The sequence below is a fragment of the Sylvia atricapilla genome, chromosome 3, assembly GCF_009819655.1.
Source record: "Sylvia atricapilla isolate bSylAtr1 chromosome 3, bSylAtr1.pri, whole genome shotgun sequence".
In the NCBI taxonomy this organism is placed as follows: Eukaryota; Metazoa; Chordata; class Aves; order Passeriformes; family Sylviidae; genus Sylvia; species Sylvia atricapilla.
This window is the reverse complement of record NC_089142.1, coordinates 13,739,265-13,883,443: the sequence shown is the minus strand read 5'-3', so window position 1 is coordinate 13,883,443 and position 144,179 is coordinate 13,739,265. Positions and strand designations below refer to the sequence as shown.

Genomic DNA, 144,179 nt, shown 5'->3' with positions numbered 1-144,179 from the left:
TCAAACTGTGTTCAATAGATGCCTGTCTCAGATGTGATGAGTACTTCTTGCGACAAGTAGTTCCGTCCATTTAGTTGAAGTATGCTGAGATTGTATGTGATCTGAGTCAAATGGGCTCCTGTGTTGTCTAAGGCTGCACTCCTAGTCCATGAAGTATGGTATGATCATCCAGAGTCCAATTCAGAACATGTGAGATAGGCTTATAGTCTATGTTTTCTGATGGCAATGCTTATGTCTCAGTTTATCACGTTAAAACTGTACAGAAACAAGCTTTTTAACTTAGAAGCCTGAGCTAGGAATCTCAAGTGAATGGCCTTGATGGCCATCCAACTGAGGATTTTCATCACCAAAAGCTGAGATATAATCTGGCCATAAAGCTGTGTGGGATAGGAAGTAATTTCATAACATACTGACAAAATAGAGATTGTTGTCTGCTGCCTTCCCTGACACTGGACTAGTGGGGAATGTAAGACATGGGTTGGAAGAGAAATCGTGGTTGAGACAGGCCTAGATATTAACAGGTCCTGGCTGCAGCAGTGATTTTTGTGATGCTATTGCAGCTCAGCATAGGTAAATTAGACCATAGGCTGGTCCAATATTCTGTGGTGGGAACAAATACCCTCCGTACTGGCGACAGTGTCAGGATGAGGACAAACCCCACACAAACCCTTGTGTACTCTTCCTTACTTTGACAATATAACTGTGACTTACAGGCTTACCTAAATTACATTTGAATTTGTTTTCCCTTACTATCATTCATGAAACAGGTTCTACTTCAGAAAAGAGAAGTCCTATGAAAAGAGAAAGATCGTGTTCCCATGACTCTGCATCTTCATCTCTCTCTTCAAAAGCTTCCAGTAAGACCATGATATCATCTCTGCTAATTTAAGTTTAGGACATAAAAGAGACCTTAGCTTTTTAGATAAATAATAAAAGGCATAAATCACTAAGGTTTTGATAAGGCCTATTTTAATGGGATAGCTTAAAATGACTAAAAAATATAGGGATTAGACTTTGGAAATATAGGAAATAGGATCTTGCTTGAAAAATTGTCATGTCATGGGGTGCCCAAACTAGGTGCTTCCATGTGGCCTGCCCATGGCGCTGTGCCCTCAGTTAATCTGTGGTTGAAGAAATCTTTTTTCTTTCTCTTTTTTTCTGTGCCCTGGATACTGGTATTTTGAGGGTATTTTGAGTTACACCAGAAGTGGTGTAACTTGCAACCATTCACATTTCTGGTGACACTTTTGTATTTGTGGCTAATGGCTTTTACTGATTACTTTAGATTCACAGACAGAGGATAGCTTACTATTTCTTGAAATCAGGAGAAACTACTGACTTTTGTTTGTTCAAAATACGGGGTTTTATTGAGAACCAGGATGGCTGTTTTCACCATGAGAGGAAATCTGGTTTAATCTATGTTCAGCCTTAGGCAGATATTTCTAATACCTTGTGTAGACTGATTCCACAAGCAGTTCTCTGTCTGCTTTGGAGACTGTGAAATATGTGTGCCCTCTTTCACTAAGCATTAAAGGTGCTCAGAACCATATAACATGTGTTACACTTCCAAGAAATCTTAACGGTTAAAATATATAGGGTAAAAATAGACAGCTTTCAGAAAATCTGCAATTACCTGTGGGGTGTATCTACATCCATATTCCCAGCCAACATTAATGAGTTCAGTATGTTCTCTGAGCTGACCCAAAGCTGTATGAATGCACCAATGCATTGTGTAGCACCAGGGCCTTGAGGCTGCCAGGTTTTATTAGGTCAGCCTAAGTGCTGCAGTGACAGAGTCATGGGTGTCAGAGCAGAACTGACTCAGAGGACTGTTTTTAGATGTCAGTCTGAGTAGACATTTCTGTAGTGTGGTAATATCCTGGAAATACTAATTTTCTTCAATTCATTTAACAATGGTTTCAATGATTTTGTATTTGTTGTTAGTGATTAAAGTATCCAGTGAACACCTTAAGCAAGGAATGTATGAGGGAAATAGAAGGCACTATATAAGATGTAAGAATCACTTACGTCTTTCCTATGCAATTCAGGACTTTAAAAGCCACTTTCTCCATTGAAATTAATACTCCAAACTAGTCCCATTATGGCTTCCTGTACGAGGAAGATCAAAGTTAACAGAGGAGCAAGATTGCAATGTTTGCTGGACAATGTATCAAGAGGATTATTTGTTGTGTTTTGTTTAACTGTGGCATTGACTAGCAGAGATAGCTGCAAGGTGTTGAAATACAAATTTTCTTTTAGTTACAGCATTCTGCACTGAGTCATCGCCTCCCCAAGCCCTAAGTAACAGCACTGAAGAAACTACAAATAATTGTGAAAGGCAGAAGCAGAAAGTAGACAAGGGGGCACAAACAACAATCAGCAAACACTTGCCACCAGTAACTGAACAGATGGATATGAAACAAAACATTAAAAGTGCCCAGGTCTCCATCACCTCATCATCCTCCTCACCTTTCTCCTCCTCTTCTTCCTCCTCTGCACCTACTCATAACTCCTTCATCCTGCAGACATCTCAGTGCTCCATGACCAAAGCATCAAAACAGCCTCCCATAGTTTTCCTGCCCAAACTTGTTTATGACCTTATCACTTCTACAGACAGCAGTGGACTTCCCAAGTCCTCTTCCCTCTTGCCTTACCATTCTGTAATGTGGGCAAGTTCTTTTCGTCCTCTCATGAGTAAGATGATGACGTGCACGGAGCAGTCTCTGTACTACCGCCAATGGACAGTTCCCAAGCCAATCCATATGGACTACAACAACAGAAATGAGGGCAGAATGGACACTTTTCACCCAAGGAGACTGCTGCTCAGTGGGCCACCACAGGTGTGTAAAAAGAACAAGGTATTATCATTGATTTATTTTGTGTAATTTCATCATAATCTCTGAAAAAATATTTAATCATTATTATTCATACTTGAAGGGGTGGTATTTTTTGTGGAGAGTAAATGACTTATATTTTATTTCCTAATCCCTTCTAATAAAAAATATCTTCCTGTCTTTACTGTTAGCCTGAGTTCCAACACAGAGAAGCTGCAGCTACACTCTGTCAGTCTCTCTCCATTAAAATGTTTTAAAGACAGTTTGCTCAAGAGATAGATTTCATGTGAAATTTTAGTCTGTTAAAGTTGAATAAGCATTTACATTTTAAATAAAGATCAAAGGTCTTAACAAAGCCACTTTCTTATGTGATCAATATGAAAGCAGCTGGGAGTTTTAATTAAATTATTTTGTTTCCTTTTCACAGCAGACAGAAATAGAACCTGTTGTAAACAATACATGCAAGAAGACCAGTTCAAAGTAGCAGAGCCATATTTAAAAAATGAGTAGCTGACGCAGGAGTTTTTACATTACTTTGAAAATATATATGGAAATAGGTCTAGTTCTAAGAAGTTCATTCTCTTGTAAATTCTCTGGGAATGTTTAGCACTTATCTCTGAGCAAGGTATCTCCTAGTCAAGTCCACACATTACAGGCTAAAGGTAGCATTGTGCCTCATGTTTTACTGAAGTATGAAACAACAAGATAGGAAGAGTCACTGCACCTGTTGAGAGCAGATATATTTCCTGTGAACCTCAGAAGTCAAATAGGATAAATGCAAACCAAGGCAAAGATGTTTCCAGTTACTGTAACATCAACCCAAAGAATTAATCCAAAGATAGTTACTGAATTAGCTTCCCACATGATCCACTTTTCTATGCCCATCTATGGCAAAAAGCTACTGCATATTGCTATTTGTTAAATTATTGTTTTCCATTGTATACCCAAATATACGGTGCAGAAGAGTAGAAAGAGCATAAATGAACTTTTCATACCGGGAATTCCCGCAGATGTTGCTTCAATTCATAAAGGATTCCAGAAAATATTGTGATGATCGGTTTTTCACTGTCCATTCTTTTGATCTAAATAGTTTGTGTTTGCCAAATATTGAGGTGTTACGTGATCAAGACACGGAATTTCATACTCAGCTGCCGCATAAAAATCTGGAGAGAGATGGTAACTTTCATCCACAAAAAAACCCCAAAATGATCGTCTGTAACAAAATGACAGGCTCTAACTTCTGTTAGAATTTTATATTGCATTCACATCAAATCCCATAAATATACTATTCTGAAAGCCATCCCAAACATTCAGACTAGCCAATAAGAAATTATTTCTTTGGTATTCATTTGCTTTTGGCTCCCAAATGTAAATTGTCATTCTCAGAAGAGCCATTCAGAGACTTCTGAGAGCATAATACACATGGCAAGAAGGTTTTGATGCTTCACATACCTGATATTTGCAATTTAACTAACTATGATCAAACAGACAGCTTGTTTATTTGTCAGCCCACTTTTCACTATCAAATCTCTGGTTTTTTTCCAAGTATGGAATAGGACTCCTGTTGGTCCTCTGTACAGAAGTGAATTTCAACCATGGTAACAATTCTTTTATTTGAAACTCTATCTCTTCTTCAGCTGTCTTCACAATGCAGGTTATTTCCTAGTGTTGCATCGGGTCGTACAGTTGGATTAGTTCCTTAAGGATGCTTTGAATATGTTTATTCATTTTATATTCTTCAGTTTTTTCTGAAGAATATACCTGTTTCACACAGAAAAAATTCATGCACGTCCAATTAGGAGTATCATATTTTCTTCCTAAGTATTAAAAATGTAGAGTTTTATAGATTTATTTATTTATTTATTTATATGAATTTAATTGAATTTTCCATTTATTATTCTGTGGAAATATCTTAATTTATTTCTGTTTTCATGGAACAACCCAGCAACTATTCTACCTTTACTATTTTAACTTCCCAAAGTCCTAAAAACTCCTGTAAACCAAACAAACAGATTTGAAAGTCTGTGGATTATTTTAAGGTATAACAATGCGGTGTTTCTTGAAGGGAAGACTAGCAATAAAATATGCAGAAATTAGAAATTACCCTTCTCTTTTGAGAAGAAATAATTTTCCTTCCTGAAGGAGGTTTTATTCATAATTTTTGATAATATTAACATTTCACAGGGACTTTATATTTACTGCATCAAGAGGTATAGGCAGAAATGAAACCAGTTATTAGACAGCTCATATCTGAATGTTGTTAACATCTCAGCCAAAGTATTAGACTCCTGGAGTAGTATCTTCCCAAAAATGTGTAGTTATTTGTTTTATTTATTTCTTTACTAAAATTTAAATCAGGAAGCAATTTTCTGATTAAAATTAAAAATACTAAATCAACAGAGCAAGAAAACTAGGCACATTAGAGAATCAAAATTGCAATTCTCACTGTCAGGGAAATTAGTAACAAGATATTCTCACCCTTCTCTCATGGAGATATTTTACCCTATTTACTGGTCAAAATATTTTGCTGAAAGACTTGATGCATTTTTACAAGGACAGTTATGTACATTAGAAGGCAATAAATGCCTTATTTTTAAAATAGGCTTTAGGAAATGCAGCAAAAATGGATAGGTATGGAATAATATATCTGTCAATTAGTTCACATGATCAAAGTCAAACCATTGGTTAGTGAGTATAATTTAATTTGCATCACCATGAGCAATACATATCATATCTACAGCTCGACATCTATTCCCTGGTGCACCCATGCAAATGCCTATATGGAATTCTAAATTTCCTCAAGCATTTTTTCTTCAGAACATTCATTGTAAAGTTCCCCAAACTGCAAATCAAGGTTTTGTATGTTTGGTTCTTTAACTGGATTTTACAATTTAGAACTAGCATTTTCCTGAAGTATGGAAGCTGCTGGTGAGCACAGCTCAGTCCTGTGAATGAAGCAAGGGAATGAAGCATCCAGGGAATGAAGCAAACATGACTTAAGACTCTTCCTGAGGAAGAAAACTGCTTCCCATATTATTACTCTACTTTTATTAAAATCTCATTACAATGAGTATATATACCATTCAGCTTATGTAAGAAAAATATTAGGGAGATATTTAATATATCTATTATTAGCTGTGTTTTAGAGGAATGTAGCATGTGGAAACACGGAGAAGAGCCATCAACATTTGACCAACTGTCTGTGGATCATCAGCATGTTTTCTGCAAACCATCATTGATTCACAGGCCACAGTTTGAAAACCACTGTCATGGTATGTGAAGAACTGTCTTACCTGGAAATTAGAATAGAAAAGCCTTATGGAATTATTTCCCCTTTTGCCATTTTTCTCCAAATGAGAGGCCTGAAATCCAGATGCACGTGTAAGAATAATAAAGTACTTCTAGTGATCCTAGTGTCCGGCATCTGGAATAAGTTAAAAAAAGAAGCTCATTACTGTTACACCTTCTACAACAGCACTTGTGGATGTCATTCCATGAATGCATGAAGGTACACATGCAGTTTATCTGGCTGGAATACTCTCTCTGAGATTCTTCGTTAGTTTACACCCTATCCTTGATATCTATGGCAAGCAGAGTTCAGTGGTCAAAATCTTTGGAAAGCTTCCCCCTTCTCTTTGGTAATATATGTCTTTGATACAAAAATTAGATCTTCATACATACGTCAAATTTTCTTCAGGAAAGAATTTTAATTCATATTCCTTCCTCTTGCTACAACTGCACTCCTCATTAATGAAGAGCTGCAGAGTAAGCATATTCTTAGTATTTTATGGGTCAAATCATCCTTGGCACTAAGGATGAAAATAGAAACAAAGCCCCTAAATCTCATCAGGCCCCAGATTCCTTAGTTATCATCAGTTTTCGCAAGATTTGAGATTTTCATTTCTTAGTCTTCTGCGATTTTCTTCTTCCAAGTCTGGTTCTTCAGACTTCTGTCTTCCAAAGTCAGGTAGACAGGAACAAATTAGAGTAATACTTCCATTATTTGGGAATATTGCCCCCCAGGTGCCTTATCTTACAAAGCACTGAGCACTGCCACATGTTTGAGGAACCTTTTTTCTGGAAAGTAGAGCTATTTGTCACAGTGGCCCCTCTCACGTACATTTTGTTTCAGAAACTGTAAAAATGTGGCCCAGTTCTATGTTCCTTCAGGCTTTCAATCTATTTGCAACTTTGGTATCCAGAGCAAAGACAGGATATGGGGAAAAACACCTTGCTCAGAGTAATTCCTTACCTATTGTTGTCATTATTAATATATCACGCTCAGCCCAGAGTCAGTAGTTAGGATCAGCACAGCATTGTGCCTGGCTTCCCTAAAGCCATGTAAAGCTGCAGACCAATCAGGTATCCACTTTAAAATTTCTTTTCAGATCTTCTATTTGTTGCAGTTAGGAGATAGAGGATGGGCAGATGCAGGGCTTTATGCTTCAAAGGTGTGCATACCCTGCTTGCAGGATCTCTTTGTAGCTACTTACTGTGCACAAACACTTGGAAAAGGGGGTAGTGACAGATGGGACAGGGGCTCTTAGGAGAGATGTGGAAGTTGTGTTTTTTGGTAGCTATTCAGTATTTTCAGAGAAAGATTCTGTGCTATTCCATTTTGCCTAGGGATAGTACATACAGAAAACAGTACAATTAGTTTTAAACGTGCATTTAGCTATCTGGGTATGCTACAAGTTCACTTGCTGAAGATTCTTCCCTTCTGGAGTAAATGCTGATTGTAAATGAGAAGTCATTCATTTCTTATTTTCTTTTTGAAAATCTTCTCAAAATGACCTGAAAAAAGTAATTCTTCCTTTCAGCAGTTCATTTCTTGAGCAGCTAATACAGGCAAATGTTCTGGTGAATGGAGTCCAAACATGAAAGCTGCATGTGCTCAGCTATATCTTTTTCTGGCAGGGAAACATTCTAATAACATGGAGATATTCCTGAAAGTTCCCAACATACAGGATTGCTTATATCTAGCAGTTCATAAAACTCACAGTACTGAATTAGAAACGTTGAATGTGACAGATAATGAGTGTGGGTAAGGTCTGATGCCTGCAATAGCCTAAGTGCATACATTACAGCTTAGTGGTGTAGCAGTTGTCATCCTGTGGTTTCCAGCATTTTTGACTCCTGATCCTACACTTTGTGTACACTTGAGCCCCGTGACTGATGCTTTTCATCTCAGCACCGTGTAGCAGTCACTTTGTCACTCCTACACAGCATGTGAAAAGCCATTGGCAAAGACTGGACCCCCAAGGAAAAAAAATGCATGAGTTTGATACAATAAAATTTTAATGCATATCAAAAAGAAAAAGTAAGGTTTTCAGGGTGTTGTTCTGTTGACAATTCTAAGTATATACTTCAGACAAATTAAGAATTAATTTTTATATAGATATCTAATATCAAGGAGACAGGTGTACTTTTGATAAATGACCTCTTGTTTGAAATTAGGAAACTGTTAATCTGTCAGGCTATGCTGTGTTTAATGAAAAGTTGACCAGAGGCACTTTAAAAGAGTATGTTCATAAGAGAATAAAAAGGTAATCTTAGGCATGAGGACAAATGAAAGTATTTTCTTTGTTTGCCTCAGATGTGGGAAAATAAGATGGTTTTGTTTTAGCTCCTCAATCAGTAGCCATTGCAGCCAAGTTTAGAACCTTGTTCCAGGGTCAGAGGAAAAATTCTCATTAGTTTCAATGGATTTTACATAAAAAACAAAACTGTGAGTTAGAAACATTTGGTCCTTGGGCTGACTATAGTCAATGCTGTCATTTCCTCTGTTCAAAGTCACTGTTTTTGCTGTGTTATTCCAGGGTGACAGAGAGTTGTGAGCTGACATTTGATTCTCAACAAGGATAATGAGACCCTTATCCACCCTTTGCAAGCAACTGTTCAAACTGCAGTCTGATACGAAAAACAACAGATAATGAGCTTTGACCAAAGCAAATGCCTGATCTCTTGCTTTGAATTTAAAGCCTCCCTTCCTCAAGTGTTGAGAGAAAACGAAAATTTTTTTTGTCATAAATGGAAAATAGTAACTTAAATACTCTGTTAATAATCTTTAATACTGTTAGGAATTTCAATGCTCTATGCTTCTGACATGTCCTAGCAGTAATGGAAGTGAAGCTGGGTTTTCAATTCAGTAGTAATATAGACCTAATCCAAAATCTGATGCCACTTTGTGAAATCAGACCGTTGCTGTCCAATGTGTTGTAACTGATCTACATGTTAACGTCCCCTGTACTGCCCCCCACCACAGTCATGGTTTTTAAAGTTTCCTGCTTAGACATGGCCTTATTTACTTGATGTTATCATCAGCAAACTCTATGTGAAAGAAGAACAACACACTGAGTAAATCACTGGCTGTGGCTTATACCTTCCAGCAATATCCTTGAGACACTGAAGGGAAAATATATACAGTGTGTTGATGGGGTAAAAAAGAAAGGAGAAAGTTGTATTCTTAACATGATTTTAAAATGGACTTTTAAAAGGTAATTTTAAATGATTGGAAGGGAAAGAAAGTATTTTCAGCATGAGAGGTGGAACAGGGACATTGTTGCACATACTGTGTGTCCTGCAGAAGTGGAAATGGCCAGCACGAGCTCTACCAGGGATGCGTTGCCACTTTTACTCCTCGGGAGATCAATGTACTTCAGGAGCAGGCAATGTAGTTGTAAATCATATGGAAATGAAAGGGTTGGGATAATTATTCAGTTTTCTTGTAATTTGAGGGGGTTTTGTACATTTTATGAGCTTGTATTTTTAAATGTTTTTGCCTGTGTGAAAACTATAACATCAGGAGAGAAAATTCTTGTGTGTGGGCCCATAATTAGACCTGTGATATAAAATGTGTTTTCCAGCTAGGCTCCTGCACAGACAGAATAAAACTGTTGAACACTAGGTTTTTCATTTATGCCAAGGAATATGCAAATAACAAGGATATCCAAGCACTGAGTATTAATACTCAGTTTCACAACAGCTACAGTTTCCAGACATGTGGAAAATTAACATGATGAAAAGCAAAAGTTTACTCTTTTTTTCTAATTTATATGTTTACAGATAGGAAAAACAGGTGCCTATCTGCAGTTCCTCAGTATTTTGTCCAGAATGCTGATTAGATTGACAGAAGTGGATCTTTATGATGAGGAAGAAATCAACATTAGTAAGTTCCTGATATAGAAATATTCTGAAGACAATAGAAATACGTTATTCTAACTTGAAATATAGCTGTCTGTATATTCTAAGCCTATTTTATCCTACTCACCTTTGCAATTACTTTACATTATTTAAATATACTGATACTTTAGATTATTTTATTATTTTATTGATCTTTTAGAATTTAGTCATCTTCTCTGTAAGCAAAGAAAATACCTCTATATTTTGTGGAAAGGGATCAACAGTATTTATGTGTATTAAATTATATCCAGCCATTGGTTTTCAGTGTAGAATTGGAATGAACTTTAATGGTAAAGCATATAAAAGGAATCATTTACATTTCAGCAAATTTATACCATGAGGAGAAATGTCATATTTTCTTATTATACAAGACTACCTGAGGGAAGGAAGTTTCTGCTCTCTAATACCTAATTTTAGTCCAAATTTGCTTTATTTACAGTGCATTACTCCTCTGTGTTTCCAGATGTATTTCTGTAGCTCAGACAGGACATGAAGATAATTTTCAAAAGGCAGAGTTGCATTGAGGTGCAAGGTACATTTCTGCAAAAGTTTACCTCTTGATGCATAATGATATTGTGTCATTGTGTCATCAGACTAATGAAAGAAAAAATGAGGCAGGAATAATAGGTACAGCAAAACCATCTATAACAATATAAAGAGCTTAAAAAATTCTGAATTCTTATTTTTCAATAATATCATAGACATAAAAGAAGAATCTGATCAATACTACCATCAGCCTGGAGATATGTGGCCAGATTTGGAGACGTTTAGGAAGATGCCTTTTGACTACACCATCCATGATCCAAAATATGAAGATGCAAGTCTGATTTGTTCAAAGCTTCAGACTATAAACAGTGAAGGTTAGAATTTTAAAATTCTGATTGCTACATGTATGTGTATTTATTTGCTTTTAATGTGAGAATCTTGTTAAACTTTTAAGCAGAGTTAAAATATCAGAATTGCTTTTGATTAAGTAATTTTAAGTAATAGTGAAAAAAGATTTCAATTTTCCCAGATTAAATACCAGAGTATGACTGTTATAAATTACTTATGGAATATTATATAGATAGTCTTTCATTAAAAAATCTCTAATTCCAGAGTAAGTTTGTGTATTTGAATGATTTTATAAAGTAACATTGTCCTGCTCTGTAGCAATGCAGTGATTTATGTGTATAAAGTTAGTTTTATACTTAAAAGTATCTATAGGTTTATTTTTTAGGTTTTAGGTCAGGTTTGGAAAGCATGAGATGAACATGCCCAGATCTAGATTCCTGGAGTATTGATGTGTGAATTAGTCCTCTGAATTAGCCAGCTGGACATACACAAGCCTGGTACTGGGTAGCAGGGAGGAATACTGCCATTCAGAAAAATTGCCATTTAGAAAGACCTTGGCAGGCTGGAGACGTGGAACCTCAGGAACAGGACCCTGCTGAACAGTTCAGCAAACCTGCCCTTTGCACTTGAGATAGAACAATTTTATCCAGCTGTACAAATTTGGGGCCAGCTCTATAGACAGCAGCTTTGATCAAGGTGACTTGATGGTCCTGGTCAACAATAATTTGAACATGCATCACCAGTTCTCCACTGGGTCACTGGCTTATTAATAATCTAGCAACAGGTCAAGGAAATTGATTTTTCTTCTGTAATGGCAACTCTGAGGCCATATCTGGGTATTCTGTCAAGTTTTTGGCCTCTCAATATGAGAAAGACATTGACATAGAGAAGTGAGGCCAATGAACAGCCACCAGGATATGAAGTAAATTGGAGTGAATTGGGTTTGTTTCATCTGAGGAAGTCCAGCAGGTGCATCTGAATGCTGTCTTCAACTTTCTAATAGGAATTTGTAGACACAAACTATAAATATTATAGATAACTATAGATAAAATAGATATATAGATATATTGATATATAGATATTATAGATAACGATATTATAGATACACAGCAGAATGACAAGAAACAACAGTCACAAGTTGCCATAGGGGAAGTTACAATTAGACAGTGTGAAAAATATTTGCAGAATAAAAGTGGTCGAACCGCAGAGCAGGTTGCCCAGAGAGATAAAGAAAACTCCACTCTTGGTGATTTTTAAAACTTAAGATGACAAGGAACAGCTCTGAGGAACCTGATCTGGTGCTGAAAATCTAAGTGGAAGATTAAATAGCCAAGTCCTTTTCAGCAGAAAATACATCTCATCTTCCCTCAGTCTCTCAAAAAGGGGATCCTTTGAAAAATACGGATATACACTAAAGGAGCAACATCACTAAACTGCTGAATTCATTTCATATAATTTACTGTGATGTCTGTCACAGAATGGCAAATGTCATAAGGCTATTCTTTACTCTTTATTGCTTTTGTAAGCATTCTACCAATAATAGCAACAAGGAAAATTTTAATGATCAGGCATTGCTCACATCTCAGCTTTATGTGAAAATCTGTACTGAATTATCATAATCATGAATTTGTAGATAATTCTTTGTATTTCTCTTTGCTGTACATAGCAATTTTGTAAAACACACTGTGCTCAGAATGCATTTGTAGTTTGTTTTGTAGGTGTTTTATACTGCCAGTTTTCCTGGAAGCTGATTTCAGTGACAGAAACAGTCTGTCACAAGAGAATATATTTTAGCCTTGAATATATGTTACATTTAATTTGTTTCTTTTCTTAATAGACAGATCAACGAGCAGGAGACAGGAAGATACGTACACATGCCGTCAAACAACGAGGATGAGATTGTCCAAGTATGCAGCATATAACACCTACCATCACTGTGAACAGTGTCATCAGTATATGGGTTTCAATCCCAGGTACCAGGTAAAGATTTCTAGATTTTACTCTGCAGATCAGACGCTGAAGCACAACAACCCAAACACAGTTTGTGTACATTCACTGTATTTTAATTGGCTTAGAAGTTGTACGTGTGTACACATACAGCTGATTTACAGATTTTGTTATTTCTTGAAGTTTGCTTACCTTGACAAGGCTGCAGTCTGGGGAGACCAGAGGACCAATGCTTGTGCCATTTACACTAGTTTATTCAGTGCTGTGATCTGCATCTCCCCTGCCAGTGAAAACTACTTTCCCAGTAAGCTTTCCACTGGGCTTTGCTTAAGTGGAAAAAGTTTGCACATGAGTAACTGCAACAGATGCTACTTCTGATACAGGACTAGTCCAGCACAGAGTAGTCAATGTGTGGTGTACAACTTTCTTTTACTCAGAGTAGCCCTCTAATTTCTTGCCTATTATCATGTGAGGAAGAAGGTGTCAGCAATGCAAATCCTGGTTTTTATGTGCCAGTATTTCTGAAGGCCAGGAGGGCCTGTAAGTATTGGTACCATCTGCAGGACAAAGCTGAAACAACGGTTTCAAAAGAGGGACCACTTTAATGTGTATTTTTTTTAGTGTAATGTCTAGCCTAGGGAATATTGCTTAGCACTTATGAATAATGAAGTTAAATCTAATGTCATACAGTAAGTGACTGTAATCTGTTTGGCAATGCTATAAATATATATAAACTACACTGAGACCTTGGGGTTTGACTTTAACTGGAATTATCATATTTTTTCCCATCCTTAGATTTATGAGTCCACTCTGCATGCATTTGCCTTTTCTTATTCTATGCTGGGAGAAGAGATACAGCTGCATTTTATCATTCCAAAATCAAAGGAGCATCATTTTGTCTTTAGCCAACCAGGAAGACAACTGGAGAGTATGAGGCTACCACTAGTCACAGATAAGGTAGATTAATATTTTTACTTATACTTATGGCCATATATAGGAGAGAGACACCACCAATTTCAAAATTTGTTGAATCAGCATTCTCTATAGTAGTATTCCTACTGTCAAGAGACAATGAAGATGTGCTTATGCTAAGCTTGTATTTTCTCCCAGAAAGGGATATGTGAAAAAGAATTGTCGAGACACTAATAAGCTCTTTTGCTCGTAGTCAAGGTTGATCCTTTGGTATAAACAGTCTTATCTGTGACAAAAGGTCTTTGGTTATGGGTTTAAGATGTTAAAGTGTGAATAGTTTCTGCAAAGAAACTCAAATATATTATTTCATTTATCATACCATTAGTAAGAGGAAGGATTTTTTCTGTAGAGAAAAGCAGTGGAATATCCTGTTTTATTCTGCATAAATGCTCATTTACTTTCATATAAAAGTGACACTTTTAAAGAATGTTAGTCATGGCTTCAAGACTGTATAAAGAATCACATGTCACGCTTGTAGAAAAAGCTTTGTAAAGTCATCTTTTTGGCAGGCTCTGCAAACTCTGACTACAGAATCACAGAATAAGCTGAATTGGAAGAGACCCACAAGGATCACTGAGTCCCACTGCTGGCTCTGCACAGCACCATCCCCAGGAGTCACACCCTGTGCCTGAGAGCACTATCCAAGCACTTCCTGAGCTCTGCCAGGCTGGTGCTGTGACCACTGCCCTGGGGAGCCTGTTCAGTGCCCAACCACCCTCTGGGTGAAGAACCTTTTCCTAATATCCAACCTAAACCTCCCTGACACAACTTCAGGCCATTCCCTCAGGTCATGTCCTTAGTCACAGAGAAAAGACATCAGTGCCTGCCCTTTTTCTTTCCCTCACAAGGAAGTTGTAGCTGCAGTGAGGTCTCCCTTCAGTCTCCTCCAAGCTGAACAGACCAAGTGACCTCAGACACTCCTCATACAGCTTCCCCACAAGGCTCTTCACCACTTTTGCTGCCTTTCTTTGCACCCTCTCTAATAGTCTAATATCTTTCTTATATTGTGGTGCTCAAAATTGCACACAACATTCAAGGTGAGGCCCCACCTGTGCAGAGATGTTGACCTTTACAGAGATTCCTGACACCCATGTCTAAGGTGAAGCTGTGCCTTGCTCAGGCCACACTGCTTGGAGTATTGAAGAAATTTATGGAACAGCAGTAAGCAGTAGCACTTCTATCCTGGAGAAAATAAGCTGCTTCCAATAAACATTAATAAATCACCCTCCAGTTCAAGTTTTAAATAGAAGAACCTAGACAGAAACACAACAGCAATGTAAGAATGACATCTCCTGCTCTCCCTCACCCAGTAAACTTGTTCTTGGATACATGGTCAGAACGGTGCACTGAGTCCTTGTGGATTCCTTTCTTACTTCTGCCATTGACCTGGTTTGCGGCTTTGACATTTAAGGACTATTCTCCATTTGCTTCTTTTTTCTATTCCCTTGCTCCAGTCAGAAAAGCTGTACTGTAGTTTTGGAGTAGTGTGTTTCTTACTGTCCTCTATCATATGGACCCAAATCCTCTTCCAGATCTAGCCTCAAGGTACCTCTGCACTTGGCAGGTCAAGGTTAGCAGTCCTGTCCATTCCACCACACTCTCATCAGTCAAATATAAAAGTCCTTATAAAAGTTGTTTATTTTCCTATAAAGGAAGTTTAAAATGTGTCAGTTTGTCTAGTGTTAGTGGATCTGATTTATTCTCTTGAAGAATCTATTTCTCCTTTGTCTCTCTGGATTAATACAGAAGCTCACACTTCTTTTTACCCACAGAGTGAAGATTACATAAAAAGCCCCACTTTTACTCCCACCACTGGTCGTCATGAACATGGACTTTTCAATTTATATCATGCAATGGATGGAGCCAGTCATTTGCATGTTTTAGTTGTCAAGGAGTATGAAATGGCCATATATAAGAAGTATTGGCCCAACCACATCATGCTTGTTCTTCCAAGCATTTTCAACAGTGCAGGAGTAGGTAAGTGCAACAAAAATTCTAAAAGACGTGGACAAAAATGTGGTCCTTGAGGTGTTGTTTTTCAACAGTGAAATATAGACACACACCTTGCAGCTAGGATGTCTGATCTGGTGATCTTGATTCCCTCTGAAGACAAATCACAGCTGAAGATGCACTTCTCTTAATCCAGGACACCTAAAATAAGCTCAATGAATTGCACCCTAGAAATACTTAACTCTTCTACTGTCTTTGAAAGACACTGAGAGTGTTAAAACTCAGACGGAGTTATGGATTTGTTTCCTTGTGGAAATAACTTGCATAATCTTTGCATGGGCAGTGTTGCTCTGGTTGGGTACATCCCTTAGGAGGTTCTGCTAATTTAACATCTGTGAAATATTCAACCCTTTGCTTGTGCTGCTGGAACAACTTATATACAGCAGTAGTGACAAACATTCAAAATAGATCATCAGGGACAATTTCCAATGTCATTCAGCTGGTCAGGCAACATCTCTAACTCTTTGCACTAAGAGAAGCTAACAGACACAAATATTGACAGCTTAAAAGAAGTTCTCAAAAAATCCTTAAGACACTAGCAAATCTTTACCACAGAAGTCAGGCCTCATTTTTCATCCTTCCCAATGTGGTTCTTTAAAGCACTTGCTTGGCAAGTGACAAAGTAAATTGGCTCTGGGTGGTGGTGAGGTGTTAAAATCTTCAGTGATTTATACCCTTGTCTGCAGAAATATTCACTTCAAAAGGCTTCTGAGTTAAAAGCAAACAGTTTCTGCCCCTATTTTTAATCTGGAGGTTTATGCCTATGGTTTCAGGTGCTGCACACTTCCTGATAAAAGAGTTGTCTTATCATAACCTGGAGCTTGAACGGAATCGGCAGGAAGAGCTGGGGATAAAACCCCAGGATATTTGGCCTTTCATTGTCATTTCGGATGACTCCTGTGTTATGTGGAATGCAGTAGAAGTTGATTGTTCAGGAGAAAGGAAAAGGTAAATAGTGTAATATATGCTTTGTCAGTTGATCTCTTTCAACCTTTCTCTGCATGTAATTTTGAAATTATGCTTGCTACACTACAATTTCTACCCTGTAAATGCAGAGAATTATATATTTCCCAGGGAGAGTACTTTACTAGGCATCTGTCTTTGCATAGCATGTAGTATAGCACCTGTTTTTCATTCCTGTTCCCTGAGGATTTATGTGCCCTGCAGCAGCCACTGTTCAAGCTAGAGTTACTTGGACTGCAGACTTCAGATTCTGTAAACAGGACAGCATGGATACTCACATGTCCATTTTTCACCAGATTTTTCTAGGAAAGCTAGATGCCAATTCTGTGCAAGTTGTGCAACCGATTTCCTTTGGCTCTTTTGTCAGTCCCAGTCTGTCTCCTTTACGAGTTTTCCAAATCCCTGAACTAGTATTTTTATTTTCATTACTTTAGAATATTGTTTGTGCTGGATATTTTTATCTATTCCCTGAACAGGCCATGCAGAACTTACAGCAAACTTTCAGAGAGAATGAAACCCAATGAAAACTGAGATTTATGGGCTCTAGAGGTGGGCTAGAAGGGTCTTAATACTTCGTGCTTAAATTACACACAAGTCAGCAACCCTCTAAGATTCATTGGAATACTATCTCGGTAACTTTGAAAGTTTACATATTTGAGTGAATATTTTCAGAGATCTAGACTAAGTTTCAAATCTGTCATACCAGTCCCCACCACATAAGTGCCAGTTAATTTTAACTAGAGTGAGAGACAAAAAAATACAGTAAAGTAAGACAATGCTGAAGTTATCTACCTGAAAGTCATAATAACATCCAACTGTTAAAAATTGCTCTTCAGCTGAAAGAGAATCTGAATATTCTCTGTGTATTTTAAAATTAACACATTTTCATAATTATTGTAGTGACTATAGATGGACTGAAAGGAATGTTTCCCTGAAGCAAATTCTGCAACATATTGAAGCAACTCCCAATGTCACTCATTATGCCCTAATTGGGATGAGGAAATGGTCCAGTAAAACAAACAGTGCTGAGATCAAGGAACCATTCTCCTGCTGCCATGTGCATGACTTCATTATGCTGAATGTGGATCTGACACAGAATGTACAGTACAATCAGAACAGGTAAGTGAATCAGTAGCACTTTCAGCAGAGGAAATGAACCAAATAAAGGAAGTTTTACAAAAGCTCTTGTTATTTTAGGGAGGTTGTGAATGACACGCAGACAGATTTTGTTATGTTAATGGTGATTCAAATCCTTCCCAAGCTGCCAGAAGTTGGAAAAAGACATTAATTTCTACAGTTCCAAATAAAACAGTGATAACTGAGTGACAGGGTAGACACAGTCAGCAGTGTGCTCTGCACTCCTGGTGGCCTTTGGTAAATACTTCCTTTCTTATCTGCCTAACTGCTCTACCTTCCAAAGGAAACAGGGATGTATGGATGAATGGTGCATAACCAAATCTCATTCTGATATATTTATTTATATATATATATATATATATATATATGTATGTATGTATGTATGTATGTATGTATGTATGTATCTGGGCTTTTTACCCTGAGTAGCACAACACTGCAGCATACCTCATGTGTGCTCATCAGAACAATGAGAAAAAAAGAATAGACAGGTCTTGTTCACATTGGTGATTGTTTCTCACATTCAGCTGTCTCAGAAATCCCATTTTTTCATTTATTGTGCCACTTAGGATATATCAGATTATAATTTTGTCATACAAAACATTACCACAATTAACAGAACTGTATTCACTAGCTTCATAGCCTCACAGAATTTCACTGACCTGTGTGAAATAAACTATGGGTTTCCTCCCATTTTTGAGGGACATGCATTTATTACAACAGAATGAAGTGCATATATATTGCTCAAGGTAGGATTCACTTGTCTAAAACTGGTCTTTCAGTGCCTTAAAATACAGAAGGCATCCATATGGGGCTGGCAGGTGTGACATGAAATGTGTGGTATTCTGTAAGCTGGGTAGGACAGCCCAACTAATTAAAAGGTCTCTACACAGCTACACACTTAGGTAACTGAATATCAGTCACTGTGCTTTTCAGAAGAGCTCTGCTAACTCAGGATGATATCTTTTGAAGCCCAAGCTTACCTGTAACTGCAAGGAAGCATTATGCTTTAATTATTTTCTGAATAAACAGATGATTTATATTTCTATCGTCAGCAGCCTGACATCTGAAAAGAACAAATTTGCTCCTGTGCATCTCCTAGTAGAGAACTGTGCTACCAGGCTGCCTAAGTGTGTTACCTTATCAAACATTATGTATGAAGGGCAAATGGAGACAACGACAATAAAGCAAAATGATATGAGTAAAAGCAACAATGTTAAAATGTCAGGAATGCCACATCACACCACCCATTTCCTGCCTGTCTTTGAACCACATGAGGCTCATGGTAATCCTGTGTGGGTACTGCTGAGTGTGAAGTATTGTATGACATTCCAAGCTTGGGCAAGGAAAAGGCACATTTTAAAACACAGAGACAGTGACAGTCAGGGATATCAAGTAACCATGTAGACATTGCTAAGATCAAAGCCAAAACGTTTAAAACCTATAACTGAATGCCATGTTTCCCACTGATGTTGACTGTTGCACTGATTGCTCAGTTTGCTTAAATTCAAGCCCTGGATGTCAATCCAGTGGCTCTGCACATCATCCTGTTTCCTTTGTAATAAATATATTTAAAATGGAGAACTGAGTCTGAATTTTCCTGAGATCAGAGTATTTGAATTTAGTCAGCTTTAGGAGTTTACCTTTTATTTTGTTCCATCATATTTTTTAAATGGGTCAAACTTAACTGAAGGATGTTTGACCTCATTCTGCTTAATCTTTTCCTGTGTCTCAGCAGTTCTCTTGTATAAAGACTCCCTGCCTTCAAATAGTTTTCTAAAATAAAATTACATTAGTTCTGTAGAGCAACATGGAAAAAATTGCCAGATATTCATATTTTGAGGGAAAAATGAGTAGTCAGATACTTCTGTGCATTTGATAAATCAAATGTAGGGCCTCATCCATTTTCATGGAAGTCAAAGAAATTAATTTCCTTGACTGTATTTGTGGTAGTATAGTATGTAGCAACTTCTTATGACTCCATTATTGTAGTAGAAGGCAAAGAAAACGTTTTAACTCCTGGATATTTTCCTTAGCAATTTACTGCCTTTCCACTTTATGCTTTCAATGATTTCCCTCCCTAAGTGCTTTTCTCCCTCATTCTGGTCTTCTGAAATTGATTCTAGCTTAGTTTATTTTTAGAAAGCTGAACCCCTTTCTCTGACTGATGGTCACTGGTGGAGAGTCAATATGTTTGATACCTGTCCTTTCTATGGTGCTGATCAAAGGCTCTGAGTGCTTATATTTGTCAGTGTGTGATGAGAAACATTCCTGCTATGATTTTTTTGTTTCCAGATTTACATGTGATGATGTTGACTTCAACTTGCGTGTCCACAGTGCTGGCCTTCTCATCTGTCGGTTCAACCACTTCAATGTCATGAAAAAGCAAATTGCAGTAGGAGGTCAACGATCCTTCCACATAAAGTCTAAGGTGGGAACTGAGACCTCTGTCGCACCATTGTGAAAATTTTCCTTTCTCCTTTTTTGTCTTTTTTAACCAGGAGAACTGAGATCTTTTGGTGCATCATCTGTTGCCAGTAATGGGATGTGTCTGCCGCATGGGCCTTTTTTTAGTTATTTATTTCTGAAATCCACAATGTTCTTGTCATAAATACAACTTTCCTTAATAGCTTTTCATTAAAACTTAAAAAAACATGTAAAGTATCTCTTTGCAATCCGAGTAACCATTCACTATGTGGATATTTTATCTACAGCTATAGAATTGCTCATCTTCATGTGACTTCATAGGTAGGAGTACTTTGAGTTCAAAGAAGAAACCTCAAAGACTATAAGGACAAACATAATTTTATGAAACTGAAACTGTTTTGGTAGCATATATTTTTTGACTGAACAACTTTTCTTCTAATGTAAAACTTAGATTTTTAGGGTAGAGAGATATTTTATACAAACCACAATTACAGAAGTACAACTTGATTGATTAAGATTGATCTGTTTGAGAAATATTTTATTCCTCACAGGTATCTGACACTCCAGTTTCAATCTCCCCTGCTCAGTACATTTGTGCTCCTGACAGCAAGCACACCTTCTTGGCAGCACCTGCTCAGTTGCTCCTTGAAAAGTATCTCCAGTATCACAGCCATCGCTTCTTCCCTCTCTCACTGAAGAATTACAGCCATCCAGTGCTTTCTGTGGACTGTTACCTTAACTTAGGACCACAGGTAATGAACAAAGCAATCTCTAAGTAGCTCTAGAAATGTGTAGACTCTGTTTTGGATGGGTTAGTTGACGTATTCCTTAATAATAGTTACACAGCCTTTGAAGAATGAGGTACATCCCTATAATGTTAAAATCAAATTCTTAGTCCCATACTGTCAGAGGCTTCAATTAAGTACATGGAGAGAAATCCTAGAATCATCTTAAACACTAATATAGTCTTTGAAGTGTTTTCTCCATCTGCTGTAATTCAGCTCTTCCTACAGAAAATTTCTTCCACAAGAGTGTTTAACAAATACTAGATAACCCTTAGAAAGCACTTCGAATATACAGATGTTTTAGTTCACTTCAGACTGATAAGCTGAGGCAAAGAATCAAATACTACACAACCAGTTGGAATGGAAGAGGTTTACATTAGGTCTCAGGAGCTGTCGCCTCTCTCTGATGAGTTTGGACCTAAAGCCAAGGTTGTACTTCAACTCAAATAAGTCAATAAAAATTTGGTACTAGGGTGGCGTGGTTCTGGAGAGAGGGACTGTTTTTATCTCTTCACTGATACTAAATGAAATTCAGTCTTTCTGGGTATACTGAATTTCTTTTCCAAAGAGCTGTGTAATAACGTTCCCATGTATGCTGCTCCCAGAACATTTTGAGTTCTTATGCTTTTGTTTCCACCCTGCTTGGAAAAACAAGCTCTGTGGGAGGGCTTGTATATATAGTTATATATATATGCTGTTCTATAATGTACTGTTACTGTCTTCATCCTTTGCATCTTTTCAGCTCTAACCCATTCAGCACATGAAATTGTTTTGATTTTGTTCTGGAATTGCTGCCTGTGCTGGAGTATGATACAATAGGATTGAAGGAATATGGAATAGGCATACTGGTACAGAGTCTTAGTTGCTGTGGTTCAGCTTTCCTCTGCTCAGTCATGCTGATCTATGCCAGAGGAGTATGTATCCCAGCTAGAGCAGTACAGTGGCGCTTCTGAAACAAAGTCATGTATGGAAATCTGAAATTATAAATCCTGAAAGAGTGCTGTAAATATTCCTATTCCTAGTGGATTTCAGGAGTAACCATAAAAACAAACTAGGCAAGAGAAAACTTCATAAATTCATGTATATGCACAACTCTATTGACTTGAGTAATCCTATCTTAAAGTAAATGAAATGTAGAATTTCTAAGGGTACTTTCCATGTCTGACTGTAGAGTTATTGTATTTACTCGCATATAAATAAAATATGCTGGGCAGGTCACAGCATTATGGTTGTGGGGAGCTATTGTTACTGCAGCTTTCAAACTTTAGCATATCTACATCTTATGACAATAATAATGAGTAGTCACAATACATAGTTATGAATTGTTCTTTATGTATATTGTTAATAAGTAATGTAAAGTTTTGGAAGGAAATATAAACTCACAATATTTGGAGTTGGAAAACAAGTCTGAATTTGAATCAGGTGCAAATACTGTAAGCTTCATATGGAAGCTTGAAAGATTAATTTTTTTCCACCTTCTCCAATCAGATTGCAGTTTGCTATGTGAGTTCTCGGCCTCATTCTCTGAATATCAGTTCCTCTGGTTTGACATTCAGTGGTCTGCTGCTGTACCTCTGCGACTCCTTTGTTGTAGCTAGCTTTTTGAAGAAATTTCATTTTCTTAAAGGTGAGCTGCAATAATTTTATTACAAAGAATTAGGTGACATGGTCTCTGAGAATGTGGGGAAAATCTGTTTTATCTGTGATTTAAATCTATTATATTTATTTAATATATGCGCATATATATGTATGTGCATGTATTCATATTTGCCTTTATATGTCCCAACTTTGATGCTTGATCATGTTGGCTCTGCACTGTAGTAAACTGGCATATGGCACTGCTATAAGTTCTGCAGATTTCCAAATGGGAAGGAATGTTGGACTCATCCTGTCTAGAGTATGTGCACAACTCCTTACTCTGTTTGAAAACTGACTATTGAAGATTTATGCATGAAGCATTTACCTACTGTTTTCTTGGAGCTTTTCTATGTTTTGATAGCAAATGGGTGATTGACATGCCTCTATCAAAATCTGGTTTCTATTTTTAGAAATAGAAACTGGCTCATTTAACATTTATTCCTAATGCCCAGTTTCTCCATGTAAACCTTATGATGGCGTGTAGCAGTGGAGACAGCTAACTTCCACTTGTGTTGCAGACAGTCGTATTGCAAACTTCTTTTGGATCCTTCTGCTGCCATCTTAGGCATTTGGTGCTCTGGGGATTTGTTTCCCTCAGCTACAACTATCACTGGGAGAAGAGCACCATGGTTAGTGCCTCTTGAAACTGGCAGAGTTGTTATGAACTGCTGTGTTCTTTGTTGAACAAAAACAGAGGCTACCAGTCAGTCTCGTTTTGCATAAACCAGTCAACTTTTATATCATGTAGTACAAAAGCATGTTTGCTTTGGGATTTCTCCATCTCCCCTGGCAGTCTACATGATTTTCTAAACTGTCACATGAGAATTAAATACCATGTGACTGTCTTGTTTCTTTATATTATCTTCACATGCTGTGTTTTTCTTTTTCCTGGGCATTACCATTTACCTCACCATCTCTCATTTAGATTACCGACTGCTGGTGAGGTAATTATTTTCTCTTAAAGGAGGCTTTTTCTCAGAAGCCAGGAAGCCATGCATGCAAGTTAAAGTGGTTATCAGCATGCCAGACAGGACAGTTGGCATTGGTTACTGAAGTATGATTTTTTTTACTTTGGCATTCTGGGTTTGCTTGTGTCTGTAGCCACATAGACCGGATTCTTTCTTGCCAGCAATCCAAGAACCACTAAAATTAATGATTAGTTTTAAAGACATGTTTAGACCATTTCTGGGCAGCAAAGCACAAAGAACTTAGTTAGCCATCACAATGGGGTTTTGCTGATTGAGGGTTTCACACAACAAAGGTACTGATCAGAAGGGCTACAGCAGGGATGGATGTAGGGCTTTATCTGGTTTGCTGTCAGGACCTATCATGACCTCCTGAGACCTGCCAGTTTTACATTTCCTATGCTAAGGATCATGGAAAGTGCTGCTAGTCCTGTTTACTAGATGATTATGAGGTACCTCAGGTTACACAAGAAGATCCTGACAAATAGGTAGCTGAACATAGCTCTCCTCAAGCCCTACCTGAGTTGCCTAATCTTCTCCCAGGTCCATTTGTAAATCCTGATGTAAAAGGAGTGGAATTCTCCATGCCAAAGGGTGGTGGGAGGCGGGTAATCTGAGAACAAAGGGAATGCTCACATGAGTTTCTTTTGAACTATTTGCCTAGGTGCCACCCTGTGTGTGATTTGCCAGGATCGCAATTCTCTCCGCCAGACTGTTGTCCGGTTGGAGCTGGAAGACGAGTGGCAGTTCCGTCTGCGGGACGAATTCCAGACTGCCAACGCCAAAGAGGACAGACCACTTTTCTTCCTGACCGGACGACATATTTAATTGAAAAGAGACACATTTCCTGAATGGCACAAGACACTAATTGCCACCATCTCATGAAATTACTGTTGAGAGGCTCTGCTTTCTGACCAGAAACAGGACTGTTTTCTGTTGTTTATTAGAATGACATCTAATCAGACAGTTTAAGATCATATTTAGAAACTCTGAAGTGACTTTTCTAATTTAATGTTCTGATGGAAATCAACCCTAATTCCTCACAGAGACGCAGAGGTTTACATGGTGGAAAGCATTTCATATCAGAAGAGAGCTCAATAAGTGCACTTCTTCTGTGACAAAAACGACCACATGCAAGTTCATAAAGAAAAGGGTTAGGAAACTTTTTGCACATTCCAGAAACAAGAAATGTAAATTTAGGAGCAGGTTCTGGTTTACAAGACTTATTTTTCAAACAGTTAGCATAGGGCAACAGGAGTTGGTACAGTTCTGTAGTATACTACTTCTGATTGATACAGGTAGGCTTTTTATATGATGATTTGAAAAGAATATTTCTTTAATAGCAGGAACTCTGTTGAAGCTTTAATTTTTGGAATGACTGCTATACTGGATAGTTTTACCATGCAGGACTGTTGGAGTAGAAGCCTAATTAAATGTCTGGTTATATTAGCATATGGAAGAGAGTTGACAAGTTAGATGCTAAAATGAGATCTGAACATTTAAATCTGAAAGTATATTAACTTGAATAACTGAAGAGATCAAATGATGGGACTGACCTGCAAGTGATATATTTCTAGAACAGTGATGTTCTGTGTCTGAATTGTAGACTGGCTGTAGACTTCAAGCTGAGGCAAGTGCACTCAGGAAAGCAAATGAGATGGTTCTAAAACACTCCCAATACAATTTCTGGGGATATTTTCTTGCCAAGGTGCTTCAAAGGAGTGAGAAATGGAGATTACATTGCTGAGAAATTCAGGTGAAAATCTAAAAACATGTTCTAGAACAGCACCGGGCATTGTGATATTTCATATGCTCTAAATGTTAAATCAGTGGTCACTGTCTTTGTCTTGGTGTTTGGAAATGCTCTCTAAGTTGCAAGCTTCCTGTTTGTCTTTGTAGACTCAGTGTTAACGTCACTCAGTCAAGGTGTAGGAAAGATGAGTATAGACATTGTCAGAGGATATCTAATATTTGGGCAGGCCTTTCTTGCTGGATACACCAGTGGGGGATCATTGACTTTATACAGGTGAAATGCCATTAGATGGCTGAGTCTGTTACAGTACTGGCCTTGAAATGCAGGCATTGGTATGACTATGCCAAAGAGCTAATTTAGGTTAATTTACAGAGAAAATGTAAGTTCTGTAAGTTGTGAATTCTGTAAGAGATGTGGATTGTGTCTACAAGGAAACCGCTAGCAATCAGTGTGCTTCTATATTTCATTGTCCGTGTTGCAGAGTGAGAATTCACTTTAAGTTTTGTGAAGGAAGATGAGCATTGTCCCATGTAAATAGTATTACTGTTCAGTTTTCACCAGTTGATTAGTTAATTTAAACTTTTTTTAAGGAAGTGTGACATTTATGGCTAATCCATCCTTTATAAATAAAGTTCATGCTGCATGGACATCTGTCTTGGTGATGTACTGGACCAATAAGTATACACACTTCTGTAATGGAAAAAAATAAAGGAAAAGCACTGGCTGAAAGGAATTAAAATAATTAAAGAATTACCTGAACTGATCAAGAGAAAATACAGTACTGCTTAATGACCTACAACATAACACTGCCTCAAAGGTATTAAAAGTTTATCTTGGTTTGGAAAGACAGGTATCTACCAGGGAAAGCTGGAGCTTCCCTTGGAATGGAGAATGTAAACCCCCTCCCTCCAAATTATTATAATTTTTAATTAGGGACTATCAGGCAAAGATACAGGAATAGGAATAGTAAAATTATTTTATTAAAATTAAAATCTTTACTAGGAATATTAAAATACAAATGTAGTAGTACAAAAAAACTGAAGCAAGTAAACAAATAAAAATCCTAGAAACCTTGACAGAGTCAGGAATACGACCTGATGCCCTGTTGGTCAGGGTGTTGGAAGCAGTCCAAATAAATCCTCCTGAAGTGGCAGATGTTGTCCTGTTGGAGTAGAGATGATCCTGTAAGAAGGTTCCAGAGGTGGTGAGATGGGTCCAGTCTTTCTCCAGGAATCCAGTGGAAAACAGGCTGCCTGGTGTTCCTGAGTCTGCTTTTATCTAGGTAGGAACAGTTGGTCCTTCCCACTGGGTGGAGCATCTCACAATGGGGTGATGTAATGTTTTCAGTCACTCAGTGAGCCTTAATGGCCCATTAATAGAAGATAACCCCCGGAGGAGGGATGGATTGTGGAAGAGATAAGGAACATTGCTCCACCTGATTGTAACAGCTGGCCCATTAGCAGAAGGCACCCACCCCCTCCCTCCTGGTGTTATGAGAAATGGGTTGTACAAAAGATAAAGAAAACACCTCTCCAACCTGTTTCAACAGATGAAAAATAGAATACACATTTTTTTTTTTTTGGTTACATAATGCAACCCAAGACAGAGTTTTTGCAAGAACTCAGATTGACAGACAGTGAGTTTAAATTTTCTTTCCTATAACCAAATATTTAAACAACTTATATCAAGTGTCTGTTAACTTTATTCTGTGTTTTACGTTTGAGATTTGTTTTGTCAGTCTTTAGACATCCATTTTCTCCAAGAAAGTAAAAAAGCCTAAAGTACAAAAGAGTAAAAAAATAAAAATAAATCACATCCTTTCTTGACATTCGCTTTTGCCACAAAGTTTCCAAGACTTTGACAAAATACAGCTGATAGTCACCTGAAGCCATCATACTCCTGAGCGTTGTTTCATGTTACCCTTTTTCTCCATGGGTTACCTACACAGTTACCTACACACTGTGTCCTGTGTACAGGATAGGAGTCCCCGGGCCTGGCCTCAGCAGACCTGTGTCTATTGTGTGACCAAGTGCAACCATTCTTCATCATGGACTATATTTATGAGCAATTGTATGTGATGAAAGTTGCATGCACAGCCCATTGTCTTGGAGAGCACATCCTGTAATAAGACCAGATATGTCCTTACTCTGACCAAAATCAGGTACTTCCTGTCATGCTGTGGGAACATCTATGCACCCACATAGGAAAACACAGCATTTTGCTCAGAGGATGCCAAAAAATGATGGTGGATAACTCAGGGAGAGACAGCCTCCAGAGTTCCATCCAAAAGTTTCTTCATCCCTGACCTAGTTTACAAGCTAAGCCTCCCCTAAAGTGTAAGTTTTCATGGAGAGAGTAATGTAGGTTTTGTGTCCAACTGGGATTCTGAAATGGTGAAGTAATACAGATAAATAACAATAATCAATTAAAGTAAATTTGTCGGGGGGGTGGGGTGGGGTAGGGTGGGGGGGACAGGCATCCTGTGCTGCAACCCTTGGTGCTATAGTTCTTTACCAAATGTGCATATGTAGGGCTGGGAACCCAGGTCCCAGCTCCCCACTTCTCTCATCTTTCTTTTGTGAGAAGGAATCACTGGCTTTCAGTCCCAGTGACCTCTGTAAGAAAACTTAGCCCACACCTATTATGCACACAAATCTTTTAAGTATTTCCTTTCTGGGTTTGGATGTGGCAAGAAAGTAGAACTCTGCATCCCATGGATTCACTTGATAATGTGATAGCAAACAAACTTTTTATAGACTCTGCCTTCTTCTCTAGCACCTTCCATGCTTTCTGATTTAGTCATCCGCTATTATCACCTGCAGATAGTATTATTAGCATGTTCTGAATTGTCTGTCAAGAGAGGAAAGTAGTTTATGATTCAGCTTGTGCAAAAGACAGAGTCCAAATATAGAGAAGGTTATTGGAAAGGTGACATTATTTTCCTTCTTACCATCCTCTCTTCTCTATTAAAGAGCTCTTCACAAGCACTTAAGCACTAATGTCTGGCATCTAATTATTAGAGGATGTAAGAGATTTCATCCCTCCCTAGCAAGTGCCTCCTTGTGGTGATAGGTAATGTAGAGGTCTCAGCTCCCACTCTGCATCTAAAGGAAGTTGCTAAGCATTGTTTGTGAGGAGGTTGCTTTTTCAAGGCTGTATCTGTGACACTCTGTGGCGGAAGGTGTCACTCACACAAAAAGAGGTACAACAAACCCAAAGGATGGTTCAAGGAACAGCTCTACAGGGTAAAAATTGAAGAGTGAAACGGGGGCTATGGAAGAAGCTGGGGGGCAAATAGAGCTCCTGGCTGCAGCAGGAAGTGTTTGCAGGGGCACAAGGACCCTGGGCAGGGGCTGTGTGTGCAGTATGAAAGAATCTGGACTTCCATGGAAGTTGGAATTCATGTGCGTGTCATGAGCATCCAGCTCAACAGCACCCAGCCACCTGCCACGGGCTGCTGCTCTGGTCTGGCTGTGAGGGTGAGTGAGGATTGTGAGACATCCCTCCTTCCTGGGGTCCATCCCCCAGACACAGCCACAGAGCCTGTGCCAGAAATGACTGTGCCAGAGCTGTGTCTCAGGCTGGTAAAGCATTCCAATTATCAAAAGCCAACCTCTGCTTGCATCCCTCTGCCATGCATGGCTTGCCCAGAAAGCACAGCCCTGCACACTGCTGGGCACCCACAGCTATGCTAGAGCCTCCCCTACACCACCACACCACCCAGGTGCCATGCTGCCTTTCCACCTTCCTGCCACAGTCCTCTTCTCCTACATCATCCCCTGAGCAACCAGTCTTAATAATTCATCAGCTACCACTGAAATATTGTGGACATACTGGTGTGAAAAAAAATCCGTATTCTTCCCTTTTTCCTACTATCTTAAGGGTACAGCTCTTCAGTGAAAAGTAAAACTGGTCCCATACATCCTCTGCCTGGTGATTCTCTTCTGTCCCTTATCTTTGCTCCAGTCTACACCTGAATAAATACTCAGTGGTTCTGGTAGTTTGCAAATGCTTTTATAACATTTCCAGTCCTGTTTTGAGAGCTCCCAAAATAACCACTGATGATTGTGGAGGACACAACTCTGGCAGTTTTGAGGCAACAGTCCAACTGCTGACATTGTCCAATGCTGACATATTATTTGGCTAGGAACTGATGGGGTATCAGATACAAAAGTGAGACTACATGCTGTGAGAAAAAGGCATTTGGTATCAACTGCCATGATTTTAAGAAAGACCTCATAAAGTAGCTTCATACTACATACATACATACATACATAAATGTGATTTTGATTAAAATCCTCAAGGAAACTGAAATTTTAATTTTAGATTTACATAGGAATATAAACAGGAGGAAATTTCTCCACACTTGTTACATGACCAATGTGTTGATTATGCATCTAAACACTGAACATACTACAGAGAATTATTTTGTCAGCGTGAGCTGTGGAAAAAGATGACTGGCATCATTAACTATTAAGCAGTATTCTTTATTCTTAGAGACAACAGGACTGACAGGAAAGTGAGTTTTTACTTGTTGCTACCTATCAGAACAATCAACAGCTTGGAGAACAGATATTAGCTCAGAGGTTATTGCAGTAATCAATGTTGATTCTGCATCATAAGATACACTTTCATATATGGACTTTTGCAAACAAACAGAACCTTTACTTTCATGTTGATAGTGTAATTTCTCTCTACTAGATCTTAAATTATTCTTGCAAATACTGTTTATTTATCAGTCCAAAATCTCAAAGTTCTCTCCCAGACAAGATGGCATCTGAGGAGGGGCAGGCTGGCAGCCCTGTGTATCCCTCTTAAGTCTCCCACTAGAATCATGTTTTGGTCTGAATTTGTAGCATCTTGAACTATACCTCTGCAGGAGATGCAAAAGAGGAGAGTTATGACTCAGCATCTCTGTTAGATAGATTTTCTGTTTTGCTTTCTAAATATAGCTTTCTTAATATACATGGTACTATAAATTTTCATAGATGTTTATGAGAAAAAAGCCTTTAAAGAAAGAAAATCGAGAGAGCAGCTCCATAAGATTTGTCCATGAAAACTACTAACCTAATGTGAAAAGCAACTATTTTAGGAGAGTGAGGCTGTTGCAGTACAGTAGAGTTGTGATTGTATTTAAAAATAGCTTAAATTAATCTTTAAGTTGAAAAACTATTCTATTAAAAATAAGATGACAGTTATCAGTTCAGCAAAATAAAGTTCACATAGAGGCCACCATGACCTAATATTTCTATATTTAAATATTCTGGAATGATTACAATTTTTTTTCCTTCTCATGATACAGCATTTGTAAATGCTGTTTATAAAAAGCAACTGGCTCCTCTTTAACCTGTGTCATATAGTGAAATCACAGCACACTGTTTAAAACTGGCATGGAAACTTCTGATTATAGCATAATTATCCAGTGAAACTTGTTGCTAAAGGATGTCACAGAAGCTATGGGCTGAGAAGGAATCTAAAAACTGATGTGAAGCCTACATGAATTGTGAGTCTAAAAACATTTTCTGTGAATTTTGTGCCAGTTACTATTCCACATTTGTTTTTGGTTGAAAATACCAAATGGGGAAGCAGCAACAAAGTTGTGAAGTCCTGAGAGTACAAAACCAGTAAGGGAGTAAGGGAAAAGCAGCTGCTGAGGTGGTTAGGGAACACTGGGAAGAAGGCAAAGAAACTGTGGCCTGGCTCTGTGGGTGTGACAGCAGGAAGGTGGGATGGGGAGCAGGTTGTGGGGATGATAACCTTGGGAAAAGTCTGGGAAACATACTCATGATTTATGAAAATTATGGAGAAAGGTCCTTTTACATCTAGTTATTATTCCATTTATGGGTATATTGATCAGAAGTGTTTGGTGATGGTCAGCCTTGGACATGGATACCGGATGCATTGATCTAGGAACAGCAGCCCTGGATACATCTGTGTTGCTCAGGGGAAATGTCCACACTCGCTAGTGTTTCCTGGTGAAAGCAGAAAGTGCCTGAAATCAGATGGTACAGAAAATGACAAAGGTTTCAGGAATACAGTGTGCTGGGAAAGATACACACCCACATCTTGAAGAATTTGATAAATAAACATTATGCAGCATATTACAGTGATTTAAATGCTATTTCTGATAGATTGTTATACTTATCTATCACAGCTTGAAAGAAAATTTATCAAAAGAAATGGGTGGAACAGTGGAAAATTACTCCAACAAACAGTGGTTCCTATCTTTTAAATTTGGTGAATAGACCTTTCAGCAGGGGCAAGAATGCCATTGAAATTCATTAGGCGTGGCATTTCCCTGTTTATCTGAAATGAGAAGAATTGTATTGAATTTCCTTCCCCAAAATTGTTCCAGAAAGCAAATGTGATTTGTCAGATAGCTAATAAATGGGTTTCTGTGCTTACAGTCTTAACATTTGGTGTACCAAGAAATGAGAAACTTGAGCATCTTGGTAACTTAAGTGCTGTGTTATTTTCTCTTGGAAGAGCTCCTCTACGGCTTAAGGGTGACTTGGCTATTGGGCCACTTCAGAGTCAGAGTTTCTAATGTGAAATGTGAAAGATGCTAAGTAAGCATCATTTTTTCTGATGATTAGTTCTCTTCCATGTGCCTTCCACATCAGTATCCTATGATCCTAAGACACCCATCAGGTGGAAAGTTAGTCCATCAGGGTTTCAGGAGCAGATCAGGGCCAGCAGCAGGAGGCTGTGTGACAGTGCTGGTGGGATGCTGAGGGAACCCAGCAGAATCCCATAGCCCAGTGAGCAACTGGAGTGAGCTTAGAGCAGGTTGCCTGCATCTAATGTTTGTCCTGATATACAAACTGGCACTTCCTTTGCCATGTCAGGCATTCAGAGCAGTTTGGCAGCTGTGTTAGTTTTAGTTGATACACAGGAATAACACTCATTCCCAATACTCCCAAAGCTTAAAGGCAACTCCATGCAGCAGTGAATTAACTCTCAGCTGGAATGCCACAGCTCTTCTTGAGACCCCAGAATAAATTGTTTTAGGAAAGTATTTCAGACTTTAAGCAGTCCTGCATGTATTTTGGGATAAGAAGGGTGACAGAGGCAAGCACAGCTGATGCTGATGTTGCTGTTGAAAACAACACACTGTCCAGCCATGGCCTGTGATACCCTAATCCTCCAGCTGACAATGCCTGGTGGGTTGCCAGCTGTCACAGAGGGCTGTCACTTTTTAGTCCTCTCTATCTTTACATGCTGCTTACTTAGTGACACTCACAGTGATGAGAGACCACATGCTGGCAACAGGCTATTTCTCTATGCCTTATTTCCAGAGTTTTCCATCAATTGATTATTTTGCTACTCACTGAATTTATGTATAGCCTAGGGTAAAGTATGAAGCATAGCTGGGCATATTTGTTCATTTGATAACTGTTACCAGCTCATAGTTAATGCTAAGACTCTCCTGCAGTGGGGTGCTATAAATAACCCATTTCATTACATAACAGTGGAAAGATTTAGAAGCCTTTGCCCAAAGTCAGACATGTAACAGAAGGGTTCTGGGGTTTTGATAGCAACTTTATTTCACCAGCTACAGCAGCTTGGCTGCCTTATAAGCAGAGAGACGACAAATAATAAAATCCGAGCCACGGTTTGTGAATGTGAAAGTGTCTCATAGCTGTGAGATGGTGGTCAGTTTGAAAACAAAACCTCAGGCTCTATCTTGGTGGCAAGGCTGCCATTCCTGCCAGCTGCTAGAAGTGACCTCAAGATGCTGACCCAGCTGTCCCCTCAGACAGAGCCAGAACTTTCAAAATATTCAGGACAAGTTTATCTGATAAATAAATCTGATGTGTGATCTGTATGGATCTGTGTGGATTCTACACACTGGTACCAAACTAGGTACACACAGAAGACCAAAAGGAAAAAAATGGAAATGAAAATGGTCCTTTTTCAAATATTACTGCACAGAGGAACAGCAAAGCTTTTCTGCCTTGTCACTCATACAGTTATGGTTGTGGAGTTGTGCAGTTGTGCAGGAAGGCAGGATTAGATTTTGGCATTAAAAACCTGTCTTGAAAAAAAACCCTGAACTATTAAAATCCACACAAAATACTCCTAATGATGATACTAAAATGTTTGCAGTAAAAATTCCTTGTATTCTGTTCCTGGAATTTATAAGTCAGCTAATTGTCTAACCATAAAATCTTATATGAAAGTTAGAATACCAACTGGAAGTGAATATGTGTTTTTCAGGCTCTAATTCTTCACTGAACCATTTGACTGAACTAGAGCACTTGAGGAGTCAGTTGCAAGGAAAGTGTGCTCTGGTTTACTGAGCTCAGATTTCTTGCTCTGACTCTGCTTCCAAGAACTTCGGCAGGTAAAATTAGCAAGAACATGATCACTGGGAAATTATATTCTCTGGAGCTTTGTTGTCTACAGCTAAAATCTGAAGGCAGCGTTTTTGTTTATGGCAGAAACCAACAGTGGCTTTAGTGGTGTATGTGAAGAACAGGGAAAAACTACCAGCTCAGGATGTCGTTTGAGGAGGAAGATCATCCAGAGACCCCCATTGGATCCCCTTGGTCTTGGGTAAGAGACTGTGCCCTAAGGTGGCATAAATAACACTTAAAGCTTTAGAAAAAAGTAATCAGCTGTGCTGTGTGACTTTCAATAACAGCATATCAGCAATACTTTTAGTCTCCTGTTGAAATCTGTGTTTCATCAATGGTTTGGCTATCTCTTCTAGCTCAGCCTGTGGACTTTTAAAAAAAAGAATTGAATGGGGAAAACCTTCTTTTGATTCTCTGGTGTATGTCAGGTTCTACAAGGAAACCTGACTGATTCTGTGGTGTCTGCTTTGCTGTCTTACTGGCTATGCAAAGCTAGCCTGTTGAAAGGTAGCTTTTAGGTATAATGAAAAGGATGTAAAGAACAGTGCTAATGTTTGCTCTGGAGGTCTGCATTAAAAAAGGAGTCAATGATATATAAAAATGTCCTGCCATTTTTTCTCAGTAAGACTGAAGCTGCCTTAATGAAATACAACCTGCACTCATGCCCCTCTAATAGTGGCTGCATGGTCCTCTGTTTTAAGTTCTGGGCTGATGCCTAATGCTGCTGGAGAGGATGTGGATCAGCACACGTTTCTTGCAGAAAGACAGAGGATGAATTCCCTCTGAAGGGACTTTGGGTAGAAATAGGAACATCTCTACCGAATTGCATGGCAATTTGCTAAGTTTCAGGAGAAGGCAGGATTGGTTAGAGCCAAGGTGTTCAATTACATCTTAAAAAGCATTAAAATGGTTAAAAAACAATTATATGCTTTGAAATTAATATTTATGGTTTCATATATGGTTCTCATATTTTTATGGACACACACATCTATGATATTTCAGGGAATGACAATATTTGAAATGGTTTCTAAATGTGGTCAGGCATGAATATGTGTGATATGTCAAGAACTGATATGTCCTGTAGGTACCCAAGGAATTATCTGAGACTTTTGCATTTTGAAGGTAGAATGCATAGAATAAATTGCTTTAGCTGTTGATAGGAACATGGATTTAAAGTAGTCTCATCTTCGGAGGAACATGCAGGGAGGGTGAAAATGAGCACCAGTTGTTCTCACTATCAGGGGATAGGTTTCCTGGTATTTGTGTGTTGGTAGATGTCTGTTATTGACAGACAGGAAGATAGTTTATAGGTGTTGATTTCTAAATTAAACATAGGCAGCATTTTTCTATTTCACTGAAAATTCCCTACAGATTGAGCAGAATGGAGTCTGGGTGGGGAAAGATGGAATTTATTTGTTCACTGATGGTTGGAGCACTAAGGAACATCAAGACAATATTCAGTAGAAACCAAACTGAGAAGGAACAAAGAATTCAGGGATTTTATTTTTTTCTTTAAACTTCAAATGTCATTGAATCCCTGGCTTTCACATTTATTAAAAATTAAGATATCCTACATAACATTTTAACTATTGCATTTGTATGATGTGCACTTTAGCTTTAGTTTCCTTCTAGAAATTTACTTCACATATAAGTCTCTTAAATTGCCAAGGAAAGTCATGGATCCCACTGCTCCCTTGAACAATATGTTTTGCAGAGAATGTATAAGTTTCATTACAAGTTAAATAAACAGTGTTTTTCAGCAAATAAGGAATATCAGATTTCTGGTAGAAATAGATGTGCTAAATATCATCTGAAACGGTTGCTATTGGCATTTAGGAGCCGCTGACTCTGGGCTTCTGCTGGGGACATCCTAAGAGAAGAACCATTTACTTCTACAGATTTACTGAAGTGGTTCTGCCTATCACTATATTGTAAAGTGCAGAGAAAATTTTGGTCTTTGGAGAGGATGACAGAATACATATATTTGAGAATATTAAAAGCTCATCACAAAGAGCTCCTTGATAAAAGGATTCCCTAGGTATGCAAATAGAAACATGTGAGCCACAGGCTTTGAAAGGCAGAAGGTGATAAAAAACTTACATGCTTCCAGAAGCAGAATTTCGTTTTAGTAAGCATTTAGATGTCAAACTTCCTCTGATTTATCATGATGTTGCAAGAGGAGCAAACAAATATGATGTCACACAGACATTTGCTTTCTGTAGGGCTATGTATGAGATTGTACACAAATGTCCTTTACAGAGGAGGAATAAATAAAAAATAACAAACAAATTAAGCATCACTGAGAGAAGCTGATATAATGTGGGGATGAAAGTCAAAACAAAACTGGGCCTGTCAAAACACAGCACACATCAAGGAGAACTGTGCAAATTCCTGCATCAAATACAAAATTCCTATACTATTCTAGGCAAAATTCAGGTTTTATTTGCTAGTATTTAAAATTATTTGGTAGCTGTGTTCTAAGGTCTCTGCTCAAGAACCTTTATGTGCAGAAGAATTTCTACAACTTTCACCTTTACCACAAGGAGCATTTGTAAAAATACTCCCTGAGCCACCTGCACTGGGTACCCAAATTAAACAGGCACCCTTGAAAATTGTAACCTCCATTTTCCTCCTCCACGAATAATTTTTAGGTTCATTTAACCTGAATCTTCTGTTGTGTTTTGAGATCCTTTGGGAGAAGCCTTCCAGAAACGCAACACCTTGCTGCTCTGCTGTCTGCCGCCAGTGCTGCTGCTGCAGTGGAGCTGCCGTGGGACGGGCACTGGTTGGATCCTCAGGGCAAATTTCCTTCCCAATCCCATGTCACTGGTCATGACAAAGCACGGCCATTCCTTAGGGGCTGCAGGCAGTCCTGGATTTTCCAGATTCCAGTGGGGGTAGCAATTGAAGAAGCATCAGTTTCTGTGTAGATGTAAGAACTCGTGTCTGTCCCTCACCGTGGGGCTTTTCCTGCACGGAGCAGCTGTCCCGGGTGATCCGCAGGAGCAGGGCCCGGGCTGCTCTCCCCCGCCAAAGCTGTGCCCGAGGAGAGCCATCTGCCTGAGCCCTGCCCTTTACAGCCAGGACAGCCACAGCTGCTCCGAGAGCAGGGCCGGTCCCTGGCAGGGCTCTGGGATGCTCCATCCCAAGGACCTTTCCCGGGGAAGGATCTCTCTCTCCCACAGGGCCCGGCTCCTCGCCGCTTTCTGACCTGCGGCCGATCCGCACCGCTTCGGGCACAGGGATCGACTATTGCCCCGCGCACAGGGGCCACGGTGTCAGCTCTCCTTCTCTTTTATGTTGGTGGCCTTTTTGCAGCCATCTCCCGAGCACACTCCAGACTTTTCAGGGGCAGGAGCATCGTTCCCCCACAGCCGTGCCCGGCAGGTCGGCAGCAGCAGCCAGGGGAGCAGGCGCTGCCTCAGTGCAGCTCCTGGCCCCCATCTGGGAGGGCTGACCCTTCGGAGAGCGGAGGATGCAAGGGGAAATCAGTCTCAGCGGTATTCACTGCAGATCTGCTTTCCTCCAGCTCCGAGCACGTGCTGCCTTCCCTCCTACTGAAAAACAAACAGTAAGCTGAACCCGGACCTTCCCTGTGGTTCACTCTTTGGGGAGCTGACTGCAGACCAAGTCCTTTTGCACTTTATTTAGGGCAGGTCGCGGGAGGTCAGCCATCACTCTTTATCTGAAGATCATGTCTCAGAGAGCCTGCCCTGTCTTAATATAGATCTGAAAGTTCAGCTGGGTCCACGGGGACGAAGGCTGTGAGGGCCACGAGTGGCTGTCAGCTGCTTCGCCCCCCAGCTCCTGTCACCTCCTCTGCCTTTGCACTATAATCTTAATTTGCATGATGAGCAATGCTTTAATAACACTTATTTATCTTACGCTGCCATAAATGCAAGTACAGTGTCAACCTCTCTGTTTCTGACTCTCCCACTCTTTGAAGAGGTCTGTGACAACTCAGTCTCACTCGGAGTAGGAGTTTGCACCTTGTCAAGGCCACAGTCCAAGGACTGGTCAGCCCACGGCTGAGCTTCAGCAACTGAGCAGCTGAACAAAACCTACTGAGGTCTAGGCTGCAATGTAAAACATTCTGAAACATGGAGCAGATAAGAAAAACCCAGTGCAAACAGACAGAAAGCACAAACACATCTCGAAGAACCTGAGATTTTTGAAAGCAGTGACACATATTTGTTTCCTGCTACCAGCTTTTAGTTATCTGCGTTTAAAAACTTATCAAGCTGTTACAAGTCATGGCAAAGGTTAAAACTCTTTTCAATTTAAAGTCCCTGTCTCTGGGAGGTAAGAAAAAGCTTCCTGAAAAGCACCATAAATCTGACCCTTCCACTCCATCTTCTCAAAGAGCTTCTGTTCCAAATCCATGAGCCGATAAGGGCTGGGCTGTCACCAACTGAACATTTCCCACTGACATCACCCAGGGAGCCATGAGGCCATGGATGCCACAACAGAGTGTGTACAAAAAAGGACCATGTTTTGGCACCTCAGAATATGTCCCCTCTGTTTTTACTGTGCACAAGTTGGGGAGATCATTGACAAGCCTGCATGGCAGAACGGTCCAGAAAATAAAGAACTGTTTTCTACTTTGCTTGAAGTTATATATTTGGGGTGAGGAATACCTTAAGGAAATAGGACCAAGTGAGCTTGTGGATCTCATTGCTTTTACAGAGGTAGAAATAATTTAGAAATTGCAAATGGAGCTGCATATGGTGAAGGCTAGAGATAGGCATGGGAATGAGCATGGGAGCAGAAAGCAAAGCTGTGCTTGTCTGTGGAGCAAAGGAGCAATGATAAGAGAAGGACATGTTTTGCTCAAAGCCACATGCATGGCCATCCTGCCAGGGCACACTGTCTCACACTGCCAGTTCAGATGCACTGTGTATTAGAACTGACGTAAATGCCACTTGGGATTGCAGTTCCTGAAATGAGGAATAGAAGTGACCCCAAGACCATACCCAGAATCAATTTTTTCTCTTTTGGTACTAGTAGCCACACTCATAGGAAAATCAGCCACTAATTTCATGAGAATTTACCACTGTAATATCATATATATTAATGCAGAGACAAAAGAAGTTCTTGAAACTGTTCCCCCTTTAATCTGTATTCTGTATTGCTCCAAATGGAGCTGGTAGTTTCTGCTGTTAACTTCACCACCATCTCTGAGTTCTTTACACCTGTGCTGCTACCTGCTGGTGAAAGCTGACAGCGAAGGAGGGGCTTCCCTCAGCTTTGCACAGCTTCTTTGTGTTCTGTCTTGTAGGGATGAATTTTGTGGGCTTCAGTGTGAGTTTTGTTCAGGTTCAGCTTCCTGTGACCCTGCCATTGTGCTCAGGGGCACCTGTTTATCCTTCAGTAGTACCATTTTAAAGTTACAGCTCTTTAAATATTCAACAAGTACTAAACTGTGATTTTTATCTTCACATCCTTCAGGAAGTTCATCATCAAAACCACAGATCACAGCATAAAAAGATAATCATTTACTCAAACACAGCAGATTCTATATTACAGGCACTGTTACCAGGCAATGGAGACATGCCTGCTCACAATAAGTTCCTCATCCTCCATTCAGAAATGCCAAGAAAAAAAAAACCTGATGGAGGCATTTATGTGTTTTGCATTTTTTCTTACCTTCTTTTCCTTTTTTCCCTTCTGTCTTCTGAATTTCAGAAAAGCCCTGGTCTGATCTTGGTGGTAATGCTGGTTTTGTGGCTTTGCAGGGAAATGCTCTGCTACAATGGATATATATAATGCTATAAGCAAAGTGCATTTTGCCCAACAGAAATGAGGACAAGGAATTGCATGGTTGCTCCCAAGCAAGGGAGGCCAGGAAGCAGTCCCCTTTCATGAAGGCCGAAATCCTTTTCCAAAAAGGAAAAGAACTGCAAAAGGACAGACTGAATACTGGCAGCTGATCTAATTTTTTTTTTTTTTTTTATTCAGGCTCTCTCTCTCCCTAAAGGGAACTGTATTAATTATCTAAGGAAGATTACTGAGAGGAGTAAGTTTGCAGGACTATTCTAGAAATGAACCCAGTACACAGAAAATGGCTACTTTTCTTTGCTCCTTCTTTACTCCTTTAGTAAATTGGAGCCTTCAGGAAGTTGGAGCCTTTGAATCAAGCAGCAGATATCTGATCCATGGATCAGGTGAATGGTTTCAGCATATTCTTCTTTTAAATGCAGAGCTAGCAATGTGTCTGCATAGCACCACAGTCAAAAACACAGTCTTTTTCATTCTAACCCAATCTATAGTTGCTGTTCCAATTAATTGATTCATTAATGTTATGTGATTGAGGCCAAAACAGTCACATTGCAAAAATTTGTAATAAGGAAAAAAAAAATAGAATAGATGTTTCATAAAGGTTATTTGCCAGAATTTCCTCAAGCTCTTCTGAGCTACAAAATATCTTAAAATGAAATAAATATTTTCCAATGAATTTTCATGAACAAGTGGCAAGTGCCAGTTCTGCTCTTTTTGGCTTTTGCAGAAGTTGTATTGCTGCCAAAAGGCTTTTAAAGTGAGGGATTTTTAAATCAAAAGTGCCCTCCAGTGGTCCCACATGTTATTTTTGGCCGACACCTGATATTTATCTTCCCCTTCTCAGAAATGAGGCCATATGATAGTTACAGCTTGTAGCAAGTAAAACCAATTAAATTGAATGCACCCTTTAAAAAAAAGGTCAGTTAATCTGCTTGTATCCTTATTTTGTATACCTGCAAACCAGTTTGAAAGCTTTTCATTTTCTCACTTTAATTTTTTTTTTTTTATCTCAAGAGTGCTTTTTCCTGCATTGTGCTGGGGTATCCTTTCTGCTCGTTTGACTCTAACACCATCCATATTGCAGTCTCCTGCAGGATGGAGGTGACCTTTTAAAAGCAAACAATATATCATCAGGCAACTCAAGGGTAATTTTTACTTATACAAGCAATTAGGAATTCAGCATAGCTTTGCTAATAAATTCATTAATTTTCCTTTAAAATCTGGAAATTGCGATGCATTATCCTATCTTTTTCTAAGTATTTTAGGATCCTATGTACTCATTATTTCTTGGATATTTTAAGGCAGAGAAGGATCAAGGAGAGGTATAAATTGAGGCTTTGTGGGATTTCCACCTCAGTAAATATCTCTGAGAAATCCCTAGAGCTCAAGGATTTTTTTTTCATTAAAATTTTCTGAGCCCCTCTACTTTGCCAGTTTTGCTTAGAGGTTTTTATGAGTCAAAAGCATCTGAGGGGCAACATTCCTTCAGAGGGACACTTTAGAAATTCAATGGAAATATGCTCTTTAATAATTAAATAATGTGCAATAAATATTTCATTTGAAAACGCTTTTGAAAAACAACAGTTTCCTTAATCCTTTAGCCTTATTGAAAAAAAAACCAAAAAAACCCAGATTTAACCTGTAGAAGAATTTTCCCAATAGGTATTTAAATGCCCTTCATCTTTATTTCCTTAGCTAAATTGGATTCACTGTACGAGTCCTGGTGCTTTTGTAAGGTCAGTGGAAATGTAACAGTCATTGCAAGTGGGCTAACTTAAAGCAATTACAGACATGACCTTTGATAAAAAACGTTTGGGTGCTCCTAAATCCCTTCTCCTGGAAATTTAATGTTGTCTGTGCAATAGAGGCCAAAATTTGAATATTAGTCAAGGAAGACTTGACTCTCAGCTAAGACAGAAATGAGCTGTGGCTCTTGCCCTGGTCAGAACAGTGCTGGCCTGAGACAGGATGACAAAGCTATTTCCCTCACGCTGCTGGATGAGTTTCAATAACCCTCTGCAACTTTCTCAGCTGCTCCATCTGTTGAAAGAGGATTATGCTAAGAACACCTTTTGCAATGTATTGTGACACCCATCAGGCTGTGCTGTGTGTGAGCAGGGTAATGCAGTTAATAAACAGAGTACAAACACTAAAACATTTTCCCCTTCTATGTGAAAAGTAACACTAAGTGAAAGGAATTTAAATGAAAGAAGATGTTAGTCCTATTTTTCATCAAATTCCTCTCCTGCTTCTCTCCAGTAGCTGTATTAGACTCGTAAAGGACAAGCCCATGAAGATAAGCACAGAGCACAGCAACAACTGTGTATATAATCTAGAAAGTTCATGTTTTCCTCAAGATTAATACATGTTCCCTCTTTTTCCCCCCGTAGAATAGCAGGTTGTGGATAGTCAGGCCCTAATGGTATAACTGAGAACAAGAAGTTTCCTTTAACTCTTACTGATTTGACTAATTCACTAATTCTATCTTCTTCCTCCCGTGGTAAGTACTGCAACAAATCTCAGTAGATCAGGAAATAGTACAGAAAACAGAGCACTGCCAGGACCTGTGAAACAAAAAGAAGATCGATGGTAGAAGGAATGGCATTTTATCTTGGCATAACTGTGACAGACAAAAAGGTGGTTTATTAATAGTGGTTTGGCAGACATACTATACCAACACTTCGTGACTGCTAGAAGAAGACCAAAGCAGGTATCTAATTTCCTGCAGGCAGCCTGTGCCTGAGGGGTGGGAGGTTTTTGCAGTGGGAGTGGCAATGGTCAAGTTTCCTCAGTTTTCTTGGTAGTTCTGGGCAGCTGGGTAGGAGAAGGAAGTTTCTGCAATGGATGCAGAACTGTGAAAATATTCTGGACTGAGAATTAATCCTGTGCTTACTGCAGGATCCAGATATTTGGCTTTTGCTTGGGCTGGGTAGGTTACTTGTAGCTTGTAAGCAGGAAAGGAAGAAAAAGCAGGACAGCCTGCGGGGATGGACCCAGGTTTGGGAACAGATGGGAGTTAATGGTGAGAGGGAAGTAGAGTTGGAGGATCAGGGTTGACAGATCCAGGGGCATGAGGACACTGGCTAAGGGGGAAAAGGTTTCCCTGCCACACAACTCCCATGTAAGCTGTATGCAAAAGCTGGGCTGCTTCCAGCCCAGCAATGTTTTCCTTAGCTTTTGGCAGGAGCTGGAAGGAGCCTTTGCCCTCCACTGAGGAGTGCTGCTAAGCACCAGAGGCATCAGCATCTGCCCCTCCCTCACATGGCATCTGGGGAAGAAACCTCAATCTCAGCCACTCCAGGGATTCCCACAGGTTCCCTGGGGCTCCCAACCTCCCATTTTCCTGTGGATGCATTTGATCTCCACTCACACTGGAGAAAAAAAGGAACAAAATAGAATGCTGCAGGTTTGTTACCTCCCTTCAGTGGAAAGACAGGTTTTGTTTGAATCCACTGAAGGATTTATTACTACAGTCCAAAGGCAACAATCTTGTTGGAGTAACTTGGTCCTTAAAGTTGTCTCTATCTCTCCACTCCCTAGAGAGGGAAGTGTTAGCTCACTTGGGCTTCCTCTAAGGTTTGGGAAAATGCCCATAGTATTGCTCTGCCTGGAGAAAAACTATATGACATTCAACGAAGGGACTGATGGCTGCCAGGCCATGGAGCCTTGTTTAGGCAAAATACTGAAGAAAGTACGAGGAGAGGCAGGGAACTTCGTCAAGTGTGACACTGTGACATGGTGAAAGAATTTCAAAGCTAATGCAGTTATTTTAGTATTAATTAAAGCCCAGTTAAGGCCAAGGGATTATTAACATTTAAAAAATATTTCTAAATACTTTTAAAGCTTTCTGTGTGAACAAATACTAAATGTGCACCACAGAAAAAAATGTTCCTGTCCCACAGCATTCTGAGATGCTTCTTTCCAAGAATTTTATTCAAAGACTTCCTCTTGTTCTGCACATGCTGTTTTTCTTCTAGTCAGCAATGTTGCAGCATATATTGATTGGATTTTATGACTGCCTTCTTCCTAGAAATAGTCCTGAACAATGTGTAGCATTAACAAGAAAAACAAATCACTTGCAATGAAGACACACAGTCCCCTTGTCCTTATTTTCTGTCCTTCTGGACAAGAGCCAGCAGGGAGCTGCTTCCAAAATCTATTTATGACCATGTGTTTACTTTTTCATACACGCAGTCTTTACTACATGTGAGCCCTGTGTACTGGAATGAAGTCAGAAACTGTGAAAATTGAGAAATTTGCTTTCATAACAGTAGTCTGAGTTGATAATGTTTCTCTATTTTATATTAAAAAACAGAAGCAGGGTGAGGCTAGCTGGGTTGTGCAGCAGAGCACAGACAGCCTGCAATAGTGCCAGCCACAGTGGAAGTTTCCAAACTTCTTGACCTACCCCCCTCAGATGTGGGATTGTTTTTTCTCTTCTGTTGTTCCACTCCAGAAATCTGATCTTGTGACACAAGATCTCTTCATATTACAAACATACCTATGCTCCACAAAATGACATAAACTTACTCCCTAAAAAACTGTGGCTAGCAAATAACTTAAAAAAATCCCTACAAAAATTACACATGATACAATTTTTTCTGCTGTTAGGAATGTGGATGTGAGACTAAGATTTGAATGATTGAAGGGTTTCAAAGAACAGCAAACTTATCTTTTTTTCCTAGATGGACAAAGTGGAAAAAACCCCATGTATATTTTAATTCACTCACATATTAATAGAGGATTGTTATGACTCCATCAAGCCTGTCATGAAGCCTTATATTAAAACCTGTTGTGCTCATCACTGTCGGTGCCCTTGATGACTCTGGACAGTGACTTATGTGCAAGTACTTACATATCAGTACTGACTTGATGGAACTTCCCTCTGTGACAAAATTTAATATTCTTTGAATAAATTGCATTCTGATGGGAGGCTTTCCACAAATCAATGGACAAGGGGATCACCGGCAGCCTAAAATAGCTATAATCCATAGGGAGACCTCTGAGTAAGTCTACAAGCAAACAAAGTAAATAAACAGAGAGAATAAAAAGCCCAGCTAGGTTTTACAGGTCAGCCCCAGATGTGGCCATTACCTCCCACTTGCCATGACCCTTATGCCTCTATGGAGGCAGCTGCCATAGGCAAATGGACAAAGGGTTCAAATCATAGCATGAAAGGCTCATATAGCTTTTCAGTGTACAGCACCCATTTTTTTTTTTTTTTTTGCTGTCATTTTCCTAACCCCATCCCCACTCCTGAAATTCATGCCTAAATTTGCACAGAAAACAAATGGGGTAAGGGGAATCTCCCTTTCTGAAGGCTCCTCACAAGCTTCTATAAGGTATTTGTACAAGGTATTTGTAAGTGACCCATGGCAAAGTTAGCTAGCAAACAAAAACACAGTCTGTGCTTGGTATTATTTGAAGAGCAGGTGCAGCACAGCAGTGGTAGCAGCTTTGCTCTGTACTGCTAGGGAGCCTGGAGAGCCAATGTGTGGCACAAACCCAGTTTCTCAAGTTTTTAAACAAGTCTGTTGCCAGTTCAGCTCTGCTGCCGTACCTGTTTGACCAGAATCCCTCTAAACTAAAGCAAGAACTTGTTGATAATTACTTCCTTTTTTCTCTTTGGAGAGTCCTCTGTTTACATGTCTGAGCACGTGTCTTGTGTCTCAGACTGAACATCAGTGTGTCAGATTAGTTTTGTTTGCTCTGTACACGAAAACCTAAAATTTACAGATTCTTTGTGGTTGCAGATCCTACATAGGGCCAGATCAAGCTCTGAACTCCTTTGCCTTGTACTTAACGATGAGGGTCTGGATGACCCACAGCCTCACCCAAGTCAATGGTGCAAGGCCATGGGCAGTGTCAATACTAGAGCTGTGAAGCTCCAGTTTTCTGCCCCTGGCTGTGAGGAGGAGCAACCGTGTTCACCTTTCTCTGCTGAAGGGCATTGCCCTTCGGTGGTCTGAGGAAAGCTGTGGGTAGCAGCTGCCTTGTCCAAGGCTAATTGAGAAGTTGCTCTGGGTCTGTAAAGGCTGATGCCATAAGGAGAGGGTGGGGTGAACATCAGGTGATGTGGATACATCACCTCATGAAACACCTTTTGGTAGCCTGGGGTGGTTCCTAAGAGAAACATTCCCAGGTGCAGTGTTAATAGCAGCAATTAAAACATACAACAAAAGCAAGTGTCCGTGTGGTGGTGAGGCCACCACCTCTGCCAATGGTAGTAGCAGCCAAACACACTCCACCCTCCTGAATGGTCTGTGGGAGATGACAAAACAGCCCTTATCACGTGTGTTGCAAGATGTTAGACAAACAGCTGATAACTCCCTCTGTGAGTGACTAGGGTGAGGTAAGAAAAGGGAGGAGCTCAGCAGTAAGAATCCAGAGGCAGGATTCTGCCAGGAGGCTCTTTCAGGGTATATATTAAAGACCAGAGTCCCCTGTGTTAACCCAGTCCTGGGATGTACTCAAAATGAGGTTTCTGGCTAAATGAGCAGCTTCATAGTGCCTTACCTTCAGTCCTTAATTTTATATTTGTTTCAAACTCACTTCAAAATGTGGTGAGCAAACCACCATGCCTGAGCCCTGCTGCAGTTCACAGCAGCTCCAGGACAGAAATGCCATGGATATTTTCACTTTTTTTTTTTTTTTTTTTTTTTTTTTTTTTTTTTTAATTTATAGGCTGGATTATTGCAAAGCATTCATCTTACATCCAGATTTTAAAATCATTTAGGAACTTGATGCAGTACACTGGGAGATGAACTCATTGAGAGCAGCCCTGCAAAGAAGGACTTGGGGGTTCTGGTTGATGGAGAGCTGGACAGAAACTGGCAATGTGCAGTGTCAATACTACAGAAAGCGAAATGTATCCTGGGTTCCATCAAAAGGAGCTCTGGTGGGTGAGACCCTGCCTGCAGTGCTGCATCCAGATCTCGGGTCCTCAGTGCAGGAAAGACATGAACCTGTTGGAGCAAGTCTAGAGGAAGGACAAAAATGCTGGAACACTTCTCCGATGAACACAGGCTGAGAGAGTTGAGATTGTTCAGCCTGGAGGAGTTCTGAGGAGACCTCAGATTTGCTTTCCAGTACTTGAAAAGCACTATAAAAAAAGAGGGAGAACAACTTTTTACATGAGCAGGCAGTGATCAGATAAGAGGGAATAATTTTAAACTAAAAATGGAGAGATTTATAATACATTTTAGAAAAAAATCTGTACTGTGAGGAGTGAGGAACTGGCAAACGTTCCCAGAGAAGTTGTGGATGCCTCATCCTTGGAAGCATAAAAGGCCAATTTGGATGGGAATTTGGGCAACCTGGTGTAGTGTGTGGCATCCCTCCCCATGGTGGTGGGGGTTAGAACTAGATGGTCTTTAGGGTCCCTTCCAACCCAAGCCATTCTATGATTACAATGCAGGTATCCATGTTTTCAGGAAGGAAGAGACAGGGACAACACTCTTCATGCTGGAAGAGGTGCCCTGGCACCCATGCTATGACGGCTGGGCAAGCAAGAAGACTCCAAACTCCCACCCTATACCTGTTCCTCTGTCTCCATGTGGTGCCTTAGGACCCTGGAGCTATCAGGGCTCTGAGCATAATGACTCCATTGACTTTGGGCCAGGTTTGAGTGAGGTGATAAAACAGAACTGGTTTCTTGTTTTGCTTCCGCTGCTTCATATGATAAAACTTTGACTCTGACTTCCATGTTGCAAAGTACTTAAACTGTTCTGTGGTCATCTCCATGGGCAACAGCTCCCATGTTGCCTCCTACAGACCAGTGGCTTTATTTCAGTAGCCTTCTTATAGAAGATAAATATAGATAAGGGTTTTTCTGTTTGTTAGAACATCAAGCCATTTAACTAGGAACTCACTATTGAAGTTTCTGACAGAATTCTTGATAGTTAAATTTTTTTTCCCACAACACTTACTGATGTCCCAAGCTTTATCTGACTAGTTACAATCTCTCCAGGAAAATTAAAGTTGTCAGTCAAATCTATCTGAGAAGCTAGGAAGTGGTTTTCTTACCTTAGGTCACTTAGATAAAATGGTCATGTGGCACTTGGATTGTCATCTTACCTTGAAAGAAGGTGGTCCTCCTTTCTCTTTGTTGCTTAAAATTAGTCTGTAGTGGAGATAGCATCTCCTCACAAAAGGCACCTACTCTGGTTCTTTATGAAAAACAGACCAGCTGCTTTGCACTAGGTATCCATATTACAGAGAGAATACAAGTCAATCTGGGCATCAGATGCTCCTTAAGGGAAGTAATAGGTTGTTTCTATCTGGCATTAGCAGAAATGAAGCACTCAGTGTGTATTTAACTACGGTTAGAGGCATGATTACAGTAGGAACCTGATTTAAATTACTTCACTCATTCACAAATCAATAACTTTGTTTACAACACCTGTTGCATCAGTGTGATGAGCTGAACACCAGTCAGGTGATATTGTGAGACTGAGTCAGAAGTTTGAGACACAAGAGCTGCTTAGGTCACGCTGCCCATCCCTTGGCAACACTGCTGTGTCTCCCTATAACTTGTTTCTGCACTATTTTTTTTTAAAATTCAAAGCATTTCATGTAACAGGGTTTTCATCACCAGTTTCTGAATTTTTTCCCACTGTGAGATTTCCTTGTTAGAAAAGAAATCCTGAAAATGGACTCTCATTCTGCCATGTCACTCTATCACAGACTAACAGAATACAAGGCTGGAAGAGACTCAGAGATCATCTAGACCATCTCTGTGCCTAGAGGCAAATTCAACTATAATTAAAACATTTCTGTCAAATGCGTCTTCAGCTTGCTCTGAAAGATTTCAGCCTCTTCCGGCAATACCAGAGCTTGGGTGCTCCTACTATTATAAAGTTTTCCTAATGCCTAAATATTTCCTGTTTCATTTCATTCTCACTGCATTTCCATATCTCTCCCAAGGGGTCACGGATTACAATTATTACTGCCATTTTTTGCTTGCAATATTTTTATATCAGATATATTTTCCCTCTAAGTGAGAGTATGAAATATAGACTAATTTATTCTTCTGCAGATATCAGGCCATATCTCTGTCTTCTGTTTTACTTCACCTTCTATCAGCTAAAAGAAATATCTTAATTCTTAAACATTCCATGTTCAGTTAGGAAAAGTACAGTTTGGCTGAATGCTAACAGACTGGGCAATACAGGGTCATAAAGACCCCTTTAGGGGTCAAAGGGCAAATTTTGCTTTGCACCACGAATTACATTTTTCTCAAAAATATTATTTAATTTTCCCTGACAGTTTAGGAGTATATTATTTATTTTAGACATCAGGAGAACCGTGCAATAATGCTTGTGATATGCCCAGACTCCTGGAAGGGAAAAAGCTCAGGTAGCTCCAGGGGAGATCTAGATCTCTTGGCTACACTGCTGGTGGTAAACTAAACAGTGACAGTGCCCATTCTCTGGCTTTGATACTACCTGGTGTGATCCAGTCACCTGCTATTAAGCTCCATCAGCACTCAAAACCAGTTGGCCTCCTTGAGAGGCCTGTTGGAAACGCTCTGTGCTCATTCCCAAGCTGGGAGCTGCCAGCTGGCTGTGGTAGCACCTGTGCCAAGTGCTGTTTTTCCAGCAGCAGGGCACAGGCCAGAGTGTCCCAGTGCCTCTGCCTGTGCCTTGACTCTGATTGTCTTGTAAAGGCATAGCACTTGTGTCCTATTTCACTAGCTGAAGTGCAAGGTCATCTTTTCCTCACATTAGCTTGTTCTCTTAAGGTCAGCAGGGTGCCTGCTGAGGCTGGCACAGCTAAAGGAAAGATCTGATGCATTGTGTCTGCTTTAAAATAATTTTTGCTCATGTCAGTTTGCATTTCCAGGCCTACTAAATAGGAAAGACAGGCTGATTTACAACAGTCACTCAAAAAATGGACAAAATATAATTCGTTAAATACTAAATTTTTCCATTAATTGCAGATCTTAATAAAAGCTCCTTAGGGCTGTTTTTCAAATGTGAGCAGGAACAGAGATTAGACAACTCAAAAGATCAAATACTTAACTGCAACATTAACTGTACTTTCAAAATGTTGGCAGGAATCCTGGAGAGTCGCGTGGTTGTTGCACGAATACACAAAGAGTGTTTTACAGGACTGTCTCTGATCACTGCGTTTCAGAGGAACTGCATGCACAGGCAGCAGCACTTTTGTAAAATTACCAACTCTGTTGCAACACACTGTTGACTTTTCTTCTAATGAAACATACTGTTTTCCTGTGGCAGTTCCTATTACGATGTTTCTGAAATTTATTTTTTGGATTGTGGAATTTTGATTGTTTTTATGAAACAAAGAAAAAGAAAGAATGTGTGCTGCAGCCCTGAAAGCCAACTCTGTCCTGGGCTGCATCAAAAGCAGCATGGGCAGCAGGGCAAGGGAGATGATTCTGCCCCTCTGCCCTGCTCTCATGGGACCTCGTGGAGTCCTGCACCCAGATCTGAGGCCTTCAGCACAGGAAAGATATGGAACTGCTGGAGCAAATGCAGAGGAAGCAACAAAGGGGCTGGGGCACCTGTCCTCTGCAGACAGGCTGAGAGAATTTGGGTTGTTCAGCTTGGAGAAGGCTCTGGGGAGACCTTATGGCACCTTCAAATACCAAAAAGGGCAACAAGAGAGCTGGAGAGGGTCTTTTTATGAGAGCTTGTAGGGCAAGAGTGAGAAAGAAGGTAGGCTTAGACTGGATATTTGGAAGCAATTCTTTACTATGGGGGTAGGGAGGCACTGGAACAGGTTGTCCAGAGAAGTTGTGAGTGTTTCATCCCTGGAAGTGTTCAAAGCCAGGCTGGATGCAGCTTTGAGCACATCAGTCTCATTAAAGGTGTCCCTGCACATGGCAGGGGTGTTGGAACCAGATGGTCTTTCAGGTTCTTTTCAACCCAAACCACTCTATGACACCTCTTAAACACAAGCAGGCACATGCAATGGGAATATGGAATTATATTGAATTCAGCATTTGCATACAACATGCATCTGTATTTCAATTACTAATTTAGCCTGCAAGAGTATTTCTGATCATTTAATTATTGCTGTAAGAATGCCAGTATTTTTATTCTGCTTCTGAGAATAGAAAAGAAAGACCACTTGTTAAAACAATGGGCCATGTGGAAAGATATGTAGGGAGAGTACCTAATTCAGATGCTAGAATTCCTTCGTAGTGCAGACTAAGTAATTCAATCAGGGTGTATTTCAATTGCTTAATTTGATAAATGGAATTTATAATATCTTCTGGTCCATAAGGTTGTTAAGAGATTTGGTAAACTCTATTTGAATACTATGGTGCAATCCTTGGTGGAATGTTCCAAGTGCAAGATATTGTTGTGAGCAGAGAAGGCTTATGTCTTATGTCTCTGTCTTCCTCTGATTGTGCCACCTCAAACTTATTTGTCACATCTCCCACATGAAAGGATATTCTAATTATACATGCACCAGAATGTATAGGTGTAATTACCAGTGTAATTAACAGTAATGGAACCCTTAAGAACTGGACCTACCAGAACTAGGTGAATTTATTTCTGTAGTGCTTCTTTTGCTATTTCTGACTGCTCCCTCTTTGTAATGATTTCATGGTCTTTATTCAAATGGGAGAAAGTTTAGAAAAAGGATCATTTGATGCCTTTTGTATTTTCTCAGTAAAATTCCACAGAGTATTCTGAGTGTCATATAATTTGGTAATGATAGAGACATAATGTTTTTCCTTTATTCCTAGTGAGCATTTGTGTTTGAAAAATGTTGAGATTTGAATATGAGGGAATATGGGTATTTTGAGAATATACCACTAGCAAATCTGGCCATAACCTTTCTAGGAAAGAAAAGGAAATCTTTAAAATTATTTGTTTATATCACCATCATCATCGTTATCATATTTATTGATTCTGTAGAGTTAGTCCTTTCAGTATGAAATTTCACTATGGAATAAGAAATATTATAAAATGCAGTTCAGAATTTCTCTTCAATAACTTTTCCTTGTATCTATATGTGTCCCTTCATCCCCAGCAACACTGAAAGCTTACCCTACTTAGTGGATATTTAATTAATGTCAATATATCTTGCAACTCTGGCTTCTTTAAAAATGAAATCACCATTCACTCCTACTTCTGTGTGCTCATAAAGAGTTTGTTACAGTAATTGTCACCTCAACTGTGGGCTCTGTCTCTGGAAGTACAGTTCACTCTGCTGAGGCTCCTGTGCTGCTTGTCTGCAGAAATTACTCATGGAATATACTCATACCTCTGCTATGCAAGCCCTGAGCACCAGGTTGCTTCAAAGGAGCTGAAGTGTGTTCTTGCTCTGCAGAACTGCTTTTCCTGTTCTACTGGGTACTAGAGGTCTTCCTGTACCATGAACAAATCTAGGGATGATGCCATCTGAAAAGATCTTTGGCATCCCCATCCTGCAAAAGAATAAACAGAGATGCTTCTTCAGAGCTCACAGAATTTGCTGGCTTCCAAATTGTCTCCAGTAGATGATACAGATCTTACTAGCAGAGGACTAAACCCTTCTGCAAAACCCCTTGAAAACTGAGGTGGTGGAAAGAGAGAATTGAGAATATTTCTCAGTCCAGATAAAATGTGAGGATGACAGAAAGGCCATGTGGCTTACAAAGGAACCTTAGGAGAGGTATCCATTGAAGCTGGGTTTCAAGGACCATGATTGAGGCCTTTATATATTAACTTCTCTGTATGGTTAATTAACTACATTATGTTTTGTTTCTTTCAGATTCCATTGATGAAAGATCCTGGCTGGATTCGAAATGTCTGGACACGCAATCTAAATGTAGGAATTTAATAATTCATTTGCTTTTTAACTCCAGTGCCTTAGAGAAGGCCCAACTTGAAGCCCAGTGGTCTTAGGTAAAGCAGGATGAGGAGTGGTTAATTCTTGCCCACTTCCTGGTACCCAGTGCAGAGTGTCCAAGTGTCATTCTTTGGACACTGTGTTATTACATGTCACCACTATAATGTGTTATTATTATTCCTGTGAAAGGCTGGGTGGCTCTGTGAAACTGGTGGCCCTCATATGTGGCCAGTACTAGCAGGAAAAGGATGGAAACAAGATAAAAATTTGGAAATTTGGTATTTTACCTGGGCAATAAGAACAGAGTGAACAAACCTGTTGCAAATGTGAGATTGCTAGACACATCCCAAGCCAGGGAAAACATGCCTAGACATCTTTGCTGCTGCTCCCCTGGAGAGCAGAGAGCACATCTGTGAGGTGGTGATCTTGGGACACAGCCATGGATTGGCAGGAGAACCACTCAGGAGAAGGAATGAGAGGAGAAGAACAGCACTTCCCACACCAGTGATAGAAGTGCCACTGCTGAATGATTGGTGGAGGAGGCAAGAGGCAGATCCAGGGAACAACCTGATGCTTGTCTTAGTGACTAAGGACTCAGAGTCACCTACTTGTACAGTGATGGTGGGGCAGAGTATTTAGAGGCTGACTTGATCGAAATCACAGGTAAGTCCACAGCATTTCTACCCAGCACCAAGCAGAGTTGTGCAATCACAAACACTTAGCTGAGCTATTGGAGGCACTGTCCAGCTCTTCACATATGTATTAGCTTGGCTGGAGTGTGATGTTAGTATAGCTACACTTCTATCTCATGTAAACCACACTCTGGGGGTTCCAGACAACCTACACAGTGCAGTGTAGGATATTCTCTATGGTTTCCAGAGGAACCTTCCTGATCCAGGAGGCTGTGGACACTTGACTCTAGCTTGTTGGTGTGGGAGCTGGTTGACAGAGCCTGGCAGCCTCTCAGTTGGGTCTGGCAGATGTAGGAAGGTATGTTAGCTTCAACAAACTGAGGATCTAACCTTCATCCTGAGCTTGGTATTAGCAGTGTCATGTAAAGTGGACAGCTAGATAAGCCAGGCAGGCAGTCTGAAATGAGGATGGAGTTGGTTGCTGTTGACAGGGGTTGGGTTTGGACGTGCAATTCAGTAGCTGAGCTTTGCAGAGAGAAAAGTATACCTGGGAATTCAAAATGCCAGTAAAATACACAGGTAAGGAACTCCAGTTAGCAAAGGACAGCATAAAACGTGAAAATTAAACACATATGAAGCGACACTACAGATGTGATCTTTTCCTCCCAAACTTTGGGAACATTCAGATCTGCATTCAGATAGGATTCTGAAATTTACAAGAACATCCGCTGGGTAACCAAAACAGGCCATGTGAACTTGTGCTGTAATTTAGAAAGAATGGAGGATAATACATACTTGCAGTAAGATTATACTTAAAGAAGAATCAGGTTTTGAGTAATTTGGACAAAATTTTGAATTATTTTAATGTATCAGTACTATGATTTTTGTCCTAAATTTCTCATAAGGTAGTACAGAAATACATGAAGAAGAGGAGGAGGAAGAATTCTGTAATGTGGATGTGCTACATTTAAAATCTACAGAAAGAAGATTGTGGTAAACTAGCTAACCACTAATGATAAAAAAAAATCTTAGAGATTGTGCAAATAGAAGAGGTATTTGCACTAAGCTGTACCAGTATCTGCAGAGAGAAGTTAGCAGTATGAAACAGAAAGTGAGAAAAACATATCAGGCTGATTCCGTCAGAGGAAGCAGAATTACACAGAACAAGTAACATCTGACCTGGACAAGGTAGATAAGCAAAAAGCATGATTCCAACCCCACGCAAGCAACATGAAAAACATGCAGGGTGAATGAACTGGGCTGTCATCTAGGACTGCAGGGGAGTGACATCTGATATCACTGGGATGACTGCACAGGAAGGCTTTTTTATTAGTGCCCAAATTGCAGTGTGGGGGCTGAAATGGGGAAAACGGTGTCTGAAGAATTCACATCAGAAACAGACATGTACCTTGACATGACTCTGAACTACCTGTGGGTATGACTCTGCTTTTTATTCTATTAAATAGCATTGTTTTCTCTGTTTTCTGACCACTCCTTTGTCTCTTCTTGTACTAGCAGAGCTTGATATAAAATATTGCTTTCATGTTCATAGTCTTGCTTTAAAAAAAAAAATCTTTGCCTGTTTGAAACAATAAGCAAGCCCTTTGCTTGTGTAATACAGAATTCACTGGCTTGAAAGGGATTATACTGCTCTGTGTAAACTGAGCACCAGGCCTGATACTTTCAGACTCTAAACTCACTGGGATGGGAATTCTCTTTGTGCATGATACGACCAACACAATGTGGCTGACGTGTGAGTAATAGTAAAACAAGCTGATGTTGTTTTTGTGGGTAGAAGCTGCTGGCTTTGAGAGACTGTGCATGGTATTTAGATTTGTCTGAAGTAAATATGGAATGAGGGTAGCAGGAATGAGGCAAAGTACCTGATGAATTCTCACATCTGCATAACAGAATATGAAAAGCATACAGACCACCAGAACAATGGCTTTCTGTTCCAGGACGTGCTGGACTTAATGAAATGGATTTCCCTAATTTCATCAAAGTATATTATTTCCATAGATTTACATAAAGTGCTTGTTTTAACACACACTTCTGCTGTATTTACGGAACAAGGATAAAATATTTTCACAGTATGTTAACTCTGGAATGCGCCTATTTTCTCAAAACAACTCTGAAACATAATGTTTTTAAACAATTCTTGCATGTGTATGCAAGTGCTGGTAAACTTTTTTTAAATAGTGAACAGGAATACATGGAGACAGAATTAACCCATTTGTGTAAGGGGAGGATCAAAAGAGCTACATGTAGAGCAGGCAGGGTTGTTAATACATTCATTTGTATTATCTTAATACTGGAATAACTAAAATTGTTTCAACTTTCTCAGTTCAACATTGAATTACGTTTCCTTCTGATGGATCATTGCCTCCTGAGAGCTATTTAAACCTCATACTTTGTGACCAGACTACATGGACATAATAAACTCCCCTTTAAGACAGGTGTGTTTCACTTGCAAAAACTGTTGCTTTGCAAGTGAAAACATGCATTTTAGACTTCAAGACTCTTTTATGCTGAAGTTTCATTAGAGTAAATTTTCAATTTTTGCTCAGCATTCAACATAATGGCAGAAATCAGAGAAAAAAAATGCTTTCTTTCAAACCACAGACTACGGTTCCTCCATCGCTTAATATGCCCCATGTCATAGCAAATGAAAATCTAGTTTTCCTAATAATTATTTTTAGACTGATGGAGATGAAATGTTGTTTAATTATAGTTTTAAAATAACATTCACTACTATGTTCAGGGACTTTAGTGCTAGAAGACTTCTGGAGAGACTACACTCATTTTGACACTGAGAGTATTTTGAGGGAAGGATTTACTGAGTTACCTGGGACACTTCTGCCACTCATAGAAATTTGAACATGAAACTGACTTAAAGTACCATTTTCATGATTTTGCAAACTCAATCACACCTATTAATGGTATTAGGACTCCAGTTGTAGATATCATAAAACTTAAGCTAATTTCTCAAATAATATCACATAGTTATGCAATTCCATACAGAAGATGTAAAGAATGACAGCAGCTAAAAACCAGACATAAATAATAATATTCCTGCTTTATATAATAATAATATTTATATATAATAATTATATATAATAATATTCCAACTGACTTGGTTCCAGTTAGAGTTTTATACAAGTTCTCAGCCTAAATCAGGAGAATGAACTGCTTAGATAAGAGAAGAAATGCAGTATTTACTGATTAATTGCCCAGGATTGATGAAAATAATTAAAGAGAATTTATTGTCCTGTGATGTGCGGGATTTAATTCTATGTGTCAGCTTGTTCCTAGGATTTTCACAGAATTTTGATTATTAACTTTATCTATAACACTGTATTTTTAGGAACAAAAGAGTCAACAACAATAAGTCAGTTTTTACAGCAACCAAGACTGAAAAGTTTATTGGCCTAAGCAAAATATGTTATAAAACATTGTCATTGTTTCATTTAGCTCAAATTTTGCCTGATAAAATTTATCACAAAATTCAACAGATGATTGTACTTTGAATTCAAAACAAATCCAGTCCTTGGCTCAAACTGTCATCACTAAAATCTCCAATAATGAGATTAAAAGGAAAACACTTCTAAAACAGATTATCCTAAACCAGTATCTCACCTCTCCCCCCAGTTTAACTGATATAGAGCCTTGAGGTTAAAAATCAGAGAGATCTGAAATCTGTGCTACCAGATTAAGGTGTCTTCAAGTCTGGCACAGAAGAAGGAATGAGAGGACAGTGTGGACAGGTCTTAGGGCCAGAGCTCTTTCATGCCTCACTGTTACAGAAAGCCCTGAGAAGGGAAAGCAGGAGTCCTTCAGGTGGAGGCACAGGACCCACACCTGCTGCAGAGGCTGAATTGGGAAATGTACCCTTTTAAATGTTACGCATACTTGTTAAAAAAAAGACCAATTGCTCTAACCTGGTTATATTCTGTCACTTCAAATACTCAAGAAAACTGAGCATTAGTGAGAGAGGAAAACACTAAGTAGTAAGGGGTTGCATTATCTCACTTTTTTTTTTTTACAGCAAAAGTAATAAACCTTTGGATGAAGGGATGAAGATATGAACTTTTGGGCAGTACCTGCAGAAGCCTCCCCCATCAGTTCACCAGTGGGGAAGACAGTAGCCACAGTCTGCCTCTCCCCCTGACAGGCTGCTCACAGTCCTTCATCTGCCTATTTCTCAAGGGGAGATTAAAACCTTTTTCATCCAGTTTATATGACAGCCAGAGCTAATTACAGTACCTGGGAGAGTACAGAATTATCTCACTTCAAAGCCAAGCAAACCTGATTCTTGCATTGCCAAGCTGTGGACAGAGTGCCCCTGCATTCACCAGGAGCCACACAGCTCCCCATCTACCCTGGTCTGCACAGAAGTGAAGAATTTTTCTGTCACAGAGAGAAGCACCAAATATTGCTACTTGTATTGTAAAACAGATTTTAGATACTTCATTCTCTCTGTGAAGTTACAGAGTGAACTTCAAGCTGACCTATATTAGCACTTAATTCTTAGCGCACCAGAAGAAAAAGCTTTACACACAATATCTATTAATCATCTTATTATCATAAGTGCAGCTGTTACATCTTTGCAACCTACAGTTTGCCTGGTAAGGTGGAAACAACACAGTGAACTAATGAAGACACTCAGTTTTACAGTCCCCAAGCAATAACCTTCAGAACCTACTTGCAAGGATAATTTGATATTGGTAGGCACTCTGATCTGGAAATTTCAGATATGAGGCTGAGAAAAAAGCAACAAACTTTTCAACAGAACTAGTTGGTTTCCAAATATCTTTTTCCTCTTTGGGATTAAAATTGCCATTTTAGTTTCCAAGCATTGCAGGTACTGTGAAGAAAAAATTATACCCTGGGAAACAGACCAGCTTTGTTTGAAGTTCTCAAAGCATGTTTTGTACTATTTTGTTCTGAACAAATAATACTGATGATTCTGGTTTGCTGTGCTTTGAAAACAGTATCCTGGGCAGAAGGTTAACATGCACAGATGTATTGAACTGATGAAAAGCTAGATTTTGGGCTGGAAAGCATTTCTGTCCATGACAGGATGGAGGAGCTGTGTATGATCCCTTATTTCTTGTATATGTGTCCACTTAAGACACCAGTGTTTATTTTACCTGAGCAGGATACAGGTCTGTGTTTGAACAAGCACATGCAGGAATTGTGGTCTTGGCTGACGAAACAACACGTTGATGATTTCACTGCTACATCCTAAATCTCATATTGTGATTGCTTTGCTTTATCAGGGCTCAAGCTTTTCTAAGCTTTTTAAGATTATATTTAGAGAGCTCAGCTGTGGCTACTTACAGATTTGATTTGGAGCTAAATTGCTTTCTGATGAGATTGAACTGGTACAAGTGTACCTCCAGCAAGGTTGATAAATTTAGCCTTTCTTTTTCCTAATTTAAATTCTCCTACACTCTTTGGCTTTGATGATATTTGGATCATAGGAGTCAGTATAAGTCTCTGTCTCTCAGTAGCCAAATATTTTGTAGCAGAGAAATGACTTTTGACTGGGGAAAGAGCTGCTAAGATATAAAGGAAGCATTGAGGTTCTTATGGGATTGCATGTTTGGATGTGGATCTAGAAGAAAAAGAAAGGCTCTTCTGAGAACCTTGATCATCAAGACTTGTTATATTCTGAGAAGTAAAAAAAGACTTGTCTAGTGGTCCATTTGCTAGAGATCCCCTTTCCCCGCCTTTTTTTTCAGTGAGGGGGGAGGAAAGGGTGTATCTGTCACAAAATCAAGTCCAAGAGTACTTGGTTCAAAATCAAGTTTGGTTATGCAATGCACGCACTGATGGCATGAGGGATGTTATCATTTACAGATGAGCATTTTGGTACGTCATCAATGCTTCCTCCCCTGCCTCTAATTCCAGCTGCAACAATTCCTGGAAAATTGCAATCCCACATTTGATCATTTGACAAAATAATCCTCTCAGTTTTGCTTTTCACTGGTCACTGCTGTGCCTTATTGTTGACTGAAACTTTATATTACTTCTGATGACATCACAGTCCTCACGAGGATGGTGTCATCATCCTACCTCTGAACACAGAGGTCAGAAAGAAGACAGATAAGAAAGGATGTCAGAAATGTACTGGCTGGCACGTGTAACTGTCAGCAAACGCTTACTCAGGGACTGTGGTGATACAGAAAGCAAAATCCCAAAGCTAAAGATGTCAAACTGCAAGGATCTCAGGGGGACAGAAACAAAGCAAAACAGTCAAAACTAGCAACAAGTTAAAGGGGAGGGAATGTTTTAGAAATCTCTGCAACCAAATAACATCTATGTATACTTTTAAAAAATGGTCCTCAGTCAAGCACTTAGAGGCAGATTAAATACCATTATTTACAAGCTACAACACCCTACAGTACTGTACCTTCAAATGAAGGATGAAATGAAGTACTAGATAATTGTACTTAAATGAGAGAGAAAAAGAAAAGGGGGAAAAAAGTGAACCAGACAGAGAATTCAGTAGATTATCAGAGGCAGTTGCAGGTACTGTATAAAAGTATCTACTTATGTTAGGAAAGAAATTCCTTTGTTAGGATGGTGGGATGTTCAATCAGGTAACTGCAGAGTCAGTCAAACTGCTTTTTATTGCAGTGATGTTTACACTGCAATAAAACTAGATCAACTCTTAATTTACAGTATGTGAGCTACTCTGAGTTTATTACTTACATTAAGAATGTCAGCACAGCTCCAGAGCTATCTTATGAGTTAATTATAAATTAAAAGCTAAAAGCTCATCTTTTCTGTTTACTGAATGATTTTTTACCTGCACATAGGGCATGCATTAACAATTGCAGTCATTCATAACCCAGGTCCTGTGTGTCTGAGCATCAACCCTACTTTTAGTGGGGCAAGCCAGACACTACTGCTAATGCACAATGGTTTCAATGGTTATTTTGCTCACTGCAACATCCTTGCTAGGAAAATCTAGTGCCCTAAGATAGAATAGAAGGCACTTTTTTTCCGTGCTTGTCTATGCCAGCTGGTGGATGGGGTCCGCCGCTTGGGACCCAGAGAGCCACAGCCACCCCAAAGGATGTCTCGCTAGAAACAGCTCCTTGGGGGGTCAGGGCGCTCCTCAGCTGGACAGAGGGGCTTCTCAGCAGCGGGCAGAGCAGTGATTTCAGCTCAGTGATTTCAGCTTTCAGTGATTTCAGCTCAGTGCTCTTAGCTCATGCCCTTGTGAGTTAGCCCCTCTTTTAGCCGGCCGTGGTGAGAGAGAGAGAGGTCTCATATGGAATTTCCGCAGGTGGTACTTTATTGAGAGGGTACCAGCGAAAGGGATCCAGGGACGAGGAACCTCTGCGGACCAGAGGAAACTCAGGGGTTTTTATGGGACACCAGGGTGGGAGGAAAAGGGTACAGAACCAATCAATTGTAACAGATCTACATAAAATCCCGAGGGGGCTTGTGGGTCTCCAGCCAGGTCACCGTAGCTAGGAGGTTTGTCTTTGTCTTAGGTGCTCTGGCTGAAGTTGCGAAATTCTTCCTTGACTCCTCAGCTTGGCTCCCTCCAGGGCAGAGCAGCCGGGGCTCCGCCCACCTCCACACTTGTCAGCTATTTTTAAACCTAGTTTTACTAATTTACAAAAGACTACACAACTCGACTTTCTTCTTAAGTGTATTTTCATAGTAACTGTGAGCCCAGATCATAGGTTAGAACTCCACTATGCCGGAACTGCACAAACACAGAGTGAATACATAACTTGTAAGGTTTATGAAACAAGAATCAGAGTTAGGTAATAATGAATTAATGTAAATTTACCATCAAAGGAATGGAAGGAAAACCTTTCATGAGCAGGTACTTCAAAATTCTGTGGACAGTTTTAGGTCAAACCTTGGTAAACAAACATCTGTTGATTAACACAATGCCTCCAGAAAGAAACCTGTGAAAGGGGAAACGTTTCAGGAAGAAAACAATAATACTTCAGAACTTCATCATTCCTGAGTGTGTTTTGGAACTGGCACTGTCAGGGACTTTCCTCTTGCTAGAGCCATACTCCCTCTGCCAGCTAGTCTGTGGGTAACTCCAGATTAATTTTTAGGAATCATCCCTGACTGTACTATCCTCCAAACTCTGCACTGGGCTGAGTCAAGTCCACAGCCATGACCATGCTAAGGCTTGGACAGTATCAAAATACTGGCTATGTATTAGTGCTTGGTCCTCTAGATGGAATGGAAGTAATCTAAGGAACACCACTCTGCACACTGGTCACACCATGAATAAGAATAGAGTGAAAAAGCACAGAAGGATGGTGCCCTGTTGTTAAGGGAAGCTCATGGTTCCTATGCAAGCATTTAGCACTTCCCACAGCATCTTGTGTGTATTGTGGCTGTATTTACTCTGCTCTGTAGGAAGAGAAAAGATGACCTTGCACATGGAATCGTTTAAAATGTACATTTTCTGTGTAAATTTTCTGTACATTATTCTATGGGCTATTTTACATTAAGCGGCAGATGGTTGGACATGGTAAGTAGCTAAACACAATATTGTACTTCCAAAAATGAGAACCTAGCTTGTAGATTTCTGAAAGAAGCATGGAAGGGTAGGTGTTGTTGAGACTGTGGAAAGACAATGTTTTTGATTCAGTATGTTATGATCATATTTTGACTTTAGCATAGTAATAGAAGACCATAGTGGACCAGTATGTTAGAGTCCTCCCACCTAACACAGATGGTGATGGCTGGTGGTTACCACTCTCTCAGAAGGAACACAATATGGGATTGTATTCCACACAAATATGGTGGGCAGGGCACTGGTAGTGAACACAGATAAAGCTTCTTGTATTTAACAGGCATGGGATCATTTACCAACATTTCTCATTGCCTACTGACTACCCACTGGCAAGAGATTAGAGATTAGATATTAAATGCCTAGGAAATGAAATTGCAGTTGTGTATTACTTTCTCTTTGGGACTAAGTATACACCCTTGTTTGTCATGTCTGGGCAGAAACTGTCTTCACTGACTTTTCTGTTCTAAAACTGAAATGTACTCCTCAGTGTAGCTGTGCAACCAGGAATGGAGGAGAGAACAAGAAGTAGGGATTGGAGTCTGCGAGTTTGCACTGAGTCCAATCACTCAGTGGCTGTTTTAGCCATGAGCTGTACAAAGACTGGTCTATATCGAGAGAACTAAGAGAGCTATAGGAGGAAGACGTGTCACAGAAAAACAATCTGAAGGATTACAGTTGGGTGACGACCTAGAGAAGATTTCACTAAGATTGTTTTGGAGCGTAACCAGAAATTAAACAAAAATGGAAGGCTTAAGCACTAATTACTCAGCAAGGTACTCTTCCCAGGCTTCAGCTGCATGTAAATTTTGGGGACTACAACACGGAGATGCAGGAAATCCAGCTCTCAAAAACTTGTTTTCAAGCCTAAAATTGTTGAAGCAGAGCGCCTCAATAATGACCTTTGATCAATTTTTTATTATTATTTTTTTTTTTTGTGTGTGTGTGTGTATAATCTTTGTCATCTTATTTCCCCCCGTGTTTCCTGTTCAGTTGTTTTGTACATAGCACCACCCTCTCGTGACTTCTGTAAACAAGACTTCAAACAGTCCTGGAAGATTCCTTCATCAGTTCCTTTTTAACACAGACATCCACTTCCCTTCTTAGCTGTGTACGGCGACCTGTGCAATGTGCAAAGTGAGGTTACAATACGGTTTGCATACAAGAAAACCACTATCGGGGGAAAAGCTTTATTTCATCGCTTTCATTTAAAGCGATAGAGCGTCTGATGCTGAAGGACGCGCTCCCAAATGGCGATAAATGCTAGGCTCTGGCAGCCCAAGCGACGCCTGTCACGGACCTGCCTTTGCTCAGCCTGGGCTAAGCGATTCCCTTTTCCACTCCCCGTTTTTCCCAGCTAGGAACCTGACTCGCCCTCGGCCGCAGGATCACCCCACACCACCGCGCCACGGCCACTGCCCCGCCCCGGCCCGCGGCAGCTGCGGCACCTCCGGCCCCCGGCGGCTCCGGTCCCGGCGGCCCCTGCCCCAGCGGCTCCGGCCCCCGGCGGCCCCGGCCCCGGCAGCCTCTGCCCCAGCAGCTCCAGCCCCCGGCAGCTCCGGCCCCCGGCGGCTCCAGCCCCCGGCAGCCCCTGCCCCAGCAGCTACGGCCCCCGGCGGCTCCAGCCCCGGCGGCCCCGGCCCCAGCAGCTCCGGTCCCGGCGGCCCCTGCCCCAGCAGCTCCGGCCCCCGGCGGCTCGCCCAGCGGGCGGGCGGGGCCGGCCGGGCCCGCGCTGTGCCCCCGCCCCGCCGCGCCTTCCCCGGGCCCCGCCGCTCCTCCCGGCCCCTCCTCCGGCCCGGCCCCGCCCGCCGGCCCCAGCGGCCCCGCAGCGGCCCCGCGGCGCGCACCGAGGCGGCGGCGAGCGGAGCTGCGGGAGGCGGCCCGCGGCAGAGGTGGGTGCCGGGGCTCTGGCGGCCGCTGCGGGAGGACAGAGGCCCTTCCTCCTCCGGCTGCCCGCGGGCAGGGAAGGCAAGGCCCCGAGCCGCTGAGGGCAGCGGGTCTGTCCGGCGTGGGGCTGGCGGGGCTCCGGGCGGCTGCCCGCATCCCTGCCCACATCCCTGCCCGCCTTTCCGTGCGGAGCCGCCTGGCTCTGAGCAGTGCCAGCTGCGCCCGGGTTGCTGGGACTCTGCTTTGTGTGCGGGGTTAGAGGGAAGATGTGATGCTTTTCAGGTGTCGTCTCAGACGGAGGCACCCTGCGTGGGGATCTCGGTTTGGGGTCGGACCCCGCCGAGCTGTGTGCGCTGGTGGTGGCCAGAGCCCCTCTGTGCGCTGCTGCTGCTGCTTCCCCTTTGGCTTTAGGCGTTTTGCTTCCCTTTGCCTGGCAGCTGCTGATGCAAATCGCTGCATTATGCTACTGCTTCCCTAATACTTTCCCTGAGCTGGAAAAATGACAGCAGTTACAGGATAGAGGGATTTAATGACATAGCAGAGCCTGGCTAGCAGCAGTACAATGGCTACACAGGAAACTAAACTTTCAGATATTTTGTATTTCTTTTATGTTACCACCCCCCCCCCCCCCCCATTACTTTTTTTGTTAATTAGTATACCTCCTCTAACTTCAAGAAGCAAAACTAAAAGCAAATGTGTCTTGTGGGGAGGAGACAAAACACTGCAATATTGTTATCCCCATCAAATGGAGGAATTGCGTAGAGGTGGTATCCCAGCCTTGATATTGCAGACCATCTAGCAGATCGTTTTTCTTTTCCTGTGTAAAGTCATCCGTGTTGATAGGTCTTTTGACTTCTAATTTGGCTCCTAGTCTGGAGGGTGTTTTGAAATGGTTTATTTTATCTGTGTCCCCGCCTCTGCTGTCTCAGGAAGAAAACATGGTAAATGCTTAGTGTATGTACATAAGGTTTTGTTGTCATCAGCGCATGGTTAAAAGTTAGGTGAACTCCTGTTAGGGTAAAATGAGTCTACTTCGATGAAGAGAACTGGAGAAAAACTGAGGAGATAGTGAAAGAAATCAGATGGAAAATGCTCAACATAAATATGTTACAATGTTACGCATAAAGCCATGGAAATAGCTTCCAATGGTTTTAGATACTTTCTGCTTTTCTTATAGCTCCAGGTCACTAATGCAGATACAGACTGCCTGATAATATCTGCTAACCTGATGCAGCGGGGCCTGTGTGTAAGGAGCTGGGCAAGTTTTAGTCTTTGACCCTTTTCCATATCTGAGCATGTGCAGATGTACAGATTTCTTTATCTGTGAATGTATATACACATAGCAGTTGCCAAAACCAGCTGAAGTACAGTAAAAGCTTACTTTGAACTCTAAAAATGCAGAAGATAAAGAGTCTAATGAATTGTTTTCCAATCCCGCTGAGAGAAAGCATCCCAAGCCACGTGAGGTGTCTGTATAGAGTAGAACTACTGCTGTTTTTCCACTCTAATTTATGTTCCCTCGCTGACATCAGAATAGTAGCACAGGGCAGCACAGTACCTGACTTACCACAAGTTCTTCAGCTACTGCAAAAGTTCTTGGTTTCATGCATCAGTTTGTACTTTTCAATTTGTTGTCAAGTTTGAACTCTTATGCAGGGTCAGTACAAAGGAGTCTCAGTCCTTCTTTAGATTCCCTCAAAGTCTCTCCAAGAGGAGGAAAGCACTATACAGTTGGGAAGTTAAGGTACTGCTAGACCAAGGGAAATGTAGAAGGTGTCCCAAGAAACCTCTGGGAAAGAAGTTGATGAGTCTTGAGATGTGGTTTCAGGACTGCCTGGAATTTCAGTAGAGGTGTCCCTTGCACTGTGCGCCACTGACTCTTTGTTTCTGTCTTTGGTAGTACCAGTTGTATGTGGTGAGTCAGCTCATCCCACTGGTATAGCTGGAAATAATTTTTTCTGGCTTTAGTAGTGTTACTTTTCAGTGATGATGCAAGGACAAGATTTAGCAGAGTGGGGAATATGCAGCTGGGAGGTTGGGATGAGGTCTGTTGTACCCTTCAGCTGGCCTTGAAATTCTCCTGGGCTCTTGGGTACCAGTTTGATATCCTGACTGTGGGGCTGTGGGCCAGTGCTCCCTTTGTTTTAGTGTGGGAATTCATTGCAGGCAAGTTTTGAGTCTTCAGTTTGAATTTTTGATTTTAGCTGCTCTCAAGAAAATATTCTGTCCTTTACAGGGACTTCATAAAGTATTGTACCAAGTAAAGTTTTTAACTATTTGAAACACAGGGCAATATCAGAGCCAGAGGAATAGTCATCCTATATTCAAAGTCCATGACTGTGAGTGAGTGTGAGTGGGTTCTTGGAGCGACAGGCAGCTTGGAGGATAAGTTTGACATTTGATCCATTTGACTCTCTGGCTGTTGTAAGAAGTCACAATTTTTGGCACTGGCCTTGGGTAACTTGGAATAGAAGTCAAATAGTTCCTAATAGAATTAAGCCCAGAATAATCCCAATCCTGAAATATTTCTGGAGGTTAGACTGGCAGGAAGCATAATACTCTTATTCTGGTGTAGAGCCAGCCCAGGCTGAATTTTGCTTTCTGATATGGGACATACAAGTGAACTGCACCTGTCTCCCAACTGACCAGACGAACTGTCAGATCACCTGCAGGAATGTGGTCTGTCCCATGCAGCTGTGACTATGGGGAAGTCTGGAACAAATGTGAGTATAATCAGACTTGGACAGAGTCTATTTACAGAACAAACAAAGTCACTGCTCAGTGGAGTCCTCTAGAGTTCTTCCTCAGCAACTTGTCCAAATTGAGGTCATAGCTGCTTATGGCTCCTTTTTAGGTCATGTGTCCAGGTTTCCTTTCCCAGGAAAACAGAATATGCAAGGAGAGTGCTTGTCTATGTCTCACTTGGGTGAGCTTGGCCTGCTGCAGTTGGGATATAGCCACTGTGATAGGCCCTGCTTGAAACCAATGGGAGCTACACCTTCTGAGATAAAAGCCTCGGTAACTTGCCCAAAATTATGTGGGGGGTCTTGTAGAAAAGTAGCTCTAAACAGAAGTCTCCCAAAGTCCAGTGCAATGCCTTAATGGCTCCTCTAGAAAAAGTAAATCCAGGATCTGATTTTGCTCTGAAAAATGCACAAATTTGGGGTTCTGCCTGGGCATTTACTCAAAAAAGTAGGGTGGGAATTTGTGGCGTTGACTTTAGGTTGGATGTAGGAATTCACAAATAGTTAAGAAAAAGGCTTTTGGGAGGTCTTGATGATTTTCAGTTTCCTGCCTGAAGTGGCTTAAAATACTAAGGGATTTGAATGTGGCGATCAAACGGCATTAGTGACTTTAGAGCATTAATGTGTGGACAGCTTACTAATAAACAAAAGTACATGTTTAAAAAGAATAGAATGAAAGTTATTAAGAGCTTTTATAGCTAAGTCAACATGGTTGTTGCATAGACATAAAGAGCTAAGCTTAATTTGAAAATAATCATCTAGAGAATCTTCATCGGAAATATTTTCTTGTCTCCCCTGCTGTTTTATCATGAATCTTTTTTTAGAATGTAACCTCTGAAACTGTTTTTCATGGTGAAGAGCATGTCAATAGTAAAATTCCACTAGTTGCAGTGGAGGGATTAAGTGTTCAGATCTGCAGACAAAACTCAATTGTTTCAGAGTCAAGAAAATAATTTGTTATGTAATAAAAGAGTGTTAATAAGCACTGACTTTGAAGTACTATAATTTACTTATTAGTTTTTGTAAATGACAAATAATTTTCTTGAAGGGACCACAGTCTGATTCCCAAATATAGTCTGGTCTCTCTCAAGCTTTACATCTTCAAAACAGAAACCAGGGGCAGGTTAGGGCACCAGATGAACCAGGTTTATAAAATTGTTGTAGTTTCAGTGTCAGCAGCAGAGCTGCAGTGATGTATTTTAAGTGAACACTGGCCCATCAATTTTTATCTTCCCTTCACCATTTCACAACTTTTATGGACGTTCTTAGGAGGAAAGTTGATTCATTTTGTGATTATGCCCATCACTTCAACAATGAACCAGGGTCTCCTTATCAGATCAGGTATTAAAAGTGTGACTGAAATATGTGTCTCTATTTTTGTGGGTTTTTTTATTTGTTTGTTTGTGTGTGGGTTTGTTTTGTTTGTTATGTTTACCATTGCTGCAAATCTTCTTCTCCTGGCCTACAAAGCTAGTGCACAATCACAAGCATACAGCCTCAGAAAAGGGGCTGAAAGACACCTAAATGTTGCCTAAGCTCATTCTTGGTGACCAGACCAGCTGTCACCATCTATTCTCTAGAGCTCTGTAAAGCTTTAAAAGAAAGTGACTGCTTCTAAACTGGCCATGGGAGTAGTACCCAGTCCATCTTAGCTCCTTAGCTGTGCCTTGGAATTGTTGGGAGAGTGCTTATTGGCCTGTGCCTAAAAGAAGCAGAATCTGAAATTTACCAGAAGCAGAGTTTGAAACTTAAATAGATTCAGTGGAGATGTCCAGATTGTAATGGTCAGGTCTGTGATGGGATGTGGGTTGATTTGCTGCCTTCCGCACAGGCACACCAACAGTGTCTTTCCTAAAGGTTGCAGTTGCCTGTTCTTAAACCAGTCCCAGCAAATGTTTGTCCCGTTTTCCAGATGTTCTGCATTGGAAATTTCATATCTTCCAGAGGAAGTGTGTTCCACTTTTTAATCACCCTTACAGCATGCCACCTAAATCAACTGTTTTTAGAGCGTGTTGAATAGTACTTCCATCCCTCAGTAATTTAGCTATATGGCGATATCTAATCTATTATTCATTAATGTTGTGACACACCTGATGAGACACCAGGTGTTGCAAAAGGAAAAAAGGCCCTTGGTTCCTTTTCAGTATTTTATTTTGAAAAATGCAGTAGAAGAAAGATGAAATGGTAAGGGGAAAAGCTGAGCTGTAAAAAAATCCCCAGAAAAACAAACAACCAAAACCATGCCACAAGGGGTACAATTACTGGCTTTTCCAGTGGAATTAGGACATAGTCTGATGTACCTGCATGAAAGAAGTGGATTATCTAGATGACAGTGTGTTTGATCTTACTGTGACATCCAGCAGAAAGGGACTTTAAAGAACTAATTTTGTTAGGTCAAACTTTGCTAAGTGAATAAATCGGTTAAGTAATAAGGGAGATCACCCAGCTATTTATTTTTGACTTATTTTTCCACATGATGATATATTCTGAAAAAATGGCTGTTGTCTTAAACAATCAAAAGAGTTGGAAGTTTTCTGTGCTTTCTGGAAGGTGATGCTAATTAGATTTGCATTAAAAATTATACTAGAAAATACTTTTAATTTTATAATAGATGCAAAATGTAGAGTTGTGAAATGTCTTCTGGCAAAGGACAAAATTCAAATCTTTTGAGAATCCTGACAGAAACAGTACAGGCTGTTCTCACTTGCAAGCTTAGATCAAAGGATTCTGAATTTTCCCAGCAGAAAAAAATATTCTGTACTGTGTCCACTAGCATGGTATGAGAACATGGTATGAAGTTGCTGCTGCCTGTAAGTGAAAGACTTATTGGAGAGGCCAGAGTGAAGTGTTGCTCCAAAACCACATCCAGTCCCTCTGGGGTTTGAGGATTGTTGGTTTCCTGGAGTGCTGACATGGCGTGGACCAACTTTAGGTTCAGAGTACAAACATAAAACCTCAGACTCCAAACAATCTCAGCTTTGGTTGGCATGTATAAAAGGTAGGATAGAGGGCCTACAATCATCAAGAGTCTAATTTCTGAACTCTTCCCCATTTTAACTACAGCATCTTTTGTTCCCTACATTTGAAAATCAAACCCGTTTTTGTCAGTTTCTTGGGTAAGTGGTGTTTATGTGATCAGTCTCCCAGTCTGTCTTTTAATTCCACAATGACTTTGTTGCTGATGCAAGGTTCAGCCCAGCTTGAGAGGAATGTCCATCACCAGCTCACAGTTTGAATGTGGCACTTTTTTAAGGGATAAGAGCTTTCCACTCTATGAGAGCAAGCTGTGCTGAGCTGTTTGGCCTCAGAGCTTGAGGATAGTGTCCAGCTTTTTAAATTGGTGGATATAAAAATGATCTTTGTGTCCAAAGCCAGGGCAGGCAGAGTAGCTAAGATCTGTAGTGAGCAAGAATAGTTGCAAAATTCTCTGTTTAGGATTTTAGGAGCCCAGCTGGTATAACTTGTAAAGGGGATGTGTGAGTCCTCATATTTGGATTGTCTGTCCAGAACTCTCCCAAATAGTGGGGTTTATATACAGTCTCAGCAGCTCTTTCTCCACCAAGGAAGTCATGGCTGTTTTGCACCTAGAAATTTTGTTAGTTCAGCAGGCCAAGCATTAACTGGGGTGAATAACTGGGTTATTTAGCTCAATAAGAATGTTTGTTTTCGTGCTTTAGGTTGGAGAAATCTCCAGTAAAAATTGAAGTATTTTTCCACAGCAAAGGGGTGATTAAAAAAGTTTGCTTACGTCTGCCACCCTAGAGGCTGACTTCTGAACTTAGGTTTGTGCCTGTGTCATGCCAGCTCTTTTAAGAGTTTAGATGGTGGCCCCCAAGATAGTTAGGACTTAGAAGCAGAGGCCAAGAAAGCTAGTTTTGTTTATTCTTCAGAATACTCAGTTACTTTTTGGGGGCTGTAGAGGAAACAGCTGGGATATTAGAAGTGCACAGTGGTAGGACAAGAGGCAGTGGCACAAGGGAAATTCAGATTAGGTATTGTGAAGAAAATTTCCTCTGTGAGGACAGGGATCCATAGAATCAAGAGAGCAGAAAAGCTGAGAAATCTCCATCCTTGAAGACACTGAAACTCTGCAGGACCAAGTTTGTGGGCAGCCTTGTCCAAGCTGTCCCACCTTTGGGTAGACATTTGGACCCAGGTGACCTTTAGAGGTCTGTTCCAACCAGTTCTGTGACACAGTGTAGGGTGTGACATGAGTTTCAAGTGCTGTTCCCTATGATACAGTTTGACATTAGATTTGCATTCAGGAAGGCAATGTTTCTAGTGTATAGTAGGAGCCCAGAAGTGCTGTAACCAGTTCAGTGCTGGAGAAAGAAATATAAATTACATTAAGTTTTTATGTGTTGGTTTTTCAGTAGGTGGCACTTTCTGGATGCCTGAATTGAGGGCTGTGCAGAAAGGCTTCTCCAAACACAGTTTAGGGATTATTCTTCCATTAGGTAACATATGTCCTGGTTTTGGCTGAGATAGAGGTTTCTTCTTAGTTGCTGGTATAGTGCTGTGCTTGGGATTTAGGATGAGAATAATGTTGGTACCACACTGCTGGTTTAGGTGTTTCTGAGCAGTGCTTGTGTTATGTCAAGGAGTTTTTTGCCCTGCCAGTGACAGGCTGGAGGAACATAATAAGTTGTGAGGACACACAAGCAGGGCAGCTGATCCCAGCTGACCAAAGTGATGTTCCATACTGCAGACCATCGTGCTCAGGATATGAACTGGAGGGTGAACTGGCCATGGGCTGCTGCTTGTGAAATGGCTGGGAATTGGTCTATGGGTAGTGAGCAATTGCATTGGACGTCACTTGATTTGTACATTGAAATTCTTTTATTTGTATTATTATAATTTATTAGTATAGTTATTATTACCTTCTCCCCTTTCTGTCCCATTAAACTGTCTTTATTTCAGCCCATGAAGTTTATAACTTTCACTTTTCTGATTCCCACACCCAGCCTGCTTCGGATGGGGAATTGTTTGTGAGTGAGTGACTGGGCAGTGCTTTGTTGCTGTTAAACCATGACTGCATCTTGTATGTTGAATACTTTGAAAATCAAACAGATTTTTTTTTTAACTTAGTGCCTAGTTTTAGCCTTAATCCTTTTGTGATTCTCTCCATGGTTGTCAGATGGGGAAACCATGACTGCTTTTCAAGGACAATGTAGTGATGACTACCATAAATAATTCTTCCTTCAGAGCACAGATTGTGTCCTAAGCCATGTACCGCAACAGAACAGAGAAGAAAGCAAAACCTCAGTCCACACAATGTGGAGGGACTTTTGAAAAAAAAAAAAACCACCAAAACACCACAGGTGAAAATTGTTAATTAGAACAGCAATGCATGGAAGAAACTGCCTTGATTATTGCATTTCCTAACTTCACAATTTTTTTTACTCTAGTGCTTTCATGGTATTCTTTAAAATGTCTTTTGTTTATAACTATAAATCACAGTTTAATTTTGGAGCCATTCTACAGTATCTCATACATCTTTTTGTTGTTTATGAAAGAACACAGCTGAAAGAGTCTCTATTTGTAGCAGATGCTGCTGCTGTGCTGTGACTGTCTCCAGCTCTGAGCTCAGTTCTGTTCTCATCACCATCAATGGGAGTTTCAGCATTGCCTGCCCTGCAACTGTTTCTTTTATTGATGTCCAGGTGGTGTAGTACAGCCTAGCAAAGGACTTGTGTGTGTCATATGCTCTATCCTGCGTGCACCAGGGTTTTAATGAAACCAGTATCTTGAAATCTGCAAGAGGTGCTGAAAATGTAGTGAAAACAATAGACACTGGAAGTCTTTAAAATCTATACTTCTCCGTAAGGTATCTGCTTAAATTATCTCATATTTTGAGAGCCCTTGGAAGACTTTCTTATCTTTTTAGCGTGTCTAAATATGCATGTTAGTCATTTCTGGGGGACTAAATATATTAAACAGGACATGTATTAATAATGTGGAAGTAGCAAACTAAATGCTAAATACTAAATAAATGCAGGAGCAGGGGAAATAAAGCAAACCACTTCAATCTCAACAGAGGTGTAATTTTTATTAAAACTGAAGATACTGTTTGAAAAGGCTGTTTGAAACAAGAATAGTACAGTTGCATTAGGAAACAAGGTTTGGGTGCTCTGGGTTGAAGGTTGCTTGTCCAACCTTGATGCATATCTGTTGTCTGAATGCATTATAAAAATCTTTTAATGGGAGAAATTGCTGTATGATGGGAAGGTAGTCTTTGCTTTTAGTGTGGTGTAAAATTAGATATGCTCTAAGCTATTCACTTGCCCTGCCATTAAAAGCCTGTGGAAATACACAAGGAAAGTATTTCTAGTGTTGAAAGCACAATAAATGATAGGAGATGTTATTCTGGAAGTAATGCTTTTCTCTTCAGAGATAGTTTTAGACATTTATGAGCTTCAGAGTCTCAAAATCTGACAGTGGTTTTGAATTCAACTGATTTTAATGAATTTTTGAAAGTTACCACGATTTTCTGACATTAAGTGTCCCTTTTGTGTTTTAACAGCTTTCTACAAACATGCTGTAAATAAATTAGATGAGAAATCCTGATTTTGTGCAGAACTGTTAATTTGTGAGACAGGAGAATACCCCACTGCAGGATTTTTCATCTCCCAAATGTCTCTAAAATACAAAGCAGGCATCAAAATCCAGTTTGTTCTACCTTTTGCCTTTCAGGTCCAAACCATGAATTACGTTGGACAGTTAGCAGGGCAAGTGTTTGTTACTGTGAAGGAGCTCTATAAGGGTCTAAACCCAGCCACACTGTCAGGATGTATAGATATAATTGTTGTACGTCAGCCAGATGGAAATCTTCAGTGCTCTCCTTTCCACGTTCGCTTCGGGAAAATGGGAGTTCTGCGTTCCAGGGAGAAAGTGGTAAGAAAATGTGATAATTTTTATATGTCCTGTCTGTGAGTTAACTGTAATAGCATGGAAGTTAGTGAATGTTCTTTGCTCTGCTAGTTGAGGTTTTCTTTAGACACCCTTTATAAAGAGCCTGAAGTAAGACAAGCTTCAGTCAAAATGGTTGTTACTGATTCTTGCAGTTGTTCAGAGCATAATTTGTAAGACATGGACTATAATAAAAAACAAAACTGGCGGTGAAATTTGTAACATTTATGTTCATTAAAGCAACATTTCAAATGTGTTAATTTGAACCTATACTAAATTTCATTAGTGAGTCATTAAAACCCTTTCTTTGACATGTTCAATGGTCGTTCCAAAAATGGATATATTAGTCAAGTAATATTTTCAGATAATAGAACCTTGAGGTTAATTGGATCTAGAAAAAACAGCCAGGGCCTTGGAAAAAATGTAACTAGGCTGAGTGACCTGGCAGTGTATAAGATGTGAACCACTGTGACAGATTATTTTAGGAAGTAATTTGTAACACCATATAGTCTAGGTTCTAATGTAGCTAGAATTTTCAACAGAAAGATCCTAAAGTCAGCATGGACGCTGTTCAATTCTTACTTAGAACAGAAAGAAATTCCAATACTTACTGTGCCAATGGTGTACTGTGTCCTGAAATATAACATAAATGTAGACTTGTGCAAATCTCCAAAAAATTTACAGTGAAAATGGAGTTGGTGGCAAGCATGGTTATAGCCAAAGAGAGAGAGAGATCCTTCTGAGAAGAAATGGAGATAGTTTGGGCTGTACAGTGATGATAGATATGTGGAAGTAGAAGTAATAGACACAGCAATTGAATGTAAAATTATTTTTCTCATTTCTGCTTCTCATAGTGTAAAGAGAAGTCTCTTTAATGAATTTGAAACACAACATATTAAGAATTTGCATTTGGAAGTACTTCTAGCACAATATAAAATAGACTATGAATTAAAAGAGCAAATAGATTTGTGTGGCAAGTGAAGCATTCAGAACTACATTTAAAAATATTCAGAACTTTATAATAACTATGAACATTTCTGAGTAGAGGAGCAGGGAATCAATGAGCTGAACAAGTTAGAAAAACATTTTTGTAATTGATTGCTTTGTGAAGGGGTGAAAGAAAAAGAGCAGGTCACTATTTCCTGTTTATTATAAGGTTTCTTACACTTCTTTGAGAAGCACTTGCCCAGTACCAGCAGAAAGACTTTATTTTCATTTGAGAATATATTTATTTCCTTCCAGGTTGACATAGAAATTAATGGAGAGGCTGTAGATTTGCACATGAAACTAGGAGACAATGGGGAGGCCTTTTTTGTGCAGGAGATGGATAATGATCAGGTAAGAGTAAAAACTACTTTTAATTCATTAAAAAAATCTGATGTCTGCTCTTCAGAGGCAGTTTTGAGTTTAGGAATCTTGTTGAAAAATATAATTTGATCCATTTTATAGTTTTGAAAGTGTCTGGACAATTTTCTGCGGTGGGAATTTAATGCTATGTTGTTACTTTGGGTTTTTCTGTTGAATTGCTGAGATTTGAAAAAGCTGAAGGATAAACACATGAGTGAAAAACAAATCATGTGCATGCCAGTGTGTGAACAGAAATGGCAACTACAGAGTTCACATGCTTCAAAGTTGTGTGCAAGAGTTTAATGTCCAGGGACATTAACATTCTGTTTTTCGCAGAAATCTTTAATTTGAACATATGCACCAGACTGCCAGTAAAAGTGCACATGCTCTGTAAACATCTGTGCTCACATTAATTCTAGTGCTTCTCATAAACATGATCTCACAACTGTTATTCATGTGGGGCTGTATTTAAATGAGAATGTCTGCTGTTGAGCTGTGGTTAAATACTGGTTCAAATAAATTATGGTCACAGTAACTTTGACTAGTCCACGTGTAATGTAATATAAGAAAATTTTTGCAGGCATTTCTCTTCAGATATCCCAAATAATTTTTGTCACTGTCCAGAGTAGGATGAGTGTTCACATTGCTGTGTTGAGTCTGGTATTTCCAGTTTCAGGTGAGAGCTTTGTGACTGTGCATCTCTATATCTTTATTTTTAGCATTTTTGTGTGGTAGCAGTTGTTTGGTAACTGAAAACTGCTGGAAATACTTCCATAGATGTCTAGAGATGCATATATATGATTGAATAGTAGGGTGTTTGTGTGACCTAATTATAAAGCATTGACCTATCTGACTACTATCTGTCATCTGTGTTCTGAAGGGGAATTGTATTTTACAAAATGTTCAGGTTCTAAACTAAGATTTTCTTTCTGCTCTGTATCTTTAATGAGGTGGACAGAGTACACCGTAACCTGGCCAATAATGGGTGCTCAGGGGATGTTGCATTAAGAGTATTGTCCCTGGTTGTCTAAGGACATGCAATTATAGAAAAATTCCCATATGCCACAGGAGCATAATAAACATACAGCTGTCTAATCCTTGTTATTTTTCTGAGGAGTAAATGATTTAGATTTTGGTAATTTGTACATAGGTCTTAGAACCAGTTGTATGACTGGTGAAAGAGCTAACATGTTTTATGGTTTGAGTTTTTTCTTTTTCAGGAGGTAATTCCTTATCATCTCTCCACATCTCCCATTCTGTCTGAGGGGACTGCCTTAATGGAATCCCAGCTGAAGAGGAATTCCATAGACAGGATACGAAACCTGGACACCAATGCATCCTCACAAGTCCCGCCCCAAGCCCATGGATCCCAGCCTTCTACTGAAACATCTCCAGTCTGTAGCTCTGTGAAAAAAAGGAGGAAGAAGAGGAGGAAGTCAACTCATAAAATAGACAGCTTAAAAAGAGAAGACACACATGGAGACACATCAGAAGACGAAGACATGTTTCCCATAGAGATTAGCTCAGAGGAAGAAAAAGAGCCGTTGGACAGTTCAAGGTATCATAGTGGAATTGAGACTTGTAATGAAAACCTGGGTTAATGTTCCAGTTCGTGCCTTCTCGTAGTAATTCCTAAGTCAGAACATATGGCTGATGAAAGGTGTTACTTCAAAAATAAAGCTGTAGGCTAGAAAGCTATTTGGAATGTTAGTAATTAAAGTAATGAAAACGACATAAAAAACATAAGAATCCTCTGTGATGATGTGAACTAGATGGTTTGAATCAGATAACATTTCTTTAGTTCAGGTTTTACTAATTCTTCTCTACAACAGGGTTTGTTAGCTGAGGTATATGAAAATTCAGTAATCAGGTATGTTTTTTAAATGTCACTTTCTCTTGTTTAGGCTCCCTGTTCCAGATGTGTTTGTTGATGATGTACCTGACATAAAGGCTCCTGCAGTTTCTGTGCTTTCTCAGTCTGCACCTTACCCTCATTCAGATGGAGAATGGTCGCCTCATCAAAGGTACTTTTTCTGATAGTACAGTTCTAGATAGCACCCTAGTTTTAATTTTTCCATTAGTGTCTTCTATGCAAGTGCTATATGAAGTCGTACTAAAGGTTTTGATATCAAATGTGACCATTATAAGATGATTACTTTTGTATTTGCAAAAAGATAGTGTACCAAAACATCAGGTTGGCTTTGTCCTTGATGCAGCAATTACATGCATGCAAATGTACGTCTACAAATTCTGAAGAATATTTTTATCTGTTAATGTCACTGTTTGCATATAAATACTGTAGAGAGGATGAATGTTTTGTGAAATCTGAATATTTGCCTGATACACATACCCTGTAAGGGCTTCGATGAATGTAGGTTTATATGTCTTCAGTATTTTGAGTGTAATCCTTTTAAGAATTTCCCAGATGGGAGTTCATATATAAGAACAAGACTTCTAATAAAAATAAAATAAAAACAAGCTTTTCATGTCACTTTCAATATAGATAGGTGTATCTATATATATATAGATACATATTTATTGTGTAAAAAGGACACATACAGTAATTTGCTTATTTTTTCCTTTATGTGTATTTATGTGCATGTGTATACCTTTAATGTCAAAACAGAGCAGTTTGGACCTCCCTTTTTGTGTCTGTCAAAAAGTGACAATTTTTGCTTAATTCATTGCACTATAATTCCAGTTAGGTCTGTGTGTGTGCCCCATGCACATGTCTCCATGTCCCCCATGCAGACTGCTGGAGTGCAGTGCAATATTCACAAGACCGTGTCCTGAGAAGTCTTAATCTCAGTATCCTGCCTCTGTAGTTGAGGGGCAGAGGAAAGGAGAGTGAAGAGATTGTTTCACGGCAATGGCTAAATTGAACTGTTTTGAATTGCATTCTGGAAGAAATGTTCTCCAGTGCCTGTAAAGCTTAATGTGATTGGCTTCACCAGGCTGCTGATCGCATTTGTCAATACTCTGCCCTTTCAGTGGCTTTTGGAACTGTGTGTTCTGTTTGTTTCTTGATTGTAGTATGCTGGATTTTGAAAATTCTCAGTGTAAATTCAGCATTTATGTAACTAGTGCACAAAGAGTTTATGTTAATCGGCACTTGTGAATATAATGACACCCTGTCTTTCTTTCTCCCAACATGCTCTGCTGCCCAGTAAGGCTACAGATTGTACAGGGCAAACCACTCCCCTCACTGTTCCAGCAGATGGAGGCCTATCTAAGTCTTGTCCTCAACAATCTTGTCACTTTTCTCTTCTAGACAGGTAGAACAGTTGTCCTCCCTCTTTTTTGGACTGCTTTTTAATTCTTGTAACACTTTATACACCTTTAACACATTAAGACTGTGTGGACTGCTGTTGAATTTATAACTGTACTTATTGCTAACCCAGACACTTTGAAAGTGACATTGGAAAACACTTTCTCTGCTTGCTTCTTTGTGTGCATTGAGTAGAGGTAAGTTACCTTGATGAATCATCCACTGAAAGAGGATGGCTGATATAAAATCATGCCAGTGAAAGCCTGGGGTAAAAATCAAGTTCATAAAGATGATGAAAACCCCAAAAAGGAAGAACTTAGCTAGTGAATTCATTCCTCTGAAGACTGACATTTCCACATAGTTTTTTACAATCAATAAATATTTTAATGACATTTTTATGCCATGGTTTTCCTGAGTAGTTTGCTTGTACATAGATTGCTAAAATAAAAGCAAAACAAATACCTCAGAGATTAAGTGAGCAATAAAAAATGCATATCTTGTAATGGGAGGAGCTTAGCGCTAAAAGAAGACTTCTCTCCCTTGTTCCATGGGAGAGGAGGAAGGGCTTCCTATATGTCGGATTGCAGCAAAGGGGAAAACCTTGCAGAATAAAGATGACACAGTAGATAAGGCATCTTGGTTGAGGTTCAGGAGACTGAGACTAAGCCTTTGTAGTAGTGTAGGATTCTTCTTTTCCACAGAGCTAAAAGTGGATACAGACACTTTCTGTGTTACCTTAAATTCAAGAAGTCTCAATGTTGCAGTCAAGCTCTTTCACTCCTGTAAGTCACAACAGAGAGAGGTCACAGCAACATTAGAAATTTTAAAGTAGTAGAATATGACCTCTAAAATTCTCGATTAATGCTTGGGAAAGCTTTGAGTAGTACATCAGGGTAAATTACTCATTGCTTGTAACAACATAGTTGCCATACTAGGTGTCTAAAGCCATATCAAAACTGATAATCTTGAGGCTTTCCCAGCTTCTAGGTCTGCCCTCTTTAACCTGACCATGTTGTAGCACCCAGTCAAAGCAAGATCCTGGGATATTCAAAACTGTTCTCCTTAGCTGTTCTCATGGCAGAGGAGGGTAGGAGCACAGGTTGGGATGGAGCAGTGATGTACTCTGGGTGGCTCAATGAACTTTTCTCTGGAGTTCACCTGTCTTACAAACTAGATAGACATTTAAAGTGCTGTAGCAACTTGTCTGAGTGAGGCTCTGTGTTTGCAGCTGTTGAAATAAGAAATGCATGGTGGGTCTTTCAGCAATCTTTTTCCCCCTCTGTGTAAAATAAGGAATGCTATTATGGCCACCTAAGAGGAGGTTCAGAGGCTGTCATGATGTAGGCCTCTTTCCTTCTGATTATCTTTATCACAGGTATTTTTCATTACACAAGGCAGGGCTTTTTCTCAGGTCACATTGCTGCTTTTTCAGGGATCTCTTTGCTTCCAGTGGAAAACACTGCAATGATCATTGTAGTTTGTTACTGCAGAACTGCCAACTACAGGCAAAGTTCCTTGTTCTTTGTCATTAGATTAGATTAAGTGCAGTCATCTGCATAGATTCACATCTATGGGATGTGAATCAGAGATGCTGATTAAATACCTGAAGTTTCCTTTCCTTCTTGTGTACTGCTGACAGGATGGGTGGCTCTGCTTTGATGTGCAGTATTTCAGCAATCTGTGCAAGGCAGGGAAATTTCAGCTGGGCTGAGTCAGTGCATAACTTAAGGACACAGGAATTGCAAGACATAGTTCAGCCCAAGGCAAACCCAGACCAATGGGCAGCAGTTGCAGCAAGAACCTTCACAGTGCAAAACTCTGCCTGTTTTAACATAAACACATATGTGTGTGCCATATTCCTGAGAATATAAATCATGGTGCTGAGTAACAGCTCGGGTTCTTCCTCAACTCCACTGTGTGTATAAGGGAGCCGTATTTTCACAGAAAATTGTAGGGAAGACCAGGTTACCCCCCTACTCCAAATCTGTTTTCTTACTGCAGAATGCAGAGGTTCTAGCCAAGCTGAAGAAATACCTCTGTTCTCTCAGAGTGTCTGAGTAAGTGAACTTGGGCTGGACAAAGACAGATAGGAGATTTTTCTAAGCAAACAATAGGTATTGGAGGTTAATATGTCTGTAGTGCACAGAGTAAGTAAGACTTGAAGTGATAAGGCTTCCTTAAATTTAGTTATTTTAGGCTTAAAGCAGCAGTAGGAGCATTATTGCGTACTGAGATTTTCTGAAGTGCTCAGGCTGCTGATTTTCAAGGTTTCAGTGGTCTCTAAATATGGAACATACTGCAAATCCTACAAACTTTTCAGTGGGAGATTTAGAAGTTGCTGAAAAACCCACTAGGCATTTCTCGAATCCTTAGAACTTGAAAATACTTTTTAAATGGCACTTTATTGATTCCTTCATCTGTCAAATTATAGGTTATACCCTAAGGACTGATAAAAAATTAAAATTCGTAGGCCCTTAAAAAGATGGCTTATAAACTTTGTAATTTAATTAGGTAACATAAATGTCTGCAGCTAAAAAGTCCTAGTGTCTGTCCATGTTCAAATTGTTTTTTACTGCATAGATGAAAACACTGAATAATGTAGATAATTAGGTTGCTGTTATTTCAGATGTGAGTGTGAAGTAATTATTTTGCTGTGGTCTGTGAATTCCTTACCAGCTGGCTCTACAGAGCATTGAAAAAGGGAGACTTTACAACACCTTCCAGTAGCTAAAAGGGAGAGAGACTTTTCACAGGGGTATGTAGTGACAGCACAAGGAGCAATGGCTTTGAACTTGGACTTTTGGCAAGAAATTCTTCACTGTGAAGGTGTTGAGGCACTGGAACAGGTTGCCATGAATATTTGTGGATACCTCATCCCTGGAAGTGTTCAAAGCCGGGCTGGATGGGGCCTTGAGCAATGTGATCTCGTGGCCAGGTGGTTGGACAAGATGATCCCTTCCTACCCAAACCATTCTGTGATTCTACCTTTATATAAATTCTTCATGCTTGATTTATTCTTTATCTTTTTCTGAATAAACTGAATATCCAAACCAGTTTAGCTCTTTCATAGAACTGCAGAATCACAGAATGATTTAGGTTGGAAGGGACCTTAAAGATTATCTTGTTCCAGCCCTCCTGCTGTGGTCAGGGACATCTTCCACTAGGCCAGGTTGTTCAGAACCTTGTTCAGTCTGGTCTTCAGGGATGGGAAGTTCATAACTTCTCTGGGCAGTCCGTGCCAGTTCCTCACCACCCTCCCAGCTTTTTGCCCATAAATACCCTCAAGTAATCCTTCTCAGGGCTGCTCTCAATCCATTCTCTGCCCAGTCTGTATTGGGATTGCCTTGACTCAGACACATGCATTTGGCCTTGTTGAGCTTTATTGCGTTAGGCACTTCATGAGACAGAAGCCTTTTGTTTTTGAGAATGAAAGTAACTCAGTTTGGACCTTTGATTTAGGAATGTTGTGGATTCTTTTGTTGCGTTTAGTTTTTAAATCAGGATTGGATGAGTGTACCAAGACATGTTATGGCTCAGATGAAAAATGCAAGCTTTGTTCAGGAGGTTTTGGGGGCAAAATCCATGACCTGTGTTATGCAGCAAGGCAGAACAGATAATCTGAATTTTTCCTTCTGTCCATGAAATCAGTGATTCATTTTTTATTAATGACTGATGTGGCATCACTTTCTTGAATTCACCACATTAAAAATATGCTGATAATTTACTAATTAATTTATTAATAATTATTATCAAATCATTATCAAAACAAACTGTTAAATATGTTTCATCTGAAAGGGCTCAAATTCTTCATGTAGCTCTCCTGCTGTTTTCCTTATGAACATCCATCCAATGCTTGAACTGAACAAGTTATAAAGGAGTCAGCTGGATTTCTTAAAGTATTACTTAGTCAGGATAAGGTGTCTTGTTGATGTGAGTAATTTCTGCACTTTGCATACATTATAACAATACTAACATCTATTCATCTGCTCCTGCTGGTACCATCCCCATTATTTTTTCCACACAGAAAACCAAAAATCCTCCTGAAATGTTCAGGTCCAGTGTTCTTGTTCTATCTCTTTCAGCTTCTCAAAAATTACTTCTCTGACAGCACTTACTGAAAAAGGGATGACACCTTTGAATGCCAGTGTAAGAGGATTCTGAACTGTTTAAACTATTTTTCTATGCTTTCATACTTTCAGTTGGCTCTTGATTATTTCAGTCTTCAATTCCTTGTATCGGTGGACAGCAGTTTGGAAAGCACTAAGTGTGTTGTAGTTACTTTTGTTTCTGTAACATTTTTTGTTTGTTTTGTCTTTAGCCCATCAGATTCACGTCCTCCTACTCCTCAAAGTGACTCAGAATTAGTCAGTAAACCTATGGACAGAAGTGGACTAAAGAATAATCCCCACATGCACTGGGCTTGGGGAGAGCTACCTCAGGCTGCAAAGGTATCCAACATAATTCCTGCTAGTATCTCTTGTGCTTTAATAGGCCACATGTGCTTAGTCTACTGCAGACTGATGAAGAGGAAAGGGTTTTACATAAAATTACAGTATTTTATGTAAGAGAATTTAATCCTAATCCATAGGAGGTATAGGAATGTACCTTATGGCATGGATATTCTCAATACTGATAATATACAGTAAAAAATTAAGGAACACCTGAGACCCAGTCTTGTAAAAGTTAGAAGCTTAAAAACCAGAAAAAAATCAAACCCAATGTCCTTTGGTAAATCACTGAAATTCGTAAATGATCTTAAATGGAAATTAGGTGCTTGGTATTAGCAGTCTGATTTACAGAAATGAAAATGGGCTGCTTCAGTACAAAAGCATCCAGAGACACCTGCAGTTCTGTATCTGTGGATGTGCAGACATGCTGTTCTCTTGGCTGATAGGACTGGCTTTATGCCTGTCTCCTCCTGGAGCCATTTGTCCCAGTTAGGTGTGGGATCTGCAGCCAGCAGTGTTGTTCCCTGTGCTGCACAGAAACTGTGGGCAGCTGCCCACTCTGCAGGCTGGTCAGGTGCTGGCACTCACACGGGAAAGGAGATCTTCAGGGTTTACACTGCACCAGGGTATTAGGAGTAGAGGTCGGGTTTCAGTGGAATACTGCAGCTATGGGTGTTGGGATAGTGCAGAGTTTGGCACCTCCTGCTGAAGGCAGGCTTCTCTGCAGAAAGAACTGCAGGAGAGATGGGCTCATGCAAGAGGAAAAATTGCTGCTTTGCAGGTCAGGGAAGTGGGCATCTTGTTCAGAAATACTTCTATGTTCTGGTGATGGCACCTGAATTATAATGGCACTATTGTAATTTATTGTAATTAATTCCCTGTTGGTAACTAGTGATAAAAGGAGGGGTGGGAATCTAGAATTCTTAATTTCTTTAAAGGAGCTCTGGCCTCTTCCTTAATATGCCAGTGGTGAGCTGTCTCATCACCTCTGCACTATTCTCCTCCCTGTGTGTATTACAAGGAATTAAGGAGCTATTTTCTGCTCAAAGAGAACTGATTTAAATGCACAGATCCCTGCAGGAGTTCCAAATTGGCATTTGCAGTCTAGAATGGAGGGTTTCCTGCTAGGAAACGTAGGGATATCTTTTTTATCCCAGTCACACACCCTAGGGTGTACTGCAAATCCTACTCCCAGAGAGAGGCTTTTCTCTCTGCAGTCCCTGTCTATATCCCTAGCCAAGGTAATCTGATCTTGCCATACCTGAACTGGGAGTTAGACTTTGGCTGCATTGAACTTCATGTCAGAGTTGTTTGTTTGCTGTGATGTGAAGGTTATAGCAGCTGTGCAACTGCTGCTGTAGTACAGCTCCTCTCTGTCCCTCTGTAAGAACATTTCCTGTCCCAAACTTAGAAATCTGGAATTGTTCCTATAAAGTGATTTAAATTCTAAATCTGGGGATTAGACAGTGTCCAGTGCCTGAGACTGTCTTGATTGTGCAAGGACTCCAGTTTGCACCGCCTTCTCTTGTTTGTTGGATTTACTTTCTGAGGGAAAGCCAGGATTTTCACAGGAAGAGAGGAAGATAGGGTGGGAGGTGGGATGTGTAGGTGAATGGAAAATAAAGACTGTAGAGCACATTGCAGAACAAATTTTTCCTGGCCCCACAATGCAAATTTGCACAAACACACAGCAGAGAGGTCTTTAGCATATTGTAGTCTCTACTTCAGTGGTGGCTTTCTGCTGTAGCTGGTCATCTTGACAGTCTGATTTCACCGGAGTGAAAAGAACAGGTTAAACTCTGGCTGTTGTATTTTTAAGAGCTTTTCTTTATAGTAATCTGTTTAATTTTCCTCACAGGCTGGTCCTCTGCTCAAAGCGAAGGAGCCCAGCGTGGCAAATGTAAATCCTTCTGAAAGTACTCACTTTCGGGTCATCCAGAGTTCTCCTATAGAGGAGTTTAACACAGAGTCTCCTCTGCCTGACCTTGGACAAGGAGATGCAGCAACTGCTGAGGAAAGTGAGCCCTTACCAGCTGAGACAAATAAGCCAGAGACAGAGCTGCCAGGAGCAGCTGAACCCCCATTGCCTCCAAATGAAGAAATGAAGCAAGCTGCAGCTTGCTCAGCCCAACCAACTGGCAAGACGGATTCCCCTTCCAGAAAGAAAGGTAAAGCTGTTGATCCTGCACTTTTATATGCATGATTTTATCTTCAAATTTCATGGTGATAAAGCACCTTATTGCCATATAAATTAATCCATGCCCTGAAGGCACTTTCAGATCAGGAAAGGAATAAGCTTTGGAATGAGCTTTCAAAACCTGAGTTGTGCAGCAAGCTGTTCACAGGAGATATGTATTCTTCTTGGTCTGAAGTTCTTGGCAGCTCTGTGCATATGAGCAGGACTACAAAATTTGTTCCATTTGACAGATTTGGGAATTTAACTTTTATGTATAAGCAAACTGTAGATCTGCTGGTTCACCTGAGTGGTATGTTGCTGGTAGTTGTGGAAACTCTACCCTAGTGCAAAGTTGTGGTACATCTTTTGCACAGTGAACAGGTTTGCTGTAAAATAAGGTGTTTTTGTTTTACATGCTTTTCAGTTCTGTGTGGTACGTGTCCTGTCCTGAATATGTGAAATATAACTTCTGCTTTTCTATCCTAATTTCTGGGCTCTATTTCCATGGTATTTTATAACAAGTGAACAAGTGTTACAGTCTTCACGTGAAATTTATTTGCTTACAAATGCTCTGTTTTAGAGCACTGATTATTCCACAATTATGTAAGTTCTATATAAGCCTGGTTTGTGCAGCTGCTTTTTAATCAGCAAACATACAAGTTTCTTGGCAGTTTATCTGGAATGCATCTTCCCCATGCATTCCACTGTCTTGAAAACAAAAAACGTCGTGTTTCTCTGCTTACTATTCAGCCCTTGTGTAGATTTTCTGATTGCTTTTGTGATGCTTGGTGTTGGAAATTGGGGGAGTGAGAAGCTGTGGGTCTGATAATGAATTCCACATTAGGTTTTGGCCTTACAGTGGTTACTTATCTAGGTGCACTGGCAACAACAGGACGGTGGTGACTCTGTGTTGGTCCTAGTGACAGGCCTAGAAGGGGTGTGTTGTTCCCTGTGCTGGTGCATGTGGACACACAACACATAAGCTGTATGTGCTTAAAAGTGAGTTGTGTCCATAACAAGCCAGTTATACTGTGTTAGTGACTATATTGTTGTCTGTTCTTTCCCTTTTTCAAGGAAGGATGGAAGATTAGTTCTCAAAGGTTAAATGTTCTGACTGCCATACTGTGATAATAGGCCTGTGCAAATACTTAAAATGTTTTCCTTTTGCTTTTTTCCTCCAGTGACCACTGACTTCAGATTCACAGTGGTGTTGTCTGGGATAGGAAGTCTTTGGCATGTCTCAAAACTAGTCCTCTGCTGTCCCATTTTGTTAAATCATGGTTTAAACAATGTATATAACTACTTGTTTTGAAATTTTTGGCAGTATTATTTTGTACAAATACAGTTCACAAACTGTTATAACTTTCTGATTTCTCAATCTTAAAATGAGTAGTTAAACAGTAATAAAAGCTCTGGATTGTTACTCAGAAAATATTCATTAATAGACTTACTTGTTCTGTCCCTTACAGACAAACGGAGCCGGCATCTTGGTGCTGATGGTGTCTATTTAGATGACCTCACTGACATGGATCCAGAAGTTGCTGCACTTTATTTCCCCAAAAAGTATAAGTCCTTTCCTTATATTTTTGCTTTTTAAAGAGCTCTATTCACCTTCCATATTTAGATCAAACTCTTCATTGCCAACAAGATAAGATGTCTTTTTCAAAATTCAGGCAAGGATGAAGGTAGAAGGAAAGTAAAATTTTGTAGAGAAGAATATTAGAACTTTTGGAAGGTGCTGTATTTGGGTCTGAGAAAAGTGCTTGCAGCTGGTTTTCTGTTTTGGTCTATTAAGCATCATATATTGATTGTAGATGGTTATGTAATATACACTGATGTTTGTGAGTGTTACTCACGTGTCCTGGGAGAACAGTTTGCCTTGGGATATATTTATCCCCATGTCCTGACTTATTATCATAAAGAACATATCCTACTGTTAATAGTATTAGCAGAAAATTATTGCTCTAATGTTGCTTTACTGTGGTTGATTCACCTATAAATATGAATGGGAGAAAAAAATTTTTGGAAGGTGCATGACAGAGTTACATATGAAAACACTGCACCGTGACCATACAATTTCTAACTTGTTCTGATCTTTATTGCATGACAGAGTTACATATGAAAATACTGCACCCTGAGCATACAATTTCTAACTTGTTCTGATCTTTATTGGAGCCTCTTGCAACATTTGCAGTTCTCTTTCAGCATATACCCTAGCCACTTAATGAAAGTTATTGAGCAACAACTAAAGTAGCTTGTGTACTTTATTTTTCTTTTTTCGCTTGCTTAAACTCAGCTGCTGTAATATTAGCATTTCAATAAAACTGAGAAGGATTAGTTATATGGGGAAAATGTTGGATTAAAAATTTTTTTCTCAAATGCATTCATATGAATCTGGAGTGGAAAGCAGAGTTTGATGAGCTTGCTCTTTGTAATAATGATCTCATCAGATTTTAAGTGGATATAATGATTTATTGTTTCTGAAAATGTTAATCCCAGTAGTTTACATGTAGAGTGTTTTATTTGTATATACATGACACACAAATATACAAACATACACATTATTTGTTTGGGTTTAGCTATCAGTTTATATAGTTAATATAAATTAAATAATAAACTTATGTGCTTATTCTTGTTTCTGTGTGGGAATATTTCTGCTAGTATAAGTTCTGCTTATTGTACCATTATTTTGTCCACTAAAATTATGCAGTTTATAGTCTTATTTTCCTAGCTCATAGGAAGCTATAATTATACTTGCCTAGTTTAGGCAAGTAAGTAGAAGCAATCTAATGTTGAAGGGCCTGTTTTGCTGTAAAATTTAAACAAAGATTTTTCTTTTTTTCCCTTTTTTTTTTTCCCCCTAAGCGTGTATCAGATATTAACAGTGCTTGTTAAAGGGAGTGCATTTGGGAACGAGCACATGAAGCCTGAGTTCCTGATTTTTCTTTTCCAGCGGGGACAATGCCCAAAGCAGGAGCACTGCGGAGCTGGGGCCGCGGCCGGCCAGCCACTCCCCGCAGTCCGCCGGCAGCTCCGGCGTTGACAGCGGGGCTGAAAGCACCTCGGATGGAATTCGGGATCTGCCCTCCATCGCCATTTCCCTCTGCGGGGGCCTTACCGAGAACAAAGAGATAACCAAAGGTACGGGGTGCCTCTGTGAATTGCAGAATTGCAGACACAGGCTGGCAGCTGGGGTTGAGCTTCCCAGCCTGAGGCTGCAGAGCCCTCCTGTGGCTGTGCTCAGCGCTGGGTTGAGAAGATAAACGCTGGCCATGTAATCATAAGATTCCTAGATCTTCTTATGATTTTTAACACGTTTGAACAATCCACTATATATGAAAATTTTTGGAAGTATTTTATAGTGCTATGTTCTTTATCATGGTAGTTTTAATGATGCTTTTGCCACTTAATACAGTATATAGCTAGGAAATTCGCAGCTGTTGAATTCAGGAGTGAAAAAGGTGGTCCATAAATGGGGAGATGAGGAGAAGGAGTTGGAAAGTTTAACATGATTCCTGCCCTACCTCCAGTTTCTTGTGTAACTTTTAGATAAATCACAATACTTTGTGCCTTAAAGTTCCAGTGGCATAGTGTGAAAAATAAATGTGTTAAGACTCACACTTACTGCAGTAATGTGGCATCATAAAATCATATGAGCCTGATGCTACACTGACTGTTGCTCACGAGCTACTTATTGAAATGTTTCAAATAAAATGTGATTTATTTGAGTCATACTGTCATCTGAATCACTTGTAAATTGCATAATTTTTCTAAAAGGAGATTTTCCTCCCTCACAGTTCCATCCCTTAGATTTCACTTCAGGCTGTATTTTGAAAGGAAGGATGCCCAGAAACAAAGAAACCCTCATCTTCTGAGATTGAGAGTCTCTGAACAACTTGCTTCCATATTGCAGTTAAATCTCAGCACCCTTGTAATGAAGGTGAAATCAATGTGTCTGAGAGGTGCTTAGAGGTTTAGGTTGGCCCATCCCAGGCATCTATCAATGCATGCTTTACAAATGTAACTTCTTTCCCCCACAGAAGAATTCTTAGAACATGCAGTAACATATCAACAGTTTGTGGACAATCCTGCTATCATTGATGACCCTAACCTTGTTGTTAAGATTGGAAATAAGTAAGTATATTTCAGAAAAAAAATCCTGTTGTAACAGAGACACTTCTTTGTCACTTCAGTGCATTACATCAGTATAACTCTAGCTGAAAAACAGATTTTGAATGTTTGTAGCTTGGATTCATCCAAAAAGAATCAACTACCTAGTGGACACAGGTCCTTCTAGTTACCTTTCCTCTTTTGAGTTGAAAGTGAAGAGCAGTTTCAGATGACCTATTAAAGCTAACTGACACAAGTTTGAATTTTCAGAAGCTGTTATTAAATGCTAGTAGTATTTATATTCAATTGACAGAGTAAAAATGTAATATGATGTGAACTTGCTAAGGCTTGCCTTGAGCCAGTTTGAATAATTAATATTTACAGGGATATGTCAGTCTGCTTGCAGTCACTCAGTACTAAGCAGTTTTTTTGTATATACTGAATATTTTGCTAATATGCTTCTGTGGAGGCATCGCTTTTCAAGACTTGTCAAACTTCACCCACCGAGTATGAGGCTTTCATTTCTGCAAGGCTGAGACACTGTTTTGTATGTTTATATTGCTGGCAGCAGGGCAGTGCTGTGGTCTAAGCCAGATGCAGCTTTTTGGGAGTTTCTTTAACTTGAGAATTCCTTGCACCTTGCAGACAGTGTTAGAGGAGAGATCATAGCTTTGTGCTGCACTTAGAGAGGTTTGGCTGCCCTTAGTCGTAGATGTGGCTCATGCAAGGCAGGTGTAGCAGGTGGTAGTTTGTGTTGTGTATGCTGCAGCCTCGTACGTGACCCTCCCTGGTGGCTGAGGTGAGTCAGTCACTGCTTCCCTGACACTGTTCTCTGCATCTGATGGTAGTATTTATCTGCCTACTAAGTGTGTCAGACCTTAGTGAGGATCTTAATGGCATATTCTCTTAATGTGGTGTGAGCTTCATCTTCCCTAGTCGATGGGTACTGTAACTGTCCTACTGTCTGCTATAAGAGTTGAGCCATGTTCAACATAAAATAGCAAAAGCTTGACATCCTACAGACTACAGCCCCAAGGTTTTATGTAGTTCCTTGATGTAAAAACAGTGAAAAAGCTTATAAAAATGTGGCTTTTGCTGTGATAGAGGAATATAATAAGGGCTGTAGCTGGATGGATGCAGCCAAAGAGCTGTGGTCAGCAGCTGTGTCCAGATGGAAGCTGGTGGTGAGTGGTGTCCCTGAGAGTCTTGGGACTGGTACTCTTCAATATTTTTGTCAGCGACTCAGACATTGGGACTGAGTGCACCCTCGGCACATTTGCAGCGCATGACACAAAGCTTATTGGTGCAGTGCAATCAACAGAATGAAGTGGTATTATCCAGAGGGACCTGGACCAACGTAAGAAAGGGGCCACAAGAAACTCAGGAAATTCAATGCGAAGTGCTGCAGTCCCAGATATGAGTACATGGCAGATGAATTCATTGGGAGCAGCCCCAGAGAGATGGACTTGAGGGTTCTGGTGAATGGAAATCTGGACATGAGCTAAGAGTGTGTGTTTGCAGCCCAGAAAGGCAAACATGTCCTGCCTGCATCCAAAGCTGCATGGGCAGGTTGAGGGAGGTGATTCTACCTCTCTTCTCTGCCCTGGTGAGACCCTACCTGCACTGCTGCATCCAGCCCTGGGGTCCCCAGCACAGGAAAGACATGGAGCTTGTTGGAGTGAGTCCAGAGAAGGGACATAAAGGTGATCAGAGGACTGGAGTGCCTCTCCTATGAAGGCAAGCGGAGAGAGTTGGGGTTCAGCTTAGAAAAGAGAAGGCTCTGGGGAGACTTCATTATAGCTTTTTAGTATTTAAAGGGGACTTAGCAAAAAGAGAGAGCAATTTTTTATATGGTAACAGTGATAAGATACAGTTTTAGACAAAAAAAAAAAAGAGGATATTTAGATTAGATGTTAGGAGGAATTCTTTATTACTATAAGGATGGTGAGTTAGTGGAACAGAGAAGTGGTGGATGTGCCATCCCTGGGGGTGCTTAAGGCCAGATTGGAGGGGGCCCTGTGCAAGCTGATCTAGTGGAAGGTATCTCTGCCCATGGCAAGTGGGTTGGAATTAGATGATCTTTAAGGTCCTTTCCAACCCAGCTCTTCTGTGATTCTATGATGTAGCATGTGAAAATACCCTTTCTACTCAAGGCCTAGCTTCTCTTGCATATCCTGAAAAATGTATGTGGTAAATACCTGTGAGCATTCTGTGAAATAAGATGGGTCTGTTATTAGCAGTGCAGGCCAGAGATTGACCTGTGCTTTGTGGCTTTAACCTGCCAGGTGGTGAATACCAGGTGGATTGTGAATTGAGACCTTGAGATTACAAAATGCTGTAATTGTCTCCCTTGCATGCCCAGGTACTACAACTGGACAACAGCTGGTCCCCTTCTGCTGGCAATGCAGGCATTCCAGAAACCTTTGCCAAAGGTGAGATTGAACATGGAGGCTGGTGAGAGGAGGAGTTTTGAAATGATGCCACTGATTAAGGGAGGGAAATGGGTTGTTGTGGAAGAGAATCTGCACATTGGAAAAATCTATCCACACACAACCATTTTACTATCTCATGTTATGGCCTAAATAAGGACTAAGTTTGGTCTGTGAATAGTGTTTATTTGCTAGGCTAAAGTTATTACAACTATTTTGAAGTAGAAAACCTCATTTTTTACTTCATTAATATGGACTGTAAACATAAATATATTGACCCCTTAGTGTTTGCTCTAGCTGAATACTTTGTTTGCTTTCTGTTTTATATGTGTACAGCATATATTATTAAATATATATATATATATAAATATAAATAGCCTGAGTGAATAAGCTTTAAGTACTAGATGAGGAAGGCCTGCAGCTTGCTAGCTTTTTGTTCCTCACTTGTTCATAACCCAGGTAGGTAGTGACAGATAGCTCTATGACTGTGTGGCAACTGTGTGTTTTGGCTTATATCATTGTGCTTAAGAAGTTAGGTCAGTGCCACATGACCTGGTGCCACGTAGGTGCTTGTGACAGAAATACTGTAAATGTATATAAAGAAGTAGTATCACCACTATCACTATTTTGTGTCCTGGTTAGACAGGGATTTAACAGATTTTTTGAACCTAAACTTTCCTCCTGCCATTTGCAGCACTTCACATATCTTTGGGATTGTTCTGTGTGAATTCAAATGCTATCTCTGTTGCCATCACTGTGGACTAAAAATTTCTTAAAACCCAAGAATAGTCTCTTCCAGTGTTTCTTTCTTAGTGCCACATTACTTCTATGTACAGTCTCATACATGATAACATCCCAGTATAAAATAAAGTGACCCTAAAAGTCCCAAGTATCTGGTAAACATGGCTTGAATTTCAAAGATGTCGCAGAGCCAGATGTTTTGTGTGTTACTGCAAATGTTCAAAGGAGAGATTCATCCCATGGAAGCCAAATACCCACAGAAGATATATAGTTAGTCTACTCTGTATTTGTTGGGTGCTCACACAGTGTGATTCAGACCTTGGTAGGTGCCTATTGGGTCTTCAGTGGCAATACAAATAATGTAAGGTAACTGCATTTTAGATTAAACACTGCAAAGCCTGAGCCAGGAATCTTGGTTTTGCCTAGGATGGGTAAATGGAAAGTAGTGTTACAAAATATTTTTTCCATAATGTTACAGGAGATGTCAATTCCTTCAATAGCTTTATATTTATGTCATCATTCATATACGTTATCAATTGAGAAAAATCTTCTTTGACGGTGTAATTCAATGTGCTTGGGTTTTTTACTGGTTAATTTCTATTCTGAATGCTGATAACTTTCTATAGAGTAGTTTTAATTTAAGAAATGAAAAGCCAGTATTTGTAGTTGGAACAATCTGTATGATTGGAAATGTTTACTTGGTTTACTGTACCTCTGAAACTAAAATTACTTATTTATGTTACCAGTCATCCTACTCGTTTTCTTCATGACTTATTACTTAGAGTTTTGATTTGCTGTAGTAATGAAGCTAAGGAATTGAAATATAATATACTTCATTAACAAACAGAGTTTATGAAGCGTTTGAAAATGGAAGTTTTTGCAAAGAAATTCACTGATGTTCTGTAAAATGCATTTAAATGCACATCTAATTGTAAGCATGCGAATTCACCTACTAAAAGTCTATAGGACATCTGCTTGAAGTTGTTGACATGTTTGAGAATCTCCTTCGATTGTAACCATTGTTCTCGATGGTGGCACTCTATTCTCTGTAGTTCCATCTGCTCCCTGTTTTTCTTACTTTATTCAAAAAACTCAACTTTATTCCTCTGTCATTTGCTTTTATTTCGCATATACTTTTGATAATACAGTGAAGAAACCCTATGGAAAAACTGAGAAAAGGGATCCATTGTGCCACTCATTATCTGAACACAGCCCCCTCTTAATTGCTCAGAGTTCTTAGAATATTTTTTAATTTTTTTTAAATCACTAATCAACATCACAGCTTTCTTTTGGTGACTTTACTTGCAGTGGAAGCTATCAGCTCAGAAATACAGTGGCCAAGCTGTTCTAGGGTGTACCAAACCCTGTGGCCATTTTACCATAATATTTTCCCTTTCCATCTGTTACTTCTCTGAGTGAAAGAACTCAGCTCCCCTTCTTATGATGCATAAGACTTCAGTCATTATAAATATTGAAACAAACTTCTCTACTGGTGTCTAGTGTGTAGAACCAATGAAAAGTAGAAAAGGTTTATGAAAGAAACGATTCTAACATTTTCAGTCAAATTCGTAGCATAATAATTCATAAACTCATAAAAAATAGTAACTTCTTTGCTTTTTTCTAAGCTGGTGATTAAATGCAAACTTTGTAAATAACTCTCTGGCATGTCAGTTTGTTACTGTTTTGCATGATGCATCCTTCAGGAAGTGATATTTTTTTCTTTTTTTAAATGTATAATTTGTACTAAATAACTTAGAAACAGCAGGTTCTCCATTCTAGACATTATACTAATATCTCTTTATGCCTTTTTTCTTCTTTGATTTGATTTTTTTTTTCATTTTCCTTTTAAAAATACCATAAGTATTCATGCTTAAGTTACTTCAGAGCAGCTCTGGATACCATTAGATTTTGCTTTAGTAGAATTTATGGTCCACAGACAGTATGTTTACTTTTATTCTATTTATTATCAGTTAAAATTGTGTGTTTGGCACTTTTTCATTTATGTATGTCAGGTTGTCCCTTTACTTTGGGCCTTTTTTATGTTACCATCCATTTATCACAGGCGACTGTGGAATCTATAATGAGGGACAAGATGCCCAAGAAGGGTGGAAGATGGTGGTTTTCATGGCGAGGGAGGAACAGCACTATTAAAGAGGTAAGTTTAAGAAGCAAGCAGAGTTCCATTCTGGTTGCAGTGGGAAGGCTGGGTATCTGCATATTCATCCCTCAGAACTTCAGAGGGTAACTTGATGCTCAGTTTGACTGAGGACATACACATTAAACTCAGCCTGAAGTCTGGTTTGCTTTGACTTCAGAAAGCTTTGGATCAGACCCTACCTGAAACATTTGCCTGAGGAATTTTGGCTGTACATTTATTTTCATTACACAGATCTGAGGCAGTAGTATGTAATGTATTAAATTTGTTTAGAAACCTAGAATCAAAGAGTTGTACCAGTAATTTAAACTTTTCACGCAGATTACCTACCTTTCTGCATCTTTCTTTTGATGGGTTGAATAGCAGACATATTTATGAGTAGTGTGAGCTGTAAAACTCAGCAAAACCTAAGATGGCAAACTGGCTGCATATATTAGTTTGAAGGTCTTTTTGAGTTTCTTTTCAGAGCATTAGAAGTTTGTGATAACAATCTTAAAGTCATGGATGAACATTAGAAAACTGAAAAAAACAAAGCTCTATATGAAATATTTGTTGGCTAGTGAAACCTCTTCATATTAATTTATACTACTGAAGCATTAGTACTTGAGGGGAGAAAATGACTTCTAATACAATTTTATGGTTGTACCTCAGTCAGGAGCTAATTTAACCTTGCATGAAATAATCATTGCAGTGATCTGTGGGTATAGGTTTCAGAGCATGAGATTCTAGTTTTATAGTTGTTTGAAGTTTTTAGGATTTTCTCTAGAAGTATTTGGTTATCTCTTGAGTTGTGGAGACTTTAAATGGAACTATGTAAAGCAGAACTATTCACTGTTTAAAAATCTTGTAGAATGACTTTGATAGTGCTCAGCATCTACTCAAGATAAAAGCAATTTAGAAAGTTTTACTGGATTAAAGAGCTTAATGATTCTATGAAAGGTAAATTGTGGTGGATTTTTTTTTTCCTTCTCCCAAGTCATACTTTGCTTTCTCAGGTGAAATCTAGCTATTTGATGTATGAACTGAGCAGCTGTGGAGCTGATCCCAGAGCTTCAGCAGTACTAGATGTTGACCCTGCTATTTCTCTACTTCCCTGCAAAACTAAATTTCTGTTGTTCTTCTGAGTTTTATAGTTTCAGTTTTTAGTTCTTTGTACTGCCTTTATTTGTTAAGGGTTTTATTTTGCCTACAAGCAAAGGAGACAAACATGCTGTTGATTTTTACCAAGTCTGTACAAGGCAGAATTTGATTTTAAAATATTTCTCTAAAAACAGCTACTTTCTACTCAACAGGAGATGCACAACTACTTATACTTGTATTTTTACAGGAAACAAAGCCAGAGCAAACTATGAGTGAGAGTGGACTTACAGAAGACTCTTCACAGATGAGCAGGACAAACAGGTACCCCCAAAATCATCTGTACCTAAAACAAGCAAGAGTTACCATTTAAAAATGAAAGCAAGTTACCTCAACTATTTGAACAAAGAAATACTGTGTCAGTGAAATAATTTTAATTTGTGACTCATTGCACCACATAAGTGCAAACAGGAGGCCCCTACCCATGGCAGGGCTGCAGACCTTGTGTGTGCACTCTGGCATTTCTGTGGTTTGGCTAGAAGCTCTGGGACACACATTCCAGCCCCTTGGAAACAAACTGAAATTGGAGCAGTTCTCCAAAGCTACATGTATTTCTCTAGAGTTTTTAAGGGAACATCATAGATGAACCCGAGCTGTTGTCAGATCCCAGTTGCTTAATATTTTTTATTTATTTAGCTTTATGGCCTGACGAATTAATTGGTTCCTGCATATTTTGGAAAGTTAAGGGACTTTCCCGAGTGTTTTTTACAGGCAATAGTCATGGTTTTCTGTTACTTCTTTCCAGGATTGCAGACGTCTCCTCTTTCTTGTGCTCCTAATGAATCACACTGTTTAGCCAGAATCCCACCTTGGAGAGTTCCATAACATGAGTTTAGCTTGCTTTGGAGGGATGAGTTAGCCAGGGACAGCTCTCTTACCTTGTCCCTATTGCGTGCATATAGATCTTAATGTAAAGACATCTTGTTTGTGCTGGCTGCAGTTACAGCTGAAAAGGGTCAGGTTCAAATATGCTTACGCTCATTACATGAGGTTCAGGGGTCACCCTTAGGAAACAAGAAGCTCTCATTCTTTCTGGTGGTCAGCAGTTGCAGTCCAGGCAAATGTCCTGGAAGGAGGATTCCTCATTCTGTAAGGGAATAGGTGTTGTCTCTGTTACCTCTCTGAGACTGAGAACCAGAGTAAATTGGAAAGGCTGATTTTCTTTTTAAGGATAGCAAGTGACATACAGGTCTGCTTCTTACATGGTTGTTTAAAGATAAGCTTTAAAGTGGGATTAAGAGTTCAAGCAGACTAGATTCTGAAATTGGTGTTCTTTGTTTAAATTTTAACTGGCCTTAGAAATCTCTCATTAAAAATTTATTGTTTGCAAGCAAAACATGACAAATGGGATGTTGAATAACACTTTTGAAATCACATATCACAAAGGATAAGATAGGCTTTTTAATGTTGCTAGTCATGACATACAGTACCTTGATATTGGGTCAAGACTTCCTAACATCGAACAGCATTCAGGTGTGATTGAAACAAAAGGCCAGATACTGATTTAAAGATTAGATTGGTAAGATCTGAAAGAGTTTTAACTTACACCTAAAGTGTTAGATTTTTTTTTATTGTAGGAAAGCTTTCTTTCTGAGGAAGAATACCCTTAACAAGTTTCTAAAAAATGGCTGCAGCAGAACAAAAGTAATAATTCCAATGTGCATTTAAACGGCTTCCTGTGTGAAGGAGCTCAGGTTTTATGATTTTTCATCACTGTATTCTGAACAGGGTAATCCTGCAAATCCTGGAAAAGAATAATTCAGTTATCTGAAATTGCTCATTGAAAGAAAGGAGTTGTTATTTTGTACAATAAAACTTCCATGACCTTCATTTTTTAAAATTTACTTTTAAATTCTTTTGGGGAGGAGAGAAGAGGGAAAGAGAAAGCCAGCATAACAAGTGCCTCTTTGTTCTTTTGAGAACAGGGTTTTTTTTTTGTAGTTATAGTATCTAATGGGTATTATTTTTTATCATATGAGATTTCTGTGTTAATACAGTACATTAATTTATATTCATTAAAGTAATAAAAACTGTTGTTATAGCCATTCACTTGCCTGTAACAATCCAAGTTTGAATAATGGGAAATGCGTGAATGAAAGTTTGGTACTTCATTGATATATTAAAGCTCATGATATGAATGACCTCCTGTGAGACAGTACTTGGTAGCAGAGAATCAATGACTTATTTGGTGACTCACTGTTAATGCATTTTTAATGGATACTGAGATGCATTTACTGACATAACATCATTTTCTGTGTGTGCAATGTTCCAGAATAAAAGATGAATCTTCTTCAAGCGATGAAGACCCTAGAGCAGCCAAACAAAACCTTGGGTCATTACAAACTAACTCCAGTCATCTCTCATTATTGTCTGGAATCAGTTACAAAAAATCTCTTCGACTCACTTCTGACCAGCTTGTGAGTTAATTTTAAATCTTTGTCCTGAAATGTCATTTCTAATACAACATGAACCTTCACTGTTATTCAGGCTTCAAAGCTTAATTAGCTCTTATGTCTTGCATTTAATTCTGTCTTGTTATATTTTTCAAAAAAGCCTTTCCCTTCTCTTTTCTGTATTAAACATGAATGTTGTTCCTTGCAGCAAGTGCTGGGGTTTGGAGATGGGATCTCATTTAGAAAAATACAAAAATTAAATTCCAAAGTGTGTATTTGTCACCTGAGTAAGTGTATTGGAAACACACCCTTTCTTGTAGTATGTGAAAAGTGTGTATGTTAACAGGCCTCTCTTCTTTCTCCTTCCTCTCTTTTCCTTTTCTCGCATTTATAGGCAAATAGTCACATTTTGCATAAATACAGTTTTCTGTTAGTAATTTCTGAAGGAGCTGCTTGTGAATTTATAATGCAGCCAGGCTATTGATTTCTTTGGAGCTTATTAATTTCTTTGAAGCCAATTCTCTTTCTCTGTGGCAGAGGTGTTTTGGCTAATGATGACAAAACGGTTGCAGTTTTGTGTTCTGTACATTTCAATTTGGTCTGGAAAAATGGGCTACTATAGGGAAATGCTTCTTGTCATCTTAGGTACAGATAATTAATTTTCTGAAGGAAACGCACACGAGGCATACAGCATTTAACAGCCCATCACTCACTGCCTGTATAATTTGTAAGAAATACAGAGTTTTTCCCAAGAAACAGATGAGATCTGTTGGTTGTTTTTCTGTTGCAGGGAGAAAGCAGGGGTTACACAAATAAAATGGAACTTTTCAGTTTCAGAAACCTTGCAGAAATTAGCTGAAGCTAAAACTGCTCTTAAATTGGTTTCTTGATGAAACAGTGGGTGAGATTTATTAGTTACCCATGAATTCTGTATTCTCACCTCCTTCTCACTTTTTAATTAATTGAAAAGTTGCAATGAAAGATAATGAAGAAAAAGATATACTTAGAGTATTAAATTCCTACGGGTCCCGGGAAAATGAACAGCTAGGTTCATAGCTAGAATCAAATCAGTAGCCTCTTGTCCCACATGTCACTAAGTGGCACAGGGGACAGTGAAGGGCAGCAAAATGGGAGAGTTAAGGATAGTTAGTGTAGGCTGAAGGATAACAGTTCATGTGGTGTGAGAGGTCGATCATTGTACAAGAGAGATGTAATACTGTAGAACATAAATCCCCCTAGGAAAGGTCTTTCTTAATTAGAGTTTATGGAACTTTTTGTTACTCACATTTTTCTCTGCATATGTATCTGTCTTTCAGAATGGGGAATTCCCATAGCTGGTGCCTATTCCATTATTTGTTACTGTTAATGTGAACATTTGAGGATTTTTTTTTAAATTTACCTGATTGTGAAAGGGAATTTTTTAATTTGTTTTCTTCTGTTGTGTAAATGCCTAAAATATACCGCACAGGGTGAGCCTCTGTTGTTGTTATTTAGAATACCTCTACTGAAAGCAATAAAGTTCAGTGTGACCAAATTGGGTTGACTGGTTGGATGCCAGGTGCCCAGACAAGACATTCTGTCACTCCCCTTCTCAGTGGGGTGGAGGAGGGAACAAGGTGGATAAGCAAAGAGAAAAACAAGTGCATTCGCTACCTTCCACCAGTGAGGGATGCTCAGCCACTTCCCAAAACGCAGGGCTTCAGCTCCAGAATGCAAACGTTGTAAAATAACGAATGCCTCCAGTTTCGCCTCCTTTCCTTAACTTTTATATCCAAGCTGATGTTGTATGGTGTGGAATACCCCTTTGATTAATTTGGATCATCTGGTCTGGTTGTGTCCCCTCCCAGGATCCTGCCCATCCCCTTGATGGGGAAGGAATGTTAGAGATACAGTGCTGGTGCTGTGCCAGTGCTGCTCAGCAGTCCCCAAAACACCAGTGTGTTACCAACACCTTTCCAGCTGCCAATGCAAAGGACAGCACTGTGAGGGTTGCTGTGGGGAAATGAACTTCAGTTCAGCCAGACCTAATAGAATTTCCACCCTTATTCCATAGCATTTGTATCATATTCAGTTCCCACATAACTGATGTATCTTCTAACTGTTCCATTGTATTTCTTGATACTGAAATCCCTCTTAACCCACAGATACAACTTAACTACATTAAACCATCTCTATACCAAACATACATTTATTTCATGAACTACTATCCCATCCTTTCATAGATACATATTATTTTCCCATTCCATGGGCTTCCTCCACCCCTCCAGATCCATGGCTTGGGCTCCATTGCATCGGGATGGATACCAACATCAGGATACCTGATTGTTGGGCACTGACACTGGTCCAGCTTGGATCATCATTACATTCCCCTCGCTCCTTGCAAAATTCATTCTTCATCAGAAGAATTCCTGCTACTTTGCTTCCTGCAAGGATGCAATTTACACCACAGATTATTTTTCCCCAAGGTTAAATCTCCCTGAGGCACATACTGGGTCTCCCTATCCTTCTGCATTACCCCCCAGGTACACCCTGGTCTTTGGGCAAAAACAGTCCCACAGATGTGTTTGCATTTATGGGAGGAAAAATCCACACCAGTTTCCCCAGCCAAACACTCCAAGGCAATGATCATGTGCAGCTTTTACACTGTGTCCATTTCACATGCTCAGTTTGTTGATCATCTTGCTGGATAATGTCTTGCAGAAAAGCTTAAAGCTCAAGAATGGCGCCAATGATGTGACCTTTAGTGTTACAACCCAGTATCAAGGCACTTGCCGCTGTGAAGGCACCATTTACCTATGGAATTGGGATGATAAAGTTGTTATTTCTGATATTGATGGAACAATCACACGGTGAGTTCATGAATGGGGAGAGACTTTTTTGTGCAAGGATTTTGCCCTTTAGTTTAAAGGAAAAGATAATTAACAGGGAATGTTAATCACAGAATCTTCATATCATCCCAATGTTTTGGGATGTTTTGTTTTTTGTTTCTTTTTTTTTTTAAATTTTTAAATATGGCTTTCAAACAATACAACAATCTTTAGCTGAATTATTAATTTAATAGACACCTTCCATATGTGCCCATTATTTGTCACCTGTTGGTGCTTCATTATAGCATTTATAGCAATACTGGAGGAACTACTGCAAAATCCTAACCCTTTTGTTGCACCACACTTATGAAGTAAGTAGTAATTAAAAGGAGTAGTTAAATATGAAGAAGTAGGTAAAAAGAATAAACATTTTGAATTTGAATTTTGTTTTAAATGGCATTCCTGGGGCATTCCTATGATAGGCATTAGTACTTAGAAGACTAGACTCCAAAATCAGTGTAAGAACTAGAATCTGATGGAAAGTTTCAGATTAGCACTTTGAGTAAAATTCGTAATTTTGGTGTGACCAAAATGATTCACCTGCTTGCTGGTTTCTATTTATTTAGTGTATTTAACACTGGGGAAAGCAACTGTGTGTGGAACAGGAAAAGCACGAAATAAAAATACAGGCATTGTCTTTTGAAGTGAGATGTTTAATTTGTTTTCAAATCAATTTCTTTCAAAATCAAACTTAGCTATATCTAATTAGGAAGAAGAACAAGGGAAAATAATTTTTGAGAGTAATCTGAAGGAAATTAAAATACCTGATTTAAACAGAAACTCTTCATTTTTTGTGATTTATCCATCTTATGTCAAACTTCATATTTGGTGCCAGTGTAAATTAGCATCTTTTCCCCGCTTTGCTTTCTTAAGCTTCAATAAAGTCAGTGGGATCTAGTCTCTCTGCTATTGATCTGCCCAGCGTTACTGAAGCACTTTACCTTAAGTGTAAATCCATCCTAAGCCATGGTCCAATATTTCTTTCTCTAGGATGCAAGCTATTCAGGGTGTGGACTTCTTGCTGTGTATCTGTATGATGCTTAGTCAAGCAAGATGCTCATTTGCACTATTTGTTATAGTGTAAATAATTTTCTCTCATATAAAGCAGGAAATACATTGAAGCCAGAATGAATATTTCAAAATAGTTTATACCTGACCAACTCCTGGCTTAAGGTGGAGTAGTTAATTTGCAGTGAGATAGAATGTGACTTACCTCATACTTTCAATTTCCCATAAACTTCCAGTAGGGATAGGTTTGGTTTATTTAGAAGACATTTAACATAAACCTCAAAAAGTATGCTTAGCACTGGTGACCCCCTAGTGGTCTGATTGATGGCCTGTGTGCTGTGACTTGCATATCACCTTTTGGGGCACAAGCTTATCCATCTTGGGGCACAGGAGTAATCTAAATAACTTGGCCAAGGATGAGCATGTCAGCCTGTCTCAAAAAAAAGGCACTAAACTAATTATCTTCTGATGACAATCAGTCCCTTAAAGAATACCTTATTTTCATTTGCAGCTACCTAAGTAAGTTAGTGGGATTTGGAATAAACATACTGTTACTACAAGTACGGGGGGTTTTTTTCAGTTCAGTTATATTGTTTTTCCATTATTCAGGTCAGATACTTTAGGTCATATTTTGCCCACACTTGGCAAAGACTGGACACACCAAGGGATTGCGAAGTTGTACCATAAAGTGAGCCAGTGAGTATTCAGTAAATCTGTTCATGCATCTGCGGCTTCTTTGTGTTTGTTCATTTGTGCGTAAAAATTTAAATTTCTCTAGGCTTCTCTTTAACTGTAAGGGTGACAGTTTCATCAATATCTTGTCGCTTCAGTGATGCTTACACAGTGCGAACATCTCCTGCACGATATCCAGAGCCAAAACCGCTTTGTGGTGACAAAAGAAACAGCCCCCTATCTGTGAGGGTGACTGCTCTTCCAACCATCCCAAACAGACACAGACAGTTCCCAAGACTCCAGTAATCTGAATGAGTTACGCAGTGGCATCAAGTGGAACTTTATTGCAAACTGGGAATTGCAGAATTATTAATTTATAAGACGCTAATACACCCTCATTTCACTCCTTGTTGAGGAGACTGTGAAATGCATAAAGACTCTGTGGCCCAGGGTGATCACTGCAGTTGGAATTGTTGTCGAACTCTAATTCACTGGAGTTGTGCAGGGATGGAACATAAAATGTATGGAATTAATCTGTTTGGGGGAGTCCCCTTTCCTTCCAGGGAGTAGAAAGGGAGTTCAGTGAAACAGCTTTGATTTGAACTGTGTGAACATTGAGCTTCAAGTCAAGCAAGATAATCTCATCCTTAAAGCACAGCACAATGCCTTATCTTGACTAGAATTCTATCCGTTTTAGATACACACTAGTTTCATTTGTTGTATAAATAACGAGCTTCAAAGACATTGATGATGATGATCTGCTGATTGTATGGTTTATTTTATTTCTGTATGTAAGTGCTGCTAATCCATTGTTAAATTGCAAGGTTAGGAATGTTCCTTTTTAAAATATTTGTGTCATTGGTTAATTTTGAGAGCAGGCGATAAGTAAAAGTTGCTTAAAATACAGTTTAAATTTATTGAAAGTCAGTAAGGGCCATGCTGTGAAGGGCCTAAGGAAAAGGCTTTGACCTGTCAACATCAGTGCTTTTGCTGCTGTATTACAGCCCAGTAACTGACCTGCACTGATGTCTTCTGGTCCACAGTAATAAATATGCCACTGGAGCAGGTAAAGGACTTGGATCCATCCTGTTTACTTGTGGCTTTTATGTCCTGTGTAATTCTTGGAGAAAGATGGGCATCTTCAATATGCCTGAGATCTCATCATGTTTAGAAAAAAATATTTTTTTCCCATTAGCTCTTGAAGAAGTATCAGGAAATAGTATGTCAGCTTTTCTCTAGGTCAGTTAATGTTGTTAACATTATATCCAGGTATGACCTAGAGCAATTTATTCCAAAACAATGGAGATGTTTCCTCTGATGAATATGAACAGGAGAGAAACAATTAGACCATACCAGCTCATGTGTGGTGATGTGTGGGAGTGCCTCTAGGTGAGCAAGGCTGGTGAAAAGTACAAGTGTACTGTTGGTTCCCTGGATACATTTTGCGTTGTGTACACCTGAGGTTCAGAGACGGAGTATGGGCATTTTTGTAATTACACATTGAGAAGAAGAAAAGGAAATGAGGGAAAGTGAATTGATGTCTGAATCGGATCAGATGAAGTATTTCATTTTAATTTTCATAAGGAGGATTAGTGGTTGCTGTTTTCTTTTATTGCAAGAATGTCAGCTTTTCTTATATATTTAAATTACTATAAATGTTTGAAGAGCCTCTGGTACACATCACAACTTTCCTTTTAGTTAATCTGATTTTTCTGTGTATTAGAGTTATGCTAAGGTTCATTTATTATTTTTTGTTTTACATGGATGATGAATTATAAATCATGGATGTTAGAATCTAAATTATGCCGGAGGCACTTGCCTGTGTGTTAGACATACGTGTTCACAGAAAAGACAGGACAGCCTGGGAATTCACATGCTGAGTTCTGTGTATAACCTCTGCATTACATTTGGTGAAAATGTTAATTAATTTTTTTAATTGCAGTTGTTATTTCTGTGCCTGCCAGCTTTATCAGTTCTTAGGGCTTTGATGATCATAAGCATAGGGGAAAAAATAGATTTGAGTCATGTTGGTTTTCAAATTACTGAGTTAATTATGTTGAGGCTAGATATTACAGCTGAACACCATATAAATGCTTAATAGTTAGATCTAATGACCATGCGTGCACTGAATACAGTGCTTCTTTATTTTATGAAAAGTAATTTTTAATAGGAATTGGAAAGTAAGCAGCTATTAAGTTGAACTAATATCAGATATGATTCTGTTCAGAATCAAAGGCAACCTGTGTCTTATGCCAAAACTTTCATTTCAGTATTAAGTTAAAGATTACTTCTCATACTGTGTTTTGAAGCTCAAGTTGTTCCAGCTTGAGGAAATATGTTACTGCTGGACATCTTTTTTCCCAGAGGCCCAAGAGGCAGGAATACAACACTGTTAATACCACAAAGGCCAATACACCATTGTCTACTTTATGCTAAGTGCTTTTCCTCTTTGCAGGTGTCTTTTCAGTTAATTCTAAGGACAGTGGTGCCTCCACACAGGGGTGGAAAGGTAACCATAAGGAGTCATAAGTCCTGAGAGGAGCAGAGATAAATGAGGCCTCTTTAGGTGTACTCACTAAATGCAATGGGGCTAGAAGGGTTTCAGTTTTCCAGTTTTCTGGCATAAATGTTCTCACTCCTTTTAAATTAAGTCTGAGTTAAATATAAGGCTATTTAACAGTGATGATTTGATTCATGTAAAAGTAAACCCCCCAAATTATTAATGTCTAAACACCTGCATTATTTTTACACTAGTTTCTTCTTTTATATCTGCTCACAGAAATGGATATAAATTTTTGTACTGCTCAGCACGAGCTATTGGAATGGCAGGCATGACCAGAGGATACTTGCACTGGGTCAATGAAAGAGGAACTGTGCTGCCTCAGGGGCCAGTTTTGCTGAGTCCAAGCAGCCTATTCTCAGCTCTTCACAGGTAATGTGATTTTGCTTTTGAAGAGGAGGAAACTGAGGTTGGTGGATGCTAAATTACCAGCTCAAGTGGGAGTGCTTGAAATAATTCATAATTTAATTTTTTCTTTTACATATTGGTGCAAAATTTAATAAAGAAGAAAATTTGTTAGAGAGAGACCAAAATTCAGTTCAGTTTAAAATTCAGTTACTCAATCTGTTTTTTGCCTAGTTCTTATCTTAGATGTATATTAAGGCAGAGCTGTGTTCACTGTTTACCAGTAGGTACTGCTTGGTGACTTCATGTGTTTAACATTGTGTGTTCATATTTAGCTGTGGGAGAAATGTGGACATTTTCATAGCAATCACTCTTGTCTTTACCTCTAAGGTGTTCCAGTTGACATAAGTGTATTTTTGTGGAAGTTTATTTTTTGGTGGGTTTTAAAGAAATTCTTATGAAAATGAAATGAACTTTTAAATATGCCTGACTGCATTGTGGGATTCTGTGAGGACAATGTTATCTTCTCTAGGTGTTGAACTGTGGTGAGTGAATAATAACAGCACAGATTATGAATATTGTACCTTCTGCCTAATTCAGTGAAGCATGTCAAGTGATTACTGAAAATATTTTAAGCTGTTAAAAGCTGCTGTGACAGGATACATTTAATTAGAATTTTTAATGGAAGGTTGTTCAGATGTTCTCCTGATTGAGTGACATGCTACAGGCTGTCTTACCAGTCATGTTCTAAATATAAGAAACCATGGAGGTATTACAGTGTGCTTCGCAGACTGATTAAATAATAAATGCAGTGGAAGGTAGTTACTGTTATCTTATGCTCCTTGTGTCTAGAAATACATGTGGAATTATGCTCCTTTTGGTATCCTGTTTACACTAAGGAATGCCCATCTGTTATTGTACACTCTTGTAACTTCTGAGGTGTGTGGACAATAAATGACTTCACTGTTTTATCCATAGATTTAACCCTTGTAGGTCTGAGATCAAGTGTATGTGAGACTGAGTAAAGGTGGTTTTATTAATCTTTTGGACATTTTCAGACATAGATTTATACATGGTTCTGTGGTTCGAATGGGCTGCTTTACTCCTATGAAGCTTCTGTACTATTCACATCTTCCTTGACATATGTGTTGGTGCTAGGATCTTGGATTCTGAGCTTCTTAAGTGCTTTTATGTCATGCTGGCATCTTACTATGTTATGGGAACTCCAGACTCTGCCACCTGTTTAGTCTTCTTGCCAAGAGAAGCTGTTGTGAAAGGGTTTTTGCCCAGAGATGAGATAACTTCTCTGTTCATTAATGAATTCTCTATTCTGTAAGGAGCAGCTGAAGAGAAATTGAAGGTTCCTTTATTCTTTAACCTTTTCTCATTAGCAGTGGTGGAGAACCTGATTGTAATTCTGTCTTAACAGGCTGAGGTGCTTCTAGCACATATGGTGATTGCAGTCCTTTTAAAAATAAAAATTTAAAAAAAGCACCATATACAGTGAGGGCTAGTATAATCTATGAATCATTCTGTAGTTCTCAGGAGGCAGTTTACTTGGTAAGAGTTTATGCCTCATAAGGATTGATTTAGCAACTACTCCCTAGAATCCACTATCCTTGCTCAGTAGCCATTGTTGTAATGTAGGTTTCAATAGAAGTTACCTTGTTTCAGATGATTGCCCATTATGTAAGCTTGGGAATACTGTTTTGTCTTCATGGGCAATCTGACGTTGGAGGAGGGTGGATGCTATGCAGTAGTGTCTAGCTGGGTGAAAATGTTGAATAAAGGAGATAAAATGGTTTGTGGTGTATTTCACATGCGCTTATTCAGCTTCCTTTTTTTTATCATTTCAGGGAGGTCATAGAAAAGAAGCCAGAAAAATTTAAAGTTCAGTGTTTGACTGACATCAAAAATTTGTTTTATCCTAACACAGAACCCTTTTATGCTGCTTTTGGAAACAGACCTGCTGTAAGTAGTAGCTGAAATTATTTCTGTTGCAGAGAACAGAAACGTTGCTGTTATTTCATGGTTCTGTTGCATTAGAACCTAGAGGCTTTAAATGAGAATTAGGAATATTTTATTGGACCCTGTACAGAGGAAAATATTAAGGTTCTTCCTCAAAAATACCACGACGTAGAATTCAGAGATGGAAGAGCAGCAAAGATCTGTTATGTCTGCGTAAATTAGCAGTTAAACTTGTGTAGATTTCGTTATTCCACACAGATAGAGTGTGATACCTGTGGGCAGACAGAGAATATTTCAGATTAATATTGGTGCGACTTACACTTCTAACTCCAAGTACACTCAAAAGACCTTGAATGTCCCATTGAAGTCAAAAGGTTCTACTTTGCGTGGAAAGTAATATATTGGACATAGAAAAGGAAAGACTCTGTTACTCATTGGAAGACTGGATATTTGGGCTGTGGAAAGCTCCTGCTCCTGCCCTGGACCAAAGAATGCTGTTATACACCTATAAAAGGAAACACAGTCTCCTGGGCTTGGGCTGAGGAGGGACTTTGGCATGTGATTATCCCTTTTTTAAAAGCATTATGTCAGAGGTGACAGAGGTCCTCACTATCCCGCTGCTGTATTGGATTGTTATATTACAGGCAGCTTAGTTTCCATTATCAAGGCAGCTTTGAACATAAGATTATGAAATAATATTTTAAAGACATCTGTGATGTTGTATTATGGATAATAACCACATCTAGTTCCCTTTTTTTGAACCTCAGGGAAACATGCATTAAAATAATGATTTTATTTTAGTGAAATTCAAGTGAAACAGTGAGTTACTTTTTATAAAATAATTACTGGTAGCTCACTTCCATGCTTGCTGCCAGAGTGCAGGCTTCAGGTGTGTGGTGTGCCATGTGCTTTGTATAGCTCAGGATCACAGCTTTCTCAATTTTCTGCTCTGGGTTTCCTGTATTTGGTTTGTTTTTTTCAAGAACAAACTCAGGGAAGTTTCAGTGCGCGTAGGTATTGCAGGTGTAGATGTGGCATGGACTGCCATGATGCTGAATTCTTGAAGTGGCTTCTCTTCAGTTTTGTTCAGTTACTTAATTTTTTTAAACAGTCTTTACAATATGGATATAAAAATAAATTTTGTCGCTTCATTAACATTCCAGTTTTTCACCATCTTGGCTTTTAAAACCATGATTTACATTAGCAAAATGGAAATTGGTTTTGCTCCGATCTTCTGGGAGATATTTTCATCTTTGGTTTTGTCAAGTTTTTCTTCAGAACAGATCAAAATTTATTTATTGTTTTCCTTAACAATCTGAATTTCTTAGAAAGCATTTTTAATTCTGACTTTAATTGTACTTTTCATAATTGTATCTGCATCACCTGCTGGGCCTCACTGTTGCTGTTTTGGCATATATATCTTGCTTTCCCTTCTTTTCCCCTTGCTCTGACATGGATCATCACATATGAAATATGCACAAATCTGAACTCAAGAGCTAAGTGATGGCTTTAGTATAGACATATTTATTATGAACTTTGTGACCTTGTCCTTAAAAAATAATTCCTTTTTTGTCTGTCAGTTACATCTTAACCTTTGCACACTTTTGTAACATACTTGGTACAACACACACAGGTCATTAAATATTCTCTGAAAGAAAAAGGAAGGTGCTAATGCTCTTACACCAAATGTCATTTGTTCTTTACTGAATGTTATTGTTGTGTCAAGGGAAGTTACTGAAAAAATGAACATGATTTTGATTAACAGTTTAAACTGTAGTGGCAAACTTTTTATCTAGCAGTAAATTTTCTGTTTCATGAGCATTTCATTAGATTGACCTAATTTGTAACATAATGGAGAATTTCAGACACATGATAACTTGGTAAATTTAGTACCAGTTCTGTGTAATGTGTTCTTTTGTTTAGTATATTATAGCAAGATGACACATGATTTTGCAAAGGAAGAATTTTGACTTTTCTTCTTTTATATTTGTTTTAGGATGTTTATTCATACAAACAAGTGGGAGTTTCTTTAAATAGGATATTTACAGTTAACCCCAAAGGAGAACTTATACAAGAGCATGCAAAGACAAACATCTCATCGTAAGTTATCTCTTATACCTAACACTTCATGGACTAAATTAATTTGCTGTGCTAACCTATGACTCATGTTGCCCAAAAGTCCATTCAATTTCTGTAATTAAAAATTCCTTAAAATACTTAAAGCAAAACAAAAATATTTAGAATAAAATACAGATTTTCCACTTTCCTTCAGTTAAACTGACAGAAAGAATTTTTTTTTGTATTTGGTATAATGTATTCCATCTACTTTAATCATGTATAAGATTTAGAAGTGGATGATTTAGTCTGCATGAAAATGAGACTCACTAGTTTGCTGATGCCATCTGCCTTTTCCTGGCCTTCTAAAAATTTCCTTTTCCTCGATCTCCTATCTAGAAGAGCCAGAAAACAAATCTGAAGAGAGGCTCAAGTGCTCCTAGCAAGATTCTTAGACAGTGGTAGCGCCTAACACTGGAATGGCTTTTAGTAATGTTAAGTGTTGGTGTCCTTAATTGAAGGGGAGCCATATGTGTATAACATATAAGTAATCAATTGAGCAGGGAGCTGCTTGAGCCAAGCTGGACAGAAATGGAGAAGTAGAATGTGGTGCTTGAATATTTTAGCAGATGATCTGAGTGTAAAATGGCATCTATGTCTCACTAGGAAAGTCTCATTTGTTAGAATAACAGATTAGAATGAATTTCTTGTCCTAACTGTGAAACCTTTCTGGTTAATATTAAATCTAGTTTTATTCCTTTGAGGGCGGTGACTTGTCTACTTTGTCTGTTTGTAAATGTAGTTGTGCCTTAGTGGTTGAGGACTTTAGAAAAGTTGAAAGTAAGATGATCTGAAATGGTTCAGCATTCTTTTAATTTTTTTCCAGCTATGTCAGACTCTGTGAAGTGGTAGATCATATTTTCCCTTTGCTGAAAAGAAGTAATTCTTCAGACTTCCCTTGTTCTGACACCTACAGCCAATTCACCTACTGGAGAGAACCTCTGCCACCATTTGAAACTCAGGATGTACATCCAGCCTCATCTTAACTCCATCTCCACATTGTTGGTCTCACCTGAAAGAATGGGTTGACTTGTGTTGAAAGGACACCACTTTGCTTTTGCTGTTGACAATTCAGTTGGAATCTGTGAAGTTGTGAACGTTTTATTCTTCTGTTGTGAGCAAACTTAGGAATGCTTTTTCATAATTAGTCCGGTTTCAGGCTAGAGGAGTCTTGCTAGGAATAGGAGTTGCTGTCCTAGGTCCTCTCCCAGCTCCTCAAATTTTGCCATGCACTTTGATTATATAAGGTCAATTAAAAGTGCAGTGATGTTGGAGTTGCAGTTAAACATGCCATAAGGTTGTAAAGTGATTCCACATCTGTTCTGCATCTCTGAAGCTATCTTCCATCCTGTCAGAACCCTTGCCAGTAAGGGGCTGAAGGTACTCACCATTCCTGACATTATCTGGTGACACAGACAGGGATTGCAATCTGTATATCAAAATTCTTCTCTCGGAAGGAGCAAATGATTCTTCCCCTCTCCCCTTACTTGACCAACAACTGTTTGTTTAAAACTTAATTACTAGTCTAGATCCTCAGCAGATGTAAATCAGTGTAGCTGTCAAAACCAGTTGAGCTGTGTTTGATTTATTCCAGCCTGTTTTGACATGGGACATTTCTGAGGAAATAAATTATATGTATTCTAAATAGAAAGTAAGTGAAATAGGATGGCCAAATTCTTCCAGTCTTTCTTAATTTGAGAACTATCATGTTTCAAGAGTAGCTTTTTGGATCAAGGTGATTGTGCAAGTGGAAGATACAAGCCACTGTGGATAGTGCCCACCTTACTGAAGTGGGTGATTTTCAGTAAACACATCTTTCCTACGCAGTGTGCTGAGGTTGAAGATTTGTTACTGAGCCAAAAATATCAAAATGGAATAGCTTTGTTTGAAATACTATTTTGGTTAAAAATGTGAATTTTGATGCTGGTGAATGATGCATCTCAGGTTTTTACTATATGGATTTTTTTGCTTTGTTTTGTATCATAAAGAATGGATACTTCTAGTGCAATTTACTCTCCTTTAGGATAATAAAAATCTCCTCATTTTTCTTTTTTTTTCCTTATTTATCCAGACACAAGCTGTAGATACTGCTTTTGACAGCCTTAAGATTGAACTGTGTGCACTAAAGCAATACTGTGGATCAGTTGATAACATTTTCCAAGTGGTCTGCCTTTACACAATGTGATACTTAAAATATGGACTTCAAGTGCCCACATGCCAAATGATTTCAAATGTGTTGTAGTTAGGAAAGAAACTTTATTTTCCCTGTTGAAGTGTACTGAAAAGTCTAATTGCTTTCTGAAATGCTGAAAATGGCATTATGGGCTTCTGTGTGCATTGTATTTCAGTATGACTGCGCTGGTGTTTCAGAGGCTGTGGTCTCTGCCAGCTTGTGATCTGAGGCTATGGTATGTGTTTTGCAGCTGCTTTGTAGTGTTTTCACTTAGGAGCTTAATAACAGGAAGGCAGAGTGGTCCAGGAGAAATTTTAAGATGTGATTATGGTTGTTGCTTATCACCCAGAAATTTGGAAATGACTGCTCTGTATCACATTTGTTCTGTGACAACAAATTCTGGTTTTGCGTGTCAAGAGTGATAGCAGTGTAGATAGGATGGTAACTCTGGTAGGGGTTTTCTAGGTTAAGTGCTGAAGACTTTTTCTGGGATGTTAGTGGGCCCATTTATGATTCTCTGTGCCTTCAATAGTAATGAAAAGAAGTGCAATGCTTTATATAGCTGCCGTGTGCAGTGGAGAGCCCTCCCTAAGTCTTCCTTTCACATGAACGTTGCTACTTCAGGAAAGGTAAATGGCCACGTTGGACATACCAGGATTAGACACAAAGAGGAAGAAATGAGTGTTTGACATCCCAGAACTGATTGTGTTTTCTTGAAAGTTTAACAAAATGCTAATATTATTTTATTTCAAGGTGTAAGAAATCTGGGGTGAATTTTCTGAAAGACAATCAGCGGGGATTGCAGATTGCCAAACTGAGATGGTTGCATCTTTAAATATAGCCACACTTTCCTTTAATTATCTATTAATACTTGTCATTAATGATTGAATAAATGGATGAATGTACTAGCTGCATCCTATTTAAATTCAGTTTTGGTAAAGGCCTGTTTCAAGCCATTTATTATGAAAAATATATAAAATAAAACAAAACCAACCCTTCTCTTCAGTGAGAGGCTGTCAGTTTTGTGGTTTTTATCCTTAACAGTAGTTAAATTCTATTTTCCAAAGATACTACACACAGCAACTCCCACCAGAAAAGAGGGTCCCTGAAAGTTCTCCACAATTAAAGCCTTTGATATATTTATTTATAACTTAATAAATAGGCAATACAGGGTTGTCTGTTGCTTTTAGTATTTAAAACCAAATGATAGAGTGAATATGGAACTGTTTTAATTCTGTGAGGTTGTGGCTGCAGTGCAGTGCTGGTACAGGTTACCTTGAACTGCTGCAGAATCTGTCCCAGAGTTTTTCAAGATTTGGTCTAACAGGGTTATGGCTGACTTGATCTAGTGTTGGTAACCATCTGCCTCAAGGCTGAAGTTGGACTGCATGACCTCCAGGGGTCCCTTCTCACCAACTTTTCTGTGATTCTGTGATGTTCAGCACTTCACTTCTGACTTGCTGCATCCCCCTTTGTATCTGAAATTGAAATATAGCTGAACAGTGTCAGGAATGTGTGTTGCTGTAACTTTTGTCAGATTTACTGACAAAAAAAGACACATGAAAATCAAGGGTTTGACCTGCTAGAAACATCACCATACTTTTCCAGAAAGTATTAGACATTTTGATTTGATAGCTGAATAATTTTAGCGTAATATTTAAGCTGCATTGTTTATTCATGTAAAAGAAAAAGGTATGGTTAAAAAAATTGCTACTCTTTCTGTGAAAGAGAAAAAAAATCAACCTTGCTTGTGGTGTAATGCTGGTTTTTGTTACAGAAAGAATATGTAAAGTATGCAGACACATTAAATCACAGTAAATTCTATTCATACAATACACAAAACTAGAATATGCAGCAGTGAGGAGTGACTAATGTTTATTTTCCTGATGCTGATGACCACCACTCTAGATGGGTCATGGGAGGGAAAGAAAATTGTATTTGTGACATTAGTTCTGCTGAAGATAAAATGTTACTGCTGTAATTTGGGGAAGTAACAGAAAGAGGTATTGGGTATTTTTTATTTGTAGATATGGTTTGTTATTATTTGAAAGTCTATTTATATACAGTGTTTCCTCTGTATATGTATGTGCTACTGCAGTGATGAAAAGAGATTTAACACTTCATTTTGATCTACTGAATGCAACTGGGGTAGAAATATATATTGTAATAAAGGCAAAAATAAATTTTTTCCTGATTTTTCTATGTTTCTGTATTCTTTGATAATGGCAGAGTGCTTTTGCAGAACTCCTGAACCTTTAAAGCATGGCTTTTGTATCTCCAGTCTCCACTGCCTGTCTCTTAATGGGGCTATCCAGTGTAACTTACATCATTTTTGCTGTTCAGCTGCAGTGTTTTACACAGAGCTTTTAAAACTCAAAGAGTTTACTGAGGGAGACGGGGCCAGGATCTGGGCTCTGGCTGTTTTGGGACATGGGAACAGCACCTTGGAGCCAAGAGCAACTAGACAGGAACTGGAGCAAATTGGAGCAGTCAGGAATCCTACCCCACCCTAGAATTTTTTGAATCTTCCTTTTGTCGAATTCTAGTGTGACCTAAGCAAAAAGCTGTCCATCTGTTTTGAATGGGGATGTTGTCGTCCATGGCAATGAGACCAGATATAGTCTCTTTTTTGGGGCTTCTCTTCTTTGACATAGGCCATCCTCCTGGGGAAGAGCCAATAACCTTTTTTTCCTCCTGTCCCTGAGAACACAGTGCTGCCTTTTGCTCCCACTGCCAGGTTTGCAGAGCAGACTCACTGCAGTGTAGTGATACTGCCAGGCTTGTGCGTGCTGGTATGAAAACAAAGATGTTTGGGGTTGATAAAGCTCTGCGGCATCTCAAGTTCTCTGTTAAAAATACAAGAGCAGCTGTATTTGGGCAACCTGCAGTCACTGCTTCTTCAGTCTTCTCTATTTTCTGTATGTCTCTGCCTTGTATAAACATTTACCCTGGAGCTCTGGAGACAGATTTTGAAATGAAGGTGCCCTTTTAATTAAAAGTCAGAGAAATGGTGCTTTTGCAATCAGCAAACCGAACTTTATAAGGATGCACTCATTGCTCCTGGAATATCTCATTGACACTAGAGAGACAACAGTCTGAGGGAGGAGGCTCCTTAGGAGCAAAGACCATAAAGCTGTAGTGGGGAGGGGTCTTTTGATGCAATGGGGAAGGTAGGGAATATTTCCTGAATACTACATTTTCATCCTTATAAATAGATAGCCTTAATTCATATGCATTGCAGGTGCCATCAAGTACCTCAGGATAATTCATTGCAAGAGACAGAAGATGGTTGATGTTAAGAGCTAGTGCCTAAAAATATAGCTAGTATAACTTTCAGCTCTTTTATTGAGTGCATGAAAAGGTGAAGTCTGAAGGTTTTTCTTTGTTTATTTTTTTGTTTCTTTTCATAAAAGTCCAGCAAAGTACGGTGGTGAAGGGAATATACTCACAGTGCCGTGACCTTAGGTAGCCTCACTCTTGTGCTTGCAGTAAAATACAGACACTCATTGTGTTCAGTAGCATTTTGGAAATATGCAATCAAAGGGCTACTTGTAAATGGGAGCCAAAAGACTGTGCTGAGGAATTACAGCTGTTGGATGCTTTGGGAAGAGACCTTCATCAGACCTGTCCAGCCATTGGGAAGTGAGGGAGAAAAATAAAGGTAAAATGAGAAATAAGGTTTTTTTCCTAGGGGGAACTAGAGAAAGGAAACAAAAACAGAACAAGTGGCCAAAAAGCACCTTCTTGTTCCTACCCCTGTGCTGACCCTGGGTGGTGCTGGGTCAGGCACTGAGCTCTGCCTTGTGCCCCCAGAGCAGTGCAGCCTGTCATCTCCTGTGTCTGTGCTGCACAGAAGACACAGGGCCATTTTGGCTTCATTTGCCAGCCAGAAGAGAATAACATTGAACAAAAGGAATTCTATGCTCAAGTGTCCAAGGAGTACTGCTAACAGCAAAACAAAGTTGCAATTACAGCTAAATTTTAAGCTTAGGTAAGGACTAGGGCTTCTTTTATTATTATTTCATGAACTTGGGAAACAAAGCTTTCACCTGCAATATCTGCACCTCGGTGGTACCAGGCGTGCATCCTCTTAATACAGCTTGCTTCAGTGAATAAATACAGACATCATCATTTCTCAGCCTATTTTAGCAAGTGTTTAACTCATCCCTCCCTGAGCTGAAACTTACACATATTCTTAAACGCTTTGCTGGATTAAGCCAACTAATTCCAAGAAAACTGTGTACTGGGGTGATACAGTTTCTGAGCTGAAGAATTGATCTGACTTTACTAATGGTTACCCTTGGACCAGTTTTTAGCCTCCAGCCCTGTCAGGTGTTCTGCCTACTGCCAGCAATCTATTTATTGATACAGGAAATCCATTTTGCCTTGCCTTGCTTTTAATGAGTTTTGCAAGCAAGTGGCCCCTTCCTGTGACTCATTCTGTGTTTTCTGAGCAGGAGATTGTGGTTTTAAGTTTCACATTGGAAAGTAACCGCTGTGTCTGCTTTCCTTGTCTGCTGGAATCTCAACAAGAGGAATACATTTTGGAACAAAGAAATGTAAATGGAGTAGAACAGTTCATGTTTCTTTGCAAAATTGTATAAACATCCTTCTTTTCAGGACAGTTAAAAACACTAGTGAAAAGTGAAAATAAGTCATGTTTTAAAATAACAGCTTTATCTTAGAACATTACTGTTACCACAGGCAAAAAAAGTTATTTCCTTTGGTATCTCAATATGTGTTGGCCCTTCAATTTATAGGCGATAACTATCCAAAAATTGAAGAGTGGAGGCCTTTCTCTAATCTTCCTGACACAGGATCAGCTCCATTAGCATGTGGATGGCTGCTCAGATATGCACAGCTATGGTTGCAATCTGAAGTGTGAATAGTGAGTGCTACAGACTTCCATCCAATTCACAATCCCTTTCATTCCTTCAGAATACTGGAGGCAAGGAGGTAGGAGATGTGAATGTATTTGGTTTTGACTTTTGCCAAAATATGGTGGAGGAAGGAGAGAATCCTCAGCAGGCTTGGACCGTTACCACTGAAAACTTAGATTTACGTTAAAAACAGCCATAAATACATCAAAACCAATGACCAGGACAGTTTCCATTCCCCATTGCTAGATACAACTATTTATATTTCAAGCTCGTGGCTATGTCTGTGCAGATAAATTGCAGCCCAGTAAAGGGTAGGGATCGTTGTAGGCGCCCGCACCAACGGGCTTGCTTGGCCAGTGTCCAGCTGGCTGCTTGCACACAGGGGGGCTGCTGGCCTCTGCTGACCCTCACACTGTGCCCAGACCTTGCCTGGGTGAATGCTGGGTGCCCTGGCTAAAGACACAGGAGACTGGACAAGCAGCTGTGTGCCATGGCTGGGGCTCACGGCCTGATGCTTTGCTGACATAACTGTGCTGGACTTGGGAAGAGTCAGATCTGGGTCTCGGGTCTGGCAGTGGTTCCTTTCCTCATGCATGTCCCAGCTGACTGGTAATGAGATACTGGGATCTCTCTTTCCAGAGGCTTTGAGATGAGCTCAGCTCTTCCTATGGCTTCAGAAGGTGCTTCAGTTCATCTGTAGCTCAGTTTGGTCTCAAGAAGAGGCACTCTCTGGTCCTGAACTGCTTTCACCTCTGTCTACTGGGAGCCTGTGCAATATTTACATGTTAGAGAAGCTGCAGTTCCGCAACAAGGCCAGAAAAATATAAAAGCTTTGCTAGCACAGGCTTCTTAGAGATGAAGTGTGGAAAACAAATTGTGTACAAAAAAACGTACCTGAGAGCAAATTAGCACATTGGGAAAACAGAAATTAAACTGATTGTTCTTAAAATATGACCTTCCAGTTACTTCTCTCAATTGTCAAGTTCAAGGTGGCAGAGACAACAGCTGGGAGGAAAGACTATGAGGCTCAGAAAGTGAAGCAGCTTTATTGGGAATGTACTGAGAGGAAAGAAGGAGGAAGACTCAATATTATCCTACCCCTTTCCTATAGGAATCCAGATATTGTGTAAAAATGCAGTGCCCTGTATTGTGGATTTTTTTCTGCTCCATGTACTGTGTGAATGGAAATAACAAGATGCATTTGTATTTCTTGAGGTATGACGGGGTGGCTTTTGGAAACGTTGTTTTGTGTCAGTAACAGATTGTATGGAGTTACAGTGACTTAGGGAGCAGTTCAGCTGTTCACACACACATTTCTTTTTCCAGCACTTGCTGCACAACCTGAGAGCCTAGATAGGTATTGCACCTCCTGCAAAGCTCATTTCTTCTCTTCCTCCGCACTGCTTTTCTGCACATTATTGGCATGGAATCACTTCCATTTCTTTTGACCTAGTAAATTCTTGAAAATCAGGGCTGTGGTTTTATGGGTGGCTGATCTGATCTGGGGTTTTTTACTTCCAACAGTCACTTTCCCTGTTTGTTCCTCCTGATTCTGCACCCCACCCCCTCTCCTGGGATTATTTTGTTCTGCAGCAGGGACTTACATTGTCTCAGAGGGAAGCAGAACCTTATGCTTCAATTTAAGTCTCGTGAAACTGTAACCTCAGTCTTACTGTGTCCATCCCAGTTCTATACTTGACCTCTTTATTCTTAAAGTAATCATCATATAATTGTGGGCAGACCTTATAAAGTGACATGGCTGGTGTCCATTAGTGAGCTTGAGAGCGTGGGATAACCACATTCAAATGAGAACCTGAAAGATAACATACCACACAGGATCAAAACCACCTGCCTAAAAGGGAAAGACTAATACAAATGCAAAAACCTGGTTGCAAGTAAGGAACTGGATCCAGTCTTTGCCCTGGCACAGAAGTCTTGTGTTGACTGAGTGAATTCTTCACTGTGCTTTGTGCCTTATGTCTCCCTGCAGAAGGAGGGGATGATGGCAGCTCCTCCGTCTCCCAGGCATGTCCTGAAAGCAAGGATTTAATGCCCAGAGAGGCTGCGATATGGAGCTGAGGGATCATGCAAGAAAGATACTTGAACCACCAGCAGTGGCTCAGCTTCTGGATGCCTGACAGTCGAGTTCTATCCTTGCTGAGCAAGAGAGATGGAAGAATATTGTCTCCATTTAATGTCAGGAAGCAGAACATCTTGGTAGCCTCAGTAACATCAGCTTTCATTTCCTGAGTCTGTTGTCAGGGTCCCAGGTATCAGCCTTCAGATTGTTCAGAACAAGGATTGAGAGGAAGCAGGGAGCTCAGGGCAGATCCTAATTTGTCAAGTAAAAGCTTCTGGCCTTCAAACTCATGAAGGCTAATGCCTTCTGGTACTGTGGTAGCCTGTAGGATGCCTCATCATCATCCCTGTAGTAAGATTTCACCTACAAGTAGAGCCCAACTAGAAGAAGAGAACCATCTACCAGAAAAACCCAGGAAAAAAAGGTAAGGATAAGACTATTTGGATTTCCTGGAAATGAGCAGTGGGTTAGGCTGGTGCAGAGAAGCACCAATTTAGCATTAGTCTCTGTAACAGAGAGCAGTACATACCAGGGCATCCTGGCTTGTGTGAGCTAACATTTGCTCTTGGGGTCACTGCCTGATGTCTGTTTGCTCACTGGTTATGTCCCAGCTAATTTTGCAATGCGAGCCTAAATCCTTCAAACCACACATCCAGTTTGTAATTTAAGCCTGCGTAATTTTATCTCTCCTTGCTTACACCCACTGTCTCCTGGTTTATACAGGCCATTCCTGGTTTCTGTAAGAATTACCGCATTGATTGATAGGTGAAACAGGAAGGTAGGATGTTTTATGTGGAACGGTATTTAGAGAGATGCAGCATCTGTGTCTAAAGCGAGAGATAGTTACAGGGTTAGACAAGTAGGCCATCAATTACCGGAGACTGAGGTTAGAACCATCTGGCTGTTTGAAACAACACCAGGTGTTAGCAGAAGCAAATTTCCTGTGTTGCAATATAGGAGCGGCAGGCAAGAAGCAGCCCTCCAGAGTGAATCTCAGCCACAAAAGAGGCTGCTTCTCATTTCCTTCTTTAGTGCTGTCTGGTGGGAAAAAATCACTCCAAGAGCCCGACACACCTGTGCCTGCAGCTCCGTGCCTCCCAGGCCACCCCGGGGGCAGCTCTCAGCCAGGGCTGCGGACCCTCCTCTGAGCAGGGCAGAGCAGCACCGCTACCCTCACAGTGGCTTTGCCAGCTCCTGGCTTTCAGTCACAGCTGCAACGTGACCCTTGCTGATGAACCTGAGTGTCCAAGTCCTGGTTTGTATACCCAGGATCCACGTGTCCCTCGAGGCCCTCCTTGCTGCCAAACCCAGAGTACAAGGTATATCTAACCACATGCATCCATGCCTCAGTGTCCCTCCCCACCCTGAACTGTCTCTGTCAGTCAAGGGAGAGGAGCCAAGGGTGGGCTGGTTGCTGGTGGAGTGCCAAGAGGTGCAAAGAGATGACTGTCACCCACAATCTGCTCAGCAGATGAGTGGGTTCCAGCCATTCAGGGCAACTGGGCTGTAGTTTTAAAGAGTCAGCGGCTTGGTATATGCAAAAAAATATTGCTGTAGATTCCCATTGTATGTTGTTAAACCTGAAGGAGTTTTGCATGTGGTTGTATGGCTCCAAATTTTCTTATGTATACTTGAGAATATTATTATTTATATTAAAAGGGGGAATAAACCATAATGCTAAAATTCATCCAACCTAAAAGTTACATAAATATCAGGAAGCAATCTCCCACTACAGTTGTTCTTACTGTACTTAACTTTAAGTGCAGTGAAGACTTGATAGGAGGCTCTAGCAGGGGACAATATCCAAGGCAGGAGGCATCCCAACTCAGCAATGTCCTCTCACAACGAGCAAGCAAAAGGTTAAAATCTTGGTAAATGCCAAGATTTTAACCAATTACCAAATCTTGGTAAATGTAATTCACAGCAGAACTTTAGATCAGTTTTTCCTGATTTCTATTTCTGTTGCAGAGACAAAGCCCTCACAGGTTTATTTTCAAGTTTAATTATTATACTTTAATTATCTGGCGACAGAGGGGAAAAACCATCTGATTTGGTTGTAAATGCCAAATTTACGTGAGTTCCTTGATAGAACATTTCATTTAGGGACCATGGCAAAGGTTGCTAAGTGGCAGGGATACAGTTCTGTATCAGAGCACTTCCAGACCCCTATTGGCAAGGAGGAAATGAAATAGCTGGAGACAGCGGAGTGTAGGCAGGGTGGGAGGCTAAAGGGCTCTGGCTTATAAGCAGCCTGTGCCTATGTATTTTTAGGTACCTATTAAATGCAGGCTGGTTTTCAGAAGCTCTGAGAACTTATGACATCCACTGAATAATGGCAACAGTGAGGTGCCCAGGTCACTGCTACCCAGGTACTCTCATGAAAGGGGATAATAAGGAGTTAGCTCCAGCAGGATTTGAAACCATCGGCTATTATGCAAATCAGAAGGGCTGATGCTGTTCATTAAAATGCAACAAGATGAGTGTTGACCTAGGGATAACATTTCCAAAATGTCCCTGTGACAAACAGGGAGGTAGAATTTTGGCTAGCGAGAATTTCTAAACATTGCCTTCAAAGAGAGAGCATTTGGTGGGGCATACTGCAGGAATAACCATTCCTGAAAATAATGCTCTAATTGCAATTCATACTTTAAAAACTATGGAAAATTTCAGATGTCTGGTCAAATTAGCTTCCTACTGATTTACCTGTGAAACTGATTGGTATGTATGAGTAATAACCTCATGCACAACCTTCCATATGGATAAGCAAAGACTTATTAAATTTAAGAGGTGTAAACACATAAGTCACATAAAACCTGCCTATTTTCAGGGACAGAGTAATAATTTCTGTGTTCCATTCTTCGGTGAAATATTTTGTTGTATGTGACTATTTCATATTTTGCACTTAGAGATGAAAAAGTAATATTTATTTTAATGCTGTGCACTACAAATACACATTTTAGCCCTTAACTCTTTCAAATCTTTTATAAAGTTTTTACATGAGAATTTGTCAGTTGTTGACTCGGTTTTTTTTGTCTGGAATAATTTTACTTAAAGAGGAAATCTGATTTGCAAACCAAATAAAATGTTAATTTCTAAAACTAGGTAAAAATGAGACAGAGGGTTGTTTTGACTGTTAAATGAATGTATAAAATTAACACACAACCACAGGTTTCTAAGACTGGGCTAGAAAGCCAAATATCCAGAAAACTGTATTGACTGCATCTATCCAGGGCGTTTGCCTTTGTGCGTTTTGGGTGACTGGGTGCCTGTTATGTATTTCTCTCTTTTTTGGCACTCATCTCTTTAGCATTTCAAATTCTGCTCTCTTCCTCAGGAGCTGCCTGTTTTGTGTGCGAGTATCAGGACCTGTTTCTATTTCGGAAGGACATGAGGTGGGGATGTGTTTGGCCTGATGCCTCCTATCTGCTCATCTGCTTGTTGTCAGGAGGCTCTGCTGTGGGCCTGTGGCAAGAACCAAACAGCTGCTTGTAGTCCCAAGGCCGACTGTGAAGATTTTACAATGGCTTAGTTTGTTTGCTAACCCCTGGAAAACTATGGGGGTGCCCCACCTAAATCAACCCTCAGCCTGTCCAACCAACCAGTCTTAGCAGAGCAATGATGTACTGGGTTTATGCAGAGACATGGCATAGCATCACTTTGCAAGAGTACATATAAAGTGATATGAATATAAAAGACCTTTATAAGGCCCTCATACAGGAGCCAGGTGACTGGCTCCATTTGCAGCTCCATCCTGGCTTCACACCTACTTTCAACCCCATGCAAGAGCATTCAAAAAATTTGGCCCCAGACAGCAAAAATATTCTGATAAGACAAGTGGAGCTCAGTCCATCTTAGGCTCAGTTTGAGTCTTATCTAATCTGCAGGGTGATGGGTCTGACACAGACCTGTTGTGCTGGATGAAATATGGGTGCTTGGGCAACCACCATCTCTTTGGCTTCTCTTGTCACTACCCAGCACTTGTGCTGATGGTACAAAGCTGAAACTTGTCATTTTAAAATAGTAAGACCCCCTGCTGAGCAGCTCCTCTGTTTGGTCAGGTCCATGCAGACAGCTGATAGCTGGGCTGGCAGTGGTAGAAAAAGTCTGGCCAGCAGGGACATCATTCTGTCGCATCCTGAATGAGCTCCTGCAGCCACACTACTGGTGCCCCAGGAAGTACTCTGGGACATTTAAATGACCCAGGCTGAGGGCAGTGCTGAGGATAATTTTAGCTCCTTGACTGTTGAGTCAGCTGCTGGGGCTTATGGGCCAGGGGATGCTTTCAGGTACAGCTTTGGGCTAATGCCTAAACAACTGCTCTGCAAGCAGCCCTGGGAGGCTCTGTGCAATTCTGGTTGCAATTCTCTGTGCAACACCTCCTGCCTTTCTGGTCTGCAGGACAGGACAGAAAACTTGAAGCTGGGATCTGCAATACAGTCTCCATGATAGGAGGAGCAAAAATAAACCAGAGAAAGAAATATTAACACGACTGTCTTTCATCTGACTGAAAAATGTGTTCTCAAGAGTAATATGTGAGAAAGGCATCAGATTTTTTGCCTGCTTAAAATTTCCCATTGTCTTCTAAGGAGCAAATACTTTGGTGTATATTTTGTTTAGCTGGATTCTTTTGCTATGATGGTCTGTCTACACTGACTAAATTCTTGTGCTAATGGCTCCATGATGCTACATTTCAAGATTATAATACATTTTTAACCCACTGATAAAAAAGAAAAAAAAAATTAGAAGCAAGCAGCTGTATAAAAGCCAGGTATTAGCTGTTATTAAATAAAAATAATTTACAGCTTACCACAATCAAAATGAATGAGATTGACTCACTCATGGGCTTTGGGACATTTTTTCTAGTTTTTGTTTTACGAGTCTGTACATGAAGGATGTTAGCTCAGTTGGAGATTTTCTCTTTTACTCTATGCCAAGGTTTTCAGAAGTGACTAATGACTTTGGGTACTTAACTGGAAACATTGTAATAACGCCTGAATTTCAGAATGGCTGAGCACCCATCATCTGAAATTTAAGTCCTTTTATGGCCATTTAAATTCAGCTCTCAGGATTGAGATCCTCTAATTCATCAGGAGCTCTTGAAAAGCTTAGAAGTTATGGAAATATATTAAAAAATTTAAGATGCAATTTCCTCCTTAAAAGCCTCCCCATGCCAAATTTTCCATGTCCCAATATGTGTGGAATTAGAAGAAAGAAATTGGCAATTATTGAATGCAATATGCTTTGAGTTTATGATAAAGAAAACATTGTGTTCATTTCCTTACCACAGCGTGGTAGCCCTGCTTTTCTGATAAATTGTGATAACCATAACCTTATTGTTAAAGAGCATTGTGTCAGTTCTCTAGATCTTCAGCATAAATCAATGAAGTGGTTGAGGGAATTCAGCCTTATTTTTGCAAAGGTGGACACAGTTCTGTTGTCATTGCACTGGGAGGAATGATTCACAGGGCATAGTAAGCACAACAGGCTTGGGATACTCAGGAATGAACATCACAGACAAGGTGACAACACCCTTTATTTCATAGATTTTCTGGTCCTGTGCTGCCAGAAACCCGCATGACCCACAGCTACATGATGGCACATATTACCTTTATTAACATTGCCTTTGCAGTTACCAAGTCAGATCTGTCATTGATATCCACTGGTGCAAATTACCACCAGTTAAATTATGGCATCTGACACAAGGTGGGCTTCACATTTCATTGCTCACTGGGAGGTGAAGCCTTCTCTCAAATAACTGGAGAATTTTGGCTGATCATCTCATAAAAAACAGGTATTGCATCAGGAGCAGAATAGAAGGAAGTGAATCTCTGAAAGGAATTGTAACTGTAAGATTTTGCTCTGTTTAGCCAGGCTGTTACCCACAGCTTAGATTAGATCTCATCTTTTTATGCTTCCCTACAGGTTTGCTCTGATTGTCTCCCCATTTTCCAATAAACACTCTCAGAGACCACTGGGAAATTACTGAGGGAGTCCCTGGGAACTTTTCCCAGCACGTCTGATCTGTGGCATGCACAGTCTACAGGACTTGCCCAGGATCACATGCTCCCAGATACACGGGGCACATGGATGGCTGTTCCCAGAAGTGGATGCCAAGAAACAAACTAGTGAGGGGCATGGGAACAACCTTGTGACTGCAGCCCACGGCAGCAGTGAGAGACTGAGGGCTACAGCTGGACTGTGAGAAATGGAGCATGTTTTGTTGCGAAGTGAGAAACCCAAATGCATGTCTAAAGCATCCTGCACATCACTGAGCACCCAGCTTTACTGTGGCAGTGCCACACAGAGGTGCTGCAAATCCTTTCTCTCTGCCTGACTGACCTTTCATCACCTGGATGGTCCTGAAAATTTAGCTCCAGGCAAGGACAGAAGAGCAAGTTCTTCTTGGCATCTTCTACTCTATTTTTATTAAAGGGTTGTAGCAACTATGATTTCCTCCAAATGTTCTTCCATATCCCATGTCGCTGACCCTGGCCTGTAATCCTACACTGCCTCATTACCTTTCCAGTCTCTGTCTTTAACTAATTTGAATAAATTCTCTCCCTAGCTTTGGCCAGGTGACCTACTGCCTTTGTGGAGGAAAACCTGGGGAGAGCAGGTTCTTGTACTTTTTTTTTTTGTAACAGTTTGTTTTGTTTCTTCTCATTCAGATACCCTGCTCCAGTCTGTTTTATTGAAATCCAGCAAGACACATGGGAATCTCCCAGTGTGCAATCCCAGCTGTGGCCAAGATCTCCAGGACCTTGCTGCCCACATCAGTTCCTCTTGTTGGGTAGGCTCCACTCTTCCTGACTGTGCCAGATCCTCTCAGGTACAAGGTGTGACCAGCCAGGCCTGTTGTGCAGCTGAGGCTACACCGTCTGTAGTGGCAGCACAGAATCAGAATATCCTGAGTTAGAAGGGACCCACATCAAATTTCAGCTCCTGACCTTGCACAGGACAATCCAAAGAGTCATACAGTGTATGTTTTTGGCTTTTTACTTTTGTCCCAAGGACCACATAATGAATGATTTTTTTTTTTTTTCTTTCCTGCTGTTCTGCATTCTCTGAATGATCAACTTGGTACTTGAAATCCTCAATGAGGCAGACACCACAATGCCAAGGGCAGCCTAATGCCACGCATCCCTGCACTATTCCTTCTCCTCTCTCTCCCTTCTCATGACGTGATGTGCTGGAATGGCTGCAGGAAACATAAGAGAGGAGAGTTTGTGAGACCTTCTGGCTGCCCAGCTACCCTTCAGCTGAGGGTGAGCAACTTGTGCTCCTAGACATACCAAGATACCCAGAAACTTCTGTACCTTCCTTCAGCTAAAATATGTGAAATCTGTTTTAATAATAGCAGACTAGCGAAACATGTATGTCACACATCATGACTTTCAGGATTTAAGAGATTTGCAGGTGTAAAATGAAGTTGATATTTTTATTTTTAAATTAAATTAGTCCAAGAGTTTGGACAACAACATCGCATAGGGGAGAAAAAAAAAAAAAGACTCCACTTTTAGTCAAGCAAAGGTACATTGTACAAGGTACTGAGCAGCATCCAGACAGGGTAGAAAATGTAGGGCAATGGATTCTGCAAGGAGGGTCTGAAAGATAACGTTGGAGGTATAACCAAACCAGCAACCCATTGCCTGGCTCATCACCAGCGAGTAAGGTTTACTTCACTTATAGGGAAGTGGACAGGAGCCTGGAGGTATTTCAGAGGAATGTGACACAGTCATCTGCACTAAGCATGGCCTGATATGGCCTCTAAACCTCCACGGCCACATCTGCTGCTGCTAAAGAAGCAGAAGCTGCACTGGCAGCAAGGTGTCTGTGAACGCTGTGCTGCTACAGCCCCGCTGGTGGTACCTGGTGCAGTGAGGTTCCCAGAAGAGTCACAGTTGCAGGGAAACCCTCTGACACCCCAACCACATCCCACCTTGTTCTACTTCTGCTGCCAGGGTGATTTTGGTAGCTAGTGAGATGATTTTGTAGGGTCCTCCCAAACCAAAGCAGTCTATGATTCCATGATAAAGTGTTTTTCTCTTTTCTGTCTGTCCATCCGTGGCTGTGCTGTGCTGATAAACAGCACAAAGGTGCCTGTCAGCTCTGACAATACGGCGTTTTTGGGGCATCTACTCCAGCTCCATCCCATCCTAGCACAGCATCACCCCTGCTTCCAACATCTCTCTCAGGCACTCAGGCGCCTGTGCCTAATTGAGGCAGTGGCTGGTTTTAATATGAGCTCGGAACACTGTTTTGGTTTTTTTTTAGGTCCTGAATTGCTTTCAATGGGACGGTGCACAGTTCCCCCCTCAGCCCGGCCCGCACTGGCCCGGGAGCGGCGGGACAGCCTGTGCAGCCTCCAGGAGATGGTGCCCTGCTGCTAGGAACAATGCTGCGAGCGCAGTCATTCCAGTTCACTGGCACAATGTCACACAGAACGCTTTGTGTCTGTCAGCACATTCCTGGAAGGTCACAGTGAATGATGAATGCTCCTGTGTAGGAGCTGAGGAGGGTTTGGGTATTTTTTTCTTCCGTTTTTTTGGTTTGATTTTTTCCCCTCTATTTTTTTTATTTGTATTTTTTATTTTTTCCCCCCATGAATTGCATCACTTGGCAGTCTCTTGGCTTCATTCATTTGACTCCTGTGGTTACAAACCTTTCCCAATTGTTGTGAGCCTGCTTCCTCCACAACCCCTCTGTGGCCAAAGCAGGATATTCATGACTGACTGCCCTGGAGAAGCTGGATGACTTCCAGCCACTTTCCACAGCAGAGTTGCTCACTTCCCTCCCCTCGAGGGCTGAAATATCCTGTGGTTCTGGTTAGCTTTCTCTCCGGATGCACATCAGCTAAAGCATATGCATCATCATGTGATATCCAAGGTTGTTTCAGCAAAGATAATTGTGACAGAGGCTTTATTTAGATGCCATGTATAAAAAAGATGTGTACAGCACTCCAGCGTGAAGTCAGAAGGATATTTGACTTGATCCTGAATGAAAAGCTAATTTTAACTGGCATGTAGCATTGAAGTTCTCCACTGAGCTTTGCACATATGTCTAAGAGGTTTAAATAATTCCAATAAACTATGATGTCATCTTTGTAGCTCTGCTGCCATTTCCTATGATTTGGTTCATGATTTCTTTCCACCCTGAGTTACTAATTGCTCATGAAGCTTGTGCAATTGAATGGGGCTCTTCTATTTTTTCACACCACCTTTCCCCATACAGAAAGCACACAGGCCTGCTAGTTTTTATTGGGGAAAAACACCTACAGCTAAATTCAGCAATACTTCTCAATGGGAATTGACTAGCACCTGAGTAGCAGTAGTCACTCAGCACAGTTCAGCTGGCCTCACTGAGGGGTATTTTGTTGGCATGGGGAGTGTCTGGGTGGAGAGGAGAGTTCTAAAGAACCCATGCCAAAGTGAAATGGAATGAGGAACACATACAAAGGATGTTCACAAGCCTGTTCATAGGCTCATGGGCACTGCTGTGACCATTCTCTGGTGCAGATGATGGTGTTCTGTCCTTGTGTCCTGGCTCTACTGAACTGACAGGTTGGACAGATTCCTTTGGGCTCTATAAGGTTCACCTGTGGAACTCAGAATCTTCATTTGGAAATAAGGAAAACATCCTTGAGCATGAGAAACTAGATAGGGCCAGGGTAGAAAGTCAGTTCTGGGTGAGGAAAAGTGTCTGGACTTCAATTAAAAACTAAATAAAGACAGATTTTTTTAAAAAATCAGGGACTAAATGAGTTTTTGGGAGTCAAAGTTTGTGAACTAGGGCAGGGTATTATATCTTCCAGAAAACTGCAAAAAAGCACATGTTTCTGCAAGTTCATTGGCATGCAGGGAGTAATTAATCAAAACACCAAGGGGCTTTTTCAGCATCAAGAAATAAGGACATTTTGCAAAAGCTTTGGTGAAGACAAACAGATTGGAAAATGTTATCCAGTAATGGCTACGTGGTGCTAAATGTGGGATGAAAGCAAAAGAATCTTGAGGATGTTTCATACTCTATATATTTCCATAGAATTAATAATAACTTTCAAGTTGTTGAAGAAATATCAGGAGATAGAGAAGCAGAGGTTTTGCAAAACCTATGAGTAATTAAAAAAAAAGTACACCAGCCAGAAAAAGAAGTCAAGGCTTGTTCGGGTTGATTTTTGTTTCCTGAAATCCCTTGGTTATTATTTCCCAGGTCTGTATTTACAGGATCAGGTTTCTTTATCACTTCCCTTTGTGCAGGCCAGGAGTTGTTCCATATACAGGCACACAAACAGCATCAGAAACCTCTGGGCAAAGGTCGCTTCAGATCCGGTGAGCTCTGTCAACATCTTTAACAACCTGACAATAATAACTGGAAGCAGGTTGGCCAAGAAATATAACAGGACTGAAATCATCTTTTTCTTTCTTCTTCAGCATTTCTTAATGCCACTAAAGGATGTTGCTAGCCAGACCCTTATCCCTGTATTGTTGTATCAAGCTGTGGTGGGCTGCCCTGTGTGCCATTTGTGAAAAACAAGGAAATACTGATGTCTGCAGGCTTTGGATGAAGAACTGGAGGCACTTTATGGTGTGAAACCACATCTGCAGCATGTTCCAGAGGTGTGGTAGAGGTCCATGCATATATGACATAACCAGCTGGAACAGCCCAGCTTCACCAGAGGCTGTACATACTCACGCAGGATGCTGGGTTTGCAGTTGGTGGCTGTAAGTCCACTGTGTCTGCTTTTCATGGGTTGCCTATAGTTCTGTCCATTGTGTCCTCCTGAGGATGGAAGATGCTCAGGTCTCCTTCCCACACAGGAGCTGTACACCCAGTTCCTCTGAGGGGCAAATCACAGAGTGACAGCATGGATCATGTTGGGAGGGACCACAGTGGATCATCTAGTCCAACCTGCCTGGTCTAGCAGGGTCATCCCAAAGCACGTGGCACAGAATTGCATCCAAATGGTTCATAAATATCTCCAGTGAGGGAGACTCCACACTCTATCTGGTCCATCTCAGTCACTTGCACAGTAAAGTTGTTCTTCCTTACATTCAGGTAAAACTTCCTGTGCAAATGTATATGTGTATGATGCCAAGTATACAAAAAGTAGTAAGAAGGGCACTGTTGCTGTCTGCACCTGTCTTCCAGGGCTGTCACAGACATATTTGTATAACTACTCAGTGATAAGGACAACAGCTCATATGACTGCACACAAGAAGAAAGCCTGCCAAATCTGCCTTTTCCATCTGTCCAAGAGCAAACCTCAGTGTGCCCTGATGCAGCCAGAAGAGCCTGTAGCAGAGGAGATAAGGAAAAGCAGTCTGCTGTCATTCTCAGTGCAACACAGCCTGGGTTCTCATGAGTCACAGTTTGCTTTCACCCCTGACTGAAGGAAAATGCTTCCTGATGTGTCAGGAACTTGAGAAAAGTAAGGACTCTAAGGGTCTTCTCAAGGTATTTTGACATGCACACCACACCATTTGAACCTGGATAACAACAAAATGGTTTACCAGCATTGTAGGGTGACACCAAAATGCACTCATCACCAGGATGGGGGAAAGAAGGATTTAGTACATGCCCTCATGTGATATAGGGTTAGAACTTCTGGAAGTTCTTCAGAGTAGGTGGCTTGCCCTGCATGCTGGTGTTTGACCCATGCAAATAAAAACTTCCTGTGTATTTTGGCCTTTGCAAATGGCACTTACTTTGCAAATGGCCATGTTCTGAGCATTTATTTGGCAGTGAGACCTCCTCTACCACAGACAGTGCACCTGGAGGTTCCCTGACTATCTTGATCCACAGTGGCAGCATAGCTACTTTGGAAAGAGAACAAGACTTTCTCTGCTATAGTCCATAACCAGCACTGGCAGGGGAAGGCATCTTGGCAGTTGTTTCCTCAGCTCCTCTCGCTGCTGTCCCAGTGAGAATGCAGGTGGACAAGGACAAGCATTCTCCACATGTGCTATGTCTTGCTCTTGGGTGGTGTGGGACTCCTATGTCCTGACTTCTTCATGTGTTTGTCATAGATAAAACCCACACTTGGTTTTAATTTTGTTCTTCTGAGGGCCCTGGGAGGGAAAGGCCAGGACACTCCAGGATGGATGTTAAAGCTATCAAACCTGATTTTCAATTACCATTAAGGTAAATCCAGTAAGGTAAATCCAGTAAGGTAAAAGACCAGGCAAATCCACCATCGAAGTCAACAGGGGCCTTTTTAATGGCTTCAGTTAGGCTTGGATTCTTACTCTAATTGCGTGCATACACAGGGTTTGAAGACTAGGATTCATTAACCTAAATGTAGCTATTTGATGAAGATGTCTGAGGTAGAAGAATACAAAAAGACAGATGTAGTCAGGCAGCGGGTCAGACTCTTTGATTGAACCCATCCCGTGCTGTTAACTGTGAAGAGTCAATAAAGGAGCTTAATCTTCTAATTTGGTGCCTTGAACAGTGCCCAAATCTAGTGGGAAGAACAGGTTGAAGCATCTCAGTACCCAACTGAAGAAGTGGGAAAATTATTGCATAATTTTCCTGCTCTAAACTTACTAAGATGAGAGTGGAAATGTGCAGATGTTTCTGGATCTGACTGAGGTACAAAGAGGGAATATAATAAATTCGAAAAAAATGAAATGAAAGTAAACTTATATTTTCATGCTTTATCCTAATGTAGCTAGAATGTTAAGAATTTATCACCTGAGATAAAAGACTTCATCATTACTAAACCCTTTGGCAATTGTTTTAATAACATTAATCAAGATGAGCTCATTTAGTGCTAATAGGGGCGTTTTAAGTACTTTTATAGGATTTTCACTGAAATTCAGAATTAAATAATTGGGCCATTATTCTAAAGTGTTTTCGTCATCCCTCAGGGAAGTCTCAGTATCCTGGATTGTATCTACTTGGTTTTATTTCCTCTCAAGCATTAATTCTGATTGCCCTTGACAATTTTGAAGCACCTCCTCCCAGTTATAATTTGACCCTCTTCTGGGCAGTCTGAGGTTGGTTGCCCCTCAGATAATCTATTTTGTCAATGCAGTCATTGACAAGAAAGGTTTAAAATACCATGTAATTAATGTGGCAATGGATGATGAGACAGGAAGAGTGTTGATTGCCATTGGCTAAAGGTTCTGATGAGTTAGTTTTTCCCAACACCCAAACTGGAAGAGGAATTGGCTAATAAATTGGCCAGTTCTACCCAGTGTTTCCTTAAGTGAGCTTAGTCTTTATTAGGGGCTGTAGCCTTTGCAACACATCAGCAGTGGCCGAAGGCATTTGGAAGGAAGGCAAAGAGTTATGGACTTAGGTCACCTGCCTGAATTTATGCTTTTAGTGCCAGCTGGTAAACTCAAATGTATCTGGAGCATCCACATGATGGCAGGTGTAATGTAGGATGTAGAATAGACCTCTGCCTTCCCTGACAAGCAGTTAGATGCCATGAGCTATCTGAAACAACACTAAGTGTTGTGGGCAGGTCTATTGAGCTCTACAGCTGTGAATCCATTTGAAATTAAGGCACCATTTATACATGAACTAGGTATCTAGACTGTCACAGTCATTGGAGATCTGGTTAATGCAGTCACTGGCAACCAGCTTGTCACTTGGCTGCTTTGCCACTATCTCTCTACAGTCAGACATGTTGAGTCACCCTCCAGACTTGGTGATATCAGATCTCTGCTAACACGGGGTGAGCTTGGGTGCCTCAGGCTCAGTTCAGCTGACAGAAATTAGATGCCTAGTGCCATGGTAGATGCTCTAGACTATCCTGGCTGGTCTTCAGCTCTTTCTTCAGATAGAGGAATGTCGTCTCTGCTAGACCAATAAGGACACCTCAGACCTTCTATGACACCTAAAAAATTACAAAATGGCTACATATGGGCACCAAAATGCTGCCTTTTGTCACACAGTGCAGGATACAGTGCTCAAAGTCATTTCAATACAAATGCTAAAACTCTCTGAGTCATCTGTATAATGATATGTTCACTTACATGATAGTCATATTGGAAGGTTTTATTTGACCTGGTCAGAAAGCCTGTTTCAGCCATTCCTGATTTTGATAATCTTAAGAGATGTTGCCATCTCACTCTTACTCAGCAAATGTTCAGGTCATATTCTACCAGCACATCTGATAATTCACATACATAGTCCTCAAGAATGACAATAAAGGTGAACTGTAATACATTTAAACATGAAAGAGTGCATATTTTTTCATATTCTTAAAATTTTCATAGTTTTATGACTGCTGTTTTCTATTTTTACTCAGAATAACTGGAAGTTTCTTACTCCATTTCTCCTACTGATTCAAAATAGTACGGGTTGGTAGATATATGAGGGGGTAAAAAGTGGAGAAAGCATTCTTATTTTAGATCTTGTCTGGAAAATAAGCTCTGAAATTTCCTTGGTAAGATTATCCTCTGTGCAAAGATCTTTGCTCTGATCATTGTATCAAGCACAATAAACAACCTCCATTACATACAGCAAAACTTCAGTTTCATAAATCCCATTTTCCAGCACTTTACATGATAACAAAGATCGAATTTTGTAACCAAAGTGTGTATATCTTGTATAATATACATTTTGTTGTTTTCAGCATAATACAATGCATTTAAGATAGAATGATTTAACAATTTCTAATTTTTCATTCACAGAAGGAAGCTGAAAAATTACACCAAACAATATGATTGTGGATAGTTATTTTCAGCATAGCTTAATCATTGTGTAGGATTATTAAGATGCTGTATTTTTACTATGTAGAGCATCTTTATTTTTCTGTGCTTTGTAATTCCACAGAGGGGTCTCAGGTTTTGCAGCACACATTGGACATGACTTACGACCAAAAATGACAAGCATGTAATGAAGTCAGAATCCAGGTAAAAATACTTGACATGTATCCTTTTTACATTTATATAATTATAATAGTTCAGTCTTTTACAAAAAATTGATGAATTAAGTTTTCATTTTGGGAAGTTACACTCCATGCACATGGGTGACATAACTCTGTTGCAGGCTCCAGCTGACATTTTCGTGTCTCCACTGCAGCTGCATGTTACTGGTCTAACAACACCTACTGCATCCAGTCCTTGAAATCACTTAACATTCCAACATCTAACTTCATTGGAACTTTAGCTAAGCCAGAATTGATTAAAGATGTCAGGATTTCAGCTGCAGCAGGTAACTGATGAAAAAAATGAAGCTGAAAAATTGACACCTCCTGTGCCTCTAATTCATGCCAGTGTAGCACCAAACAACAGTTGGAACAGCTATGCCTGGAGATGCCAGTTGATCATAACCTGGTGGTCTACAGCAGAGGAAAAGCAGCTTGACTAATTGTAACATTTGTTTTCATTTAATAGCTTCAGAGATTCCAAGGCCAAAAGGGAGCTCTCTGATTATCTAGTCTGACCTCATGTGGCACAGAGGCTTCACAAGACAATTTCTGCACAGTTGGAATGGTTCTTCCCTGGGCCATAAGGAAACTCTCCAACCAGCTATATGGGTGAGCATTACCTCATGCAATATATTGGGCTGTATCCTGAGTTCATTTTACCATCTTGTACATCTGAGAAATTTCCCTTCACAGCCCAGGGCTTTGATCGGAGCAATCAGAGTTTGATTCACCCTTCCTCACAGTATGGTACCCAGTGAAAACTTTTTTTTATTCACCTGAATGAAAAGTGTAGGATACATATTTTTAGGTACTTGTGTAAATTGCTTTATTCTGAAGTGCAATGTTTTGATGAAATCAATGATGTTGAGGTAGCTGGCCCCTTGATCCAATCATAGATTTTGGTGTTGTTTAGATGACAAGGAAGATCCTTCAATATTTTTATTGCAGTTTATAGCTGTGTCTGACCTTCTGCCTTGTATGCATTTACATTTCATCTCTAATATTAGTGCTAAATTCATCACTTCTCATATAATCAGAGAAAAACCTCCAAAAGACTTAATTTAAGAATCTACCATATCACTAAGGAGCCATTTTCAGGCAATTTCAGAAGCTATGTGCCTACATCCAGAGAGGAAAAAAAGTGAAAAGAATGACATTGCAGACAGAAAATCCTTAATTGTAGTTAGATTACATATTTAGCCTTCCTTCTAAAGGCAAACCCAGCATATTTTAAATACAGGTAAATCTAATGTGGCAAGAAATAAGACAATCCAAGTGTAGTCACTATTCTAGGTAGTATTCTGATGCTCAGAAAAATGCTGCATAAGTGCATCTAATTATAACTAAATAACAGAAAAATGCTGTTATATTGTAGTCAGCAGGGGAAAGAGGGACTAGGACAGCTAATGTCAGTTAGATTACTGGGTAGCTAAATCTGGGTTTCTGGCCAGCAAAAACTCTTGAGGCCTGTATTTGGCTGAGATCACTTCTTTTCTTTGACACACTTATTTGCCTATCTGTATCTTGCACATTATGTTGCAGTTCTTTTCAAAAGAAAAGGATGTAGTTCCTTTAAGGCCTGACTCTAAAGTGGATAGATGAAAATGATCCACGATGCTATTATCCCAACCATACTTCCCGAGTGATACTTTCTAATACCAGAAAAATTTGTTGCCATGGTGACTGGCCTGATCTGAAACAGTTCAGTTGATGCTGAGCTTCCTTTCCCTTCCCCAAAAAAAGGAGCTAAATATAATCTTTTCGAAAGGCAATTTTTCTTTTGATTAGTTAACGGCAATCTCTCTCAACCTGTTGTTTGTGCCATATTGGCTTATTAACACTCTCAGTTAGAACAAATAGAGAATTTAAAGAGAAGCAAGCTTGAAAGCAGGCTACAGTTTTAACTGAAAATTATTCTTGTAAAAGGATGCTGTCCCATCTCAGGTCACCATCTAATTTAGCTTCTTGTGAATGGAAATGGAAGTTCAAATGTGCCATTAAAATCCTACTCTGGTACTGGGTGAATTCAGCATTACCTGCCCACAGATAAAGTGGACAGTGCATACTAAATGTTTCCTTTGATCCTTAGTAGCTTAGTTAATTTACCGCACCATTAGTGTGCATCTTACTTTAATCCTCTACTGGATTAAAAGGTGACCTTCACATGACCCTCAAGTGAAGAAATTTTGCTGAAAATTTTCTTTTCTTTGAAAGGGACCCTGAGAAGGCAGAAAAGTCAGAAGTGGAATCCTTCTGCAGCTCCAGTAGCAGCTGGGACACATTGCATTAATGATGAAACAAGGGCTGAAATCCACAACGGGCCACAGGTGTTAAGGAAGGATGTCATAAGAGTTTTTAAAGACCAATAATGAGAATCACAGGGCCCATAATCAGCACCAACTAATTCTTCACTGATTAAGTTTTCTAGGTACCTAGGGAAAGGCTCCAACTCTTTAGTGTCATTCAGTTTGTCTAAGGGAGATACCTGGGGTTCCTAAGGGCAGTAGGCTGAAGAAGTTTATGTATATAACCTGAAGGTGAGGGCAGTCTGTCTTTAGAATGTAGACCAGACCTCTTCCCAGGTATCTCAGGCTTCCTGTATTTCTAAAATTTATTTTTAAAAATAAACTCGGTTATTAAATATTATTAAATATTTAGTAACTTCTGCTCAGGGATATCAGCTGCAGTCCAGGCGTAGAGTTTGGGGAAAGGATCTTGGGACCTTTCTTGCCAACTACTTTAGAATGAAGCAGCCTTGCCTGCTATAAAAGGATATTTGGCTTCTTTTTCCTCACCTCTCCAATCACCTCTCATAGGTCATCCTTCCCACACTAGAATCCTCCTCCTCCTGACTTAGTGCTTTCACCATCATGTTCCAGACTTAAACTTTGTCTTGCTTTTTCTTTTTGGCTTAGGGCTTTTGCAGGTCTGGTGCAAATGATGTTCTTACTTTCTGACAGGATTTCAAACTGTGAATTTTACCCTGTGATTTGGAGACAGACTTAGTGACATTTACAAGAGTGCCTTTTAGGAATCAATTCATCCAGTGTGTGGGCCTCCAAGTCTGAACAGGGAAATGAGGGTCCAAATGCAGCACAGTGAGCTCAAAGAATCGTGGGAAGTGCCCTCAGGTCTCTTTCTGGGATATGGTGTTTGCTAATGTTGGGAGAAGCAACTAACTTGCTCTGTGTTCTTGGCACATCATTTCACATTTCCAAAGTCTCTTTCACAAACAACAAAAAGGGATACCTTAACTGCTGCTTGGAATGTGCCCACTGAAACAATGCCTGAATAGAAAATTGGGCTCTTAGCTGAAAAACTTTGATGAAGAACTTTTGCATTGCTCTAAATTTTCCCCTTTTGGTTGGAAAAATTCTAAAGCAGAATTATTTGGCTTTCAGCCATGTTTAGCTTACAAGATTTTTGCTTTGCTAGATGTTTTTTCAGGAAAAGATCATTCTGAGCACCAATATTTATATAAGACATTTCAGAAACTAGCAATGAAAAATGATCTTGAAATGCAAGAAGCAGTAGTGTTATAACTGGGGACACAAGCAAGAGAAGATTTGCAAGGGAAAATAAAGTTATTCAGTATATCATATTATATAGCTGGGGGAAAAAATGGGGATGTAAACCCCTCCTCAGACCTCACTAACTTACAGAAAGGTCCTAGCTGGTAATAAAGGAAAAAGAAGTATGCCTTCAGCTTCTCCAGAATTGCTCTCCAGGGTCTCTAATTGCTCTCTTTCACACACACAAACATACACAAACAAGTTTTAAAACCACTTATCTTGAACAGGTCTGCAATCTGCCAAATACCATGTTCTCTGAAAGGTTACAAAGGAACATGGGATTCCTCTTACTCCAACAAACTAACTGACTTTGACAGCTAAATTTCCCTTTAAATATGTTTAGAACTTCCTTTATATAGAAGTGTGAGTCATTCTGACAGACCTAATTTGTACTGAAAAATGAATGTGTTAAACTTATTAGCCATTCAGGTTAGAAAGACTGTAAACAGTAGACTGATGACATTTGCACTTGGTGTACTACACCCTCTGTGCCTAAAAGTGAAATTATAAGAGTCAGTGAAAGATAAGCTGAAGATTTGCTAGAAATTGTATCTTAATCCTGTTCTGCTCTTGACTTCATGTTTTCTTGATATTTCATTTTCCATAATGAGGAGAATATGTATGAGAAATGGCTCTTTTTTAGCAGCATTGTATTTATGACAATTTATTCATATTTCCATCAGAACTAAACAACAGTATAAAGCAGTTTGTTAGAGATAATAAAACACTGCATGATAGACCAAGAGACCTGTTTGAGTCTGAAGACCCATCGAGTGATACTTAAGGAGATGTTGAAGTTCCAACCTTTGTTTAGAGTCCTTGACGGTATCTGGATCTGCCATGGTTTCTATGCTAAAAACTTTCCTGGCTTGTAAATCACACTGAGTGGAAAGGATGTGGTATTCACAAAGGCAAGTGTCAATTACTTGAGAAATCTCTCAATTTTTCTTTGTTCTCTGGTAAAAAAAGCTCTCCAGAAGGTAATTCAGAGGTGAAGCCTATCTCAGGTGCTCACAAGTGATGTTTAGTATTGTCGGATGAGCTCGGGGCGTGAGAGGACTCCTCAGGTCCAGCCTGCACATGTCTCTGTGTTGGCTTGTCTGGGGAGAGCTGGCAGGTCTCCCAGGCAGGAAAACTCAGGCAGGAGTGTTCACTCGCTTTCTCCAAGCTCCATGTCTACTGGCCGTAGTGCTGGATCAGGCACTTAGGACTCAAGCATTGCTATGAGGGAGGATAGAGATCTTATTTGAACCATGTGAGTCAGCTTTTGGCTTTGAATGGTCTTCTAGATTACTAATAGGAACATATAAAACTGGAAAATTAGGTTTAAAAATGCTAGAATCTACTCCTCTGTGCCCTTTATAATCAAGGAGTGGACAAGATTGTACAATGTGAGAAGGCATGCTTGTTGTGCTATCATCTTGGATATCTTTGGAATTGGGTGGATAGCACTTTGGATCCAAATCAGCCATTATTTCAATAGGATAGGCACAGCGTTGGAGCCACTAGCTAAAGTTGAGGCTGATCTTGTCAGCATAGACGTTTCCCTGTCTCCTTTCTTCAGCAACTAGCAGTTCAAGAAGCTTTAAGAAGCCTGAGCATATAATGTAGGGCACAATATTTCAATTTCCTTCATACTTATTTTATGGAAAATTCTCTATTGCCAAACAATTAAAGTATGGGAAATGTGGGGAGATATCTGCAAATTAGAGATGTTTTAAGGGTTTGCTTAGAAATCATAGCCTTGTCACTGATACTTGAAAAAAATCTTCATAGCTCATCATCAAATCCAGCAAGTATATTCTGTAGTCAGGAAGGAAACGTCTGCTGAGATTATTTTCTAGTGCTATGCAGAAACTCTTCAGTTCTCTGGATTGTGTCAGGAGTGTGAAAGAGAAGATAATGAGAATTATGATTCCCTGTCAAATAATAGCACACTAGAACAAAAGATGATTAGGGATGTATGAAAATGAACACTCATCTGATCTGAATGTGCCAATTCTGTGAACCCTTGTATGGCTGACAGCTTTGGCCTGATGTACTCTGCAGTACTCTGCAGAAGACTTTGTTTTCCTTCCTTTGCTGAAAAATTTCTGCTGGGAATCTAATGCATTATTATATTCCATGGCAAATGTTTGAGCCCATGGAATGGATAGTGAAAACATGTGACTCATTTGGAGCATTTCACCCTCTTCGTGTGTGTGTGTGTGTGTTCTTTCAGAACTGTTCCATGTGTTGTGCATCACATTTGCCATCAGGCCAGATTGCAGCTCTCCAAAGGCTATGAGGATTAGGACTCCTGTAAAACTGTATATCAGAAAAAGATGCAATTTTATATACAGAAAGAGTACAAGCACATCAAGCTCATGTAGAAGTACAAATTAATCTAGGTATTTTGGATATCTCTGCATTTGCATATGATTATCTTTTTTGATAGAACTACAATAAACTATTACTTGCATATTTTTACTATAGTGAATCAGAAAAGGTAAATCCAAATGAATCTCTGTGCTCTTGTTTCCCTGGGAATATTAAACTGATTTCATGTGGTGCAGCCTAAGATAGATTGTACCAGAAAACAAAATGAAATCAAATATCCCACCCAATATTTAACAACCCTTAAAAGAACATTTCTAGGGTTGCAGATGCAGAGATTTAAAAAATAACAACATACCAGAATTAATGTCATCTGTGGTTTTCCATTCACTTTCTTAGGTTACAATATTGAATTAAATAGTTACATATGATTTTTCCCACTTTGCCAGGGGGGTGAATCAGACTTGTGCTGTGAAGGCATCTGTTGTCTGTTAAATCCCCTGACTCATTTATTGCACAAGTTGGAAGATGTGAGATGAATGAGGCGGGGTAGAGTAGGGAGAAAGAGGATTGTCTGCTGTCTGAGGTAGGTGGATGTCACTCAGGAGAACTGGATTTCATCCTTGCCTCTGACAAAAAGATCACATGAGGAACTGCAAGTCTTTTAAGCCAGGGTTGTTATTTTCAGCCATGAATAAAAAGATTGATCTTCCTACTGCACAGATATGGATTTCAATTTCTTCCCGGACTTCCTTGTTATAACCAAGCTTTTTCTGGCCCTCCTGCTTTGTCCTTGCTCTAGAGAGCATATTAGTGAGTTGACTCCCCTCAATTCCATGCCAGCACCTTGGCCTTTACCTTATAGGGTCTTTGACAATCCCAAAGCTCAGGACAGGGCAGATGTTTCCCAGAGAGGTGAGGGTACAGAATGTACACTGCAGCCAATGGAGGACCATCTAGCTCACCAGTCTCATGATCATTTCCTTAAGTTTTGCAAAGTAAAGAAGATCAGATTTTGCTCATATTCAAGAGGTTGGAGCTGATGTCCTCTTCCCAGCAATTCTGTTGTGGTCTTCCACGGGGGTAGCTCAATGCTTACCAGCAGTAGTGCATTGGAATGACCTTGGCTGCTGGGTGTAACAGTGGTGCTGCAAATTTCACACATGTACACTAGTAGGAAATGGGATGTAGTCAGGGAAGGGGCTGAACTGAAAGATTTTGGGCTTGGTTTGGAGATCTGAGGATGGTTCTTTTATTCTGCTCTTTAAGCAGAACTCTTATTGTGCCTCTTTTTAGTCCTATTCCCATCCTGTTACAGTCCCATGCTCAGCTCTTCACGTAAAAACATGAAAATCGCAGAAAATTCAGGTATGCCCCACTTGGGGAGTCATATCACGGTCTCACTCTTTCTCAAAAATTTTCCCTCACCACGTATTCAGTCAGTGATGGCCGTCCCTCAAACTTCTTTCTGTGACCTTCATTCCTCTGCACTGGCATCCAGTTTCTGCAACAGGGTTCTCCTCCCATCCTTGCACATCCCTGTGCAGAGTTCCTTTCCATACAAACAGTCCCATCTCTTTCCTCAGTGTGACTGTGGCCACTATTGGACCTATGGCCCACCGTACTGTTCCTAGGCTCTAGCCCCTATTCCTCTTCCAGGCTTCCCAGTGTGCTGGATTCTTCCCGGAACAGACTTGAGGACAGAATTTTTAGTGGGGCATGCAGCAATAGGACAAGGGGTAATGATTTTAAACTAAAGAAGGAAGATTCAGACTAGATACATGGGACTGATTTTTTAATATGAAAGATGCTATATAGGTGTGCGGACACAAAGAAAATGCTGTCCTCATTCTTCAGTGTCTCTTTTAGGAGTCAGATCCTGATTCCCTACACTGAGGAGCAGAACACCTTAAAAGGAATGGAAAAAGTGAATATATGGTACCCTGCTGCATGCACCAACTGCAGTGGTGGTTCAGAGCCTCTCAGTGGCAGCGCCTGGCTGTGTGCAGCCTCGTGGAGGAGTGGCACTGCCTCCTTGGCATGTGCAGCTGGGTTCTGGGAAGCCACAAATGGGGCTGTTCACATCTGTCTGGCTGTGAGGCTTGTCTGAGAGGAAGAGGAGAGGGAGAGCTCATAGCTCTACCACTAAGTAATTTTTGTTATGGAAACTTATTTTTAATTTGTTCCATATGAATCTTGGGAAAATGAACCATTTGAGAAGTTTATCATAATTCTAGTCTAGATAAACAGCTCAATAAAGAATGGAAAATATGTATTTTGTCAGAAGGCACCACTAAAAATACTCACATATGGCAATGATTTCCTCAGGATTAAACAAAGGGTTGGCTCAGGAGCCTTCTCCTGTAGATATAGATCAGATTTATCACTGTGGTAATGTCACCTGACTTGTACAATGTTTAAGCTATGAGTCAGCAGAGCAGAAAGACATAGATCTCCAGCATGTACAGTATTTATCCTCTCCTTCTCCACTCACTGGCGCTGATTTTGTTTTTAACATTATTAAGTAGTGATTCTTCATAGCTAAGGTTACAAGTGAGTTTGTCTTAAAAGTTTGTCTTGGCTTCTTCTTAAGACCTACCCCACCATTCCAATGCTACAGGACCTTGGAGACCATAATCCCAACTGAGAGCAAAATAATCCATCTTTTCAAAATGTGAATCAAATTGAAGGCTTGCTGAATTCCATTTCTCAGAAAATGAAAGTGCTCCCACACCAGAAAGAGAAGTCGTCTTTGTTTTGCTGCTTTGTCCATCTTCAGGAAATTAGCAGAGACTTGGTTTATTTCTCTGTGGGATATTCTGGATGTTTCCCCATCATCCTGAAAAGAGATCTCCTGTTTTACTCATCACAGTTTAAAGACAGACATTGGCTAGGAAAAAAAAAAAATCAGTGTTAGTTCTTTGTAATGGATGAGCTGAACAGACTGTGGATTTGAGCTCTTAAAGACTGAAGGGTAGTTATATAGCTATAGACCCAGAATTTTTAAGATATATGTGAAGGAGATGATAAGCCTAATAAAAAAATGCGACTACCTAAATTTCAACCTGAGGCCACTGAAGTTGTAGACTCCTCTGTTGAGCCAGGGTGGGTCTGTATGTGTTGTGCAGCTCTGTGCCCAGCATGGTTCCTGCTGGGAGCAGCTGGGAGCTGGAGCAGGAAACAGGGCAGAGCAGCAGACAGATCCTGCAGGGTCCATGTCTGCCAGCCAGGACCCCTAACACCGTGTCAGCACCTGCCTGCTCCTGACACATACCCATGGCAGCATCCTTCTGCTTTCTCCATGGAAATAGACTGTCATGGGTGATGATAGCACATGCCCTTCCTCCACTCTATCCTTCCCACATGGAATCGAAAACTTCTCGTGTCTAAGGCTGAGGTCCCTTAGTGCTGAGGAAGGTCTGGAATTTAAAAGCTTTAAATCTCTCTCTTTTAGCACTGTCTGTAACAGGCAGTCAGAGAGGGCAATTAATTTCTGAAGTACCAGTTTTTACACAAAAACTTGGTAGAAGTTGTGGGAGCTTAATACACATACATCCTATTTATCACGTACATAAAAATTTGCTTATGTGGTAGATGACACAAGTAAGTTTTTTACCAAATTGGTTTCCCTAAACAACAATGGCGAGCATCCAAATTCATTATTCATTATAATGTTTAAATATTTTGGTGTGGTTTAGTATAATATTGTTACAAGCTGCAGTGATCTCAGTCTAGGCTTGCAAAGAGTAGGGTTTTCATATCTGAGGGTTGCTCAATCAGCACAACCCTCACATGCATCCCTAAACCTACCACTGGCAGACTGACATACCTGGGATGTGCCCCACTTACCAGGTGCAGTTCCAGGCAGCCTGTGCATAAAATCATAGAGAATTAGGCAGAAAGTATTTCAGGAAATCATATATTCCAGCCTCGCAGTCCTAGATCACCAACACATTTAATTCTTGTGAGTTATTAAGGTGACCTGTTTCTAAAGATACCTCACAGCATTCCCACGCAGTCCATTACACCAGGCTCTTTTTTTTTTTTTTTTTTTTTTGTTTCTTCTTTGCACTGTCATTTAAACTCATAATGCTGTTTTCTTTCCTCCCCAGACACAGAGAAAAGAATACTCCTTCCTCTTTGCAGCTACTTTTCTGTGTTTGAACACAGTTGTTCTGAAGCTACTCACCCTCCTTTCCAGTCTATGCAACTATTTTTTCATTCTTTTCTGGTAAGCCTGGTAGGCAAGGTCTGACACATACCTTCTCCTGAAGGTAGTAGATCTTGAACTAGATTAAAAACCTTGGACATTAGTTAAAAAAAAAAATAACATGGCACCACCATGGGATCATCTAGACACTGCTCTAGATGACAGAAAACATCTAGAAAACAACTTCAGTCAACTACTTCAGATGTAACAGATTAATTGATGTCAAATTAGGCAGCACTACAGATTTTTGGCCCAGAAAGGGCTATCCTACAGTAGGGTTCCCTTTGCAGAAGTGAGAGATGGACATTAATATCAACATTAGAGTTGAAACCAGTATAGCTGAACAATATCACAAGATAGACCAATTCAAGGCATGTGGCTGTCTTAAAATTAGAGATCTTTAGAAATGAGGAAGCATTATTAACTACTCCTCCTTGCCTTTAGTTTGTGAGCCTGCAGAAAGAACATAACACTTCCAAGATATCTCCTGGAAGCCTCTGTGAAAGAGACTGAAAACTGAGATACTTGTCTAATCACTTGGCTCTAGAAATAGAGTCCTTGGGAGAACACCAAATGTTGTAATTACATTACTAGCATAGGTGTCATAACATTTTGTTTCTTTCTGTGTGGAAAATGAGAAATTTGCAGTTGTTGATGAGTTCTTGGATAGGAAAAAGGTGATTCACACAGGAGCCTGAACAGTCTTTTCTCAAACAGCAAGGCTGAATCATCCCTACTCATGGCTGTGATGGATTTCAGATTGTTGAAACAATTGTTTGACATGAAGCCAATTCACATTGCAACACTCTGTGCCATACACAGCAGGCCCAGGGGCATCTTAAGATTTGTCTAGGCATAGAATCAGCAGAATCTAAGCTGATCTGAAACATCATATGGAAATTAATCCTCCCAGGGATGTTCCGGCTTATCATTAACTTCCACCAAGTTCACTGCGAAGTGTCAGAACCATCAGTAGTTAATATGAGAAATATTAGATAACCATGAGTGAGAATTTGTGGACATTTACACTGGCATATCAGATTGCTGCAGCACTAACTTAAAAAGATGCTTTGCTTGCTATTGATTAGAATTTGGAGGAGGGAGAAATACTCAAGACAGAGCTACAATTATGTGTGATGGATCTCAAAGTAGCTCAAATATTTACTTAATACACGATAATTTAAATGAATTAGACATTAGTTTA

At 39.9% G+C, this 144,179-nt stretch overlaps 2 protein-coding genes across 6 annotated transcripts in view; both read left to right on the top strand.

Annotated features, from left to right (window-relative positions):
* Positions 1 to 24,734, top strand: part of GREB1 (growth regulating estrogen receptor binding 1) — a 53,979-nt gene extending 29,245 nt beyond the window's left edge. The window contains exons 20-32 of the mRNA XM_066314788.1: positions 768 to 857; positions 2,260 to 2,840; positions 9,900 to 10,002; positions 10,718 to 10,876; positions 12,688 to 12,830; positions 13,593 to 13,754; positions 15,542 to 15,746; positions 16,553 to 16,727; positions 17,643 to 17,861; positions 20,172 to 20,307; positions 20,855 to 21,055; positions 22,577 to 22,715; positions 24,356 to 24,734. Of these exons, the coding sequence (XP_066170885.1) occupies positions 768 to 857; positions 2,260 to 2,840; positions 9,900 to 10,002; positions 10,718 to 10,876; positions 12,688 to 12,830; positions 13,593 to 13,754; positions 15,542 to 15,746; positions 16,553 to 16,727; positions 17,643 to 17,861; positions 20,172 to 20,307; positions 20,855 to 21,055; positions 22,577 to 22,715; positions 24,356 to 24,519 (2,477 nt within the window). The 3' untranslated portion in view covers positions 24,520 to 24,734. The remainder of the gene's footprint in view (positions 1 to 767; positions 858 to 2,259; positions 2,841 to 9,899; positions 10,003 to 10,717; positions 10,877 to 12,687; positions 12,831 to 13,592; positions 13,755 to 15,541; positions 15,747 to 16,552; positions 16,728 to 17,642; positions 17,862 to 20,171; positions 20,308 to 20,854; positions 21,056 to 22,576; positions 22,716 to 24,355) is intronic.
* A 9,092-nt stretch (positions 24,735 to 33,826) lies between these two features.
* Positions 33,827 to 113,238, top strand: LPIN1 (lipin 1). 5 transcript variants are annotated; one of them, XM_066314787.1, is made up of 22 exons: positions 33,914 to 34,003; positions 52,315 to 52,371; positions 72,909 to 73,109; positions 74,367 to 74,462; positions 75,692 to 76,029; positions 76,376 to 76,495; positions 77,639 to 77,746; positions 82,058 to 82,187; positions 84,046 to 84,355; positions 85,833 to 85,926; positions 87,317 to 87,504; positions 88,404 to 88,497; positions 90,836 to 90,905; positions 93,706 to 93,798; positions 95,126 to 95,199; positions 97,208 to 97,352; positions 100,029 to 100,177; positions 101,813 to 101,899; positions 104,655 to 104,807; positions 106,637 to 106,751; positions 108,745 to 108,848; positions 109,690 to 113,238. In XM_066314787.1, exons 1-22 carry the CDS (start codon positions 33,947 to 33,949, stop codon positions 109,847 to 109,849), a joined length of 2,943 nt encoding a protein of 980 aa, XP_066170884.1. In that variant the 5' UTR covers positions 33,914 to 33,946; the 3' UTR covers positions 109,850 to 113,238. The 5 variants fall into 5 exon arrangements, with proteins under 5 accessions (XP_066170880.1, XP_066170884.1, XP_066170881.1 ...); XM_066314783.1 differs by lacking the exon at positions 77,639 to 77,746 and having other exon boundaries at positions 33,827 to 34,003; XM_066314784.1 differs by lacking the exons at positions 33,914 to 34,003; positions 52,315 to 52,371; positions 77,639 to 77,746 and adding an exon at positions 54,292 to 54,459.
* Positions 113,239 to 144,179: the final 30,941 nt, after the last annotated feature.

Excerpts from the sequence above, each read along its gene's own strand:
- LPIN1 (XM_066314787.1), top strand. The coding sequence starts at position 33,947 with ATGTCGTTTGAGGAGGAAGATCATCCAGAGACCCCCATTGGATCCCCT. Across the intron at positions 87,505-88,403 it reads GAACAAAGAGATAACCAAAG|AAGAATTCTTAGAACATGCA; the intron begins GTACGGGGTGCC and ends TTTCCCCCACAG. Across the intron at positions 93,799-95,125 it reads GGAACAGCACTATTAAAGAG|GAAACAAAGCCAGAGCAAAC; the intron begins GTAAGTTTAAGA and ends GTATTTTTACAG.